Source organism: Vipera ursinii (genome assembly GCF_947247035.1).
Source record: "Vipera ursinii genome assembly, chromosome: 4".
In the NCBI taxonomy this organism is placed as follows: domain Eukaryota; kingdom Metazoa; phylum Chordata; class Lepidosauria; order Squamata; family Viperidae; genus Vipera; species Vipera ursinii.
The window spans coordinates 35,450,985-35,595,163 of NC_139514.1; positions in this window are offsets into that span (position 1 = coordinate 35,450,985).

Below are 144,179 nucleotides of genomic sequence, written 5' to 3' on the forward strand. Positions count from 1 at the left end.
AAACAGGTCAGCTTACATCCAGAAGTAAGCCCAAAATTTCTGTTGCTAATCGAGACATTTGTTAAGTGAGTTTTGTCCCATTTTACGACCTTTCTTGCCAAGTTTTTAAGTGACTCACTGAAGTTGCTAAGTTAGTAACATGGTTGTTAAGTGAATCTGGCTTCCCCCTTAACTATGCTTGTCAGAAAGTTGCAAAAGGTGATCACATGACCTGGGACACTGCAACCATCATAAATATGAGTCAGTTGCCAAGCTTCTGAGTTTTGATCATGTGAGCGTGATCAAATGCTGTGATGATCATAAGTATGAAAAATGGACATAGGTCACTTTTTTCAGTGCCACTGTAACTTTGGGCACTAACAAAGTGTTGTAAGTCGAGGACTATCTGTATTTTATTTTCAGTACTGTAGTTATAATATATGGTGGTATCTTATCAGATGTTCCAATCTGTTACATCACAATAAAAATTTAAACCCAAGTGATACATTATCACATATCATGAATCCTACCAGATACAATATGTTACCCAATCCCAAAAGGCTGCTTGCCAATCCTTGTTGATGATTAATAAAACCATCCATTTGATTTCTTTAACCTCTAGTAACATCAAGGCTTGACTCAGCTGAAAACCAATATTTTGAAGCAAATCAATTCTGGCCGTCTTTGGAAATGATGCCCTAAGAAAAATTTGATTTTGTTTTTCAAAAAATCATCATCTTAAATACAATAAAAGAATAACCTTTTAACTTACAGTGCTTTTCTAACTTTTCTGAAAGTTAGAAACACAAGTTTTTGTAAAGATTAACTTGAAACACATCATACATGCATGTTATGTTACATTTAGGAGGAAAATGAAGAACTATTAGCAATACAGCCTGCTGTTAACAAAAACTCATCCCAAAGCAGTGAGGAAAATGAACCTAACAAGCAAACCGTGAGCCTTTCTGAAAGAAAATAAAGCTAGCAAAACAAACAAACAAATATTCGTAGTAATTGTAGGCATGTGAGCACTTCCTGCAAGGCACTGTCAGTTAGGTGCCTAGTAACTGCTCTAGGTATGCATAAAGCATACTTTGCAAGGGTAAACACCAGTCATTTAGTAAAGGGGACATTGATTACATGTCCTAGCCAGAGGCCATTTTTCAAGCAACATGGAAGCTGATTTATTTGATGTAAAATTGATCCCTGAGCCTATGAAATGAAAGGTTAGGAAAGAATGAAGATAATGGAGTTATAATGCCATGTTACTATAGATTTTACAGATTAAAAAAAGATAAAGATTAAGAATTTCAGATTAATTCAAAACCCAGCACCCTATTTTTATTTTATTTTGCTTTGTTTTTCAAAAATTCTGAGGTCTCAAGATGTTAGAATGATGAAGATTCTGAGAGCCTGTATCATAAAAGTCCATAATTACTTGACATATTTTCTATATGACCAAAAACAAGTTGGTGGCTATTTCTGCAACAGAACTCATTAAAAGTTTTTGCTGTAGAATTTCTGGATTACAAGATCCTTTGAACCACAGAATCATAAGGTTGGAAGTGATCTTACAGGTCTTCTAGGCCAACAGAGCCTTGGTGGAGCAGTGGGCTAATGCCTCCTTAAGTAACACCAGCTGCCTGCAATTAGTGCAGGTTCGCATCCCACCAGGCTCAAGGTTGACTCAGCCTTCCATCCTTCTGAGGTAGGTAAAATGAGGACCCAGATTGTTGGGGGCAATTAAGCTGACTTTGTAATAATGCCGCTTGGGGGTTGTGTGAAAGCCCTAATAAGCAGGCATATACATAGAATGAAGGCTACTGCTAAGTTTGTAAGCCGCCCTGAGTCTTCGGAGAAGGGCGGGATATAAATGGAATTAAAATTAAAAAATAAAAATAAACTCCCTGCCCAGTGCAGGAATACTCAGGCCATCCTGGACAAATAGCTGTCCAACTTTTCTTTGACAACCACTGGTGATGGAACACCCAAATGTCTGGGGGGGGGGCAAGCTGTTCTGCTTAATAGCTCTCGTGGACAGGATTTCCTTCTAATTTTGAGTTTGCATTAATCAGTTTAAGCTTCTGCCCATTGATTCTTGTCCTACTCTTGGGCACTACAGAGAATAAATCCATATCATCTTCCCATACAGTCCTTTGAGTATTGGAAGACTCCTATTATGTTTGCACCTTTAGCCTTCTCTTCTTTAGATTTAGCATATCTAGTTCTTTTAATCATTCTTCACAGCATCTAGCTTCTATGCTCGTTATCTTTATTACTCCTCTCTGTACTGTCACTCAGCATCCTTCTTGTATTGTGACAACAAAAACTGAGTACAGTATTCCAGGTCCACTTTGATCAATGGAGAATAGTGCAGAACTATCACTTCCCAAGATTTATTGATGCTGCCCAGGACTGTAATGGCTCTTTTGGCAGCTTCACTATACTGCTAGATCATCTGGCATGTAGATCATTCTTACAAGTACTATTCAAAGTACAATAAGCCAGATACCACCCATCATCACATCTGATTTTTCCTACCCAGGTGCAGAAGCTTTTATTTCTCACCCTTGAACAACAATTACATTTCACACGAAGTACCTTTGTCGAAGCAACAATCTTCATATGTTGCATTGAGGTGCACAGTAATCCACTTTTAGGGATGTTAAACTCTGAGGCCAAATTGATTGTTAGAAAAGCCTAACATGTCAAATGGTTACTGTTGCCTACCACAAGACATTGCACTGAATTTCATAATATATATTTACATGTAAAACAAAATGTATTTTTTTTTGCTAATCCTATTTAACTGGATTAAACAAACATATACAATGTAATCAAAGCAAAACAAGATATTATCCAAATTCATCTTCCTGTGTCTGATTGGGTTTGCAAAGGGCTTAAGAATTAAAGTCTAGAGCAATTAGTTTGTAACTTCAACATGAGGCAGGCGGTTGGCAATATACAGAGCAACTTAAAATATCTTTTTGAATTATCTGAAGTGGTAAAACAATGGGTTGTAGCTTAGAACTTTATACTGGCCTAATTTTTTTTAAAAAAATACACTTACATCTCTTTACAAGGCTCTGAAAGCCAACTAATCTTGGATTTTAAATGGAAAAGCCATAGAGACTTATTCCCTTTAAGTGACAGCAACCAAAGACTAAGACTTTTTGTTGTTGTTAGTTGCGAAGTCGTGTCCGACCCATCGCGACCCTATGGACAATGTTCCTCCAGGCCTTCCTGTCCTCTACCATCTTCTGGAGTCCATTTAAGCTCACGCCTACTACTTCAGTGACTCCATCCAGCCACCTCATTCTCTGTCGTCCCTTTCTTCTATTGCCCTCAATCTTTCCCAGCATTAGGCTCTTCTCCAGTGAGTCCTTCCTTCTCATTAGGTGGCCAAAGTATTTGAGTTTTAGCTTCAGGATCTGGCCTTCCAAAGAGCAGCCAGGGTTGATCTCCTCTAGGACTGACCGGTTTGATCGCCTTGCAGTCCAAGGGACTCGCAGGAGTCTTCTCCAGCACCATAGTTCAAAGGCCTCAATTCTTTGGCACTCAGCCTTTCTTATGGTCCAACTTTCACTGCCATACATTGCAACTGGGAAGACCATAGCCTTGACTATACGCACTTTTGTTGACAGGGTGATGTCTCTGCTTTTTAGTGTGCTGTCTAGATTTGCCATGGCTTTCCTCCCAAGGAGCAAGCGTCTTTTAATTTCTTGGCTACAGTCCCCATCTGCAGTGATCTTGGAGCCCAGGAAAATAAAATCTGTCACTACCTCCATTTCTTCCCCATCTATTTGCCAGGAATTGAGAGGGCCGGATGCCATGATCTTGGTTTTCTTAATGTTTAGTTTCAACCCAAGTTTTTCACTCTCCTTCTTCACTCGCAACAAGAGGGTCTTTAGTTCTTCTTCACTTTCTGCCATTAGAGTGGTATCATCTGCGACTAAGACTTATACCTATCAAATTATACAGTCATAAATATTGTTTACAGATAGCCTTTTCCATTGACACTAAGATGGTGATTTTATGCAGCAAACAGTATTAGGAATTAGTTATCTCTTCAAATTTTATCAGGAAAATGGTTGGGTGGGGGGTTTTTTGGATAAAAAGTAGAATAAATAGTAAATCCAAACCTGGGTAATCATATCAAAAGTACTGTTGTTCTTTTTCAGCACAGTAAGGAAACATTTATCACAAATGTATTGAGAGGAAAGAAAACCTTTGTACTTGCTTTCAATCCAGTTTACATTCTTAGTCTTTGAGAGTATTTTCTGGATATTTTTTTTCCTCTCAAACTTGTTAGGAAATGTGACTACCAAGCTAAGTCCCCAGAGACATCCAGAAATAAACAGACAGGTAGTTTGAACCAAGCAAACTTGAAAAGCAGGCATTGACTGTAATAGTCAGACCCTTTGGTGTAAAGCAGCCAACCTTGGCCTCCTAACCCAAGGACAGCAAGTCTTCTGCGGCAAACCATGTGACCCTCTGCCACTGAGTCTGGCTCCACTAGTGTTGCCATAGAACTGACAGGCTATTGTATTGTTTCAAGAGGGACATTAGGGTAGTTTTTGTTATTAAAAAATATGCTGTGAGGAAAGGCTAATTGCTATTCAAGTTAATAAAAAAAATTATATAATGCAAGGATGATCTTACTAATCCAACCCTTTCAATAAGCTTACAAATGGAATTTGTTCCCAGCAAATTTATTCTGACTGAAACACTTCTTTCAAAAAGGACACTCATTTGGTTCAATTAAATTTAAGACCCACTGTATCCATGGCTTATTACAGTTATGTTTACTTTAATGGTTATGTCAGTATAGATCAGACATGTCAAACCCGTGATGTCACATGTCTCGTGCGGCGTATTGGAGGTTTTTCATCATTATCGGCAATGGGGTGGGCGAGGTTTCTTCATAACGTATCCAGCCCACGGGCCAGCAGTTTGACACCCCTGGTATAGATAGATAAATAATATTTATTTCAGACAGTAGGGTTAGAAGAAGACATGTTGTGTAATTCATCTGGGGACAGGCAGGTGGTTCTGCAGTCGCAGTATCAGAGTGCAGAATCTAGCACAATGGGGACACTGGAAGTCCATTGCTGAAGCAACTGTGGTTTTGTTCTGTGATATCACTCACACTTTTTTTTAACCAGTTTTTGTTGTTGCCTGTCTTCAAAGTCAGTAGTGGCTTCATAGCACAGTACTTATCCTCAGTTTTTGTCAGCAACCACAGCTTCTAGTTCCTTTGGCTGGAAGTCACAGTAACATAGGGATTTTTTCCACAACTTCTTTATAGTGTTTCCATGGTCAACATCAATGTTCCAGATTGTGGGATACCTTAGAGCAACTGGCAATATATCCAGTGGTCACCCACTTCAATAATGTGTCCTACCCATCTCATCTGGGCTTTGAAAATGAGGTACTCAATGTTGGTGGAATGTTGCAGCCTGTGTAATGACATCTTTAAACCATGTCCACTTTTCAAAGCAGATCCCTGCAAGTGGTAAATTACCAGAGAGTTTTTTCATTAAGAATATTTTGAAAATCTTGGACATGGTCTGGGTCTTGTAGTCTGCTGATGTTGAATGATTTTCCAATAGTCTTTGTTTGCTTATGATGCATATGGGATATGTTTAAGTTGAGGACTGACTGGACCAAAGGCTTCTGTTGTGCAATTCAGTTTCACCTACAACTCATTTGCAAATATAAACTAACTACAGCAAAGAAACCCCATCTACATAATGATCAGAAATTCCTCTCAATGTAGATATTGTATCTCTAATGTTTGCTTAGAACTAGACTGATGTGCATTATATGTTGCTTGTTGACATTGTGGGAAAAAGAGTATCTTAGTCAATAGTAGCAAAAAAAGAGAAAGGAACACACACACCCGCCCCATAACAATTTATTACAAATGTTACAAAATAGCATAAACTTTTAAGAACATTATTAGACAGATGGATTGGCTAAGTTGGTTTAGAATTTAAAATGGTATGAAAACCTTACAAAAGTCAAATTCAGTAATGATCCATATTTCACAGGTTTAATAGAATGCTGAAAAGTGACGCTACATCCTCTTAAGTAATAAACATTACCACAGGCATCTGACAAATAAAGATGCTTGGAACTGTTTTGAGTTGGACTCCTGTTGTGTATTTTGTTTAGGCTAATTTATCCAGAAAAACAATATAATATTTGGAAGCAGTTCAGGCAGATTGCTTCCTAATTCACTGGATTATAAAAATAAAAGTAGGGATAGCACAAACTTGCAAAATTCTGTTGTTATAACCATTCTCAATGAAACTATTTTTTTAGCTTTCATATGGAGTTTATTTCTTGATCTGATCTACTTAGCAGAATTGACATCAATTGAGTTACAACTGACTTAGCTGTCTGGGAAGAGTTTGAATTTGCTAGTCCAGAGGAAGTAAACAAGCCCCTAAATTCTGTAAGTGTGGGCCAGCTGAATATTAGCAATAGCACTTAGACATGTATACTGCTTAATAGTGCTTTACCGCCCTCTCTAAGAAGTTTACAGAGTCAGCATATTGTCCCCAACAATCTGGGTCCTCATTTTATCAACCTCGGAAAGATGGAAGGGTTAATCGACCTCAAGCCAGTCAGAATATTACATCTTAGATCCATTTCCTTCCTGTTGGGTCAAGTCTCTCCAGGAAACTCCCTGTAGTTGGGTTCATGTAATGGTGAATGCATCCTTAGAGGAAGAGTTTAAGATTTTACCATCTCTTAAAGAGGTGATGGTTTGCCCCTTTCTCAATAAGCCATTCAAGAATGTTGGACAATTTTTGTCCTATCTAAGATTCTTAGAAAGGTATTGGTTGGCAACATTATAGGGTCCTAGAGAAATGGATTATCTGAATTATCCAAATTCTTTTCAGTCAGGTTTCACACCAAGAATTGTGTCTGCATGGAGGCACAAGAGTGTTACTACTCAACTTCACTTCAGAAAACTGTTTTCTTCTGTACATGTAATCCTAACGCATATAATTTTAAAATTCTAGTGAAACAAATGTAAGAACTATTATTGTTTGAATGTATACTTATTCATTACAAAATAACAGGTATCAAAAATTTCAGTACTGGACAAGAACTTTAATTTTTATTAAACTTTTCACTTTTTAAATTAAGAACTACAGTATACCTTTTTTAGTAAGCAGTAGAATGATAATTAATGGGTAGCCAAGTACTCTCCCAAATTATACCATCTGGTATAATTAGTCAGCCTGAAGGATAGTTAATGAAGTATATTATGCACAATTAAAAGTGTGCATATATATATTTACCTGTGAAATATATGCATAGATTAGTCCATAAGAAGCAATGTAATTTTTCTTTCTATTCCCTGTCCTTTCTCTTGAAACATTTTTATCCTCAGCTAGTTTTATGTTTGCTGACATCTTGGAAAACAAATGCACAGAAGAATGAGTTTTCTAAATGTCATGAAGGAGTTTGATAACTGACATTAGGGAACATTAAAAACAAGCCATATCAAGCTCCAACTGGATTTGAGATCTTTCTGTGCATGCAAAACATATACTGGTGGAGGAAAACCCTTATTAAAATTCAGCTGTTCAAGTCTATTTGAATGTAGAGGTTCTCAGCCATGCATCAACTATGACAGATGCCACCATTTCCTGAAATTCATTCTTTTACATATACTCATTAGGGGTGTCTCAAGAATTCATCTTAATCTGTTTGTCCACTGAGAGAAATGAACAGCTGTTAACTTTTCCTTGCAGACATTTTTGTAGCTTTCCTCTTAGCCAACTGTCAGGAAAAAAATAACATCTAACATATGTAATTTTATAGAAGCTCTCGCTACCATTGCATCAGTATTATTTTGCGACTGTCCCCAAAGGGTTGACTGTTTACAAAGAAAACTTTGAATGCAGCAGTGAGCAATTGACTGAAATGCATTCACCTGGTACTACAAATTACACATGCTCTTTAGAAATTATTTATTTTAAGCATTTGTGAATCATACCTACTCCTACCAGGGCATCTCTAAACTGCCTACATGAGTAGGTATGAACCTACCACACTCTCTTCCCAACTTCTGAGAAGAGTCACTTCAGTGATGCTGGTGCCCTCTTACACTCTTCCTTGGAGAAATTCCTTTTGTGATTTCTCAAAAGAAAGAAAGTGGCAACCACTTGATCTTGACCAGATGGGAAAAATGCATGCTAAAGTCTGGATCGTTTTTTTTTCTGGAATGAAACTCGTTAAGACCTGAAATCTGTGTCATGTATCTCAAGGTTAGAGAACTAGAATATCGAAAGGCACAAAAGGAGAAGCAAAAGAAAACAGAAAAAATGAACGACTTCTGAAGAGGCTGTTTTCAGCCCACTGCTCTTTAATATGGATTGATTGTTCTCACGCAGGCTATTTCTGTGGGTGGCATTTTTCTTTTCTTACTTAGCTTTTGGCCATTTCTATGGGATGGGTGAACAATGACAAAAAGCAAAAGCAAAACTAAAGCTTTCGCCTCCTTTCTTTAAAAGTGTATCTGAGATGGGGACTTTCTTGCTCCTTTTTGATTTCTCAGAGTTTTATCCAGGTGGCTTAGGCCCGGGTACTTGTGAGACCACCTGCTGCCAATGTCAACCTCCCATCGCCCGGTTCGCTCCCACAGAGTCGGCCTCCTCAGGGTTCCGTTCGCCAGGCAATGCCGGCTGGCAACCCCCAGGGGGAGAACCTTCTCTGTGGGCGCGCCAACCCTCTGGAATGAACTGCCTCCAGAGCTGCGGATGGCCCCTGACCTTCGGACCTTCCGCCATGACCTGAAGACGTGGTTATTTCAACAAGCGGGCCTGGACTGACTACGATTTTTAATTAGGCTTTTTACTGGGTTAAATTGTATTTATTGTTTAATTCTCTTTTATTTTTTTATTTTTTTTATTTTTTTATTTTTTTTAAATTTTTTATTCTATGTTTTTTAATTTTTATTCTTGTGAGCCGCCCTGAGTCCTTAGGGAGAAGGGCGGCATATAAATTTAATGAAATGAAATGAAATGTTTCCTTTCAGTGGTATGCATAGTACCTCTTTGAATGTGATTGTATCAGTGAGTTTCTATGGCTTCTTTGCTTTCTAGGAATTACAAGAAAACACAAAAATATTATTGAATTCTGCAGCAACTATGAAATTATTCTCTTAGAGTTGTGAAACATGCAACCCTAAACTATGCTGTAAGAAAATGGGAAAGGCATTCCATTCCCAACAACATTTTTTCAAGATTAAAAATAGCCACCAGCAAAATCGAGATAGCATTCCACTACCTTTTCAAAAGTTAGCCTTCTCAAATGCTTCCTGGAATAATAAGAGGATGATGTGATGCTGTTGAAATTTTTCCTAGAGTGTACAACATACAAGTAAAATGGCTCTAACCTCATGATTGTGGAGCTTTACTGACAGGCAACAGTGTTTAATTCTCTATCCCTGGGCTTTTCAACCAGTGGTATGTGTACCACTTGTGGTACTTTGCCACATGGCAGGTGGTATGTGATTTCTAGCCAAGTGTAGCAGGGGAGGGGAGTGAGCCTAAGCGAGCCAAGCCTGAGGGAGAGGGGGAGAGAGAAGCAGCTGCAGTTGCAGGACTGTCTGTGCTCAGCAAAGCCCCAGAAGACGGCAGGGCTCCAGCTGATTGGCTCCAGCTGATTGGCGCTTCCAGAAGCAGCTCGGAGCTGGAGGTGAACTGAAGAAAAAGGGAGTGGGGAGGGAGAAGAGACTATAAAAGAATGTGGTTTGGGTGGGGGAAGGGGAAAAAAGGCAACAGGAAAGGTTTAATCCCTGTAAACAAATGTAATTAGTTTTACCCCCTTTAATTGAGTCTGTCTGTGGTTTTTAGAAAGTTTTCTTTGAAAGTAAACTGGCTTAATTTAAAACTAAAGCTTTTTGCAATTGCCAGAGCCTTTCAGTCTTCCATTGCAACATTGTGACATGTGATGTGCCTGAGGCAGCTTAAAAAGAAAAAAAACCGAGTTTATGTTTCTTTATTTTCTTGCTTTGCACTTGATTGCACTTTATTTTCTTGCTTTGCACTGTGTCTTTAAGGGCACAGGGAAGGAATTGGGGGGGGCATTCGTACTACTCTGTGGAAGAGCTCAGAAGGGCCAACCAGCTAGCTCAGGAGTCTACAAACTTAGAAACTTTAAGACCTGTGGACTTCAACTCCCAGAATTCCTCAACCAGCCATGAGGGCTGAGGAATTCTGGAAGTTGAAGTCCACAAGTCTTAAAAGTGCCAGGTTTGAAGATCCATGAGCTAGCTGGTAGTGGTGCATATTAATAAACATGGATAAATTCATCATACATTTCTCAGTGCAAAGGAAAAGTGATTCAGCAAAGGAACAGCCACCAAAGAAATTGAAATGTACTTTTTTTCTTTCTTTCTACAGTTTGTAATAGTTTATTAGATTATAGAATAAAATACAAAAATACGAAAGCAAATAGTAGGACACAGTGGGGAAAAAAGGGGGGAAGAGAGGGTCAGAAGGGAGAAAGAACACACTTCCTCTGTTGCAGTAGAAGGAAGCATTAACATTGAACCTCAACTTTTTACTTTTCCATAATATTATAAATTAGCCATTTCTATAACAAAAAAATGAATCTAATCAGTAAAACCTAAAATCCCCCCCCTTTTTTTTTGGTCATCAAGTTTTTGACACCTTGTTAAGCACTGGTGGTACTCAAATATTGTTATGTCCTAAAAGTGGTACAATCTGTGAAAAGGTTGAAAAGCCCTGCTCTATCCTATTTCTTTTCCAGTTTTTTTCCTAACCCAGTTTTTTTAAAGGCAGCGTTAGACCTTCCAAAATTTTGCTGTACTTGGAAACTCCTGGTGCACCTGCATATTAGTCTTAATTTTTCTTCAGTCTTATCCAAGAGTTAGTCTGCTTACTATGGTCCTGATCTTACTCAGATGTTGGCAGCCCTATAATGGTTTTCCACCTGAGCAGGCTCTGCTTACTTATCACTCAGGATGTGTTGTCACCCAGGGCAACACATTGATGTTTATCATTGGGGTCAGTTACAGCTGCTTGCTGCTGACCCTGACTGTGAGGTATGCACTGTTAGTCTCTCTTTCTCAGTATGGCCTAGTCATTGGGCAGCTGTTTACTGGCTCTATCAAGGCATCTGCTGCTAGATTCTGCTGTTGGCCGTACTATCTATTCAAACTGTTCCTACTATCCTCTTTTGTTTTTCAAGTCTCCAAAACCTTCAAGTTTCCAAATCTTCAAGGACAGGAAGACTTCAGGGAAATGTCTGCAAACGATGAGAGAAAAATGGATAAATGGATAAAGCTGTGCTACAATTATAGTTTTTATCTCAAATAGTATGAGTAAATGCCTCCACCACCTAGTTTATATGCAAATATAATTGGTCTGGTGACTTTTCTATGGATAAAAAAAGATTATGTGGGGAAAAAATATATAATTCCAGTCTAGAGGAAATGTTGCCAAAACAAAAGGTAAAACAATGCAGAAGTATGAAGGCCTAAATATTCCTTGTTCTAGAATTATAGTTTCCTAGCCTCTTTGGTGATTAATTCTAATATATCTAAAACTTTTCATATTAGACTAAACATTCATAATGCCACTTCCATCAGAAACATTTCATTCTAAAGGCTCTGTAGAGACTTATCCTCTGTAGCCTTTATCGTTTATTACCAGTAAAACTGCACTGCAATTTCTTTCTATTTGAACTGAGCATATTCCACCACAGCATTTGCCATTTCATTTGGGAATGCTATGGGGAAAAACTAGTTTCTCTTCAGGGCCACTCAAAATGATTGTGTCATTTCAAGCTTGTACAGAAGACATCTAACCATTTCCAAATGAAATGACTTTATGTCCAAGCTTTCTGCCACCAAAGATCAAGGCTTCAAAAGGGATGGTATCATTTTCATTCACCAATGCTTCATTCTGACCTTAGCTTTTTCATTATATCTTGGCTTTAGTTTTAAAAAGAATAGCTACTGTTGGCATTTGTAGGAAATGTAAATGTTATTCTAATTAATTAGATTTCAACCGAAAATTTAATACCTAGCTTTCTTTTGGTATCTCTGTAGCTTAGCAAAGAGCCCTTAATAAGATTATTAAATTTAGTTGAAACAATACTCAACTAGTGGTAAAATAGCTAATAAATGTTTTAATCATATTTTTCAATCTATTTCCTTTACTCAGTTGTAGCTCTTTCAGGTATATTTGATACTGAAGATTAGTATCAGACCAGTAGATACAGATGGAATGAAACTTGATCCACTACTTCCTCCATCAATTTTGTACATACAACACATTATAGCAAGCTTCAGTGTACTCAGTAAAATTGTGTTTCGAAAGCCAGAATGTAAATTATTTCCTCAAATAAAAAAGCAGTTAGCCCTGCCAGCTCTAGTACATTACAAATGATTTGATGGCCAAATCACATTTTTTCAAATATTGCTCAATCACTGATTTTTCAACTCATAGCACATTGAGCTTATATTTATTTTATTTTTAATTAGTTATTCTTTATACACATTGTCTTTCATTGCAACTAGATTTAGAATATACCATTATATTTCTAATGATGTAACCAGAATCTCCACAGACACCCCCCCCCAATCATAGTGTCTTATCTGGAATTCTAGCTTCATTTGAGATTGAATTAGCAGGACGTATTATAAGGAATTGTTGAATTCTTTTACACAGAGTGGAAAGAAAATGAAAGCAAAGTATTATTTTTATTTGTGGATGAATTATGTGTTTTGGTAAATTTCCACCAATGGGGATGAACCCTCAAAGCACACTCAGCCATTCGTCAGCCAAAACAAGCAATAATTTACAACTATTTTGAAACTGTAGCAAGATAGAGTATTAACTTTTAGTAATGCCATACAGTAGATAGAGCTTTTCCAGGATGATTTGTGTCTTACCTGGCCCTTCAGGCTCTTCTACTGGTGGCCATAAATAAATAGCAGTGGTGGTTTCGGGTGCTCTTCTCGGCAGTCCCTGGTAGCTACCTCTCCCTGGTGTTTGCTGACCCTCATACTTCTCGTTGGGAGAGGGAGCTGACGAAGAAACTCCACTTGCTAGGTTTTACGGGGGATGCCTTGGGAGATTATGGCCTTAAGGACGCCCAATCTAGGGTAGTCCAAAGACTTGTAGACATAGATTTGCAATATTTAAGAGCCAGAGAAAACCTGCTCCCCTCTGATCTTCAGCCAATCTAATAATTATGGACTGAGGATGGCTTCATACTTCTACACTCTAACCATCCCCAAGTATAGGAGAGTCTTCTCTCTAGCCCGTTTCAATGTCTTGCTCTCAGCACTACTCGATGGGTGATTTAAGAGGCTCCCAATTAGCGAGCGACTATGCCCCTGTGATAGGGCTGAGGTTGAAACTGTGGAGCATGTCTTTTTATACTGCCCTATGTATAACGCAAGACCCTTCTGGTCCCAATGCTAGTAATTTGGTCTTATATTGTTTAGGGGATGGCTCCTCATATGTTACTTCTCAGGTCTCTAAATTTTTTTAAAGAGCTGTAACTATTAGAGGAGAACGTCGTAATTCCCCTCAGCCAAGGCTCCTGGTGTCCAATTGTCTATGATTTTACTTTCTCTATGTTTTTCTTTTGTTGTAGTTGTATTTTGGTCTGTGACTGCAAACAAATTATTATTATATATAAATAAATAGCAGCATTGATATAGAAAAAAGTAAGGTAACTTGATTAGTGTTATTCAGTGATTTAAACATCCATTATAAAAATGTTGAAAGTGTGGAGAGATTGGTTACGTTTTTCTCTTTCAGAGAAAGTTTGACAATAGATTAAGAATAAGCATTTTTTTAAAAAAAACTAAATCAGCACCCAAAGCTGAAGTTTAGCATCCTTTCATTTTTTCTATTTACTCTTTGCCGAATATTTTGTGAGAAATTTCATTTATTGAAATAGAAGCTAGTTCATTTTCTCCCTTTGTATGTCTGCTCACAAATGCCGCTGCTGTTGCAGAGCGTGTTTCATGTTAATCTGCTAACTTTTCCTTTTTAATTAAACAGTTTTTACAACGATAGCTTTCTCTGTGGATGTTCACATAGAAAGAGAAACAAATTTAATCATTCAGTAGGATTGGTCCATGCATTCCAAGTCACAGGCTTGCTGGTATTACCCCATCATTATCTGCTACTCTTTCTTTCAGAGCAGACATAGTGGTGCAATATTTGATCAAGAAATAGCGCTGGTCTCCCTGCTGAAAAGCTCTGACATTCCTTTCTCCCTGGATCTCAACACACCAAGTAGTGCCTTTAATTGTGGACAAGTAAACATTTGTCTGATGGCTTGAGAATTTTGTAACTGAAATGAAACAGAAGCTGTCACCACAGGTGGGTTAACAGCTGCTGCCAAGTAGCTCTTCATCTTTCAATCTTACAGAAATGCCACATAGGAAAGAGGATAATTTTCCAAGTCACAGATGCTGGTGAAACAGTGGGAAAAATGAAATGTTTTACATGAAACTAAATTGCTAATATTATGCATTAAATGCAGTGATAAAGTAGTATTCTTCCTCTAAAACAGACTTATCTTCCCATCTGCTTCACTAATGGGTAGCTGCTGCTGCTTTTTCCTATTAAGGAAATTCTTATTAATTATAAAAAAAACATCAATTTGTGAATCATCAAATTTCCACACACACACCCCAAAAAAAAAAACACATGCAGATCTCTATTTCTACTGTTCCATAGAATTGCTCAGACTGAAACAAAACCAAATAAACAAACCAAAAACATCAGGAAAACAATTAGGGAATGGAGTAAATCTGCCCATGGTTGTTTTGCAGAATTGATGTTAGGTTTATTTATTTTTTCAACGCAGTACATATTTATAGACATTTAAATTTTATTTCTCAAAATATATGTATTTCAGTCCATTACCTTATTTTGCTATTGGCTGCTTGCAAGCTTTTGAAACTGCCCTATGAAAGAACAAATGTAGTCCTTCTTCTACAGCAATGTGTGCTTCAAATGTCAGCAACTTTCAAATTAGTGGGAACATCGTTACATATCTCTCATTTATTTTTAACTAGTTATAAAGATTTTACTAAAACTTCACATAGGCCACAACTGAGCTATAGTTTCCCATTTTAACTATTACATTCAAATTATTACCCTCCCTTAAACTAATTAGAATGCAATAAAGGTAAAGGTAAAGGTTCCCCCGCACATGCGTGCTAGTCATTTCCAACTCTAGGGGCCGGTGCTCATCTCCGTTTCAAAGCCGAAGAGCCAGCGCTTGTCTGAGGACGTCTCCGTGGTCATGTGGCCAGCATGACTAGACGCCAAAGGCGCACGGGACGCTGTTGCCTTCCCACCGTAGTGGTCCCTACTTGCATTTTTACGTGCTTTCAAACTGCTAGGTTGGCAGAAGCTGGGATGAGTAACAGGCACTCACTCTGTTATGCGGCACTCGGGATTCGACCCATCAAACTGCCGACCTTCTGATCGACAAGCTCAGTGCCCTAACCCACTGAGCCACCGCGTCCCAGAATGCAATGAAAGTGGACAAAAAGCTTGAATTCTTCTGAACAATAGAAGCTGCAACATTGAACAGCTATACAGTGGCCAGGTATACAGCAAGCTTACTGGGGGCAATGGCCTGTGAACCCATCCCCTATCAAACCCACATTTAATAGGGATCCCGAGAAGTTGTCTTCCTTTCTGAATCAGGTGTGGGCTCACCTGAATTGTTATGTGAATGCTTACCTGGGCGGGGCCAGAATGGTTGATGCTGTAGCAGCAAAACAGGAAGGGGAAGCTGCCAAATGGGTGACCAGGCTACACAATGAGCAGGCACCAGAATTGTGGGACATCGATCTGTTTATGGATGAGCTGAGAGCCAGATTCGAAGACGAATTCCCAAGCCCTGCAAGCTGGAAAGGACATCCATAATTTGAAGCAGAGGGGCCGGCCAGCGAAAGAATATGTAAGAGAATTCCAAAAGGTGGACGGACAAATCAGGACAAATGAGGACTGGGACAGTCCCTTGAGACTCTGTAATCCATCATAGACTCCTTGCCTGGGACACAGCTCATCCCAAATTTTGGAGGGACTTTCTTAAGCTGATCGGATCCACACAAGAACTATTGTCAGCTTTTCATCCAAATATGAATGGATCAGCTGAGAAAGCGAACTCAGTGGTGGAACAATACATTAGATGCTATGTTGATTACCAACAGACGACCTGGGCTGACCTCTTCCCTTTTGCTTAAGTAGCTTATAGTAACACTGTGCATAGCAACACTGGACTTGTTCCTTTTAAAATAGCTACTGGTTGAGAATTCATTCCTATGCCTGAGTACCCGCAGGAGCCTCCCACCTCTCAAACCTTGGATCAGTGGGTGACCTCCTGAAAAACTGTTTGGAACAATGCAAAAAAAAAAAAGCTTTAGTGAAAGCCTCAAAAAATTACAAAGAACAGGTAGACAAGAAATGGGATCCTCAGAAGCTGTTTTGTGAGGTAGAAAGTCTATCTCTCTACAAAGTATTTAAGACTCAAATTGCCTAGTAAAAAATTAGGACCAAAATTCCTCAGTCCCTTCCCCATAGTTTGAATTATAAACCCTGTTACAGTAGAATTTAAACTCCCTTGTCTCTTAGGGAAAGTCCACCCTGTTTTCCACCTCAGTTTACTAAAACCTGTCAGGCAGTCCTCCTTAAAACGGTTCCAAAAAATGCACCTGCTCCCCTTTTGGTAGAGGGACAGACCTATTATGAAATAAAATGCATTCTTGATTCTAGGTTGTACAAGGAAAAATTACAGTATTTAGTACAGTGGAAGAGATACTATCAGAAGCTACTTGGGTAAAAAGTACTGACATTGAGGGAGATAGGCTAATATGTAGATTTTTTTGGTAAGCACCCTCATAAGCCTTGGGGAGATTCCTAACTCTGCAAGATTTGTTCTCTCTCTAGGGGATCTGACTGTCAACACTGCAACGACCTTGGCTGAAGCTATTTTTTCTACATTTTTGGTTGGCACAGTACTGGGGGGGATGTTAGTGGTTTTAAGGTTAGACTAAACAATAATTTGTCCCATGGGAACCAAGGTCATAACTGCCTGACTTTTGGTGGGCTGAGCCTTCCATTAGAAAGCCCGCAAAAGTATTCTATTGGGGAACGTGGATAATTACATAGTGCTGGGGTGGGAAGTTCAACTTTGTAAAATTGTAACGCTTGGGAGGAAACTCCAGACTTGGTTTCACTTTTGACTGTGCCAATACTTTGTAGCCAATAAACATGTTCTTTAAGGAAACCCCTTGCCTTGGAATTCTGCTTTTACTGGTCTCATCTATCAGAACCTTGACAGTTGTATTACATGACTTTCTGAACAAGATAACATATATTTGTTGCAAAAATCTAGTCAACAATTAGTTAGCAGCAAAAAAAACATCTCTAATCCTTATAAACAGTATAAGATCATATGCTAATTATACCCAAAAGAAGGAAGATGGGATTCATAATCCCCATGGAAACATATGCTTTTAGTTAAAACTAAATAAAAGGAAATGAGGATTACGAATCACAGAAATCAGTGACTTACCTTATCCTATCACATTCTTCCCAGGATATGAGCACTCCTGATGAAAGAGTCAAAATACACACCGAGAAACACACAAATCCACCAGTAAAACTGTTCCTTTTTCAAGAGAAACAACTCTGGGAATCCTGGGTTACAAACTTATAGTAGCTCAATTTTAGATAATACAGTTTTTAAAACAAAAGTCTGTAAATAAAGCTACCTGGTTCAGACAAATGCCAATGTCTTTATATTTAAAGGGGTTACATGATATAATATCAAGGAATTAGATGAGAAAGGATTTTCTCCGATAATGGTGTGGCAGGATGAGCCTTTTCAATTAACATCTCAAGTCTGAACTAGTGTCTGAACTAGTTCATATCCTTAACCTACTACAAAACAAAAAAATCTTGTGGCAGCATAGTAACAGGCTGATAGTAGCAGTAACTTGGTAGCATAGCAAAGATGTTGTCATCTTGTGGAACCAAGATCTTCTTCTCTGTCTTCTCTGGTTCAGCTTCTGTCCCCTGGAATAGCATCTCACAGACATTCATGTGTAGCCAGACTCTTGAGTCAGTGTTTGTAGTCCTATAAGTAAAATATTTTGATTTAAAAGACATTATAAAAGACAGTTATTGAACCTAGACAAAGCTAACTGGACTTTGAAACCAGCAGAACTAAATGTTCATAAGATTCACTGCTTTCAGTGGTATCTAATTAGAAATAACTTCATTTAGATGGAGTATATTATTATACATATTAAGAAAAATATTGGCTTGGTCATGGAAAGACCTCATAGTTAGCTTGAAAGTATCACTGGAATTTGACCCATTCCAGAATGAAAGAGACATCGTATTTTCATATATTAGCAGATGCTTACTGCCCCTTTTTATATGCTACAAACTTGAGAGGGTAAGGGATAGAGATATGAGCAACCTCCATGATTTTTTCCCAGTGTGCAGAAAACAATCCTCTGAACATCTAAACATGAGTCCAATATACAGAATCCAACGTATTCTTCATCTGTTTGAAACAATCTTACGCATGACAAATTGAAAAAGTAATAAAAAAACAACTAGAAGGAAAAAATAGCCATCAGAAATAACAGATAAACTGGCAAAATGATGAAAAAGTCTCTGGAATGAGAGAGATTCATTTCTGTATCTTTACTAGATAATAAATCACAATCTTTCTATTTTGGCTCAGTCATCTTGAAAACAAATGGCTTGTGGCAAATGCTTATTCTCTCTATATGATATTTACTATTTGTTATTTCAAAAAGTCACTGGAGAGGAAAGGACCAATCCTTTGATGACATTCTCTCCAGGCAATCGCCAGGATAAGTCTCAGCAGCCTCCTGTCACCACAAAAATGTGTGGCCTAGATCAAATAAAAGTTGGTGTTAAAGGAAGCCTGTTTACCAGACTTTATTAAGCCACAGGAATAGGCAGACTAATATGTCTATATTATAAGACAGACAATGCCTTTCAGAATCCAAACAAAGACATTCCTGTTAAGAACCCAGACTCAGCTGTTTGCTAGGAAACAGAAGGTATTAGCTGAGAAATTCAGTGCCTGCAAGGTGCCCTTTAAATTTATATCCCCCCCCATCACATCACACTAAGTACATAGCACCCTTCTTTCTATCCATCCTTTTAAGGGCTACCACAAACATATAACTCTGCCAGCAGGCTCTGATCTGAGACTGATAGAAACATAGGCATGATAAAACGTACAAAAGAGTGGGGCTTCGTGCCTCAAAATTTAGCAAATCAGCATTTACTAAAAATAACTCTTGCCAACTGGGAAGGCTTCAAAATTGAATAAATGAACCCAAGCTGGGGTTCATTTATAGTGTCCTAGCTATGATTCAAACGTAAAAGGCTTTTTTTTAAAGCAGCATTATTCCCTGAAGGCTACATCACACACATATAGAGAGAATTCAGCCTTTCATCATTTTTTTATATTTAATATATCCATAAGTTGCAACAATACAATAGGCCACAGACCAGCTACCTAGATTCCTTGTTTCGATGGCAGAAAAAAGTTCAGTAAGATTTCAGCATAGATGAAGCAGAACACTTATTGTATCTGCTAAAAATTAATTGGCTCCTGGCTGACAGTGGGTTCAAGTACACTACTATTCCAAAGTTTCCTCTCTGTGTGTTGGCCTGAGCCATCTGAACCAAAGAGCTCTAATCTTCCATTAGGATGGTTTTTCTAAACCAAGTATTGCTGATCTGAAATTCTCATATTCTTTTACCCATTCCAGTGCTGCAAGGTGTTAGGATTTAGGCTGTAACATAGCCCCAAATTATATATTTAATTTTCATAACATCGGGAATCTGCATGACAATATCTTTAGGCCAAAGCAAGCAATGCCCCAAACTGCAAAATTCTAATATATGTGCTATTTTCATGAAATAATTAAAGGGGACAAGGTGGTGCAGCCATGAATCAAAATCCCACTCCTCTGTAGGTGCATGTGATGTCAAGATACTGTCAAAAAGATGATAACCACCATCTTGGTTTCTTTGGTTCCAGACACATGAACAGTCTTCCTAAATCTCTTTTAATTGTCTTACTGCAAAGCCACATTTCCTCCAATCATGCTTGTGCCTTACATTTTTCTTATCCAATTAGATAACTTCACATTTTTTCCTGTTAAAATCATTTCAGGACACTGCTTAAGTATATTTAGATCTTGCTAAATTTTCATCTAAAATACTGATACTTTCTCCACTTTTGTGTCCTCTGTATACATTATTTTATTTGTAAAATTTATTAGCTGCCCATCTTACCACACGGTAATGCTGAGCGGCTTATAGTATTAAAAGATAGAAATGTATAAAACCTGATAATATACTGTAAATACAATACTATAAAAATCAACCTAGCTAAAAAAGAGGGAGAGGAAGGGAGTATGATGAGAAGGAGGGTTGTTAATTATAACTGTTTTCTCAAATCCTTCATTTAAATCATTGAAAAGCAGATTGGATAACAAATGTTCACAATAGTGTCTTATGGCATTGCACTCAATACTTTCTTCCAAGCTGAAGTGGAATCATTGATACAATCTCTTTAAGCATGATCGTTTAGCCTGGGAGTCCATGTAAGACTAGTATCATCTTGGTCAGAATTTACCATTTTGTTACAGACTATAGTATAAGGCATTTTGTCAAAGGTTTGATTGACTTCTACAGCATTCCCCTGAACTACAAAGCTAATATCTCTATCAAACAGGGAAGCAAGGTTGGTCTGGCATGACCTATTTGGAATAAATGCATTCTGACTCCTGTTAATTCTAGCCTGGCTTTCCAAATGCTCATAAACATGCTACTTGATGATAATCTTGTCCAGAAAAAAAGTCAAACAATAATCAACTGGCTAAAATTTCTGGGGAATCTCTGTTAGATCCAGAAACAAATGATCTTTCTAAATTGTCCTCTAAATTTGGGAAAGAGAATCTGGATGCATGATTTGGCTCAATGTCTCCAGAGAAAGAAGAAATTGCTCTCCAGTAATGTTTCACTAAGAGGGTACTCCACTAGCAGTGAAAGCTTAACTAAAGTTTCCATTTTTATATCATCATTGGATTTAAATCAAACATGGAAATTCAAGGAAACTGCAGATCAATTTAAGATGATGATGGTGTTAGTGCTGGTGAAGATAATGATTATACAAAAAAGGTTGGATAGTTTCACATACCTGTTAGTTAAATTGTAATAAAGATATAATTCTCATATGTCTTAAAAATATTTAAAGCAAATTGTCTGTGAGACTAAATCAAAACTGCAGATTTCAAAGCCATATTTTGAAATTCTAGCAAGCCATCCATTGTTTCCTTGTGGTTAATGGCCCTTTTCTCCATTTTCTTTTCAAAGTTTAAAAGAATATTGGCACATTGCCACAGGGGATGAGCTTTCTGATTTGTTAAACTAAGGCTAAAGTCCCTTACTCAGCACATTAACTGAATACCATTTTATTGTGCATGGTATAAATCTTAAATTGTTCTGGGACAAGATTGATGTTTGGGATCATAAGTGAAGCTTATATCAAATCTTGAAACACAGAAAACTATGGTTGTTTACTTCATGACACAACCTTATTATCCATTTTTCCTTGAGTGATGTTTAATGTACATTGATTCAGACAATGCTCAGAATGCTTACTTATCTGCTTGTCACTTCCCCATAATTATAATTCAACACCTGCAATGCTTTATGGCACTACACTATATTTATATTTCTAGAGCATATGCATTTTATCTCTTTAATTTTTGTGATATCCATAGTCACCACAGAACTGAGATAACATTCATAATTAAATTATGAGTGCTAATACTCTAATTTCATCTGAGTTCCCTCACTCCAAAATTGAAAGAAAAGGATGAATATTTCAGTACTATCCACTCTGGTGATGTCACCATATTATCAGCCATGGCCCCTGAAATTCTTAGAGGTAGAAAAACCTATTTTTCAGAAAAGTGCTTTCTGTAAAAAGGATTTCCAGGACCACATTTCAATCTATGCAGCCGCAGAATGGCTTCTGCTGCAAAACAGAAGTCAAAGCTTACAGTATGCTGGAGGAAAAATAAAGGGAAAAGGCATCATATGCCTGTAATTTATTAAAATTATCAAAGCTTTACATAGCCTAAAGATTAACCAAATTACACACAAGAAAGATCTAAAGAAAATGAATTAGTAAATTGTTAACCAGAAACTGTTTTCTTTATGTCACAATAGAAAAAATATAGTTTATAAAATCCAATGCTTTGCTTGACTGAGTATTTCTATATAATCTAGTTAATGTTTTTATTTCCTCTAAAAGGATGTTGCACCCAACTCTTAGCATGTAGAAGTTTTAGCAGTATCAACTCTTACTATTATTATTTGGAATGAGGACAGAAGAGACTAATGCTTTGTATGACACATTGTTTCTTTGTACATCACCATATAAATATTTGAAGTAGTCCCAAAGTGCCCCCCAAATCCCCTAGGTCTGCCACTTCTATGCTAAATATCACTGTCATGTCTCTTTCATCTGTTGCTTATATATACATATACATATGTTATTGTCTTTCAAATAAGAAGTGTTATGCAAAGTGTTTCTGAGCATCTTATTGTTCTATTAGCCATGACTTATTTTCCAACCTATGCAACTGTCTTTCATGTATTTATTTTGCGGTTCTCACTTACTCTGTTTACATGAGCAAACAAAATATTGCTTTCTCATTTATTGGTACAAAATACTGAATTTGTAACATACATTCCCTTTTCTTATTCAATCCACATTCATTCATTTTTTATCTAATTATTTCTTGTGTAATTATCAGATACTGTTCTTGAATACTCCATTTCATTTCACTCAATGACTTTCACAACTTAAAATTTTTCCATTTTACAATCTTTAGTCAACAATTTACCCAGGTACAGAAATTCATCTACTTGCTCTAATTTTTTGCTGTAACTACCCAAAAACTAGAAAGAGGAAAGAAATCCAATCCTCCAATATAATGATTTAATCAGCATACAAAAGTATGCACTAATTTACCCTTCTCATTAATATTAATACCAATATTCCTTATAATTTTTTTTATAAACACATTAAACCTTCTTTAGTCATACATGCTCAGTCTTGAACCATTTTCTAAACACTGTATTTATTTTCATTCATGCTTTATTTCTATTATGTTCCATTGTATTAAGAAGCAATCTTTCTATTCATACAAAACATTTCATAATTCATGATTAGTCACTTTATTTTTACTTTCTATAAATCAAACAAGCACAACAGAACTTCTTTACTTCATCCATACAATTCTTAAAGACCTGCCATTTTCACCTCATCTCCCTTTTCAGCCAGAATTCTGTCAAATATTTCCGCAAGGATACTTAACAAATTAATTTCCAGGGGCAAGGGAAGAGGAGGAAAGGAAAAAACAACACATTTTTTTAAAAAAAACACTCAGTTTTTACAGCCATCATTAAATATTGACAACATGGAATGATATTGATCAGTCGTTGAATTATATAAATGAAAACTCAGTTCATAAGCAGAGAATGAACAACGTATCATCAACCGAGGACTGTAAATCCAGGATAGCTATGTCTTTTTGTCTTAAAATCTAAAGACTTTGCTTTCCCATGTGCTCAATAAATCCATTATTTTTTATGTGAAAATAAATTAGATTTTTGGGTATATATAATTCAAAATCTCATCCCATCCTTAAATCATAATACTCTTCCCAAAAATAACATTAACATCAACAAAGTATGGATAATATACCAAAACAATTTATTATGGGTCAAACCAAATCACATGTAGTGTATAAGAACTATATTATTTAAAAATAATTATCCTTCTCAGTAATAAAAAATACTAATTTTGTTATACCACAATCATATCTTTCATCCTGATTAACTTGAATAGTAAAAATGTTTCTTTGTTTATTATTTATTTAATTTTTATGCTACCCATCTTCCCTTTAAGGTGACTCTGGGCAGCATACAAATTATAAGATAGTTAGAAAATAATTAAAATTTTAAAACCACATGTATTAATATATTAAAAACTATGCTATATATTTATGAAAAATATAATATTGTTCTTTCTTTTTCAATTGAAAGGACATTAATTTACTAAGTATCTTTCCTTTATGCAATTCAGTGAATATTGGGTATCAGGTATAAACAGAAAATTAAATATTTATTTAAAGACTTTAAAGCTTTCTAATCCAAGGTTTCCCAATCCTTGATCCATGGACCGGCACTGGTCCATGGCATGCCAGAAACAGGACTGAGCAAACAAGCGAAGCCCCATCTGCAGGATGCAAGCAGCACATGAAACCATCCCCACTGTGGTCCACAGAAAAACCTTTGTTCATGGAACCGGTCCCTGGTGCCCAAAAGGTTTGGAGCTGCCTTTCTAGTCTCATGTAGTTGTCTTTCATGAGTACTTTAATTTTTGCAAATGTTCTTTAGTGGGTTTCCCCCACCCCCATCTTTTTATGTAGTTTTATAACCATGAATCTTTAATAATGATATATTGGAACACTAGGTTTTTTTTTCTTATGACAGTTGATAGCATTACTACATGACTGGATAGCTCAATAACACTTGTAGGATCTATACTACATTAATTTATCTGATCAGCTGGAGATCAAGATACTAAAATATAATAAAATCAGATGTAGAGGTGAAAAAAAATTACAGTCATACAGAGAAGGAAATAAATCTCACTGTATAAACTCCATTGTACAGGAAACAAATTTAACTGATGTAATTAATTACAATCTAGGAAAGGTCATAAAGCCTGATTAAAATATGTGTCTTAATTATGTTATTCACAACTAAACTAAAAATGTATTCAAGATACCTGTGTAAAACATTCCTTAGTTGGGCTGTGCTAATTAATAAAAACTAAAAATAGTTTCAAAAATATTAATTTTTGTTATTCAAAATATACTTCAGCATCACTTTTTTTGTCCCACTTGTTTTGAAGATTAGCTACAATGTTAGCAAATTCTGTGAGTTCTAGTCCTGCCTTAGGCATGAAAGCTGGCTGGGTGCTAGCTTCCTCAATAATTCTTACAAATTTACTTTCATACTACCAAAAACAATAATTATAGTCTGGTTATGCCTGTTCTTTATATTTAATGCTACAGCTACTGTTTAAAATTCATGTGCTAATGCTCTAGTAAAATACTTACATTCTATTTTGAATTCAATTTTTCCCCACAAAAAGAGTTTGCATTCTCATTAAACTTAGTATTTCATATTAAATTTGTTTATATCTTAGAATAACTTTATTTTTTATGCCTCATTCCAAATTACTAAAACTGCATATCTTATTTGAGACTTCAGTAATCACTCATCTGTGAATAAACACAGACAATTTTCTACTGTAGCTTCAAAATAATCTAAACCATCAGAGCAAGTTCATGCATGTCTAATACTTTCTCATTTGGTTCGTTTGATGAAACTGGATCAGGAATTATCCAGTTATAAAATAATCTCAATTGTTATGTTGCTATTTTTTCTAACATTTTCGTATATGGAACTGCCCCACACATACATTGTCTTCAAACAGATGCTTTGGGCATCAAAGTGTATTGCCTGCTTAATTCTTCTTTATGTTTATTGTGCAGAATAGCTTTTGAAAGCAAAGTGACTTTACAAAATTATGCAGGACAAGGCTAAGGCTTGTCAGAGTTGTCATCCTGTTTGTTGCCTAGTCATTTTTAAGACACCTGATTAACTTTTCATGCTATAACAAAGGAAGAGAAAAGAAAAAAATAAAAGAAAAAGTTTTCCTAAAGCCTGCAGCAAAATTAAAAATATTCCAAATGTTGACTCCTTTGTTGACTCTTTCAACAAAGGCCATCAGGGCAAAATGTTTGTTGTACAGTAACACAACAAGAAATGAATGAAATGCAAACACCTTATGCTTAAATTCTATCCTTGAGTACTCTATAAATTGAATTTTTCAGTGATTCATAATTTGAGATAAATCAATAGCCAACATTACATTAGTGTGGGGGACTGTTCTCCTATAGTAGTGAAGTGAAATAATCCAAGCCTTAAAGTGATTTTGAAAAACCAATAGCAAAGGATTATAAAGTGTTTTTTCAGGTAATATTTTTGGAATGTGCACACTTGTTCTAGACATATTAATTAATAAATGAGTTTCCAATCTGCCTCACCAGAATGTCAAGGTTCAGACAGATGAGCTCTTCAAATGACTCCGAGGCATTGTTTACCTTAAAAGTATTTTATTAGAGCCCTAAAACATCGGAAATCCTTGCTAAGAGAAGCTGGAATCTGAATTCCCCTCCCCTTAGCACAATATGTTAAACACAATTCTCCTCCTTTTCATTGCTGTCCTAAATCACTTTCTCCAATTAGTTTGAAGGGTCAGTTTTCTCTTCTGTTAGACAACCCACCAAATTCTTATCTTCTCTTATTTCGAGACAGCTTTGAGACACATTCTTCCTCCCCCTCCCCAACAATAACTAATTATAGCTATTAAAATAACACATACAGTAAGTTTAAATATGAAATAGCTGCTTCTTCATCTTTTGTCAAAGCAAGAACATTCAATAACATTGACACAGTTAGGATGGATAAAATAATAATAACCAGATATTCTCTCCTTTGCCTATTCATCCTAAGCAACGAAGCCCTCTGACTAAAAATGAACAGTTGGAACCAAGAGTAAATGAATCTTTTAAACAGCATAAAAACAGCAGATAGGGTTGCTTGAATTGAAATTTGTTCCAAACAAACAGCTAGCACAAGTATTAAAAGATGCCAATACTATAATATTAAATATAAGCACCAGGTCATTGCAAGAAACAAACCAATTAATGTATAGTATAATTGCATATGGATACCTGGGATGCAAAATTAACAAACAAGAAAAAAAAACCAAACAGGCTACGGGCCAGTTGCATCATGTAGAGGCCATGCCGACCCCAGCTCCAGCAATGCAAAAAAGCTCGTGATACATCATGACACATCACATGACGTGGTGAGTTCAACACCTGTGATGTAGACTATATCATCCATAACCACTAGGAATATTCAGAGACTGTTTATCTTGTTTAATAATAGAGGTATGGCATAAGTGTTGCATTAATTATTATATTAGGCGTTGGATTTTTTTCAGAGCCTGAAATATTCACAATGATTTGGGCAATAAACTTGATAAATATTTGAATTCTTTGGGGCATAGAATATTTTTTTAATTTGTGAAAGGAAAATATTGATTGCAAAAACAATATATAGATGGTACTGTATCCTACTGAGATTATATTCCATAAATTATTGGTAGGAGTACAAAACATTGGAAACCATCTTTCACTAGTTCAAAGTATGTCTAAATACTTTGGCTTAAAAATAAGGAAGAGTGGTTTAAATTCTCCAATGAAAAACAAATTCAAATGAACATTGTCCCTATTCATTAATGAAATTATTTTTTCCTGATTGATTACCTTTGATTTGTATTGGTTTTCACCTGTATTGTACAATATTGTTTTATAAAGAAATATTGTTTCATAGAGAAATTGTGAAAATGGATGTTTTTTTATATTTCTCTTCAAGATTGCATATTTCAATTAATTAATTGGAAAAGCATTTGCCAAATATATTTTTCAGTTTTGTTGACACTGGTGTTACAAATAACATCAATATTTCCTCAATGGAAACTTCTGTTAGCCATTTGTTTTAAAGCACAACCAGATTTTTACTGGACAGTGACAGCATTAAGCTAATAAAAAACAACAACAATACAATGAACTTTACTATATTATCTGCTGTAATCCCAAATTTTTGTATGTTTATTTGTGTGCATATTACCTTGGTTCCCATATTTATTTCTCTGAGAAATTTGGATTTTCTACTAATTCAAGCTTATGAATAACAACAAAATTAAGTGAATGAATATATTGCTAGATAGTTTGGATTTGTGTCGAGTTTATTTTTTCAAAAATGCACATGGATTGCCTTTTTAATGTTTTCTATTGACTTAATTTCACTGTAAAAATGATGCATGACTAATAAGCAAGTGGCACCAATCTCAAATATACACTGTAGTTTCATAGTGTGATACAGTGTTTGCATAAGTCACTTCAAATTATCATACTTACTCATGTTATTTATTTTATTTATATATCACATATATTTTGCTGCCTTATATCCAATATCTTTTTTCATTCACTAACACTTGGTTAGAAGTAAGAAATGAAATACATTATTCAAAATAGAGAAAGTATAAAAAGGATGAGATTATTGTATCAAAGTGTTGGGCTTAGGGTGGAAATATCCATACAATGTGAGGAGCTTCTGATTCACATTAGCAGATTCCATGTCTTACTATGCCAGCTAACTATATTGGCAAGATATCTGATGACTGGCAAGACATGCATGTTGATAGCATAGATCTTGTTCTTCTCACTGAGCCAGCTGTCCAGAAGCTGTTTTAGCCTTTGATGGTTTTTGGATATTGCTATACAGTGCTTTTTTTGTATAAGAAAAAGGTGCTGGAACTCACACATGTCATACAACCCTCCTTGCCTGTCCTACAAGGTTCCATCCAAAAAAGGTGCTGGAACTCCGTTCTGAGCGTTCTATGAGAAAAAAAGCCCTGTTGCTATATACTGTGCCTCCTTATTGTGGTTCCCACGTAACTATGGGATACCAAGTGACTTCTACCCCATCAGCCTTAACTACCTTCCTTATCTTGACTATCATTTAATCACATTTTTCCAGTCTGAATGACATCCCAATGTCCTCATTTTAGATCTCTATCAGATGGATCAATGAGTTGATGTCTCATTCACTCTTAGCATACAGCTATGCAAAACAGCAGAGGAGCACCACGCACAAACTTTGAAGAAAATTGCAGAAATTATTCCATGAAAAATCCAGCTATCATGGGCACAAATACTCAAGAAATTTTTTTTCAGAGTAGGCAACTTTCTCTTAAGAAACAAAGCTGTTTGGTAGTATTTGCATTTATTATTAATTTATTAACTGATGTACTTATACATTAGAAGCAAAGCAGTCATAACCATGGATTTGCTTAAATAAGCAGGCTGTGATTTGAAAGCATTCAGTAGTCTCTTATGGTAGCCAACTTTGGTTTAATTCCTTCCAGATTTTTTCCCAGACTGAATTTTGTACCACATTTAACAGAATAATCAAAGAAACTCATGGGAAAATACATTTGTGAAAGCATCCCCATGTGCCTCAACTAACACTCCTCAGTTAAACTATTATATCTAGCTACACATTTCCCTCCCTTTAATATTTAAACTGTCAGGAAAGGCTAATCAATGCTCCCAAAGGAGAGAATTAAATAGGGTGGTAAGAGAGATTTCCAAATATCTTGCCCTTTTATATTGAGAAAAACAGTAATGATTTTTATAAAAGTAAAATATGTATTCATTGATCGGATTAGTAATGTGTGTTCTCTGTTAATCAGCAAAGGATGAAAGGTACTAGACACCATCCTATAAATTAGTAAATACATTTCTTTTTGGGAAGAGACCAATAACTATTTTCATACTTTGGACATTTGAAATTAGTTAACTGTCATTATGGAGACACAACTTCTTTCCAAATAAATATACAACAGGGTGCTGCCTGACTTAGATTTTAAGGAGGGGCTTAAATTTGAGATTTAAAAAAATTGTGGCGTGAATATTTATTGGCATGAATTTGGGTAATCAATTGTTGGATGAATGCTAGCCAGCATTTAATGTTTGTCCTTCCAAAGGGGAAAAATATCAGTTGCACAGATTGCTATTCTAGAAGGTATCAGAGGATTGTTTAGATGCTATTCTCATTGAGCAACTAGAACCTTTTTTTGTCTACAATATTTATGTTAACAAAGACAGAAAAACTAAGAATGTTTCAATTAATAATGTTAAGAGCTGTCCACATGAAATCACACATAAAAATCAATGCAATGCAATTCCATGAAATGTTGCATGATTTTACAAAGAGCATTTGGAAGAATTTCATACATATTTTTAGAGTTTCCTTTATTTACCTCCATGCTATCTCAAAGCAACTCAGATATTCAATCAGAAGTGTCCTCAGGGAGATCAAGGGAAGCAAACAGCAAAAGTAGCATAAACATGTATTTTAAATCTTGTTGCTGCTAAGCTATTAACAAGTAGTTTGTGTAAGATGCTTTAAGCAACTTGTTTGTTGGAAGGAAAGTGGGATTAAAAAAATCTAAACATGCATCGATCCCTGTGGAAATTAGAGTGCCCCTTACTCTAACACTTTTTTTGGAAGGCCCTTGAGATGTGTTTCTGCCAGAGGGCCTGAGGAACCCAAAGCAGGATGGAGCCCATTAAATGGCTGGTATGAATGTGTGCTGTCGCCAGGGTGTGGGGGTGAAGGGTTATTATTTTATAATTTTCATTTTACTACTTTTATTTTCATTTCTTGTATTTTGTGTTTTTATGTCTTATAAGTCACCTTGAGTTGCCATGTGTGAGTAGGCAGCAATATCAATTTTCTAAATAAATAAATAATATCCATCTGTATCTAGAACTAACATCTCTGTATTGGAAAATAGTGCAGTTAGGTGGCTACATGAAATAAGAAGGTATTTACCAACACTGGAAAAAATAGATAGTCGACTTCAACCTGAGATTTGGTTCATAATTTACAGATATTATTCACTTCTTGGTTTATTAATCTATTCTATCATTTCAACTTAAGAATCCCCATTTGCAATCTGAAGTGCAATCTTCCACACATTCTACTTATTCTTCCATTTTAATTCCAGCAATACCCATTAATATTTTTTACCAAAATTGACCAAAATTTGAAATACTTAATTTCCTTAATTATATTTATTGTTGTGAGAGGGCCTGGACTCCCACTTTATAGAAGGCAGCCATGTCTTTGAAGATATGCTTTGTAGGAATGGTGGTTAAAGCTAAAGTTTCATTAACGGAAGTTGGGCTTCTTGAAATGACTAAGACATGCAGCAAATGTAGCAGATATATATTTTTCTTAGTCCTCCCCACCATGGTTTTTGGAGGGTTATTTTTTAAGTTATAATCATCATTGCCAAATCTTAATCTATACACATATATTGGAATGTAGACATTTTCCACACACTACTGTATAAATGTGCATCTTCTTTGATTATGCTATTTCTCTTTTCTAGTTATTTATTTTCTTTGAAACTGTTTGTCAGGGCATTCTGAAATGTGGCCTCTGCTGACAATAATTATCTTATTACTTCCTAGTCGTGAACACATCTCAGTCTAAGCTAGCAACTGAGATGGCAAATAAATGGTCAGTTAAACCCTTGAGGGAGAAGTAAATTGTCCTCTTTGAAATTCTTAGTAAGCATTTCCAGGGAACAACATCTTGCCCTTCCCTGGCAAATGATCCATCTACCTGAAGTTATATACCCAAAAGTAGTAACATCTTGTTTCTCAGCAGTGCATATTTATGTCAACAAAAATATACTGTTTACTTGACTAGAAGTGCAACACATATGGAACTCCTTGGAACGGCACACACAGATGTGCAACCCATATCACTAGGCTTAGTAATGTTATTAAAGTCAAATAATGGGGGGAAATAATGGGAAAAAAGACAGAATAAAAACAGAGGGAGTGGGAACAGACTTATGCAGTTTGCCAAAATCTAGAGATTAGTAAAAAGGGATTCTAAACTGTTTTAATTTACAATGTGTAAATCAAAATTCTGTACCTAAGGTGGGTTGCAGCCACTATGCAGTTGTAAAAAACAGTTTTGAGAATTTGAAAGAGAGACATGTAAAAGAAATAAAGTTTAGCTGCTTGTCAGTACCACAACTTAACATTTGGAACATATTCCCTAGTGCATGATGGCTAACCTTTTGGGCTCAGTGTGTCAAAAATTTGGAAAATGTCTAACCTGACACTGCTTGCATGTCAACTCCTCCCTCTTAACAAAAGAGAAACAACTCTTTATATGTTCATTTATTTTAAAAAATAGAGTCCAACATGTGTAGGGCCTGGAATCTGCCATCTGCTGCTTACCTTCAAACAGTGTTCTCGTTCTATTGACAGGCCCTATGACTTACCCAAGACAGGTCCAGGTTGCATGAAGTGTGAAGCGGCGGAAGTATCTGAAAACCATATGAAAGCATATCCCATTCTTGTGTTCCAGAGCCCATGTGAGAATACGCCTTCTCATAAAACTTTGTGAGGGTCTATAGGCCACACGAGAACATACCCCATTCTCATGTGACTTTCACAGCCTCTAAAAATCACTCAAGAATAGGGTGTGCTTTTGAGAATAGTTGTTAGATGTTGGTGAACACTGGTATCACCCAGAATGTTGTGTCATGTCATCCTTGACATGTGTCTCTTAAGTTTGCCATCACTATCCTAGTGTCTGAACCAGTAGTGGGATTCATATCACTAATGATTATAGGAGCATATTTTTGCATGCATTTGCAAACAGTATGATGAACATTATTTATTGTGTTATGAGTCATTTACTGATTATCAGTGTCATCAGAGCATCAATTTATTTTGTTATAAATGAGCTTATCATCCCTGCTTTCATTTTGATAATATATCTTTGCTATCATGAAGAAAGTTTGTAAAAGAAGGGAGCTTTTTAATATTTAATGTGGTTAAAGAAACTTCATTTTAAATTAGAAAATATCTTTCCACACCAAAGAGCTGAAGGTGGATTCAATCAGAATTCCTTATATCCATATGAAATAAAAGATTGGCATATAATCCCTTTGATCATTTGAACTTCTAAATGAGTTTCTCAGTCAATGCAATTGCCCAGTTCTCTAGCTATCCAATTTTACCTCATGAAGGTATATCTAACTTCTATTTCTTCTCAAAAGATAAATCCAGGAGGAACATTATAAGTAGTCCATTTTATTGAGACATGTTTTAACTTTCAAAGTTGGAAAATAAAAGCAAAATTCCATGGCAGATAATACATTGTCTTAACACACACACACACACACAAACACACACACACACACACACACACACACACACACAGAGAGAGAGAGAGAGAGAGAGAGAGAGAGAGAGAGAGAGGAGAGAGAGAGAGAGCGATACACAAACAAACAATGCAAGCAGATTTTTCACTGTATTTTATAATCCTTACAGAGATAATCTTGGATGTCTATTATGTCTATAGTCAAGTCAGAATTAATTTTAATACTAAAAGGCCTTTCTAAATAATTTTAAAATCAATACTGATATATTTTATTTCAAATATCAGTGGATAAATTTGTGAAACCAGCGGTGTCTGTAGTGAATGGGCAAAACAAGAAAGAATTAACCTGAGAAACACAATCTTGTGGCATTGCAATGCATTCCACATACATACACACTATAAATGGACAGAGCTTGAAGCATAATGGTGAAACATTACTTATATCAATTTAATGAAAGCATTCTGTGGATGCTGCTGAATCTTGCTTGTGGTGGATCTTTGCTGAAAGAGTAACAGATCTACGTGATTCTCCTTATGCATTAATGTTTGAACAATCTTCTGTTCAACCTTCTGACTGAAATTATGAGGCTTAATTGGGTCTAAAAATGTTGTTGAGCCACTCTTATTGAGGAATAACTCTTCAACATATTAATAAACTAAACTAATTAACTTATCCAATGCCTCCCTCTTTCCCATCCTTAGTTTGCAAGAGGTATAGCAATCGTGAAGTGAGATGAACAGATAAATAAGGGATAATTGAGGTACCAGAGATTTCCTCAAATGTTTTCCAAGTAACAAATTTTTCATATAAATGGATATGGAATAGAATCAGCAGAAGACCAAAAGATAAGGCAAGGCAAGGCAAGGCAATCACTTTAATCACTGTCCATAGAGTAATTTTGAGTGTTACCCCATTCCTCAAATGAAAAATATAAATTCAGAAAAACCATTCTTAAGTGGCAAACAAATTTTCAAATATGTAAAAAAAAAACCTTGCTAAAACAGCTGATTTGCAACAATCTTATTTTTTTCCTTTTTACATAACAAACACATGCAATATATCTTATTACTTCATATCTTCAGAAAATACTGAATATAATGGAAATATTGAGGATAAAAATAAGAATGCAAGCCATACCGTATTTTTAGAAACTAATCAATCACAGAAATGTGTAGCATTTTCCCTTTTTGTAGCAGCTGCTTTTGACAAAATGAAATCCTGTGAAGACGTATGTTGGAAAATTATTAAGCAGTGGAAGTTTTCACTGGAGGTTTTCAAATAAAAATTGGATAGCCATTTGTTTGGAATATATTTGAGGATTCCTGCCCTGGATAGAGGTTTTGATTGGAAGGTCTATAATGAACTTTCCAACCCACTGATTCTATGACATACGCATCATTTTTTTCTGGACATACCAGGTAGAGTGGTTTTCCTCTCCTGTCTCTCATCTCCTGTCTCTTCCCTTCTGTCACAAGACAGCAAGCTATCTTGACACCCAAACCTGGTTCTTTAGAAGTAGTCAGAGGAACAACTTTTGCCAATTCATTGTGTTGTTTTTCTTTTTCTGTGAAAGAAAAGTTAGAATGGGAAGCAAGTACCCCAATTTTTCCATTCCCTTATTGGCTCCTGAAAGGTATTTCAAGCTTTCCTCTTTATTATCTACCCAAGCCACAGACAGCAACAATGAAGAGAAGTCAGGAAGTGGTACTGCAGCATACTGTAAATAAGATATGGGGAAATATTCTTATTTATACTTCCTGCTAAAAGCAGGAATCTTTATTGCAGGCTTCATATAAATGTGTACTGAGATACAGTAATGAAAACAATGCATTAGATAGATAAGATAACCTTTATTGTCGTTTTTTACGGTGGGCACAACGACACACATCAAAAATGAAATTTAGTTGCCCGCTTTCAAAGTGAACACATACATGACACTCACCTAAATATACTACTGTATATACAACATATACATACTATATACAACGTATGTACTGTATAGACCTATACCCTACCTATACATAACATATGAATATTAAACATGGTCCATCTTGAATATATAATGGAAGGAGGAAGCTTGAGAGTTCACAAGGTTTATACTGTATGGAACAAAACTGTGGCTGAATCTGGATGTTCTGCTTTGGATACCACGGAGCCTCCTCCCAGAAGGTAGCAAGGAAAACAGGTCATGAAGAGGATCTGTAATGTCCCAGACAATCTCATGGACCCTGCTCAAGCAATGCTTCTGTGCTATGTCCTGAATGGGAGGGAGGGAACTGCCAATGATCTTTTCAGCCATCCTCACCATTCTCTGCACCGTCTTCCTGTCTGAAGCAGTGATGCTTCCAAACCAGACTGTGATGCTGTATGACAGGATGCTCTTGATCGTCCCTCTGTAGAAAGTGGTAAGGATAGGGAAGAAAGTGGTAAGGATAGGGAAGGAAGATGTGCATTATTGGCTGGAGTTGGATTGCACAGCAAGTTAGATATAGATAGAAGTCTAATGCTTTAATTCTATCTCTTTTTTATGTATCTGAATATATTTATTTATTTATTTATTTATTTATTTATTTATTTATTTATTTATTTATTTAATTAGTTTTCTATACCGCCCTATTCCCAAAGGACTCAGGGCAGTTTACAGGGCAATATTTAAAAGACAATATAAATTAAGATTAAAATAGAATTAAAAAGAATTAAATTAATAATAGCCCAACAATAAAACAATGTTAAAACTTAAAACTAAAAACCCCGTCAGTCCAGGCCAGATAGATCGAAAAGCCAGGTTTTCAGGTCCCGGCGAAACGAGTGCAGGTTGGGGGCAGTCCAGAGTTCCACAGGTAAATCATTCCAAAGGGCAGGCGTGCCCACAGAGAATGCCCTCCCTCTGGGGATCACCCGCCGGCATTCCCTGACCAGTGGCACCCTAAGGAGGCCCTCCCTATGGGAGCGCATAGGACGATGGGAAGTTGATGCCGGCAGCAGGTTTTCCCTTAGATAGTCTGGACCCAAGCCATTTAGGGCTTTATAGGTCATCACCAGCACCTTGAATCTCACCCGGAGGGCAACTGGAAGCCAATGAAGCTTGCAGAGAAGAGGAGTTACACGGGAGTATCGGGAGACTCCCATCACAACTCACGCGGCCGCATTCTGCACCAGCTGAAGCCTCCGAGTGGTCCTCAAGGACAGCCCCATGTAGAGAGTGTTGCAGTAGTCTAACCGGGAGGTCACGAGCGCATGAGTGACTGTGCGTAGGGCATCTCAGTCCAAATAGGGGCGCAACTGGCACACCAGGCGAACCTGGGCAAAAGCCCCCCTGGTCACAGCTCCTATATGATCTTCCAAACTGAGCTGTGAATCCAGGAGAACACCCAAGTTGCAAGCCCTATCAATGGGGGGTAATACCTCACTCCCCATAGTTAACAATAGACAAAACTGGTTCTCCCGAGATGCCGGTATTATTATTTATTATTATTATTTATTGAATTTTTATACCGCCCTTCTCCCGAAGGACTCAGGGCGGTGAACAGGGCATATAAATAAAAATACAAAAGTTAAAAAAGGATTAAATAATTGCCCAATTAAAACAATCAGAATATAAAACCCATTAAAACCTTAACGTTCCCCCATCAGGCCAGGCCAGCTTGTTCGAATAAATGGGTCTTTAACCCGCGCCGGAAGGAGCGAAGATCTGGTGCCATCCGGAGCTCAACAGGCAGTTGGTTCCATAAAGCTGGGGCGCCCACAGAGAAGGCCCTCTCCCTGGGGGCCACCAGCCAGCATTCTCTGACCAGAGGCACCCTGAGGAGGCCCTCTCTGTGGGAACGCACAGGGCGGAGGGGAGTCGACGCTGGCAGCAGGTGGTCCCCGAGCTATTCTGGACCCATGCCATGTAAGGACTTAAAAACCATCACCAAGACCTTGAACCTCACCCGGAAGACAACTGGTAGCCAATGCAGCTCGCGGAGCAAAGGTGTAACATGGGAGTACCGGGAAACTCCCAAGACAACTCTCGCGGCCGCATTCTGTACCAGTTGGAGCCTCCAAGTGGTCTTCAAGGGAAGCCCCATGTAAAGAGCATTGCAGTAGTCCAGACGAGAGGTCACGAGCGCATGAGTGACCGTACACAGGGCATCCCGGTCCAGATACGGCCGCAACTGACGCACCAGGCGAACCTGAGCGAAAGCCCCCCTAGTCACGGCTACTATGTGAACTTCTAGAGTAAGCCGTGAATCTAGGAGGACTCCCAAGTTGCGAGCCCTATCCACGGGGGGTAAAAACTCACCCCCCATAGAAAGAGATGGAACATTTTGAATGTCCCGGGATGCCGGGATGTACAGCCACTCAGTCTTGTCAGGGTTGAGCTGAAGTCTGTTCCTCCCCATCCAGACCCGAACCGCCTCCAGGCAACGGGACATCACATCGAGGGCATCACTGGGGTGGTTTGGGGTCAAAATGAAAAGTTGGGTATCATCGGCGTATTGATGATACCCAACTCCAAAACCACGAATGATCTCACCCAGCGGTTTCATGTAGATGTTAAACAGGAGAGGCGAGAGGACCGATCCCTGAGGAACTCCACAAACGAGAGCCCTTGGGGTCGACCTCTGCCCCCCTGCCAACACCGACTGCGAGCGTCCCAGGAGATAGGAGGAGAACCACTGAAGAAGTGTGCCTCCCACTCCCAGTCTCCTGAGATGCCGCAGCAGGATACCATGGTCGATGGTATCGAAAGCCGCCGAGAGGTCTAATAGGACTAGGACAGAGGAATGTCCTCTGTCCCAAGCCCTCCAGAGATCATTCACCAGAGCAACCAATGCCGTCTCCGTGCTGTACCCGGGCCTGAAGCCCGATTGGGACGGGTCTAGATAATCCGCTTCATCCAGAACCAGAGGGAGCTGATGCGCCACCATACTCTCAACAACCTTCGCAAGAAAGCGAAGGTTGGAGACTGGACGAAAGTTGTTTAACACAGCTGGGTCCAAGGCAGGCTTCTTGAGGAGAGGTCTCACCACCACCTCCTTCAAGACGGTGGGGAAATTACCCTCACTCAAAGAAGCAGATATAACTGCCTGGAACCAGCCTCGTGTCCTCTCCCTAGCTGCATAAGCCAGCCAAGAAGGGCACGGGTCCAATAAACATGTGGTGGAGCTCAACCTCCCCATAATCCTGTCCACTGATCGTCGGACTCTACCCAGCTGGAGTCCAAACCGGTCCAAATCCGAGCGATTTTATCCGACAGTTGTTGACCAAACTCCTCGGCAGGACCCTGCAAGGGATCCTCCCTCACCTCCTGATTAAGGAGGGAGCGAGTCACCCTAAACAGGGCGGCCGGGCGATTATCTGCGGACGCGATGAGGGCAGAGAAGTAATTACACCTCGCCGCCCTCATCGCTGCGAGATAAGACCTAATATAGGTTCTTAGTCGCAACCGGTCGGATTCAGATCGGCTGGACCTCCAACAGCTCTCTAGGCCCCGTTTCTGACGCTTCATCTCCCGGAGCTCCGCAGAGAACCATGGAGCTCGTTGGGATCTGCACCGGGTCAGGGGCCGCAAGGGTACAACTCGGTCAAGTGCCTCAGTGGCTGCCCTTTCCCAGGCTTCCACTAAGGCATCCGCCGAGTTGTGAGCAACGGAGGCAGGTGGGGACCCCAGTGCTGCCTGGAACCCATCAGGGTCCATTAAGCGCCTGGGGCGGTACCATCTAGTTGGTTCTGCATCCCCATGGCGGGGGGTGGCAAGATGGAAGACCAGCCGCAGGAGGTAATGATCGGTCCATGACAGGGGCATAATAAATGGAGAGCCCCCACCAAGATCATCAAACCACCGTCCAGATAAGAAAACCAGGTCAAGGGTGTGGCCTCCCTCATGAGTTGGTATGCATAGCCACTCAGTCTTGGCGGGATTGAGTCGAAGCCTGTTTCTCCCCATCCAAACCCCGACCACCTCCAGGCAATGGGACATCACGTCGAGGGCATCACTGGATTGGTTACCCCACCCCAAAACCACAAATGAGCTCACCCAGCGGCTTCATAGAGATGTTGAACAAGAGGGGAGAGAGAATCGGCCCCTGAGGAACTCCCAAAACAAGAGGCCTCTATACTCTATACTCTATTATTCATCATTATAAGTTCATTCTGTAGTTTATTTTTTAAAAAGAATTGCTAGTTTATCTTTCTCTTTTAAACCAAACTAAAAGGCTCTTTTTGCCTTCCTGCAAATGAAGCTTCTGACACTGTGATTGAGAAATGTCTTTGAAGAATTTCTCTCTCTCTCTCTCTCTCTCTCTCTCTCTCTCTCTCTCTCTCTCTCTCTCTCTGTGTGTGTGTGTGTGTGTGTGTGTGTGTGTAGTGGCATTATTATAATACTATCTTAAAATGTTCATTATTTTGATGTTTAACACAAAATAGATAGCAACATCTTATTTGCTAACCAACTATGTTCCACCAGATGCTTCAGGAAAACCAAGTCATTGGGCATGACCAAGCAGTATAATTTGTGTGCTACTGAATTCTATTAATCTATTTAGCAATCTAGCATAACATTCATTTTGAACTGTTGTTATCTATAAATTTTAATCTATTGATATCATAAAATCACTAGTTTCATTTTAGTTTATAACTAAAGACTAAATCATGGCTTAAATATGTCATTAAAAGTATGTGCTTTATCTATATATTTATATAACATATATGGCCATCCATATCACAATAATGACCTGGGTGCCAATACATCCCAATCATACAGCCACATCAACCTCAGACCTTGCCTAACTTCCTACGCTTGTAGAGACAGCCAGGTTTTCAGAACTTTACAAAAAATAAAATAGGGATCTTGATCTCTGTGATGGTGGGAAATACTATTCTAAAGGCAAGAGCTGTCACTTGATTTCAATGAAAAAGTGCTTAACTCTATTAATGTTTACCTGTTATTTACACTGCATTGATATGTGCTAATCCAAAGGTTCTGATGTAAGCTCCCAATGCATGGCCAAATGTCTTATTTCAGAAGAGTCCAATGTCATCCAGAAAATAAGATTTTGAAACTAAGAAGACCATACAATGAACGAATGTGAAAGAGAGTAGAAAAATAATCTTGAACAGAATTCTGGTGGGAAGTGACATCAGACTGATTGTGTACACTGCTAAAAGTTATATATATTTAGAACTTTATTTTAGGAAATCAAAAGAAAAGAAAACCCAAGGGTGTTAGTTAGCTTTAAATCCATCTTTTAGTTCCAAACTTTATGGAGCAACTCTGCCTTCTCAGTCTGGATGATTAAATGCTGTAGCTATTAGATTATTTCAGTGATATATTTTTTGGAGTAATAATAAAAAAAAGGTGATGGATCTCAGTCTGACAGGGACTTTTCAATACCAAGTTCTTCTTTCAAGATGAAAATATTGGTAGACAAAAGGCAAATAGCCCAGAAATTATTCTGAAACTAGAATAATTTTGATTGCTAAAGTTGCTTAGGAGCACAGGTTAACTTCTCATTTACAACACTTTTAGATGACAATTTGGTCATAATGAATAAATCGGGAAATTCTTAGATATAAATGTTCCATGAATCTGCTTTTACTTTTGTGACTAAAAGCGGATCTTCCAAAAGCCCCTAAATATATTATGGATCGGTTCTATCTACTGCTAATGTTGTCCTCTCTCCATAAACGAACACATTAATTACAAATTCCATGGGCAAAAAAATAACACCTGTGGAAGAAACAGAAACTCATTGGAATAGCTAATTGCACCCAAATTGGGAATCACCCTCATTGGTTCTAATATAGGCAGCTGCAGAAATGTTTTAAATCAATCAGTAAATAAATCAAGGCTGCAGTCCTTCTACATTCCCTTAGATGAGTGTATATCTCATTGAATTCAATGGAGTGTACTTTTAGGAGAGATACTATAGAAAATATTATGCAATTCTTATATTATCTTCCATAAAATCAAATATCAACATCCTAATATGTAGTTATTCAGACTGGTATATAAATATGTAGAATATACTGTATGTAATTTGAAGGAATAGATTTAGTACACCTGGTCGAATAATAACATCTTCAAACTAACATAGGTACTATTCAAGTTCAGTTACTACTCTCTCCTAGCAAGACTTTTTTTTTACAACCCTGTAATCCTTTTTATTGGGGTAGAGTCGAGGCGACTAAATGGAGCTATGCATTTACTAGTTGGATGTCCTTCCTGACACCTACATGGAGTTCACAGCAGATATTTTCTTTTTGCAACCTGATAGAGAAGAATCTGTCACCACCTACTGTAGGGTTGAACTCTCAACCTTCCAAGTGGGAGGTGAACGTCTGCACCTCTAGGCCAACGTACCACTCCTAGCAAAACTTACATTTGGAAAACTTATCTATGAAACTTATCTATTGAAGTATGATTTGTTCCTATAAACATATACTTTTCTTTGTAATCTTAGTATTACTTTATTTCTTCATGGAGAAGTAATAACCCTAACCCTAACTACCATGTTATTTCTATCTAGATTTTACTTTTACAAATATGTATCAAATACTGAATAAAAAGAATTTATTCTAATCTTTGACTTAATATCTGTTTGAATTAGAAATGTGTATTTAAAAATAATGTTTAGAACAACGGTTCAGAATGAATTTATGGAATGGTTATGTGAGTTTGTGTTACAATATAAACTAATTAAGAGTTTTGAGGGGCTTTAAAAATCATAAACTTCTCCGTTTTCATTTAATTGTCTGTATTTCATCAAGCCTGGCTGCTCATTTTCTTAGTATAGAGGAGCTATTTTTAAATAAATAAATTCCCAAATAAGTAAATTTCAATTCAGTAGTAGAATCAACATCATTGCCTATAACTTGAAGGCTTCGGTAGAGAATAGGTACCCATGAAAACACATTCCAGCTATATGCATACATTATGCTTGGGTTTGAGTATACAAAACCATGGTTTGTGTTTTGTGTTAAAAGTAAATAAAATGAATATTTATTTATTTATTTATTTATTTATTCATTTATTCATTCATTAATCAATTTATATGTTGTAAATTCCCCCCTAAGCCCTATAATAAGGCTTCTTCAATAAACCACAGTTAAGGGAAACTGTTCTCAAAGTGATGTTACCCAGGTTGCCTATCTTAGTCACTGATGCAATGATGACTGTATGACTAGCCTTAGCCATCGCAACACCCAAACCAAACAAATAAACAAAACTCAGGAGCCTGATTTCATACAGTTCACATAGAAATGTGTGAATAATTGCATAATTGCAGTGTATTGTGCCAGTTAATTAAGTCATGCCCTAAATTACATTCAAAATACTTGAGATTCTGACATGTAAGGCTGTGAGAAAATCCACATCTTATAAAGGAGGGTTACAAAGTCAAATAAATATAGTGCCAAGGGCTGCTTTTTCAGCATTTTTAACACTTTGAGTAATAGCCAAAGAAAATCTTTTGACATCTACGTTTATGTACTGTAAAAAAGTACAAGTCGATATAAAATGAACAGCAAGCATTGTAGACATTAATTGGCTTTCCAAGATGAAAATTTTAGTCTTGAAAACCTGTGAATGCCCTTGGCTGGTTGAACAAGAGTCTAGATATCATTTAATAAAAATCCACTGATATCAAAGGCTAAAACATTTTTACAACATTTTTACCCACTTCTCCATTTTAGAATGTTTGTTGTAGAACATTTAATGACCTTGGTAATAATCAGGCTTCCAAATATTCTGAATGATACTATTTTCAGAAATTAGAAAAACTTACAAAAAATAATAAACAGCTTGTGATATTCATTGCATACCAGGATCTCAGCAGGACCACATTATCTATTATTGTAATTTGCAAAGTGGGTTTATGCCAGTATCTACAAATCAGGCCTGGAGGATCTGGCAATAGCTTTAGATCAACCTTCCTTGACCTTCAGATAGAGAATCAGATTATTTAGTGTTTCAAGTATTACTACTCTGACACCAACTTGTAGGGCTGGGACTAGTTTAAATAAGCTGTTTGCCTTCGTATGACAGCAGTCATACAGACATTTTTCATCCTTAACAGATTAATCTTTATTAGCTGCCAGCAAGAGACAGAACCACCAAGATGACAGGAAATAAAACATCCTGGTAACAGTTTGGAAAGAGGTGAATGGTGTTGTCAGGATTAAAAACAATCTTTAAAAGTACACATAATAACTGTAAACATAAAACATTCTCTTTATGAACAGTGGTTCTTAAAACATCTAAATTTACCCAGCCTAAAAGAATTAGAATAGCAATTGCCTTTCATTTGCATCTACTCATAATGGTATGCAGGTAGTCCTTGTTTGACAACCATAACTCACATTCTTGTAACCTCTATGTTAGACTATTGTAACATGCTCTTCATGGGGCTATTCTTGAAGACCATCGAGAAACTTCAATTGGTGCAGAATGCAGCCACACATGTAGTAAAAGGTGCCAGATACGTGGCACACATAACACCACTTCGGTGTGAGCTGCATTGGTCACCAATATATTTCTGAGCACAATTCAAGGTTACCTTAAAAGCCCTACATGACTTAGGACCAGGGTACCTGAGAGATCACCTTTTTCCAAGAGTCTCTATCTGTCCAACTAGATCAAGCAGACTGGGCATGCTGCAGATCCTGTCAGCCAAGGAGTGTCAGCTGGTGGGGACAAACAGTGTCCCATGGTTTACTGAGCATCCTCCCTTTGAAGAATAGAATGGCCACCACCCTGTTAGCCTTTCATAAAGCTCTAAGAAGAGGGCAATGTTTCCATGCCTGGGGTGCTGATTGTGTCGAGGACTGCATTTCCTGGTTGTATTGCTAACTGGTCAAGTATTTTGGTCCCATGTCTATTTAATCTGGGTGTTTTCAATGTGTTTAGTGCTTTTTTGAGAGATGAATGTAAGTGCTTAGGAAATATTTCCTACATCTGATTGGGAACCCCAAGAAACTATTTGACACGCTCAGTCATTGTCTAAAGAGTTTATTATTCAAAGTCATTAATAATACTTGATGCAATTTGGAGGCAAAAAGTAAAAATATTTATTATGGAAGACCTTCAGACATTTTATCTAGACGTTTACTTGTATAAATGTGTTTTTATTAAGATATTGAAATTTCTTTTTCTTACTTTGCAATTTGAGCATGAATATCTTGCTGATTTTCAGTGAAAAACAGATAAATAAAATAAGCAGTGTAGCAGAAGAGAAGGAAAAAAACTGGGCCCCAAATCTCAATCTTTTTTCATTGGAGACAATATTACACTAGTGCACGCCTGTGATATCCCTTGTTCATTGAAAGAAAACCCAATTCTTTTGTAAGGCATAGGGAGAAGTTCTGGACTAGCTTGTAAATAATTAAATATATACAGCCAAGCTGGAAGGAACTGAGGCAGGAAGAGCAACAGAGCACCATATGACCATAATGATATGTGCTATTCACAAAATACCTTCCACAGTGGAGATAGGAAGGATCTATTCCCAAAGCTAATTCTTGTGATCTTTTTAGTAGGTATAAGATATCTATATTGCAAAAAACAGATGACTATCTAATAGTAATCTGGATTTTTGCAGCTCAGATACATTATGACCAATGTTCGGGGCAGAATATACAATCAGATGCTATAAAATATGCTAAAGTTTAAGTGGTTTTGTAAAAATTAAGATATATCAATATATTTACAGCCAAAGATTTATCACCTTGTAATAATTAAAGGTGGCAATCTGCCAAACAAATAAATGAAACAATCTTAGCAAAATTTCATTGCTTATCTCTTCTGATTTAGAAAGGCTAAAATCATAGTGATAACTGAATGAACAAAATGTTTCTGAAAGCAGTATTTCTGCATGTAGGCAAAAGGAGAGAAAGGACAGCAATCAAGGGATAGGAAAATGCAAAGACAGAAATTGAACTTTCCCAGTACTGAGATCAGACACACTTTATGTCAGAGCTGCCACAGTGTTATACCAGAAGCTCTAAGTGATGTCAAGAGAATACAATAATGTTAAAATCTCAAAGTATACAATGGTGCTTTCAAGGCTGAGCATCTCCCTCTACTAGCCATATGCTTTTCTGTACTGATTTGAGGATACCTTTGAAGTATTAAGGTGATTGACAGTGAAATACTAGATTGCAAAACAAGTCAATATAAAATGCATAGATCACCATTTATGTTTTGTACCAGGCATTAAATGAACAAAGACATATAAAGCTGTGGTCTGTATGCATTTATCTTGGAATAATTTCCAGGTCTAATAGTAGTACTGGACTGACTTCAGAATAAACAATAAACTACAGAGTCCTTTGAAGGGTCAGGAGATGGTCGCCTAGAAATCATTTGCCACTCCTTAAAGTAGCTTCATCTTTTTCTGGAACTGTGTGGCTGCTCCCTGCAGCTGCAGTAAGTTCCAGGGTGGGAGGATATATTTGGCTTCAGACAGATGTTATATGCTGCCATGCCTTTATTTATTTATTGAATTTATATGCTGTCCATCTTCCAGTAGAGCGACTCTTTGCCAAAGCATCATTTTCTTTCAGATCAGAAGTGCTGCATGGCCTTAGTAAGAACTTATTGAATTGTGTTGCAAGCAAAGCTTTCTTTGAAAAATGGAATATATTTAAAACATTTTGTGGTTGGAATACTAAGCAAGCATCTAAAGTTTATGGATGTGTTTGCCACAATATTGTTCATAAGAAGTCACATAGAGATTCCACTGAATTTTCTTCCAGCTTGCTGAAAGAAATATCTTAGAATAACCATCCAGCATCTTATATTAAGTGTGCCTTAGAATTAATTAAGACGTGCAACATATTATTGACTCTTGAATTCTTGGCATTTAATTTGATGTTTTATTGGCTAATAGATTGCATATATAAATACTTTCCACTAAGAATGATTATGTTTGACTGGCACTGGAAAGGAGCCAGCATGATATAGTGATGAAGGTATTGGGCTAGAAGTGGGGAATGTTTTACTCCATATTCAGCTATGGATATTCACGGGCTTTGGGCCAGTCATTATCTATCAGATCAATCTAAATTGAAGGTTGATGATTCTGAAGAAAGGCCTTGTACCATATTTAGATGTAATGTAAATGTGGAAAAATTACTCCCTGTATACTCCTTGTCAATCCTTACATTCAGAGTAGAGTAAGCATTCACCACCCAGTTCAGCTAGTCTGCATAAATCTTCATTTATTTATTTAAATTCAGAAAACTTCAAAGTAGTTAATTGGCAAAAAAATGGATAAAACCAGGCAAAATCAGGAAAAGAGAGAAAGGGAGAGAGAGAGAGAGAGAGAGAGAGAGAGAGAGAGAGAGAGAGAGAGAGAGAGAGAGAGAGAGAGAGAGAGAGACAGAGAGAGACAGAGACAGAGACAGAGACAGAGAGGAAAAAAGGTAAGTTTTTACATTATCAATATATTTCTATGAAAAGAACACAGACCTTTCTGGAGCCACTAGAAACCATATTATGGGTAATTATATCTATCTATCTATCTATCTATCTATCTATCTATCTATCTATCTATCTATCTATCTATCTATCTATCTATCTATCTATACCAGTAATCTGTATTTTATTCTGCCTAATGAAGAAAGAATTTGGTGGACAGGGATGGTGTATCCAATAATATCAACATACTAAATAAAAATAGTATATATTAAATGTTAGCTGTTCATACTAATAACTGCTGTTGTCAACAAAGATGCATGCATAAAATAGTTCATCAACCATGAATATCAGTTCATCTGTTTAATACTTTACGTACTCTGTCAAAGTATAAACCCTAAAGTTTTGGGGTTCCATATATATTATGGAATGCCTCCTACCCTGTATCTCACTATTGTCTGGTTAAACAAAAGAACTGAAAGTTTTTCAGACAATGTACAATTAAAAAAATATGTTCCTTTTCTTGCATATATTTGAGGCTTTCAAACGAAGGGCATCTTAGAAGTCTTGTGGGACACTAGAAGGAAAAGATTAAAATGGAAGAAACGAAAAGGATGAATACCAGTATTTCTCTACCTTGGCAACTTTAAGATGTGTGTATTTTAGCTCCCAGAAATCTGGGAGTTACACATCTTAAAGTTGCCAAGGTTAAAAAAACACTAATGTATACAAATGTAGTAGTAGAGCCATTGTTCTCTCTCTCTCCATTGAACTTAAGAACCAACATGGGAGATATGTTGAAGATTGTTCTATTAATTCTTATTTTGTTTATGCCTTAAAACATAATGTAGTTGAAATAAATATAAAATGTGAGCTAATTTCAATGTTTAAAATTAAGTCAGAGTTTTTTAATGTTTAAAATATAGCATGCTACTCTTTCCTGGAACTTGTCTGTCTAAACCATTCTGTATCTGTATTCTGGTCTAACACAAGATACACTTCTGTGCATCATGTTGACAGTTACACTATGAATGCTTCCCTAGGCACAGAACCTTATGCTATTATCATAAAGCATAAATATTTCATGTATATTCATTGTGTTTGGCAAACTGTCAAGCCTTGGGTAGATTCTAATCTAGCCTCCAAAGTACCATTTTAAGCAGAATTACCAATCTTGTCCAATGTCTATATTATACAGTTGATATGTGCAGAGAAGCAAAATTAAAATTCCATCTGAATTATGTTGCCGAGATCACAATTTTTCACAATTCAATTTAGTTTATTATGTAGTTCATAATATCACTTTTGCTGCTCTGGATGAATTAACCAATATGGATTATGCCATATTTATCTGGTTTTCAAGAAATCTGATTCAATCTCTAACTTAACATGTAGGGTGTTGTGAACTTTCATACTTAGTCTGATAAAGCTTGGATCATAGCTTTGAGTAGGTTCATGAATCAAAGCAGTGAATTGGATGGATAGTTCCAAGCATTTTCGAACCTACTAAAAGCACTTGAGTGATTTGATTGTCCTTCTCCTTTTGGTTTCTTACATAAAGTGTGAACTATGGATTTCAAGTCTATATATGGAGAATGCTAAGGAGGGTTGAGTAGTATCATATGGTCTCTGATATGATAAGCTGTCCAATGACATTCATCACCTCATTAAACTCTGCCAGTCAGTCATTTGGAGATGGAATATCATTTTGTTTTTTTATTCCTCCCTACCTTGAATTTTTCACTCCACCTGCTTAGTTGGCTTATTTAACCCATGAGCAGAATTCATTTGCCCTTGCTTGAGTGCTTCTTCAGACAAATTAAATATCCATTTTCACTATGTTGCATGCTGTTATTTTTAAAATAACAACCAAACACTTTGAATTTGTTTAGCACAAATCTTCCAGGTCTGGACTATACCATCTGTTCAATTTTGGGGCAGAAATCTTTATTATCGTTATCACCAATTCTCATATTCATTAACTCTATACTTCATGGTTTAACTTAGGCTTCCTCAAAAACATTTCTAGCTCTCACATTTATTAATGGCTGAAAGTCTGCATCCTTCCATGTTCACTCATTCTGGAAATAAAGCTTGTGGGGAGACTTTTATTTGATATATACAGTTATTTGAGCTATGGTCTTCCATGCTACTTTCATCCTCCACCTTAATAGAAGCTCAAGAATCTTAAAAAAATACAGATAGAGAAGAATTATTTAGGTTTGACTGGGACAGATGTAAAATTCTCAACACTAAGGATTGTCTTGATTCCAAATTGATTTTGCTGCTCTTCTTAGGGTGCATGAACCGTAAATGGTTCTTAATTATTAATGGTAATTATTTGTTTTCTTTTAAGTAGGGGAGTGTGCCAGCCTCTCTTAACATGCCTGTCCTTGTGAACCCAGTGAGATAAACATATGGGTGGGCTGTTGTCTTCAGTGGACCAATAAATGAGTGCATGTATCATTTCCATTCCCAAATACCAGACTGAGAAGTCTGCTACTTGTCCTAGTCTGATCCACCTAGATGCATTATTCAGTTTCAATAGGTTATCACTACTTTCGCCTTTCCAGCCTGCCCTGCTGGCCTGTATTTTTCTATGTCCACAGTGCCTCAATGACTCAGGTGGGCTATTGACAGCATCAGTTTATAAGTGCATTCATGTGGCACTTTCTGGTCCTAAAATGCCAGGTGGCCAAGCCTGGTGCTGCCAAAAACTCTTGCCAAACCTGTTCCACTAGAATACATCATTTCAGGTCCAATAAATTGGCACCCCTTTTCTCTGTGTATCAGCATCCCTGGCTTAAGCTTGATAAAAGCTTCCCAAATGCTCAACATGATACAAGTAGAAAAAAGGTCTGAATTGTAGGAAGAAGCCACTTTAAACAATAGTTTCTCTGTGATAACATGAACTAGAGACCCTTCTGACATCTGTGGCAGTTATTTCCTCTTCTCACCTTACTGACTCTTTAATGCCTTGTACTTTCACCCCTGGGGTAAGGCAACTGTTGGTGATTAATATGATTGACATTGCCATACTACTGTTGTGATTCCATGCTAGCCTGTGATTCTGGTAGTGGAGTATGGGGAATCAGAGGAGGAGGAGGAGGAGGAGGAGGAGGAGGAGGAGGAGGGGCCTAGAGAGCCATCAGAGTCAGAGGGAGGCTCTGATGAGCTGCAGGACTTACAAACTAATGAAGAGGCTGGTCCTTCCACTTGTGCTCAAGCTGAGAGCCAGCTGTGCTGGGAACCTGAGTCAGACTCAGAGATAGCCCAACTGGAAGACCTCAGAGATGCTCATAAAAGCAGACAGGTCATACGAGTAGGACAGAGGGAGGCAATGGGGCGACTCTAGGGGAAAAGGAAAAAGCAGTGAGAAGCCACACCTTGGGGGCTGCATAACAAAAAGAGAATGTGTGGGTAAGGCAACCATTGCAAAGAATTTCAGTGTCAAGAGATCATGGTCTGTTTGTTTTGCCTGTGAGTTATATCCTGTTTGACTTGTGCTCCATTTTGCTTTTGGACAAGGTCTCCGTTGGAAAAGTGTTCTGTTGCTTTTGTTTTTTCGGACAATTATCAGGTCTATAACTCAAAAAGGGTTTATTTTTCCAGCCTACTGTTAAAAGAGGGATTGTCTTTGTGAAGTAACAAGGACATACGTAGGCTGGAACAGAACAACTACCATGGTGGGATTCAGCCAGTTCCCACTAGTTCAGCAGAACTGGTAGCTAGATTTTTTGTTGCCTAGGCCCAGAATGGACTTCTGGAAGTGGCATCCATGCAAAGAACCAGATGTTCACATATTTAAATTCCACCACTGCATACTACTCACTATTAGAAGATTTATCTCTATTTGCATTTATTGGAAGGCTGAGGTGTCTTGATAGACAAGCTTTCAAATCACATAGATTATTGTCAGCAAGCCACAGCCTTTGCAGATTATGCTACACTAAGTAATATAATTGGTATCCTTCAGGGCATTCCCATAAGTAGCTTGCTTGCATGTCTAATATGGCAGCAAGGGAAGTAAGGAAACAGAATGGAAATATGGATTTGTATTATTTTTTAAATCTTAGTTTAGGAGTTGCATATTCCCAAGGAACTAATTTAATTTTAATTTTAATTTAATTTAATAACATTTATATACCGCCCTTCTCCCTGAGGACTCAGGGCGGTTCACAGGGCAGAATAAAATAGCTAGAAAACTAGAAACTAGAAAACCCCCATCCTTAAGGTTCTGATAGTAGGCACTAACCCAAGATTTATCACAGAATTTACCTGTGGGAGGCTTAAAGTACAAGTCATCAAAGAAAAACAGAGAGATGGAGCAGTCAGGCAAGCCTATTTTCCCAAATGAATAGTGGAACTTGAGCTGTGCATGGGTGGGTATTTCTAAGATTGCTTAATTTAGTTTATTGATCAGTGGCTGAAGAGTATCATAGCTTTTGGCTTCAATCATGTTCTTGTATCCCAATTTCTTGAATATGGTTGCATCTAATTTTCTTTTTTCTTGGACTATTGCGATTATATTCTTGTTTCACCAACTGAAGTAAGAATTTATCTTACGTATCAGCACCTGCATATGCTCTCAGGCCTGACCAAGCCAATAATATGTCATTTCAAGTCAGATCTTAAAGTGTCTCTATGTTACAATAATTGAATGTATGCCAAGCTGATACCAACAGGCATACTGCTTTTAAGAAAGATGTGGAGTCTTGATATCAATTGTACTGTGGTAGTTTCTTTCTCTGTGGTACATATTATTATATTTCACTTTGATGATCTTCTAGTATTCCATAATTAACTATTATTGAATAATTTTGATAAGAAACTGCAAAACTGATATTAATAAGTCTGACTGTGTTGAGGAATCTTTCCCCATAAAGCACCAATTTTGCCATCTAGCTATGCCAATATCTTCTGGCAACTTAAAAAGATCAGAAATAGCAAAGCTACATCACCTCACAAGAGCAAGTTGGGAGGGGCATTATTCCAAGTCCTGCCCTAAAGACTTTGCCAATATATCATCCCAAAAGACATACTGTGAGGTCACGGATGATCAGCTTATTCCTAAAAAATAGCGAACTTGCCAAGCCTCTTTTTCTAAAAGAGTTTTTTTAAACAGTTTGTTAAAACAGCCTTAAAAAAAGAATGTGTTCACTACAAGCTCTTTGCTAGACTTAGGATAATATAAAAACAGTTGTAGTACCCTCCCCTTAACGCTACTCTTCCTTTCATAGAGATCTGAATATCATAGATATATGAGGGAAATATTTCCAAAATGTATTGCAGTGAAACCCTTGAAAGCATTTTGTTGAAATTAGTTTGCTAAATGGGTTCTAATTGACCATCCCTGCAATTTTCATTCCACTTTGTTAATAATTAAGCCATTTCAGATATTTTGAAATTTCCATATAATACACAATGGACAGTTCTTTTTTCCAATCAAATATAAAGTAACTATAATCAGGTTGTCCTTGCATCTTCTGTCACGAACTTGAAACAAATCATACCTTGTTGTATCTCTAACTCAAATATATTTGTTTCACTGTCTATTAATGATGCCCATTTACTTTGAAGTAGAGCCCCTTAATGTGATAGTAATGTGCTTTTATATCATAACCTTGAGTTCACATAGAACTCTCTCCATGCAATAAAACCCGCCAAACTGTGCATTTTTTAAAAGGTGTGTTTCATTTGGCTTTGGGAGCCTCTAGGAATTAAAACTGAATTTTTAAAGAATGCATATCAGTAAAAACAGCAATACTCATAAGGCCTTGCTGCTTCCATCAAAACAAAAAAGCAGCAAGATCCTACAAACAGATGTACAAAAGGCTTGTCCTATACATGTCATGGCACATGGATCAATGTGGTTCAATGTGGTTCAATGCTGCTTTCATCTGGCAGTCCCCCTCCCCTTTTCCTCACTGAAGAAACCAGTAGATAAAATAGCAATTTATGTTCTTCCACAAGGGACAGAGAGAGAGAAGAGAGAGAGAACGAGAATGGAAGAATCAAGTCTATTCTAGTACAAAAGAATGTTCTTCCAAGGGTTTCTGATCTGGAAGACAGAAATGACGATTAGAAATGGGCTGTAAAATATATCCTGGCTTTTTAAGGACAATAAAGCTTTTGCCCACAAAAATAAAAGGTAAGGTTGCTTTCTTCCTTTCCCTTCAAGCAACAGGTAAATAAAAGCAGATAAATACTTCCCCCATTTCCACTGACACATTATATGATTTTCTCTTCCCAGAAGTCTATTTAACAGGGGAAAATTTGAGTGGCAAATGTCTAACCCAATTTACTGTTTTATCTATCAACATATTAATACAAACCAATAAGCAAGGTGTTAGGAGAGATTGATGTAGTTAATAAATGTGGTTATTTGACATAATGAGGCAATAAACAGATTGTTTTACAGTAGTGGATGTTTAGTCTGGTAAAATATAATAGAAACTGTAGTTTCTTTAGAGAATTCTTGGAGAGCAGACAGCTCTGTTAAATCATCTCATATTAAAAGCACTCACAGGACCTACCAAGAGGATTTATAAAACTGCAATAAGTCTGGAGAACAGGAATTCCCTTTACTGTTAATTCATATTATTCAGAAAGTTAAAATGCATTTTTCGTTCTCTTGACAAGTATTCCTCCATGCACCCCATTCAAAGGTCCAAATATTTTTGTGACTCTTAACAACTGAAGGGTCTTGATCTTTCAGTTGACAATAAGGAGGAATAGAAAATCACCATCCTTTGCATCTTGAAAGATAATATGCTCCAGCTGGCAAAAACAAACACTATTAATAATAAAATGCAAGAGATCGTCATCCATCTGCAAAGCTATGAAACTAGACAGTCAGGCTACTTTTAACAATATAAGTAATTTATCTTTAATATCTTTTCATACAAGAATTCATGCTAATAAAACTCCTCTATTTTCATGTATGACAATATGGGATATTCAGAAAAGCCTCCACTGTTTGTATAGCACTCCACTGTTTCATGGGATGCCATCACTAGTGACAGTTTATGTTACTGAGAAAACTGAATTTATTTGAATAGAAAACTTGAAACTTGCTGTTGTGCTTTTGATTTCTGTTGCAATTTTGGTTCAGCCTGAGTGAAGACTGAGCCCTTGTCTTGTGAGGTGACTTGGAATCATTCTGTGAGTTTTATACAAAAGGATAGGTAGCTCTGCAGAATCAGCCACCACTTCTCATTTGGATCCCTGGCTCTTATAGATGGTTAAGTTCTCCCATGAGATGACAAGAGATCGGATTTAGGAGATAAATGATGTTATATTTCGTTCTCTTCACTCACCTTTAGATATGGCGCTGGTCTTCTCTCTTTAGGAAAGGTCATGGAAAATGTGGGAATATAATAGCCCTGCAAATAATAAAGACCTAAACAGAGTGGACTATTTGGACCCTTGGTTGACAGATTTCAGATAAGTATATAGCATGGAAACTGCGTTGGTTGCTTTTGTGAGTGACTATAAGAAAAATGGATCAGAGGAATGAAACCCTCTGGTTTTTTTAATCTGTCAGTGGGTTTTGATACCATTCAATAGAGTATGGCACCAGCCAAGATCCCAGGGCAGGGGACAGAGGGTAGCAGTCATCACTGGGAACTCTCTGTTTGTTTTTCCACAAGATGCCAGTTGTGAAACCCTGTTTTTGAAGATAGGCTTGAAGAATCAGTTGCAATCAGTTGGGATGGCTGCAACCTCCCTGTCTGAGTTACTTGAGGTGATATCTTAGGGTTGGCTGTGGAATTCCTCAGGCTTATAGTCTTAGGGGACTTAACCTGCAGATAATAAAATTGTAAGGGACCTTGGAGATCATCTAGTCCAACACTCTGCTCAGGCAGGAAACCCTATACCATTTCATATAAATGGCTGTCCAGTCTTGTCTTAAAAACCTCCAGTTTTGGAGTATTCACAACTTCTAGAGGCAAGTTGTTCCACTGTCAGGAAATTTCTCCTTAGTTCTAGGTTACTTCTCTCCTTGATTAGTTGCCATAGTTTCCATGATCTAAGGAATGAGTTACCTCTGTCCTCTTTGTCATAGTCAGATCCCACCCTAGTAACTTTGAGATTGTCTTATCTACCTCACTTCCGCAGAGAGATAGACCCATTCAAATGGCCTGCACTGGTGCCTGATGGACCTGGCAGGTTCCTAAGGGAACTGGGGGTTCCAACTGAGGTTCTGCTGCACACTTTTGCTGCAGTGTTTATTTATTTTATTTGTATGTTGCCCATCTCACTAATTCAATGACTCTGTGTGGCTTACAATATGATAAAAAGTAAAACAGTAGTACAAGACAATTAAATTAGAAGAATTTAATAGAAAAACTAGAATCAAAATGCAGCTTCAGGGTTTGGATCTTCTCTACCTGGTCCGCTACCCCCAGTGTAACAGGCCCATGTCAGGGCTCCAGGCTAAGCAGCAGAGCCAGGTTTTCAGCCTCTCTTGGTAGGCTAGGAGGTAGGGATGGACCTCACTTCCAACAGGAAAATATTCCAGAGGGTAGGGGACACAGCAAAAATTTTGGACTCTACCAGCTGAAATTATTTGGCAGATGCAATCAGAAGTAGACCCCTTCCATTGGAATGAGTGAGGTGGGTTAGTCCCATGGAGGTGAGATGGCTCCTCAGATACCCTGGACCCAGGTGATAACCAACACCTTGAATTGGGTCCCAAAGCAAAAGGCGTTGACTCCTCCCTGGAATAGGAAGGTAGTTAAGGCCTTGGATACGATTGCACCCATGACCTTTCTTGGCCCATTGTTCCTGTCATTCCCCATGGTTTAGACAGGAGCTGACAGTGCTGAATGGGATTTTCAACTAATGGCCCCTTGAAAACTGCCATTTTCACTAGCTGCCAAAGTGTTTGCATTACCCCCTCACCCACTAGAGATCTGGCCAGCTTTGCACCTCTTTGTTTTCAGGAAAATGTTAAAGATCTATCATAGGAGGAAGGTCTGTTATAAATGAAACTATGGAACATGGATACATGACATTTGTATTTTTCCATTTCTTATGGTTTTCGTTTATGTAATTTTTATATGTTCTTGGAATTTTGGAGTATTGTTTTACTGTTTTTATTGTTAAATGCCCAGATCCTTTTTGGAAATGGATAGCATCCAAACAAATTAAACAAACAATTTTGTGTATTTTCAAGCATGCTCTATAAGTGTATTTTAACACAGAATGAAAAATATCCTTTTATTGAAGTGGAATTAATGCTTATTAAAATTTGTATTCTCTTTCAGTGATGTCCTTCATTTAAATATTTATTTTTTATTCATTTATTTTTCACATTTCCCAGTGAGGAATATATTTGCTTTAAAAAACACTAGAAAACAAAGGGGAAATGACTGTGCTGATGACAAGAAATAAAAACATGGAATCAGTAAATTGCAGACAACAGAGCACAGTCTGGGCATAAAGTATAGGCAGCAATCTTGCTTTACTGAACTTCAGCTGGGATACTGCAACCTTGAATATAACAGGGGCCAGGTTTTTTTTTCCTTCCAAATTGCTACAATTATGAAAGGAAGGTCATCTCCACCTTTTAAATTACACAATAAAATGACTAAGGACTTTCTTTTAAATCTTTTTTGTAATTACTTAATTAATCCTAGTAGCAATTCAGTCTGAATTATAACTACATGGCTTTCAAAATATCTCCCCTTTTTCCAGAAGAGGAATGCATATGAGTAAGGTAATGTACCAGTTGCAACTCATCTTTGAAAAATATCAGATAAATAAAAGAATATAATGTAAAAACTGTGATAAGTTTACAACTCAAACTGATGACAAGTACAAAAATCAGGGCAGATAGGTTGCATAAAGTTCCTGTGGGAAACAGAGCAAAGACAAATGGCCCAGTGACTGAAACTGGGAATTTTTGATGGGAAAAAAAGTGTTTGCTATAGTTTCCATTTCAATAGAGCTACTCCTGGCAAACTTCCTCTGTTTCAACCCTACTCCCTCCCTCCCCACCAAAAAAAGCCCCTTGCAAAGCTTTTGACTCTGCATGATCTACCACTGAGTAATCAGAGCTGATGTATCTGCCATTGCAATTACTACAGTTCATTGTGTTTTGCCTTAAGGATGAAAAATCTGCTACTGAACATCAAGGTATTTTGATAACTTATTCCTTTTTTTTCTTCAGCCAGAGATATTTGACTAGAAGTTTCCAGACGAACAGCTCCTAATCCTTTCAATTAAAAAGGCATTGTGTGGCCATCCATCCATCCTTCTTTAATGGTTTTTCTGCAGAAATAGCAATAACAACAACTTAGTGAGGAGACATAGAAGGAAAATGACATCATATGCTCCTATACAATTCCTTGAAACAATAGCTTAAGGGTTTTGTTTTTTTAAAAAAAGAAAAACTAGCCTAAAGCACACTCAATCTTTTTGCTGGTGTTTGGCTATCCATTTAATTGCAATGTTTCATGGTGATTCTGTTTTGGCCACAGCAAAGTATAAATGATCATCTGAACTACAATGAAGTATTGTATAAATAGGTTGGGTAGACAAGTCTTGTAGACAGTCTGAAATTTCTTTTAAATGGATTACTTTTTTAAAGAAATAAAACTTTTTAATATATGATTTTAAAAATACAATGATTGTGTTTTGTGTCACTTTGTACAAAACTGTGAGGAAATTAATTGCAAGGTTAAATTAGAATCTTTTATATAATCATAAGTTCATAGCATTTAATGTGTTACAAAATGTTACATAAACATTAATGAACAAAAATTCAACTGTTCTTAGACAAAGATTATTTATTTTGGTGTGATTTAATAGGACACAAATTTATTATATCCTCACTGCCATGATACATTCTATGGATTTTATGGCCATTGGTTATTTGTTGCCAGCAGAAACAGAATCTGTCACGGTGGAACTCTATGTATTCATCCAAATTGTTGATAAATATTTCAAGGAGATATATTGTAAAGCTGTAATGAAATTTTAATTGTGCTCCTGACAATTAAATACACATACATAAAAATAAGATTTATGGAGTGTTTGGTCAGAAAGAAAAAAGATGTTTTCATTAATTTAAATATTCAAATGTATGAATCTTTCTGGCTTTATGGATGATGGGATTGCATTCTCAAGCCTGCAGATTAAGAAACAACATTAAAAATCACATTGCTGGAATAATTCAAGAAGGCAGAAAGAGGCATTTGGTGTACTTGTATGTAGCCAAATACTTTTAAGCTGATTAAGGGGTCCTTGCCTTTCCCAATTTTTATTTATTCTTATTATCTATACAATAATTCAGTGTTACATGCCCCAGATGCAATCAGACGTGTGTGTGTGTGTGTGTAAAAAAAATTTGGATTGCTAACAGAATTAAAGGGAGACTAATATAGCTATTTCAAACTTATTTGTTCTCATCAGTTAGCCACACCCTTCTGAGATTCGAACCTGGGCTGATTGCACATTAGGCAATTGTTCTAACCCTTAGGCCACAGGCTCTTTCTCGCTTTGTTAGCTGAGAAGCAAGGGATATATGTGTTAAGTGTTTGTTAAGTATTTAGAATACCTTGCTAAACCCCAAACACGGGGCAAATCTTATTTCCTGTTTCAGCCTAACCCAAGGCCATCAACAGGCTGTAGTCACACAGTGACAGCTCATATTTGTGTAAATTTTTTTTGGATTTTTTTTGGATTGTGTTTGTGTGTGTGTATGTGTATGTGTATGTGTATGTATATGTATATGTATATGTATATGTATATGTATTGTTGTTGTTAGTTGCAAAGTTGTATCTGACCCATCACAACCCCATGGACAACGTTCCTCCAGGCCTTCCTGTCCTCTACCATCTTCTGGAGTCTATTTAGGCTCACGCTTACTGCTTCAGTGACTCCATCCAGCCACCTCATTCTCTGTCATCCCCTGTTGTGATTCAGGGTCAGCCTGTGGGTTCGGCAGTTGGGTTGGACGACTCAGAGGAGGAGGAGGAGGGGGGTGTTGAAGAGCTTGCTGAGGGGATTGGACAGCTTGATGAGAGCCCCCAGCCAGGCCCCTCTCATCTGGTCACGACGCAGACCCAGCTGTGTGAGCCTGACAGCGTGGATGAAGATGACCCACAGCTGGCCCTGTTCAAGGACGCCCGACGCAGGAGGCAGTCAATCAGGAGTAAACAGAGGAAGGCAATGGGGCTCCTCGGAAGGAGGCAGAGAGAAGCCACGCCCTGAACTGTATTTAAGGGGGAATGCGTGGGAGGGCTGGTTTGCTGAAGGCAACCGCTTGAAAAGCTCCTGTTTCTTGGTTCGTGTCTTGTTCTATTTGTTTTTGTAGCAATAAATTTGGCAGGCGTAATTCCAGCCTCTTGCCTTCTTGTAAAAGGGGTTGTCCCTGCCTTTTCTGCAGGGCCGGTAGCAGGCTGGTACAGAACATCCCCTTCTTCTATTGCCCTCAACCTTTCCCAGCATTAGGCTCTTCTCCAGTGAGTCCTTCCTTCTCATTAGGTGGCCAAAGTATTTGAGTTTCAACTTCAGGATCTGGCCTTCTAAAGAGCAGCCAGGGTTGATCTCTAGGACTGACTGGTTTGATCGTCTTGCAGTCCAAGGGACTCACAGGAGTCTTCTCCAGCACCATAGTTCAAAGGCTTCAATTCTTTGGTGCTCAGCCTTTTTTATGGTCCAACTTTCACAGCCATACATTGCAACTGGGAAGACTAGCCTTGACTATACGCACTTTTGTTGGCAGGGTGATGTCTCTGCTTTTTAGTGTGCTGTCTAGATTTGCCATGGCTTTCCTCCCTAGGAGGAAAAAGCATCTTTTAATTTCTTGGCTGCAGTCCCCATCTGCGATGATCTTGGAGCCCAGGAAAATAAAATCTGTATATGTGTGTGTGTGTGTGTGTGTGTGTGTGTGTGTGTGCATTTACGTTATAGGACATAAATAAGGAACTTGCCAGATTCATGAAATTTCATGAGCAAGGAAAGTAATAAATGCCTCCTTTGAGTACAGAATATATTCCTACATGCTAAAAAAAAGACAAAGGTAAGACCTGTATTTAAAATGTCCTATCCTGAGGGACTTCCAGTTTTGCACCTGCAGCGCATGGCCATATGAGATCAGTTCCCCGCTCCCCATGGCTAGTTTCTTCCTGCTTGGGGGACCCTAGATGGGTCTGAAGTTGCCCCGGAGAGGTGATGTGAAGGAGGGTCATCCCGTTGATCACGAAGTGACAGCAATTGCTTCGTTTGATCTGGGGAAAACCCTCCGAACTTGACAGGAGAAAGGCTAACGTGACATCAACATCTAGCCCAAGCTGCTTGCAGCCGAAGTCACAGAGCACGAACTTAAGCATCGGTGAACAGCGTGCTTGGAATCGGTGAGAGTAATGATCTTCTTTCTTCTACCTAGTATCTAAATCCTTGAAAAGATCCCCAAGCAAGAAAACCTCCAAGAATGAAGGGAGGGGACTATATCCCCATTCTTTTACAGATGGAAGCGGCAAATTAATATTAAAGGAGAGAAGAAATATATTAAAATTTGATTTAAAATACTTCAGTCTGAATAAATTTAAGAACTAAAAAACTGTGAAGATTATACCCTAAAAATTTTTTGATCGAATTATAAAAATATATAACAAAAATAACTTTTTGATTGAAAGAAAAGCTGAAAAAAGAAATAACTGCTGACATCTAGTGGAGACTCAGAGAATAGAACACTAACAATAAGGACTCAGAAACTGGCCGAGTGCCTAGAAACAAAGAAAAAGTTGTTCCTTTGAATTGCAAATAACCTTGAAGACAGCTGGGGAAAAAAGGAAGAGCCAGCTATAACATTAAAAAGTGTTTGAAATAAAAAAACAACACCTAGACTGTTGCTAGAATCTAAGAACTGTTTATGGAAAAGAATAACCTTGGCCTTTTGGCTAATCTTTTAGAGGAGAATCTGTAGGAAGGATTTAAAGAAATTACTGAACTGTAATTTTGACTGACTGATAAATTGACTTTTGAATTAAAACATTGATGAAAGATTATTTGAAGGAGGGAGACAACATGGATACCACATACATATCAAAAAATGACAGGATGCCACATTCAATATTTTCTCCTGAAGGACGTAGCTTGGAAAATCAAGAGCCTCCAGAAGCAATACTTCAAGGCAAGATAAATACTTTCTACAAGGAAATATATGTAATGTTAGGACAAATACAAATGACAATAGACTCAAACCACGAGGAAATCTGAAACAACTCTGATGATTTAAATAAGCATACTTCCAATCTAAATTTACAATTAAAAAATACCCAGGAAATAACAACAAAGGCACAAATAAATCAGACAGTAGACTACAAATTAGAAGAGTAAGATCAAATTGATGAAACAACAAAGAAAAAGAATTACAACTTGACACAAACAGGAAAAAATCTTCAAGGTTCTAATACAACAAGAAAAATGGAATTATCAGGAGAACCATCAAAGTCTGGAAGACAGAAAGTTAAAATACAAATCAAGACAACAGGCTGTACACCAGGCACTGGAGATTGTTATAGTTAAAAACTAATAAAATATTTATAAAAAAATAAAAATAAAATGTCCTATCCTTTAATTTATAGGTCATTCTCAATGATTCTATCCTTAGGTAATATGTTTGAAAAAGTTCTAATCTCATACCAATAGATGCATCTCATTTATTTGCTTTTTATGTATTAATCACATTTACATAGCTGCCCATCTCACCCAATTTTCTGCTCCCATTTCCACTGGGGTTTCATCTAGTTATGCTACCGGGACTGATTTAGTCACATTGGTACATAACCTATACTGAAAATTGGACTAAGGGAGTTAAACCCTGTTAGTTAGATTTCATGGTGACTTTTGATACTACGGATAGTCCTTGACTTATAACAGTTCATTTAGTGATCATTCAAAGTTACAACACCACTGAAAAAGGTGACCTATGGCCATTTTTCACACTTACAACCACTTGAAGCATCCCATGGTCATTTGATCAAAATTCTCAGATGCTTGGCAACTGGTTCATATTTATGATGGTTCCAGTGTCCTGGAGTCATGTAATCACCTTTTATGACCTTGATACTCTTTTTGGAAAGAAATCGAACCTCATTCTTTAGTTAGGTCTCTTTACTTTAAGCTATCTTATTGCAGGTAGTCCTCAATTTATGACCACAACTGAGCCGAATACTTCTGTTAAGTCAAACATTTGTTAAGTGAGTTTTACCCCCATTTTAAAACCTTTCTTGTCACAGTTGTTAAATGAATCATTGGTGTTGGTAAGTTAGTAACCTGGTTGTTAAGTAAATCTGGCTTCCCCATTGAGTTTGCTTGTCAAAAGGTTGCCAAAGATAATCACATGACCTTGGGACACAGCAATGGTAATAAGTATGAAACAGTTGCCAAGTATCTAAATTTTGATCACATGAACTTGAGGATGCTACAAAGGTTGTAAGTGTGAAAAATGGTCATAAGTCTTTTTTTATGCCGCTGTAACTTTGAATAGTCACTAAATGAACTCTTGAAAGTTGAGGACTACCTGTATAATTTCAGGTGTTTTTTTTTTTTACTGTATCAGAAGTGTTTGTGTTTGATTTTGTATTGTGCTTACCTGTCTTTGTGTCATGCTCTTGTAGACAAGGAAGAAGATGACTAAAAACTACAACTTTATTGCATTCCGGAAAATGAGAGCCATGATCATTTCTGACCAAGCAAATACATATACACATATACATATACATACACAAACACACACACACACACACAACACACACACATATATTTCAGAATTTATTCCTGGTCAGTTCCCAAATCCTTCACACTGTATTGCAGCACTACCTCTCAGAAGAGAAGGGTTGAATTATGGTCTTATTATGGCCTTTATCATCTCCACTGAGGCTGGATACTTGTTTACATTCTGAGTATTTCTTCTTATTTATTCAGAAAAATCTACCATGTTGAATGGAGTCTTCCTGCCATTATCTGAACTTGGATGCTGGTTGTCCTATTGAAATAAAGAGAGAATACATAGTGAAATAGTACAAAAGAAGATTCTTATAAGCATAAAAATAAGAAAAAGTATATTGGCAAGACAGATACATGTTTTACAGTAGAACTGTAAAACATTCTGGAAAAAGGAACTCTTCTCATGCCTTATGCATGCTTTCTAAAGCAATATCTGTACATAAAAACTTCTTCTGGCATCTTGGAGGAGCATTCAGGAGGAGATGGCCTTCAGTCCCAAATCTTAGGAGACATTTATGTTCCAAAGCTGAGAATCAGAGTATCCAAGTGTGTGTTTTGCATTGACCCTGCTTGGAAGTCGTTAAAAACTTTAGAAGTTCAGATTCACTGCTTGAACTTCAAGGAAAAATACTATGATTAAAGTTTTGCATTTTTTTTAAAAAAGGATATGTTCTAAAAGTTAACGTCACATTGAAACATTAGCTATTTTTATTCTCTTAATGTACTGGAAGGTCAAATAGATACAAATTAAAGGCAAGTTTAAAAAGAAAAAGAAAAGCACAAGGAGCTATCGCACACCTGCAGCTTATTTTTATGATCAAGGGGGGAAAAACCCTTTGAAATACTAGGGTAATAATGGAAATGCTGACTGATTTATAACAAAAGGTGCTAGTGGGGACCATTATTTGTTATGTTTTGCCGTAAATTCTATTAACACAATGAAGCTATCTTAATTAAACTGCTTTTAAACAGAATAAATTATTAAAAGAATCAAATTCTTTAAGTCTTTAACTGTGGTGGCCCAACAACTGGGCAAATCATGGCCTAGCTCTCTGCAATTGAAGGCCATAACCAGTATTAGAATGGCTGCAATTAGCTACAGCATATATTCCAATTAACAGGGGGATTCCTTTTGCCTTGCTAGCAGCAACTGCTGTTGAGAAGCTTTTACATGGCACTTGACTCAGTGAAAATAGTTTTTTTTTCCTCCCCTATTTTGGCAGAGATGTACCATGGATTAACTGTCTTCCTGTTCATTAATGGGTTTACATGTAATTTGGCAAATAAAAGCAAGGACCTCCTCATGAGAGCAATAGGACAAAAGCCAAAAATGCTCACAATAGACATTAGTTTTTTGTTTTTAAATTGTGTATTGCACAATGGATCATAATCAGGTTTTTAAAAAGCTGGTATGTCTATGGCATAATAATTGTTTAGAGTCAGCCAGTTGGCAATAATCCAGGATCCTGGCAAGCTGAGTCTGATTAAAAACACACTGTGGAAGAGTTGCTTTTTTATTCCCTCTGATGCTTAAGTATTTAGCCACGGTAATCACATCAGAGTATCAGAAAAGCAAATATACTTTAGGTAGATGGTCAGTCCCTAAAACTATTTCTGTGAAACTCTGGAGCTATTGTGTGGGCCTTTGGATCAATTTTGTATGGTAGAGACAGAATGATGAGACTAGTTTTATTAAGTGAGTGTGTTAAAACAATAGGCAGTCTATCTCCAATTTCTTCTTAAATGTACAAGATTCACATCAAGGGCACAATGAGCAAACTACACCAACTCCTAACTTCCAGTCTTAACAGATACACATATTTTTAAAAGCCATTTGCTTCCCTTGTTCTTCAAGATAAAGAAGTATCACCTATTCATTAAAAACAAGATGATTTCTTCCTATTTATTCTCTGTAGAAAACAAAGCTTTATAGTATACAATAATGTTTCAATTAATGACAAACATTCAGAACAATTTAATGAAATTTTCTCTGAAAAATCACAACCATGTTAATTTTATGATCCATACATGCAACTATTTGCTGTGTTTCAAAATAGAAGAGGGAAAATACAGTAATATTTTCTTGGACCTACTACCTGTACTGCACAGACCATATAATTTTACTGTCACTGAATTGTCTTATCCATCATGCATGCACTTTGGCCAACATTCCTATCTTCCATGTATTTTTTAAAAATAAATAATATACACCTTAGTAGAATACCATTGCTTCTAAATAAGCTTGATAGCTTTTCCATCATAGATACTTTCTATTTAAAGCAGGGCTTTTCAAGCGGTGGTATGCATACCACTCGTGGTACGCGAGCACTGCGCTGGTGGTACACGGCATCACCTTCCTCCACCCACCCCCCGTCATGCCTATGCACCAGTCTTGCTGCCTTGACCCACCTGGAGCACTCCATGGATTGGAGCCTGTCAGCGGAGGTTGGGGCCGGCTGTACGCACCGATCAGCTGACAACTCCATATGGCTGGCCCCGACCTCCACCGATGGGCTCCAGTCCACAGAGAGCTCCTAGCTTCCCGGTGGCAGCCCCGGCCAGTAGGAGGATGGGAGGGAGGTGGCGGCCCAACGATGGGGCTGCCAGGGCTCAAGCGCAAGGATCAGTGCCACTTTGCAGCTGATTGGTGCTTCTTTGGGGCAGTCAGGGCTCAGTGGAAGCACCAGGATCATCGCCAGGCTCCAGCTGGAGCTGCTGAACCCTGAATAAGCACCAATCACCTGGAAAGCAGCACTGATCCTGGCATGTCTGCTGAGCCCCAAAAAAGCACTTATCACCTGGAAAGCAGCATTGATCCTTGTTCACACACACACAAACACGTGCGAGCAGTTACAGCTGAAGGCATTTCAGCCTTCAACTACGGCTCCCAGTCCTCCACCATTTGCAGAGAGAGAGAGAGAGAGAGAGAGGCACTTGCACTTCCCTAAATCTCTCTCCATCTCTCTCTCTCTCTCTCTCTCTCTCTCTCTCTCCCCGGCATTGCCCACTAGCAGGACTCCTGATTGGCCCTGCACCCACTCTCCCATTGCCCTTTGCAGGCCTGCCATAGAGCTAGATGTGAAGTGCCCGGGGAAGGAGCCGTGGAGGCGGGTGGACGGGCGGGTAGTGAGTTCCCTCTGAAGAGTTCCCTCCAGGCTCTGCCCCCACCCAATGCCGCCATCTGATGGTGGATTTCTGGCCTCCCTCTGCGCGTCTCCGATAAGGATAAAGGCCCCTCATGTCTTCTGAGGCAGCCAAAGCCTGCTTGGGAAAGAACGATCTTTATGAAAGCAAAATAAGCCCAATTTTGGGACTTTAAGGGCAACTGCAATGGAAGTGTGACTGTGTCTGACACCTCCCTATCTTGGACTTCAGAAAGCAGTTTTCCTAAACCAAGAGAGTGCCTGGTAGCAAGAGGAAATAATGGGGAAAGGAGACGAGGTAGGGTGGGAGAGTTGGATTCATCGAAAGCACAATTGCTCGGAGAATGGAGGAGAAAAGAAGAGAAGAAGTGACTCAAAAATCTTAGGGAAGAACTGGAAAAACAAAAAGGTGACAAAAGAGGAAGCTGTTGTGATTCAGGGTCAGCCTGTGGGTTCGGCAGTTGGGTCGGATGACTCAGAGGAGGAGGGGGGTGTTGAAGAGCTTGCTGAGGGGGTTGAAGATCTTGCTGATGAGAGCCCTCAGCCAGGCCCCTCCCACCTGGTCACGACGGAGACCCAGCTGTGTGAGCCTGACAGCATGGATGAAGATGACCCACAGCTGGCCCTGTTCAAGGACGCCTGACGCAGGAGGCAGTCAATCAGGAGTAAACAGAGGAAGGCAATGGGGCACCTCGGAAGGAGGCAGAGAGAAGCCACACCCTGAACTGTATAAAAGGGGAATGCGTGGGAGGGCTGGTTTGCTGAAGGCAACCGCTTGATTAGTTCCTGTTTCATAGCTCCTGTTTCATGGTTGGTGTTTTGTTTTGCTCTTCTTTATGTTAATAAATTTGGCAGGCTTAGTTCCAGCCTCTTGCTTTCTTGTGAAGGGGTTGTCTCTGCCTTTTCTGCAGGGACGGTAGCAGGCTGGTACAGAACAGAAGCCCAGAATTGTGAACTGCTGAGAATGAACCGAGGTTGGTGGAGGAATAAAAAGAACTTCTTCAAATACAATCAAGTTAAAAGAAAAAAAACAAGGAAGGAAGGAAAGAAGAAAGGTAGGGACAGTGGGAGAGAGGGAGGGAAGGAAGAGACAAAGGGAGGGAAGGAAGAAAGGAAGGAAAGAAGAAAGGTAGGGGTGTTGAAAAATTTGGTTTCCCTCCTGCCCATTCACAATAGTAACCCATGGATTCCCTGCCCCCCCCCACACACACAGGCACTCTGCAAACGGAGGGAGGGACAATGGAAGGGAGGGAGAGAAGGAGGGCACCCACCCCAGTCCCACCCCCCTCCACTAGAGACCCATGGATTCCCCCCACACAGGCACCCTGCAACCTGAGTGATGAGCTACCCCCCCAGCCATTGACTTTGCTTGTTAAAAAGTCACAAAAGGTGATCACATGACCCTGGGACACTGTGACCATCGTAAGTATGAATCAGTTGCTAAGCATCCAAATGTAAATCACATGACCCTGGGAATGCTGCAACAGTCATAAGTGTGAAAAATAGTCATGTCACTTTTTCAGTGCCGTTGTACTTCAAACAGTCACTAAGCGAATTGTTGTAAGTCGAGGACTACCTGTTCTTTATCATTTTTTTCCTGTTTTTTTTTGGGTCAAGTTTTTGACACCTTGCTGGGCGACTGGTGGTACTCGGACACTGCCTTATCCTAAAAGTGGTACAATGGGTGAAAAGGTTGAAAAGCCCTGATTTAAAGGACCAATTTTAGTATTAGAGGGGAGGGGAAAAACCCAAGTATTTTAGTAAGTAGTAAAATTGGAAACATTTTCTCCTATAGATACAAACTGATGAGACTTAATGTTTCATAACATGTTGCCTTTTACACAAATCATAGCTAAACTGTCATCACATTGCCATCAGATATGGTGATTGCCACAAATTTAGACAATTTTGAAAGGGAGGTAGGCTAGTTTTGATGGCTGTTTACTAACTCCAGAATCACAGGTTGCAAAGCTTAAATATCAGCTACTAGAAAGCAAGAATAAGATATTCTCCTTCCATCACTGCTCATGAACTTTCAGAATGGATTTGGCTGATCACTGTGGGTCATGATGCTAGACTAAGTTGATTGCTGGCCTGATCCAACAAGAATCATCCTATCTTCTCTGAACAAGATTTCATAGACTTTACATTAATAAATCAATTGATTTGTATTGAATTGTTTAGTCAATTGATTTGGATATTTCTCAGCTGCATGGTCTCATTCAGTTACACAGACTGTAATTGGACATATGGTGTGACAACTCCCCACAAAGAACCATTTTGTAAGTTAATAATTACAAAAGAAATATGAAAACTGTAGCCCTGTATTTGGTAAATTATGTCTCCTTACCCTTGCTGTTCTCATATTAGATAAGCATCTAAGGATATGGTCTTATTTTTAAACCCTTCTAACTTTTCTACATTCTCAAACTCTGAGTTTGCAAGTTTATCAGATCCATATAAGTCTACATATCTATCTGTATATTCACTGATTTTAATTATCAATGAATGATGGGTACTGAGGGAGTCCCAAGCACTTGGAATGAGATAACACAGTTCTATTTCTATTGTGTTTTCCTGTATGTAATGCAAGATAGTATATATAATTAGTTTCTTTATAACCAAAGATAACATAAAACACTGAGATCTTTCTTTGTCAAAAAAGAACATAATATTAATGCATCTCTTTTTCATTCTTTTTAATGCCCTGTCCCACCTTGCCCTTTCTGCTGATGCAGTTTGTAACTTGTAAATGGCCATTTCAATTCTAAATCTAACTTCATAATTTTAAAAGATGAGATAACAATATAACTGTGTTGATTATAAACATATACTGTGTGTGCTAGAGAAACACAACATCCCGTTTTCCTGGGGATGGAGTTTCCATTCAAAAAGAGAGAGAGAGCTATGATGGCACAGTGGTTAGAATTCAGTATTACAGGCTTTCATGACCTTTCCTGCCCCAGTTGCTAAGTGAACAATGGTTGTTAAGTTAGTAACACAGTTAAGTGAATTGGTTTACCTACTGACTTTGCTTGTCGTAAAGTTGCAAATGGTGATCACCTAGCTCTGGAACATTGTAACTGTTGAAAATATGAACCAATTGTCAAATGTCTGAATTTTGACCATGTGACCATGGTGGTGCTGCATTGGTCATAGGTAATAGTAATAATAATAATAATAATAATAATAATAATAATAATAATAATAATAGTGAAAATAGAGTTGGAAGGGGCCTTGGAGGTCATCTTGTCCAACCCTCTGCTCAAGCAGGAAACCCTGTGCCATTTCAGACAAATGGTTGTCCAGTCTTTTCTTAAAAACTTCCAGTATTGGAGCATTCACAACTTCTGGAGGCAGGTTTTTCTACTGATTAATTGTTCTAACTGTCAGGAAATTTCTCCTTAGTTCTGAGATCATTTCCCGTGACTATTTTTCTGAGGTGAATGATGTAGTAAGATACGTGAAGAAAATAAAAACTTTTTATCACTTTTTTATCTTGTATGTGTCAAGTTCTATCCTAATGACATGTTTTATTCTATGACACAGTGGATTAAAACATACAGCAGAAAACAAAACATCTAGCTTTAAATGGAAAATTACATTCCCAAATTAGGTTATATGTACAACTCTGGAAACATAGAAATACTATAATTTATTTAAAATAAATTAATATTAGACAGATTCAATAGCATCCTATTTTTATCTAACATTTTCATGATGTAACTTATATTTTGTTAACTTTTGCTTTACTTTCTTAAACTTCTCACCATAGAATCTTAAAAGTTTTGTTTACATAATAATCAAAATGTCATGAAGACTTTCTTTGAAGGCCATTATTCTTTAGATGATCAATTTAAAACTCTAGAATTTTCCCATGATTATTTTATCCAACCTTTCTTGATATAAAAAGAAAACAAAATCTGCGTGATGCATAGAACTCTCTCATGTTTTACAGTTTCTAGGTGTCTGATAGCATTCTTTATTTTAGCAACCAGAGAAACTACATGTTGTTTTGGATGTATATCCTGAAAATGTACACTTAACTATTAATAAAAGTTTGAGAAACTTTAAGATATGTTCACACATTCATTTAGTTGACCCATTATTTTTATACTAAAATCATTAAACATTACAATTAAAAAGTTAGAAACTAATACACACAAGAAAACCAAGCATAAAATAAAAATATATGTAAATGAAGAAAATAAAAAAACAATACTAGTAAAGTATTATTTCCATTCAAGTGTGTCTCATTCTCAGAGAGACCCAGTCCCAGTCCCAGAAGTTTTCTTGGCAAGGTTTTTCAAGTGTTGTTTAAAACTGTCTCTTTCCAAGGACTTGAAGAAATGATTGGCCAAAAAATCATCCATCCTGCTTCATGACCAAAGCAGTCTCCCAGTTTCCAGCCTGATGCCTTAACCAATAGACAAACCTGGCTCTTTTCTCATCTCTTGATAAACAAATCCTTAAACTCAGTTCTATTAAGGGTTGCCAGAAGTAAGAACATATCTCTTTTTAATCTTTATCAAATAAACCATTTATATTCCTTCCTTTTATTTTTAACAATATTAATCTTCAATCACTTCAAATAATGTCCTAGAACTTGCTTCCTTTTCATTTGTTGCTTCTTCCCTTCCCTCAAAATTCTTCAAAACTTCACAAAACAGGTCTTTTTTGTAAATGCAATATAAGAAAGTTGTCCAGATTGGAGGGGGTGGTGGTTGGGGGGGTATTAGTTGTACCTCACTTAATTATTAATTTTATTTGTATATTATGTATATTTTTGTACTATTTTATAACCTGTCATTTTCAAATCTACCTTCAGATCAGTTTTGTTCAGTATAACTTCTGTAATATAACCACATTACTCTTAAAATTAACTTCTAAGTCCAGGGCTATTTTTCTCATAGAACGGAGTTCCCGCACCTTTTTTGGATGGAACCTTGTAGGGTAGGCAAGGCGGGGTGTATGACATGTGTGAGTTCTGGCACCTTTTTCTTTTACAAAAAAAGCACTGACTAAGTCCATTTCTCACAAATATCTGTCAATATGTCCAATGTTGAAGTATTTTGCTCACTTTACTGTATATTAGCAAGTCAAATTTAAATGTACTTTTCCTTTAATTGCAATTGTTAGTTCTTTCTGGTTCCTCCCAGTTTCTAACTTTAAAAGTCATATCTTTTTTTAAATTCAAAACAACAGCATTTTTCCATAGGAAACAGTCTTATAATTAATTTCAAAATCTTACTTCAAATCCATCTGGACCCCTAATCTGTCTGTAATATTCCAAAATGAATGTTCTAATTTTAAAAAATGTATTTAAAATTTCTTTCATGAAGGATCAGTGGAGACTCATCCTGTGCTGTAGAACCAAATAATTAATTGGCAATTTCCAAAAGTGGTGATTTTAGAAGTCTGTAGAAAAGAAACTCTGTAAAACCTTTGTCCATAAATGTGCTGACTGGGGCTTGGACAAAGATGACTCCTCATTTCACACAGCTCAAAACCCACTGGAGACTGCTTTCTTATAGTCTTCTCATGAGGAACAACTTTTTGGAGTGCTCATGAGAGATCCCATGTCATCTCCTTGTCTGGAGAGGAATCTCAAAGAATCAATCCACTTGGCAACTCTTGTCTACTGCACAAAGCGGCAAAGTCATCTTCAGTTTGCCATTTCTTCCCCAAAAACCACTCAAAGAAGTTGCTCAGTTATTGACCACTGTTTTTCATTGTTTATTTTTCCAGTAAGTTGATTTTTTTCCTTTTGCCTTTTTAATATATATATTATAATCCCAAGAATTTGACTTTCTTGTGCTTAAGAAGGACTGAATGTAGTATCCATCTTTTTCATTAACCAGCTTTATTTTTTTTACAAGCTGTTTATGAAAGAAGCTAGCTGTGTGTGTATTATTAAATCAATAGTGCTGCCTGAATTTATGTATCTTTGGGAGGATGCCTTTCTCCTCCCTAGAGATTTGATTAAGACAACTTTGCACTATAAATTTGGGAATGGACACACACGTTCTGCCAATTTATCCATCCATTTAAACTGGTATTATACTGTATGCATAAATATCTATATCTTACTAGAGAAGGATAGATCAGTGTTTTTTTTTACAGAAAGCCATCTTTGTCTGAACCAAAGCATTGGTTTACTCAGTCTAGAGATATACAAGCTGATGTGCAAGTGTGCAGAATCTCAAATCAAGAGTATACACATTTAAAAATATTGTAAGTGTTTAATAAAAGCTAATTCATCTTATTAATAACTGAATACATAGTCTTTATTTTTAATAAAATGTCAAGGAATATGCTGTCATTCAGATGCTGGTGTCCACAGGTTTTCTGCATGCACATTGGTCTTTTCATGAAATTATTTTCCTTTTCTTTCTATTTTTAAACAAACAAAATCAGCACAATTCCCCATACTACAAAAATTATTTGTCCTATAATAGAAAATAAAAGATATTTCTCCTTCAAAATAAAAGCCAAATGCTTTTTACCAATAATGCAACTAGTAGGCAATCAATTTCAAGGATAAGCAACTATGAATTCTATGTCATTTGCCTTGGGATTGCTTTCTAGATGAGCAACTGGACAGGTTGGCAATAGTACAGAATAAATTCCATATACTGACATGGAATTTGTTTTAGTGAACATTTTTTTCTAAAATCAGCACTAAAATTTTTAGATCAAGCTAAATTAAAACACAGTTCCTACAAAATAACAACAACAACAACAACAACAACAACAACTTCCTGCAGTCAGGTTTTTTAAAAGCTGAGCGTTGGCTAGTTTTTAAGATGCTGGGATAAATATATTTCACTGACTATTAGGTACAGTAATTACAGAGAACTGCTTTTAAAAAAACTAGAAGCATAAAGCCATATTAGCTCATAATATTGATAAATGGATATCCAATGCATTAAACCCTATCCCAAAGTCAGTTTAGTATGTGCAATGACTTCTTCCTAGAATATAAGAATTTTAAGACAGCGTAAAATGTATTTTAGTGCAGCATTATTCTGAGTTCATCTCCTAAATAGGGTGATTTGCTTACTCCTCTTTGGTGCAAACACAATGAAATATTATTTTTTAATGAATGCTATATAGTACCTAAGAAGTATTAACAAGTTTCATATAGACATTAAGCCAGTCACCTTTTAAAATGAGTCTCGAAGCCGTAAAGTCTAAGACTGTCCAACAATACTTTGCTAATGAAATAGGGAAAAAATAGTATAATGTTCTTTGGTAGGTTGTGGCATAATTGTAATATATGTTTCATTACATGAAGAAAATAGAGTTCAGTTTTCAAAGATTACATTATATGATCTTTGAAAATTGAATTTTATTTGCATGTATAAAGTATTACCTACATTTACTTTATATAATTGACAATTTTTGGGACCAAAAAATATTAATAATTGTTTTATATCATTTTACAAGAAAACCATGCAATTCTGGTGCTTTATGGATTCATATTCAGAATTATATTTTTTATACCATCCCTGGTCATTGAAGTTAAAAACTGATGTATGAGAAATCCAACTATAAAACATAATATACATGTCGTCATTAGATGAATTTTCAGGTTTATCATATAATTCTGAATAAATAAAAATTGAAAATGTATGTTGTCCAATAAGAGATCCAGTTTGAGCTAGTGGATAAAGCACTAGGTTAAAAAGTTGAAGACCATGAGTTCTACTCCTGCTTTAGCCATGAAATCCTGCTGGACCAGTTCTCTCTCTCAGCTCAGCTCAGCTCACCTCACAGGATTGTTGTTGTAAGGAAAATAGGAGGAGGAAGGTGTGTTAAGTTTGTTAAATTTATTAACACCAGGTTCTATATCATTTCCCCCCATATTTTTATGTAAACATGTTAACATAAATTCAGTTATGTTAAATAATTCTTTATCACAGGCCTGTAATAAAATATTATTCAACTCATTTTCACTTTATTGTATCTTTCTACACAGACTGATGGGAGAAAATCTGCTCAGCTGTGTGCAAAGTCTTTTCAGTATGACTTTAAAATTTAAAACAACACAACACACATGTAAGCCTTATAAACCACCAATTGTAAAATTAAGGGAATGGCTTTTATTGTTTAAATTGAAAGTATTGCAATATCTCAAAACTAATTTGTTTGATAAATTCACTGTCATTCAACTGACAGGCATTAAAAGGTTTTGTGAATTGCTGTAGTTGTAAATTAAACCTGATTGAACTATGATCTCTCAGATAAGACATCTCTATGTTGCAGATTTGAGTTTGTTAAAATAATGATGAAGAAACCAAAAATAACTAAGTCTAAAAAAATCTAATTCATTACTAAGAAAAACATACACTCCTATTGTGCAGAATGCATGGCAACAAACACCAGGGATTAATCAAATTTAATTCATCCATATGTGTTCTAATTATAGTTTATACTAATGATTGCTCTTACAGAAGGATATATTCTTATCTAATTGAGGATATAATATCTCATTTAAATCTCCTGCTACAATAATATGGTCAGACCTGATATGATGATAATACTCATGGAACGTGGCAGACACATTTAAGTTATGACCATACTTAAATATTGATTACAACTATACATTAAAAATTAGAAGTAAAAATGATCATTGACTTCACTATAACTTCTCTTTGACTTCCCTGTAAAGATATATATATATATATATATATATATATATATATATATATATATATATATATATATATATATATATATATATATATACATATATATATATACATATATATATTACTAATATAAGACTCAAGTATATGATTGTACATCTATAATACAAAGGATTCTTGAAATAAACTTATTAATCTTGTTTCGAGAATTGCACTTTAATAGTTGATAACTGAGGCTTCCGGTGGCTCCGCGGCGCCAGAGACAGCCTTCCCGGGCTGCCCGCGGCTCAGCTGTGTGATTTTTCGCCCGAAACAGCACCGATCAGCTGTTCGGGCGAATTTGAAGCCCCCTCCTCGGGAGAAGAGGAGGGGGTGAGCCCCCAGGTAGGGGTCGAGTTCTCCGGGGCCGCCTGAGCTTGGAGCTTGGGCGGCTGAAGGATTGAACTCCCCCGTAGCCTGGGCTGCTCCCAGCTGGCTAGCGTCTCTGCTCCGGACTTTATGGAGCAGAGCCAGGCGTCTGCGACCATCCCTGCTTGAAGGAGAGACTATGAAAGGAAAAGAGCAGGCAGAGCAGTACAAGAGGGAAAGATGAAGAGATGAAGAGGATTATTTTATTTTACTCTCAAGCTTGATGGACTTTGCTTAAAACTTAAAGTGAAAGTGCGTCACAATTGTAAGTAAAAGATGGCGGCTAAACCTCCCCCTAGAACTTTTCGGAGTGCTGGAAATTCTCCGGTGCAACAACAATCATTACTGCAGGCGTTGCATTCTCCTGATGTATTGACATCGAAGGATCTTGAAAAACATACCCAGTTAATTTTGGAGTCAATGGGTGTTAAATTTGTACAGATGGAGGAGAAATTGGAGAAATTGGAGCAGAGAATGGAAGAAAGGATGGAGCAGAAACTTAGAGAGATGAAGGTAGACATTTTGTCCTCAGTGCATAAAGTAGCTAAATGTGTGGAGGTGCTGGATGACCAAGTGGAAGACTTGACTCAAAAGAATGCTATATTAGAAGCAAAAGTATTGGAAATTGAAGATTTAAAAGACAAAATGGATAGCGAACAGAGTCTGGCTCAATTTTACCAGATGCAGTTTGCTGTTAGAATTAGAGGCCTAAAAGAGAATATTAAAGAAGATTTAAAGCAGCTGGTTTCTGAGGCTTTTGAGGGGGTATTGAACCATCCAGCATCTGAAATAAAACAAGGCATGGACAAAGTGTTTCGTGTGAATTCGTGGATTGCTAAGCAGAGAAAGTTGCCTAGAGATGTGGTGGTTTATTTTGTAAAAAGGGAAATTAGAGATGAAGTTATACAAGCTGCCTATGATACTAAAGTTGTGATTGCTGGTCAAGAAGTTTTGGTTCTAAAAGAAATTCCTCCAAAGATTTTAAAGAGAAGGAAGGACTTTATATTTCTTGTGCAAGAGCTCAAGCAAAGAGATATAAGGTTCAGATGGGAGATCCCAGCTGGGTTGAGCTTCATGTATGATGGCAAAAGGTACTGTTTGGGTACTGTGAAGCAAGCGCATGATTTTTACAACAATGTTTTAAAAGCAACCCCATCAACACTTCTGGAAGCTGCAGAGGGATCTGGAGAAGGAGAACATCAAGAGGATGAAGATGGACAGATAGACGAGAAGGGTACAGGAGGAGATCAAGCTGCAACTCTTTTGGATGATCCTAGAGAACAGAGGGTGACGCGTGCTGCCTTAAAACGCTCAAAAAAGATAAAAAAATAAGACCAGTAGAAATCTATGGAACTTCCACAATATACTTATAGTCAAGTGGTAGTTGTGTTTTTAAGAGTTTTGGGATGATATGTATGGTAACAGAATTTTTAATTTGGAATTAATGGACAATTTACTACAGAGGAAGAGGAAGAAAGTTTTGTGGGTTAATGCGGGTTAATTTGTGTAAGAACTATCTATTATAGCCTATTTTGGCTAGAGAGGTTAATAGGGATAGGTGCTTGTGATGTGTAAGTGAGAATATGTCTAGGTAATAGTGAATTGTGGAAGAACATAGATGGGAATGATGCTAGTTTTCTTTTATTTTAGTTCTTTATACATATTTAGTATTGTTAAGGATTGGTTTACTCTATATAAGCTAGAGAGTGATGGATTTTAGAGTTTATAATTGTTAGTATATGATTGTTTATGATTGCTTTTTAGATATATACCTTGTATTTTGCTCTGGGAAGTCGGGGGGGAGGGGGGGAGGAGGGGAAGTAGAGGGGGGGAGGCAGGGGAGGGAGGAGGGAGAGGGGGAGGGGGGGAGATAGGGGGGAGGTAGGGAGGGGAGGAGGGAGGGGGAAGGGGGGTTTTTCAAAGGAAAATTGTATTTTAAAACTTTTCAATAAAAAAAATAGTTGATAACTATATCAATAAAAATTATAGTATAAACCTGTAGTAGATGAATAAAGAAAAACAGAAAAACTTAAAAGAAAATAATTAATCATGACACAAAAATAGAATAACAGAAACTGTAAGAAAACTAGAACTAAGGAGAAATTTCTGACAGTTACAACAATTAATCAGTGAAACAACCTGTCTCCAGAAGCTGTGAATACTCCAACACTGAAAGTTTTTAAGAAGAGACTGGACAGCCATTTGTCTGAAATGGTATAGGCTTTCCTGCCTGAGCAGGGGTTTGGACTAGATGACTCCAAGGTTCCTTCCAACTTTATTGTTGTTGTTATTGTTATGTACTGGGCTTTTGGAATATCACCATGTGCGTTGCTGGAGAACCATTAGTTCTCCAGCAACTCAGACAGGACGTCTCCAGTCCTGCAATTGGTCAACTTTGGGTGGCAAGCATGGCTTCAATCTGATTGGTTAATACCATAGGGCCTGGCTATATATTGAAGCAGGGTGACTCCAATCTCTCAGTACAGTTTCTACTTAAATAAAGTATGAGTTTGTCTGTACTCATCTGCGTGTCCTCATTCCTGCTCATCAGAGCCCACGACATAATAGTTATTATTATTATAAAAATAGTATTGGTCTTTATTACTTCAATAGTTGAGAACAGACAGAATCAGCTTGAAGTTATCAGTTTTAATATAAACAAAAAATTGGCAATTGAAACTTATTGATTTCTCTTGTTGATACAAAGTAAAACAGAATGTAAAATATTGTAGCTGCAGAGACTTTTTAAAAATATGCTTTAAAAAAATAATTGTTTCTTGTCTGCAACTTCCAAAGTAAAACCTGGATAGATATTTTATTCTTTTAGAATGAAATTTTAGATAATTAAACTCACAGAAGTTTGTCTAAATCCATGGAAAGTCTCATCTCTTGCAGTAGCATGCAGAAACTGAACAATATTTGAGTACAGTAACTCTCAGATCCTTATTTTCAGGTAATGAAATTTTAATTAAGAATTCAAAGGCAGAGTAATGTCAAAATAAAATTTCCATAAATGTTGTCAATTGAATTGGATTAAGGATATTTTCAATACCAATCATATACTTTTTTCCTGCACTACTGAGTTTCCAGACAAATGTGTTTATTCAGAGCACTGCAACTGTCCATATTGTCAGCCCTGAATTTTCATTTGTTCCTCTAGGTCACAGGTCTGCAACCCGCGGCTCCAGAGCTGCATGCAGCTCTTTCAGCCATCTCCTGCGGCTCCCAGTCGTCTGCCATGTGCAGTCCAAAAAAAAAAAAGTGGGACTAAAAAAGTTCAACCAATCAATTCAAATATGCAGGGTAGGTGCATATCTCGCCTTGGCTCCACTCTTCAGTCAAACCCTGTTCTGCGCATGCGCCCATGTACACGCATGTGCACACATTTTTTGCAGCTCCCAGTTTTTCCTTTTGTGAGAGAACTGGTTCCAAGTGGCTGTTTCACTGTTTCAGGTTGCTGACCCCTGCTCTAGGTTAAATACTTTCTCTTGGATCTGTTTATGAGTCTTATTAGTCTCTGCAGTTATTGTTTGAAAAAAAAGAGAGATGGATTCTTAGATTGGCTTTGAAATGTTTAATTGGCAAAGCATCTTGTTTAATAGCTAGAAATTCTTCCTCGGCTGCTTTTGAAAGCACAGATGGGAGAGAGATACACTGGAACTGCAGCAGGATATTTCTTGGCCCTAGTCCACCTATTTAGAGGAAAATAATTGGCTACAGTTAGATATTACAATGTAAATATCCTTAATTTATTTGTTTGATGAAATACTGTCCATGCAGCACAGGATGTTAAATACTTTATAAAATAGTTAGGAGAGAAAAATGAATGTTAGCTCACATCGCTATACATTATACACAGAGAGAAGGAACCATAAAATCATGTCAATCAGGAATGATATATATTTTATATTGTTTTTCTTTTATACATATTTTTGTTTCTTTTTTTTAATTTGTATAGATAGCTTTTGCTTAATTGGTAGTTATAAAATATTATTGTACAGTTGGAAATAGTATCAGTTTTAAAGCTAAACATACAAAAATGGGTGACTACAGTTTGGATGAAACATTGATATCTTACTGCTTTAACTATGGGCCAATAGAAAATATTTAAATGAGCTTAATATTAATGTGAAGAATTCACATCATCATCATCATCTGACTGGCAGACAAAGGCAGGCTGATGATAGTAATGGACAAGACTGACTATATCAGCAAAGCCGAAAAGTATCCAAATGACACCAGCACCTACCAAATAATCTACAATGATCCAACAAAACAGCTAGAGAACAAAATAAAAGACACCCTAAGAAAAATGGAAAAAGAAAGCAGCTAACACCACTAGAGAGAAAGCACATGCAACCACAAGACGCTTCCATACCCAGGTTCTATGGACTCCCCAAAATATTCACGAATGGGATCTCCTTACCTGTAACAGCAGCATACAAACTAGCAAAAACCCTGCGGAGTAAACTCAGATACCTGGCCAACAACATAACCCACAGAACAATTTGTCCAGTGCATCAAGCACACCAAGATCAGAGAAGAAATCATGGTCTCCTTCCACATCACTGCTCTCTTCACCTTGATTGACATTGATCTGGCTAAACAAACCATACACCACCTACTCACTAAAAACCATACCCAAAAAGATGATGCCACCATAGAACAGTCCGTGTCCACAGAAACCATCATGAAATTCCTGGATCTATACCTCAACACAATACTTCAAGTTCAATGGGAAAATCTATAAGCAAGTACAAGGTATCCTGATGGGATCACCCATATCAGGCCTAATAGCAGAAGCAGTCATGCAATGACTTGAATCCGTAGCTCTACCCACCATCCAACCAAAATTTTGGACATGCTACATCGATGACACCTTCATCATCATCAAATGCTCCCAAACTGGTTACCAGTTGCATTGGTTACTGGTTGCCCTCCGAGTGAGATTCAAGGTGCTGGTTCTTACCTATAAAGCCCTACATGGCTTAGGCCCGGGTTACTTGCAGGACTGTCTGCTGCCAGGAACAACTTCCCATTGTCCTGTGCGCTCACCTCAGGGTGCCGTCGGCCAGACAATGTCGGCTGGCGAACCCCAGGGGGAGGGCCTTCTCTGTGGAGGCACCTGCCTTGTGGAATCAGCTCCCCCGGGAGCTCCGGATGGCCCCAGATCTCCGGTCCTTTCGTCGTGACCTAAAGACATACCTTTTCCAACAGGCCAACCTGGATTGATGATAAGGGTTTTTAATTATGTTTTTAATGTTTTTATTGGTTTTAGTGGGGCTTTGTGATAGTTTTTTTAATATTTGTATTCTGTATTTTATTGTTGTTAGTCGCCCTGAGTTCTTCGGGAGATAGGGCAGCATATAAGTCCCATAATAAATAAATAAAATAAATAAACTGAAGAAACACACCACCTACTGAATAACGTATTCTCTGGGATCAAATTCACATGTGAAGGGGAAACAGACAACAGACTCCCATTCCTTGACATCAACATAAGGAGACTACACAGTGGAGAACTGGAAACCCAGATCTACCACAAACCCACACACATGGACCAGATCTTCAGCTTCACAAGCAACCACCCCACTGCACACAAAAGAAGCTGTGTCCAGACCCTCGTCAAAAAGGCCAGGCCACAGTGCAGCACCACAACACTAAGAAAGTGGAAGAGAAATGGCTGCTTGATATCTTTCTCCATAACAGCTATCCAAAAAACTTCATATTCTGACACACAGCACCCAAACCACAACACACCATGCAGCCAACCACGATGCAAAAACTAACCCTACCATACACAAAAGGGGTATCGGAAATGACAACCAGAATTCTCCAACCCCTAGGAATAGCAATAGCCCACAACAGCCACACTCTGCCAAGAATTAACCAGAACCAAAGACAAGATACAGAAGAGTGAAAGAAACAATATAATCTACAAAATAAACTGTAACCATTGCAACCAATTCTACATGGGGCAAACATCATATCACAGCAGGGGGTTGGACTAAATGACCTCCAAGGTGCCTTCCAACATTATTATTATTATTATTATTATTATTATTATTATTATTATTATTATTATTATTAGTAGTAGTAGTAGTAGTTGTAGTACTAGTAGTAGTAGTAGTAGTAAAACAAAGTTTCACAGGGCCATTTTTCTATATTTTTATAACACTTTCATATATTACCTATGAACTTCAAATTTGTAATTTATTTTTGATATTAATAAAAAGAAAGTATTTGCACCAAGGAAAAATGTATGATATTCCTATAAAATTCCTAAATATATGTAGGAATTGTTAATCAGTAGAAATGGCTTCATAAAAGAAACTCTTTAAAATTATTTTAAAACAAGATGTTGTTTAGTACTTCATTTCCATCAAGATAAAGGATCTTGACATTCCTAGAGAATGGACAACAGAGACTTTTATTCTTACAAAACCCAGATAAATTCCTTAATTCACCCTAACCAGCCTATAAAATTAGCTGTCAAGAACTCTCAATGTAAATCAAAGAAAATTACATTTGTTCAGTGTTGTTATATACAAACTAGCACTACTTTCCCTCTAATACTACAACATGTGAAGAATGCTTAACACTTATACACAAATAAGACAACTTTTCAAAGTTATCTCACCAGAAAACACTGCATGAGATTTCATATTGTTGCAATATGAAGTCCGTAGTGGTTATCACATTCTAGGCAGGTGTCTCACGATCTGTCTGATTAGACATCAGAATTCTCCCTTGGTGCTTTTTCTCAAGGACATTCACCAAGTTTGCATAATGTTGTTTTTCCTTTGTAGAGTTTCATTGCATTTCATGGCAACTGATAAAAATTCAACTAAAGAAAGTGCTCAGAAATTCTTGATAAACAAAATTTGATAATCCTTTTACTATTAAAGGTTTCCTGATGAATTATACTGTTATTCTATGCTACATCACATGTGAAGAAAGGCCAAAAGTGAAATTCATCTTTATATAGATACACAGTCCATGCTATAGAAAATTTAAAAAAAACAGTAATGGATTCTTCTCAAAGGAACTGATTCACAAATAGTATTTTCAAATTGGATGAGGATGGATTCTCAAGTAAGTAAATGACCAGGTAATCAAATGATCCTAAACCATACAGTGGAAAGGAGAATTTGCAATTGCCTCAACAGAGAGTGGAAGGCAGATTTACTTATTGATATAAGCAGGGATTTTCTTATAAGGATCAATGGAGAAGCTATTTCAGGTTTTTCTTCCAGGATCTAATAGAAAATATCTCTTCTGCACTTATTTCTTTCTATGGGAAACTGTTAGATTACGGTACATTTGCAAATGCAATTTTGCAACAGATGCAATGTGATAGTTTGCCTTTCGAGTCATATAGAGCATGGGTATCAAACTCACAATGCCACGTGACCTGTCGTGACGTATTGTGACTTTTTTTCCATTGCTGGCAATCGGGTGGGAGCAGTTTCACCATGACGCATCCAGCCCATGGGCCGGCAGTTTGACTTCCCTGATATAGAGGATTACAGAAGGAAAACTTGGGCGATGCACTGAATGGACAACATTTTTGGCAAACTCCTATTGATCAACTGGAGAGACAATACTGATTGACTCATTATATTCAGCTGAACCCAGAATGCTGAAAACAGAATCAGTTGATCCATTTCAACCACTTAGAATGAGGAGATGGAAAAATTCCATGCACATTTATCAAACATTATTTCTCAGTAATTACACATAGAATTGTTTTGGAAATGGACAATTGGTTGGCTGACAAGAACAAGATCAACCATAATTCTTTAAAGGTCATTATTTTTTTCTTTTAATGTATCAATCTTTCACACTGTAATAAGTAGTCATGAAAATTATAACAATTTATCCCAAATCTCAAATCCTTTGCGGTAGACCAATACAATAATAATGGATACTATAAAGGTAAATAAAGATTCTAAACAATGCATTAGACTTAACAGTACAATAATGCTTCTAACTACAATTCTGCTGATTGCAGCAATACTATTCTGAACAAGGAAAACCACATGCTTTTTCTCTTGCTACGTTCAAAGAGGTCTCTACTGATGTTTACTTTGTGATTGGCTAGGCTAGTTAACAATCCCACACAGTTTTTAAAATACCTTTTCTTTGGGGAAAACATGGCAAAAATGTGTAGTGAATCAATATATTGTGTCATAGTCTGCAATATTTTATTTCAGTCTACAAATAGGACATCAAAACAGACTATTTCTGTGCTGATATTTCACAAATAAAGGAATTTACACTATTTTTTGCTGGATTACAATTTTCTTTTTATATATAATTTTACTAAAAGTAAAACACTAACACAAATTAATATAGGGTAAGAAAGAAAAAATAAATCAGAAAGCAAGAAGTGCAAGAAAATAAAAAGGTTGAAAAATAAAAAAGGAAAAATATATAAAGAAGTGGCTTCTTATATCATGGATGTCAAACTCACCACATCATGTGACGTGTTGCGATGTATTGTGACTTTTTTTGCATTGCTGGAGCTGGGGTGGGCGCGGCCTCCGCATGATGCAACTGGCCCCCTGTCTTATATTCTTCATAAAAATAAGAAGCTTTACAATTTTCTGAAAGAAATGGCACCAGTAAAATATGGGAGAGGATTGAATATATACAGTATTGTGAAACTTTTTTCATTCCACCAAATATTATGTAGTATAATGGTTTAAGTAGTATAAGTGTACATTGATTGATAATATTGGTTTTATACGGACATTCTCCAATTTTAGAGACATTAACAACCTCTGTTTAGAGTTAAGAAAAGACTAAAGTACTTCTGGCATTCTGCCTCTTTCAAGCTGGCAGAAAGTAATCTCTTTTCTGATATTTCAGCAGTCCAAGTTCCTTTTGATCTATCATTCTTAATATGGATCAAAATTTAATTAAGAAGTTTCTTAATTAAAACAACAAATTTTCAACAGGTAGCATTGCCTAGATCTATCTTAGTTTGTAACTCTTCTATATCACATTACTAGTGACTCTCACTTGCTGTAATGTCTTCTTTTCTTCCTTTCTTCCTCTCCCTATTTCATCCTTTTTTTTACTATTCAAAGTCAGCCTTTCCTTCTTCTATGAGGAAAATCCTTCTGTGAGAAAATAAACTAACTACCACATACTCTCAGCTTCTGCGTATTAGCTCACCAGGACAAGGTATTCATTAGGCTATCTTTATGCTTCTGAAGCAGATTCCCAGGGAGGCATGGCTTTCTGTAACCTGTCATAATGTGCTAATCTTAAATGAGATTTGTTCAATGTAATCTGCAAGACTAGCCTTTGCAATTGTATTATGATTCAGTGTGTGAACTTAAATCGGGCAATTCAGTCAAATCAAGTAATTGAGACCAGTCAGTAAATCATGAATTTAAAAAATGATGATTTTTTCCTTTTATGTTTTTAAGGAGTATTTAGCAGTTCACTTTCCGTGGCATCCATGATTATATTCAAGCTGTGCCAAGAAGGCAGTTGAATTTTTCACTAAAACTTGGGTTTATCAAAATATTTAGACATTTCATGGGCAAATACAAAATATGGGTGATTTGTACTAGGTCTGGCAAATCTTCAACTTTTCTAATTGAATTGAAATGTCAAAATAAGTTTGTTTTTACCAAGTAAATTTGGAATGATCCAAGATGCTTCTGAAGTTGGTAACAAGGAAATCTCTTGGAAACAATGATGGGATGTCAGTGGAGCTGATGACTGTAGCAGAAAAAGGAAGCAATGAATGGATGGGGTCCTTGGAATCCTTTTCCAGAACACAGAGGAAGTCAGGATTGCCCACATATGCTCTGTACATGAAGAACCATAAGACAGTAGGTTTTCGTGCTCTGGAGACTAGGGGAAAATCATCTTGTCTAAGCCATAGTTTAATGCCTTCAAACAGACACTGGATTTGTGTACTTTCTCTCTTCAGTACCTTAGGAAATTGCTTCTTAATGGCTTTTTTAATAATAATAATAATAATAATAATAATAATAATAATAATAATAATAATAATAATAAACAACTTTAGAAAGGCAAGTTTCGTTTCATCAGGTGAGTTTCCTTCTATGTTTGATGAAAGAAGTTTTATGCAAGTGTAAGTACTTTCAAAAGAAAAAAATATTTTTGAATGAACACCAAAAGTGTGACTAGAATATTAATTTTACAGTTATAAATGGATTAAGGAGCCAGATGGATTTCAAAGAATATTTTCTGACAATTGTTTAAAATCTTACAAAAATATATATGAAGACTTTGAAACTTTAAGAGTTAGTTCCATGGGAAAATGTTGTTGATTATGAAAAAAAGGAGAAGAGATTTTTAATACAGTTGACTGTAGAACAATGGAAGGATATTTTTTAATAATGTACTCAGAAATTTTTGTTAAGGTTGTCTGCTATTATTAAAAAGATGTTAAAAGAAACTACAGAAGAAGAACAGAAAAATGGACAAAATGGAGCCTGAGGCTGAAGTGGATCTGAAAGTGGATTTAAAAATTCCAGATTACAAGAATTATAGGAAAAATATGCCACACTGGATTTACAAATGAAACTGGCTTAATAATTAAAGAGACATCTATAATACATTTAAACATTGCCTTGGTTATCTTTCTTATCTTGCCTTTCTTATCTTTACAAAAGACATGTGTTAAATTAGTGAAGGAGTTTCTAAGAGGAGTCAAGAGAAAATGTTAAGAAATCAACTTGTGGGATATTATTTCAAGAAATTAAAGATCAAGCTCTTAAAAAGCAGAGAAGGAATTTAAAGTGGATTTATTTGATTAAAGCATATATATTGCTCTTAATGTGTATGCATGTATTTTCAAATCTATATTATTTACTCTTTTATTTTCATACCAAATCACTAGAGTATTTTGTAATTGTCTGTTTGTGCTCCCAAGTTATTCATTTCATTTCCCTTTATTCTGCCTCACTGCTTGCAAATTTTAACCCTCCCCCCCAAACCTTTTGCTGCTTTCTATTTACGAATTTCTCTTAAGTGAGTACTCATTTGTAAGCAGGTCTGAATAGGTACAATAGATGAGGTGGTAGAGAGACCTGGAGGCAGAGGTTGGGTAATTTCCTTGTGCCAATGGTAGCAGAGCTAGTAGTCTTATAGCACAATGTACAAAAATAAATGTTGTTCCTATTAAGTATTTTTGGCTCATCATAGTTTAAATGATGATTCTATGAGCATTTTTGTGACAAGACTTTTGAAACCACTGTCATGCAGGAGATAGGTTTGCAGCATTTTCTCATAGATAAAGAAACACTGCCATATGGCATTAAATCACTTCAGATTTCCTCCTGCCATATGCAAGAAGGACATAACTTAGAGAGGTGATTATTTTTCACAGTAAACAAGTACTGCTTACTATTTAAATTAACTAGTTGTCAAGTTTTTCCTTTTTGCTTGAAATTTCCTAATATATAGAGTCAAGAGGATGTATAGTTATGTCTGATTTATCTTCTTAAAAGAAATCTCTTGAAAATGACAGATTACAAGAATATATTATGAAAAGAATGCAATCATTGAGTATTATGTGAGATTATTTGTACCAGCAAGAGAAATGTCATCACCCTTTTAAATCTTTCAAGAAAGAATTAAGGAGGGTTTCCTTTTTGACACAAAGTTTAAACACCTCGCCCCTATAGGTGGTACATGTCTCCGGTTCTCCACCAAAGGCCTAGGACTATTTTAATGTTTTAACAGTGCACTCTTTTGGGTACAAAGCTCTGATGTTGGTCCTGGGATCTGTTGGATCCACTTTCCCACTTAAGAGTCATAGCCCTGAGTGCCTCTACCACTACTGGGATCACTTTGGCCTTTATTTTCCATATCCTCTCTATTTCTTCCTTCAGGCCCTGGTACTCCTCCAGCATCTTATACTCTGTCCTGCTGTTGCTGTCACTTGGCGCCACTATATTTATCACCACCGCTTTATTCTAGTCCTTGCCTATTATCATAATGCCTGGTTAATAGCCAGTTAGTTATTGGCATCTTCTAGCATACTAGCTAAGGAGACCAAAACAGTCAGTCCTAAAGGAAATCAAACTTGACTGTTCTTTGGAAAAAAAGAAACTGAAGCTGAAGTTCAAATACTTTGGCCACCTAATGAAAAGAGAAGGCTCATTTGAAAAGATATTGGGAAAGATTGAAGGCAAAAAAATGAAAGGGACAGCAGAGGATCAGATGGTTAGATAATGTCATTCATGCAGTGAACATTGTGTGTCCAATCACACTTGGCCAATAAAGAATATTCTATTCTATTCTAACATGAATTTTGGCAAACTTCAGGAAACAATAGAGGACAGGGGAGGCTGGAGTACTGTGGTCCATGGAGTTGGAAAAAATCAGACATGACTTAGTGACTGAGCAACAAAAGCATACTATCTGATGGTACTTCTGCACTGAGTCTTGGTAATCAGTCTTGAGATTGTCTGTAGCTGATTTATCCATTATCTTATGTCTCCTATCAGCTGCTGTGCTCTGTAACGTACTGGGTGGCAATGACATTCCAGCTACAAATGTTGGTTACACATCTATTGGTAGTTGCTCCAGTTGTTCTTCTAAATCTTCTCGACTCCGGGATGTAATGTGTGGTTGATCCACTTCAAGTTGTGAGAATAGCTTCTTCTTCACTATATTGTAGCATTGAGTCACTAGCTGTTTCTCGGTGTGGATGTAACAGAGTAACAGAATTGGAAGAGACCTTGGAAATCTTCCAGTCCCACCCCTTGCTCAAGCAGGAGACCCTAGACCAGGGGTAGGCAACCTCGGCTCTTTTATGACTCATGGACTTCAACTCCCAGAATTCCTGAGTCAGCATAGCTGACTCAGGAATTCTGGGAGTTGAAGTCCATGAGTCATAAAAGAGCCGAGGTTGCCTACCCCTGCCCTAGACAATTCCAGACAAGTGGCTGTCCAGTCTTTTCTTAAAGGTCTCCAGTGATAGAGCACCCATGGCTTCTGAATGCAAGCCATTCCACTGGTTAATTGTTCTCACTATTAGGAAATTTCTCCTTAGTTTTAGGTTGCTTCTCCTTGAATAATTTCCATCCATTGTTTCTCGTCTTGCCTTCTGGTGCTTTGGAAAATAGGTTGGCCCTCTCTTCTTTATGGCAGCCCCTCAAATATTGAGGTAGATATTCCTAGATGTATGGTTTGTTCCAACAGCCTACTTTTTATCATGGGTCCCCAAAATCTGACATGGTTAGTCCAGGCAATGTCTGAACTGGCATGATTCTTAGCTTTAAGTCACAATGATTTCCTGAATTAAAGGACAGCTTTCTAACCACTAGGCTATCCACCTGCCAGATGTATGGATGGATGGATGGGTGGGTGGGTGGGTGGGTGGATATATGTGTGCATGTACATGTGTGTATTAAGGTGGCAAACATACTTAAAGCTGCCTTCTGTTTGCTCACAGCTACAATCTGAGTTGGGTTGGGCTCAAAGTCACCCAGCCAGCTTTTGTTCCTAAAGAATTCCCTGTGGTCTCGTCTTTAGGGCAGCACTGACTCATATACGTTATGGCATCAACAAAATAAGAATTATAAAATAAAGTAGACTAGGTCTATTATTTAAAAAGATATCAAAAGACTCAGTGCTCTCCCACTGCTCTGTGTTATAACAGAATCACACTAGTGTGTTGGACAATTTAGAAATTTGATATAGATATGTTGTGCAACTATTACATATTTCACTTCATGGCTTTTCTGTAGTTTAAAAAATTAACAAGAAAAGGAGAGAAAACAAATGAGGACAATGGAAAGGAATTGTTTGCCTATCCCTGGTATTTTCCATTAGTTCTCACATCTTTCTCAACTGCACAATAACCATGGCTCATACAAACTGTGCAGCATATAAAATGAGGAGAAGGAACTGTGATATTCCCTACGCCTGTTTTGCTGAAAAATTGCAACTGGCCTACAGAGCACGGACAACTGTTCAAATAAAGAGTTGTCTCTTTCCCTTCTGTGGGGAATGTCAGAAATTTCATCCCAGAGGCTGGCAGACTCATAAATATTCTCAAATATTTAAAAGCAACAGGTGTGACCCACACCTTCACTACCCCCTTCAGATAGGGACTAGCCTCCTAAAAATAAATTTGTCTTAAAAAAATATGAAGTAAATTGATTGATGCTGTCTGCAGCTTTTTAAATATTTGCTAGCCTAAGAAGTCATTTTTGGGTCTTCCATTTGACCTTTTGAGGCACAACTTCACCACATGGCTTCTGTCTCCATAGTAATCATGAAATTTTCATTCCTTTTTAAAGCAGTGTATCTCTTCCTCTTCTAAAAACAGGCTTAATGGTGGTAAAGTTCATGCAGGAGAGAACAAACCTTTTCCTAAAAATGTTCATTGTTATACATGATATCCAATGAAGACTGGATTTAAAATAAAAGTAAACTCTGAATTGAAGTAAACTCTGATTTCTTCTCATGAACATATATGCATATGCAGAGCAACAATGCAGAGCAGTTTGTCAGTACTGCCTTTTCCTTTTTTTTTAATTTCAGTATAATCTATAAACTTAAAATGAATAGTGGTCACATATCTAAGTACTGACCTGGCTCAACTATAAAATGAGATCAGCTGATGCCAAAGCTGCCATTAACAGTTTTCACAGAACAAATAGATATTCAGGATATTGAGTTTCCTATTATAAATATTGCCTTTCTATTTAAATGGCACTCATTATAAATTTGCATTATTAATATAAATCAGCAGCTGCCAATTTTGTGTGATCTATGTACTCTGTTGCCTTTTTTAGTGATGCATAAATGGCTACGCTGAATACAAAATATGTTCTATAAATATTAGCAATTGCATTACTAGGAAAGAGGATGACTACCAACTTTCAGGACAGAGTTCTCCCAAAGAATTATGTAGAAGGCTTCAAAAAAGTAGGAACAGTAGGACATATTAAACCTGTTATAGGATCTAAGAAGAATTAAAGTTTTCTTCTTCTGGAAGAAGAATGATCTTCCTTCAGTCAAAACCTCAGCCTAACAAGCTTCCAGTTAAAATGCCAGCTATTAATTACAACATCAAATAAAAATTCTGTGCTAATCCTAATCCTAATATAATGCAATCTATTTTTGTGAACGTTCCAATAACAAATGTCACTGGAACTACTATATCAGAGGTCTTCAAACTGGGCCCTTTTATGACTCATGGACTTCAACTCCCAGAATTCCTCAGCCAGGCACGCTGGCTGAGGAATTCTGGGAATTAAAGTCCATGAGTCATAAAAGGGCCCATTTTGAAGACCCCTGTACTATAGTATAGTAGTTGAAAGTACAGTTGACTCTACCTGTCATAGAGACTAAAGATTTCTTAATTATAGTATTATAGTATTTTTAATGAATATGCCATATATCCTTCAAAGAGTTCAGCTCTTGCCTCTTAACTCCATCACAATTTACCATTTTTCCATAAAATAAATTCTGTGACTGCATTCTATATATAGCAATAGCACTTAGACTTATCTTCTGCTTCATAGTGCTTTCCAGCCCTCTTTAAGCAGTTTACAGAGTCAGCATATTGCCCCCCCCACAACAATCTGGGTCCTCATTTTACTGACCTCGGAAGGATGGAAGGCTGAGTCAACCTTGAGCCAGTGAGTCGGCAGTCGGCAAATTCAGCCTGCAATACCACATTCTAACCATTGTGCCATCACGGCTATTACTTGGGCTAAGTAAATTTGACCACACATATATGTATTAATTTAAGTGGATTCTCTTTGTAGTTAAGAGACATTAGAGTAGGTTGTGCATTTTAAGGCATTAGGTAAAGGTAAAGGTTCCCCCACACATGCGTGCTAGTCGTTTCCGACTCTAGGGGCCGGTGCTCATCTCCATTTCAAAGCCGAAGAGCCAGCGCTTGTCTGAGGACGTCTCCATGGTCATGTGGCCGGCATGACTAGACGCCAAAGGCGCATGGAACGCTGTTACCTTCCCACCAGAGTGGTCCCTATTTTTCTACTTGCATTTTTATGTGCTTTCAAACTGCTAGGTTGGCAGAAGCTGGGACGAGTAACAGGCGCTCACTCTGTTATGCGGCACTCGGGATTCGATCCACCAAACTGCTGACCTTCTGATCGACAAGCTCAGCGTCCTAACCCACTGAGCCACCACATCCCCTTTAAGGCATTACTCACTACATAAATATAGTAGAATTATGAATTTTACTTGCTTACTTTCCTAAAGCATTGAATCTGATTTTACTTCAAATCAGCCCTGAACATTTTCTTTAAGAAACATATAATTGCACACTAAGGCTATGAGTGGCAAAATCAGCACACCATCTGCAACACACTTTACCCATAGTCAAGCATACAGTACTCTCATAAAGCAAGCTCTGTTTCCATTTCTAAGCCAAACACTCCCACCTTCTTTGTGTTCTTCTGGATAACTTTTCCATACACAAAGCAAAGCATTCCAGCAAGGGGTATGTGGAGACAAGGTATAGGCTACCCTCTCTCCTTTAAAACTCCTCCTGCCAAAAAAAAGGGGGGAGACTCGAACCATGGACTATTCAATTTACAATCAGCTATTGTTCTACTAACCTATTTTAACCATGGGAAATACCTTTATTGCTGTGGTTAACAATGAAGTGGAATGTAAGTAATGTGGCCAGATTCCAAAATGAAAATATCTATTATACTTCCAAATGCCAAGTTATGCAGTAGGTCCACTTAAAATACCTCTGATATTATTTCCTTATAACTAATTTACTGAGAAATTGGATTTCAGAGTTTTATCAGGCAGATAGCCATTGACTTTGACTCCTAGTTCCTTGTATTTGTGAATGTCCTGTTGCAAAAAGACTAACCTTAGTCAAAGTCACAGTTAAGGCATGCCTTCCCTCCTGCATTGTTTCGACAGACAATGATGCCTGAATCAACTCAGCACCTGCAGATTAAGCAAGAAAAATGATATCAGAGTTTGTTCTCCTATATGGTAGTCATGCTAAATAAGATTATAATAATATGATCTTTTGGACAGCCTGGGCCAAAATAGTGAAAAAAAATCTGCTGAAAATTGAACATTGTCATAAAAACTTTTTCACTCTGAATAATTTAGAAGAACTAGAATATATCCCAGAGCTGTGATGTCACAGCATGTAATGTACATTGCAATGTAAAATGTCATCAATAAAATCAGATCACACCCAAAATCACATTCCAATCAGAAATGGCTGCTGGTTCTTCTCTGATATCATTTCAACATTTAATCCACATTTGTATATGTATATACACATATACATGTATATGTGTATATACATATAAATGTGAATTTGAAAAGAAAAAAGGTGATTTGCTTATGGTATGATTTGAAAACTAGCTAATAGTTTGTAGGCCATGGCCTAGTGTGGTATGTGATTCAGTGAACTGTTAAACAACAGTTAAATAAGCGTGGTTTTACTCAGTGTACAAACTGAGAACTGTAGGTTCTTGACTTAAATATCATAGTGTTCCTTCTTTTATTTCGAACTGCTGGGTTTCGTTCAAAATGGAAAGACAGAGAAAAATGTTCAAATCAAGAATGTTTATCAGTTAGGTAGAATTATATGGCTGCTATACACAGAAGTTCAATCTCTATAAATCTGACCATCCAAAATTCTTCAGCCAGTATATTAATTATTAAGAAATTAGGGAAGTAAGCTCAATATCTCATTATGTTATCCAGGTTGACAAGGCTACAGTAAATAAGAAGTTTGGAAAATACAAAATGGAAACCATGTATGAACCATGCCTGCTATCAACAAGTGTGAAAAAAGACATTCTTATTGCTAATGCTAAAATAATATTTTCCTACAAGACAGCTTAATTTCTGGACGTGGAAAGGGAAAGGATACAATCTTGCTGTTGGTAGTAATTTGTAAAATGCAGAAACTTAAATTGCTAGCAAAAAGTTCAAGGTTTAGAATGCAACGTTGATTGAAATATACAATCTGTATAAATGCTTTCATTCCCCCAATCAGCCATGAAGTTCACTAATGATTTGGACATAATTAAGACTGGGTCTAATAAGCAAATCACATATATTTCAGACCAGTATTCCTCACCTAGCATCCTGCAGATTTGTTAGAAATGCATTTCCTAAAGATTTGGAGGAAGACTGTGATAAACAAATTTGAAATTGATATTGCTTAAGCAATAATGCCATCGTTTTCACAGTGAAAAATGTATTAGACCTTTGTTTTTACCAAGTTTTAATTCAATATGCCATAACCAAATCTGTATCAAAGCCTGACATTTACACAATTTTTCTGTTTAATATATTTCAATTTCTACCACTATCTGGGGAAAAAATCACAAAAATTTAAAGTCACAGGAGTCCCCTAAAATATACAAATATCAGTCATGTGTCTTAATATTACTATATTCTCTAAATGCAATGTAGGTAAAGGTAAAGGTTCCCCCGCACATGCGTGCTAGTCGTTTCCGACTCTAGGGGCCGGTGCTCATCTCTGTTTCAAAGCCGAAGAGCCAGCGCTTGTCTGAGGACATCTCCGTGGTCATGTGGCCGGCATGACCGTTTAAATAATTAGCCTTCTATTTAACTCAAGCTTTTGTCCTATCACAGATTGGATAAATGAGGCTTCTGTAGTAAGTCCTTGCAAAGACAATGTATTTATTTTCAAGAAAATCTTTTTGGTTTCACTTATTGATTTATATCATTGCACTAGCATTGTGTATGCACAAGACTGAGGCCAGTAAAGTCTTCTAGCATATGATGGGCTGATTTAAGGCTTCAGGTTTATTCAGAAGAATGTGTTTCCCTGGGACTTGAGATCATATATAAATAGTGGCAGCATACTCTAGATATTTCTAACATTTCTCCCATGTTGGTAATTGAGATACTACTTGGGGAAAAAAAGTAGAGCAGCTGTTGCAAATATTTCATGTTTCAGTAGAACATCCTCCATTTCATCTATCACAACAACTAGCTCTGTATTCCTTAGCAACCTTTCCCCCCTGGCTCTTTCCATATAAGAAACCAACTTGAACCTCTTTGCTGTAAAAATGCTGTCACTTAACACATGCAAGTAAACAAACTACTTAGAAGCCTCACTAAACATGTCAAGGAAACAGTCACTGGAATCATTATGCAGGCAATAAATAGAAGGCAACATGTATACATCTGGTTTTCTTCTGTCTCTGAACAGATTATGGTCCCAACAATTTCTAATTGGTGAAATAAATACAATATTAGAGAAAAACTTGATGAGGTTACATTTGAAGCAACTGGTATTCAACAGTAAGAAAAATTACTGATACACTAGTACAGTGATGGCGAACCTTTTAGAGACTGAGTGCCCAAACTGCACGTATGTATTGTCGGGTGCCAGGTGGGCATGGACCATTGGTAGGGTGTGGCCAATTGTGTGGGTGTGGCCCGTTGGGTTGGTGTGGTTGAGGTGGTCATGGCAGACTGGCTGGACATGGCTGGGATGGGCATGGCCTCCTTGAAGTTGCTCAAGGGGAGAGACGCCTGTGGGGGCCAGGCAGAATTGGGAGAAATCCAGGGGATCTCTGGCAGGTGAACAGTGGGCAAGAGGCTCATCCTGTGGGGTGAGGCAAGGTGAGGCAGGGGGTAGGGCAGGGGTGCCATTGCTGCAGGGCAAGGCAAGGTGAGACAGGCGCTGGGGCAGCTGCTGCCTGATATCATTGGCCCCCATACACAGTGAGCACATGGGGGGCAACTGTGTCCAGCAGCAGCCACAGCCTGCTGGCCCCTCGGTGTTGGCACAACATGGCTGTTTGCCACCTCGTGTGTCACTCAATGAGGCTGCCGTGAGGCTGCAGAACAAGCCAGGTGGGTGTAAGGAAGCGGTATATTGGTTTCTTTACTGCTGCCCAGCTTGTTCCATGGCTTCATGGCAGTGGCACTGGGCAGGAGACAGCAAATGGCAGTTTCAGCTTGACATGGCTGTTTGCCTCTGGCTGCAGCCACTTGCCGCCTCGCGCGTTGCATATACCCCTGTTGCAAATTTTTCCAGAAACTCACCACAAAGAACGCCCAGTACAAAGAATGCCAGCACAACTCCCAGGAGCCAGAGGGGTGCTTCATTACAGTGGCACTGGGCAGGAGGTGGTAAACTGCCAGTTTCAGCATGATGTGGCTGTTTACCTCCGGCCGCGGCCATTTGCTGCATCGCGGGGCACACCCAATGCTGCTGCTATGATGTCACAGAACAAGCCAGGTCTGCTGGCCCCTTGGTTTTGGCACAACATGGCTGTTTCCTACCTCACATGTTGCACCCAATACAGTTTCCATGAGGCTGCGGAACAAGCCAGGTGGATATAAGGAACTGGCATACTGGTTTCTTACCACCGCTCAGCTTGTTCCACAGCCTCATGGTAGCAGCATTGGGCAGGAGGCAGCAAATGGGTAGTTTTGGCATGATGCAGCTGTTTGCTGCCTTGTGTATTGCACCCAATGCTGCTGCAATGTGGCTCAGCCATGGAACAAGTGGAACAAGTGGGGCAGGTTTCCTCCTCACCTGCCCATTCAGCTATAGCTTTGGTGGCTCTGTAGGCAGAGCTGTGAAGTTGTCTTCTCTGTGAGAGAAGAGAACTTTGCAGCTCTGCCTACAGAGCCATCAAAGCAGCAGGTGGAGCGCCGGAGGCTCAGGGAGGGGGTGCTGAAGTGGCATTTTTTTTTGTCACTGCATTTTTTAGTTTTTTGTCAGTAAGCTCTTTGCAGTCTGTTTTTTTTGCAAGCTGTATTGTTATCTTATTATTGTAACCATGGTGAGTGTCACATGTTCAGCCATGTTTTTTTGTTTGGTTTTATATTTATTACTGTGTGCGCATGTCCAAAACAAAAGTTATTTTCTCTTTCCTTTTCTTTGTGCTGTCTGGTGAGATAGACATGTAGTCATGAGTCTTTCTTTGTTTTTACAAGTTTCTTTGTAATTAAAAGTTTTATAGCAGAATATATGCTTTGGGGTTTCTTTATTTTTACCTGATATTCACCATGCATCAAATGAACCATGGTTCATCGCCCTCTGATAGGGAGTTTTTGATTTATTCCCTGACATTTTTGTCTACCTATCGAGTCCTTACCAAGGACCTGGGATAGGCAAATGTGGATGTTTGATGGTATTATAGATATCATCGCAGGATGGAAGCAGTTCCTAGTAAGGCCACCTTTTGTAATTGACTAATGGCGAATTTGTCAATTCAATGGTGTTCAAGTGGTGCTCCAGTTGTTTTGGGATTGCACCCAAGGCACCTATTACTATTGGTACTACCCTTGCTTGACTTTGCCACAGTCTTTCTATTTCTATTTATAGGTCTTTGTATTTTGTTATCTTCTCCAGTTCTTTCTCATCTATTCTGCTGTCTTCAGGCACTGCCACGTCCACTATCCAGACTTTTTTGTCTTTCTTATCAACAATTGTTAAGTCCGGGATGTTATGTTGCAGGTGCTTGTCTGTTTGAATTCTGACTGGCACTAATGGTTGACATGGGTTGCTGCCAGCATCCTAGGTGTCAACCAGGTATCTCCTTAAAATGTAAGATGTTCCGAGTAGCGCAGTTTTTTGTTTTGTAAAGTTTTTGGACATAGTTCCCAGTGCCCTGATGACAATGGGTATCACTGTTATGCGTTTCATCCATTGCTTCTTGCAGCAATTATTATTATTATTATTATTATTATTATTATTATTATTATTATTATTATTATTATTATTATTATTATTATTACTACTACTACTACACTTGTGTTAGACCTGAAGAAATATTGATATACTATAGCTGGACAGTATCTTTAGTTGCTGATGCTCATTTATAAACAAACATTCCTGTTTTTTTCCTGAATCGTTTTCCTCAGTAAAGCTGTACTTACATCATATGATAGAAAACTTTTGCAATAAATATGTCCTCAATTATTAAATGATCCATAAACATTTCATAATGGTAGTTTAGCCACTGACTGGGAAAGATGGGTGAATAAAAATGACAAGTTTCAATTATTCAAAAATTCCATTGCAAATAATTGCTTTGAAATTATTTGTTTATTAGAATAATTGTAAGGGGAGTTACAGTTCAAGATTCTGCATTTTTGTCAAGCAGTGCAAGTTAAAGGTGAGAAAAAAAGAAATAAAAAAGAATGTACTTTTAAAGGACTGTAGAAATCAATTAAGAACTAAAGGTTTTGTGATTTCTAAAGTCAAATGAATTAACAAACTATACAAGACTGGAAAATAGCTATGAGATAGACTGAGAAAGGAAATACAGTTTTGCAAATAGATGTTATCCTATTTTTCACTCATTTTAAATAGGATTAAGTTAATGGCAACACTAATTCAAAAAGACAGTAGAAGCTAATTCAAAAGACTCCAACTGTGTTTCAGGAGACTGGCCTGAAAACGCTCAAGGAGAGGAATTAAGACAAATTAAAGAAAAAAGTAAGAATATTTAAAGTCAACTACTTTTTTGTTTTCACTGTTTCTAAATTCCAAAGAAGGGAAAAGAGTACGTAACATCAAATTACTCTGGTATAAAATTCAAATTGTCCCTAGTTCTCTGTTGCTGCAATAGTCTTTAAAAGCCCTGGAACTGATAATCAAACTGAGTGAATTTACTATTGGGGCATTATTACAATTACAGCAGATAGCATCATATTTTAAAATATTCCCAACATGAAGTTTGAAATTGCTTAATTTTTTCACTGATGATACACTCAGGCTACTGTTTAAGCTGCTTCAGTGCTTTGATTATGCTGGTTTGATTCTAAACAACTGAAAAAAAATCCTGTCTGGACTGAAATATTTAATCAAAAGCAGAGTATTTGGTCTGGATTGCAAGTCATTCCATTCTCCCATTGGACAATCTCACTGTAGTTGGGTCCTCACATCTTTCTTGCAATTTTATTTTCTTTTTGTGGATGGGTCTTCTTGGGCATATATACTTTTATGTTAACACAGTCACATACAGTGGTAAAAATAAATGTACATAAACAAAGTTGTAGCATCAACAGTTACCAACTCAATAATGATTGTTCCATAGCAGGAATATAGAGAATAAATTTATACAGTCAGTATAAATCAATAAGCCGGTGACGGCTGTGGACAGGAAGGCCTTTGCACAACTCCATCTGGTATGCCAGTTGCACACTTGTCTCGAGGAAGGGCCTTCAGTCAGTCACTCATACTCTGGTCACCTTACAAGTTGCCTATTTCTATATATGGGGCTGTCTTCAAGACTACCCAAAAGCTTCAACTGACACAGAATGCAGTGGCATGAGTAATGATGTGCATAACCTCTGTTTTTTGAGCTGCACTTATTACCAGTTTGCTCCAGGAGATGATTCAAAGTCTTAGTTGTTACCATTAAAGCTCTACATGGCTTAGGGTCTGGTAACCTGAGGGACTGTCTGCCTCCCTGGCTGATTTCATCAGGCAAGGTTGGCATGTTCCAGGTTCCTTCACTTAAGCAATGCCATCTGTCGAGATCCCAGAAGCATACTTTCCTGCCTTATGGAACTAGCATTTTGAAGCAGACTGAAAACCTGGCTTTTTACCCAGGTCTCTAACTGAAGGTTCCTTTTAACCTATTTCCCTCCAGTTTGTTATGCTGGCATCTCTACCTTTTTATTTCTTGTTGTTTTTATTGTATTGTTTATGTGTTTTAAATCTTTGGTAAACTACCTAGGGTCACTGGGAAGTAGGTATTGTGTAAATGTAATAAATAATCAGAATTTAATTTAAAAGAAAAAAAATCATTAATTGTCTAAATTTATTCTAATTGTTGCTTTGTAAATTAAGCTCATCTGATTACAACCGTCAATTTATAGGTATTTATAATATAGAACGTTAGTAAATACCCAGAGATCCCGGTAGAATAGCAATGTGCAACCTGTTGGAATACTTTCTGGGCTGAGAATACAGTAATTTAATTTGTTGTGTATGCCTGTGGAAATGGTAGAATATTTTGTTTGGTTCAGACTTACTCAGATTCATGCACTTTTTAAAAAACAGAATGGGAAAAATAAATATATTATGATTTAAAAATGTACTTGGTGCTAGTGGCTTAAAACATTTTATATAATGGAAAGAATAAACAAGTGTAATACGAGACAAAGAAAAATTGACCCTCATTTCTCACTGCCCATGTTGGGTTTGGCAACTAGTAATTTCACATTCTTTAGCTTCAGTATAAATATGAAAATGCCTTCACACATTTTCTTCTGGGTTTGTGTTACCTTCTGTTAATGCTGTATAGCACCTTTCTTATGAAACATTTGTCCAGAACTCATTTGAAGTTGGGCCAATGCTTGGCATTTCGAACAGCTATTTATAATATTGTTTTGCGCAAATCACTTCAACACAAAAAAGCATAGAGGCTTTGCTGCCTGCTGTGTAGTCCAGCTTTCCAAAAAGGATTAAGTACCACAATGTTTATTATCTATTCAACTTGTTATATTAAAGAGATTGTAACTACCATTCCAGTTTTCCTTTGCTTTCTTGCTCATTTTTAAAATAAGCTTTTTGTGTTCTTCAAAAGTTTATTGTCATATTTTGTACTGTGCCAGATGCGGATATACTATATAACTAAAATGTACTTAGTAGATCTCTACGTATTACACACTTTATTTCAAATCAGTTCCTCAAACATTTTATGCAAGTTTTTGATACATTTGTTTTTGTAGAAAGGTTTTTTTCTGAAAAATTAAGTGCACTGTTCCCTGTGATCATAAAACTATAAAGTTACGAGAATTTACAGATTTACTAATAATTCTGGTTCAGTCTGATTCAATTTGCATAAACTACACAAAGAATCAAGAATTAGTCTTGCTTCTGTTTGACTGAAGGGTGGATACATGCTAGGAATCCATCCCACTGTCATTCTGTTAAGGTAATGAAGCAGTTTGTCCTAAATTTCAGCTAAAATTATTTTCCTGTACATCAAGAGCCCATTCCTTGGGGACATCAAAGAGCATTTGACTAATTTTTTCATGTCCAACAGTGATTAAACAGATGAATCTGGCAAGTTTTCCTCAGCTATTTGTGCTTTTTTTTTCTATGCCATTTTTAACATGTCAATGGTGTGGAATCTACTTTGGAAGGTGTAACATTTCATGTCGCTCAGGATTCAGGGAAATAATATTTTTCTCCCTCAGTTTCCCACCCACCCCAAGATTGTGTCATCTGCCACACATGAAGCTCTGCAAAATCAACCAATGTAGAAAATGTCCAGGGACTTTGAAGTTACCTGCTGTGCTTTCAGTAAAAACAAGCAAGTTGTTTTCAGAAGCCTTCTTCCCAGCTGATTCTTCTCACTTTTTGAATTTCTGAATCAAGCTGTTTTTTTCTGAGTGTGAATGAATGTATCAGAACAAACTATGAGAACAGATTTCTAGACCACCAAATTCCTATGAATTTTTAATTTAACTTTATTAGAAAAAAATCACCAGTTTAAATCAGAGTGTAAATAGTTACCACTTTTAAAATAGAAAAGGTGACTGAGGTTTTTTCTTGAGCTTTATTTTACCTTTTAAAAAGCTTGGCACATATCAGGCTTTTTGAAGAATAGCAGCATCTTCTAAAGTATTTCCTGAAATGTCATATGATCACATTATATGAACCCTTTCTTTCCATGCTGTCAGATAGTTAATCGGTGTTGTTGTTTTTCCCCAAAGCAAAGATAAATTTTGAAGGAGGGACTTAAAAATTGTTAATACAGTATGCTGTTTGAGCCTGAGAAGGTGAAGTCCTGTGAGTATATGGCTAATGTTTTCAGTTACCAAAAAGTATTTAAAATGTTATAGGTATACAACATGAAATATTGTTTCACATTTTAGAACATAAAATATAAGCAAAACCAGGGGAAGAATTCTTTGATCTACAGTGTTTTCTCTAATTACATTCTCTGGCACTTGACAGCGGCAATGAGCTGAAACAGTGACTGTTTGTTTATAATACGACATTCAATTACATATGATGTATTGCTCTATTTTGGCTTTATCCAAACTTCTAAATGTGAAGAACTACCGTGGCCTTCATTACAATCCAAGGTTTTTAGTGATCTTGCTGCCTAAAGGTGATAGGAATTGTAATCCACTGAAACTGGAGGGCACCAAATTTGACATAGCTAGAGGGAAATTATATTTTTTTATTCCCTCTGCATTATGTTACCTCTCAGAAGCTGTTTGTTAATACAACATTATTTTCAGAATTCGTTTCTAATAAAATCTATAACCCAACAGGTATTTTTACTGGAAACTAGAGATCAGTATGAATGTGGTTTCTGATAAACTAGTGTGATTTAGGTACCTGTATAAGACAATTTGTGAATAATAAGCTATGCTAGTAATATAATGTATATATCAATCTGCAAACTTTGTACCTGAATAATTTGAGGAACATAAACAGAAAGCAAAGACAACGATTCTCTTCCTTATAATTAAAAGCTATTCACAAAGGTGAAAAAGCACTTAAGCAAATCATCTAAACATCCGAAACCTTATTTTAAAGTGAACTAGCTGATAAAAAATGTTGTATCCCAATACAGCCAACAAAAGGCATCAAGGCATTAATCTAAATCAATACACAATGCATTTGTAGAAATTTATGAAATATATTATTTCTCTAATCCAATTTCCTCAGTAAGAATAAGATGGAAGAAACAAACAAACTCTGAATTGGTAAGCCGTGAAAAATGGATAACCCAACAGGAAGATTGATATTTCATTATTTATTTCCTGCTGATAACTGTTGGGACATATCATTGTCATTGTGCCATTGTAACTTTGCATGATGGGGAGAGGGGTCAGAAATCACAATGTTCCTAAGGGTTATACCAGGGGGAGCAAGACCAAGAGCTCTTAATACATTCACCCTTGGGAAAAATCAAAAAGAAAGGGTTAAGACTTAATGTGATAATGGGAGCTTGACTCAGCATCTATCAGATAGAAAAGTAGCAGGAAGAGATGAAATATGACACTTACTGAAATGTTTAAACCTACAGAAAAGGTAAAGTGCTAACATATAAAGAAATATGAAACACAATTATTTGTTTTAGGGATTAGCAAAGATCAGCATATATATCTATATTGAAGAAAGGAGATACACAAGAATTATAAACTATTGATCAACAGCATTAATTTCTTTCATAAAGAAAATTCACTTAAGCTCTACTATGCTGTAGAGAAGTCATTGTCTTTATTCTGCACTAGTCAAATAAAATCTAGAATACTATTTTCAGGTTTAGGCACCATATTTTATGAAGGTAAAGGTAAAGGTAAAGGTTCCCCCGCACATGCGTGCTAGTCGTTTCCGACTCTAGAGGCCGGTGCTCATCTCCGTTTCAAAGCCGAAGAGCCAGCACTCGTCCGAGGACGTCTCCGTGGTCATGTGGCCAGCATGACTAGACGCCAAAGGCACACGGAATGCTGTTACCTTCCCACCGTAGTGGTCCCTATTTTCCTACTTGCATTTTTACGTGCTTTCGAACTGCTAGGTTGGCAGAAGCTGGGACGAGTAACAGGCGCTCACTCTGTTACGCGGCACTCGGGATTCAACCCACCAAATTGCCAACCTTCTGATCGACAAGCTCAGCGTCCTAACCCACTGAGCCACCGCGTCCCTTATTTTATGAAGAACATTTACTAACTGGACCATGTCTACAAAGGATGTTGTTCTTCTGGGGTGTGTGCTATAATCTGGGCTGGGAAGACACTATACAGATTTTTTGCTTAGCTTGGCGGTACAAAGAATACCTACACAATAATATCTTCATTGTTTTCCCTTCCCTAGCATTCTAACCTAAATTCTGTTAACTGGAAATCATGCTCAGATTCCTGGATCTCAATACATATGAGAACTTCTTCCACATATGATGCCAGTCTTCCCTTCTTTTAACTGGTCTATTCATTTAGATAAGCTGTCAGCCCTTTCATTCCACTACAGATTTTCATCTCACTAGATTTCAGTACTTACTAAATGATAGTTGTCACTTTGCATTTAAATTTAGACTTCTAAATTTAATTCCCCAGTCCCTGGAGATTTGTATAGAAAGTTTCCCAGCCCCTAATATCCCTGGAAAAATAAAACTGAAGAATTTGAAGGATCTTAGATGTAATAACCTGTGCTAAGAGATCCACCACAATCTGCTCAGTACTGATTCTACTGTAATCTAATCTATGGCATTATTACTTGGTCTATTTCTTTCTATATTTATGTATTCAATACTGAGTACCTTCACATCTTACATATCCTGACCAATCCTGTACTGACACACTATTTTCTGGAGTATCCTCTCTCAGAGCACTTAGTTCTATTTCTAGTTCCCTAGGCTGAAGAAAGCAGGGTGAATAGTATGCTGAATAAGTAACCAACCCTAAAAAAGGAAATGACAAATTTAAATAAATTATGAAGTCTGACAATATTTATACAAGCAGTATCAGAATAATTGAGGCAATGATTTGCCAAATGGTAATGTTTGGATGTGAAAGCTGTACATTGTCAAAGTGAAGAAAAACAATTTATTTCAAAATGCCACAAATTGCAGTCCAAATACATATTTTGAAGAAACTGCTATCCTTTTTTTTCACCACTTTTAATTGTAGGACCATGAACTGCATGAAGAACCAATACCAAATTATGTACTCTGGGCAAGTGGATGAGGAACTACAAAAATGACTATTCTTGGGAAAATTAAGGGAGGTAGATTCAGAAGTCAATGAAAAAATATGGCTGGGACCACGGATCACTGGAATATCTGTGGAATAGTGCAGATTGCCCTAGGGACTAATCAAGAAAAAGGATATTAGTCCACACAGTTATGTGAGGACCAGCTCATTAATACTTCCTTTTTTCTTTAAATTTTATTTTGTTCAAGACAATGTTAAAATACAAAATACAATACTCCAAAAAATAATAATAATCCAGAAGGAGATAGAAAATAAAAAATTACAAAATAATCCAAATATTTAAAAAGTGCATCAAAAAAACCCCCAACACATGTACACATATTATCCCTTCTAGTTAAATACTGATTAATACATTACTACAACTTTATTTCCAACCCCTTGCAAAATATTTAAACCACTAAATCAGGGGTTCCCAACCCCCAGGTTGTGCAAACAGCAGGCAAGCATGGGAAGCTTCATTTGCACATATGTGAGATTAGGTTGAGCATGCTTATTAACACCTCTTAGGACCTTTCATTTTATTCTGTGAGAGTTCATCTGCGAGCCAGTGGTTTCTAGGATTTTATTTTATTTATTTATTTTATTTAGTTATATTTATATACCGCCCTATTCCCTGAGGACTCAGGGCGGTTTACAGGGAATTAAAAATCCAAAATACAAAAATTAAGAACAAATTAAAAAAAATATTAAATTAACCCTGTAGTCAGTTAAAAAGAACCCCAAATTAAAAATTCCTCCTCAGTCTGGGCCCGAGAGCTGAAAGAGCCAGGTCTTCAGGCCCCGGCGGAATGATCGGAGGTCGGGGGCAGTCCTCAGCTCCACCGGCAGCTGGTTCCAGAGGGCAGGCGCTCCCACTGAGAAGGCCCTATCCCTGGGTGTCACCCGCCGGCAATCTCTCACCGGCGGAACCCTGAGCAGACCCTCCCTGTGGGAGCGCACTGGGCGAAGGGCGTTTGATGCCGGCAGCAGGTGTTCCCTCAAATATCCCGGACCCAGGCCAGGACCCAGATTTTGCTAAGATCAGTCAATGACTTCTCATTTTCAAGGTCATAAAACCTATAACAAAGAATGGAAGTGCAACAGAAAAAAAGGCAGTGTGTTTGAAGACTTGTGGGTGTAAATTAATTTGTATCCTTATTCTAAGACAAAATGATATATTACTTCATCTGAGTATATAATTGTTTCTTATCTAGCTATGTGACATCATGTATCTAGAAGTCGACTTCAAGCCTAGTAGCCAAGCTGAGACAAGTGTACAATAATTTCTGCTGAGATAACCTAGTGGCTTGACCCTTTCCTTTTTCCCATTACTACAACAACTATACACAAGGATCCAAACAATGGCTATTGACCACTGGGAGTTCCATAAACTATCTATCTATCAGGCAATGTTTTGTTCCAGTATCAGATCACATAACTCCCTGATGGACTAGCTAACCCAACAGGTGGGATAGAACCAATCTTCTAATGGGGTTTCAGGCGAATACAATAACTGCTGCTGGGTTAGTTGTAGCCCTTCAACTCTGTTCCTGCTTTCCTGTTAGATGAATGTGACAGGAATCCAAGCAAACATTTTGCCTTTCTTGCTCAGTAAAAGCTCTACATCTGTGTCCAGATAACTCTCCCAATGGCCATGCTCATATAGGAATTGCATTAACTTAATGACTGAGGGAGCTGCAAAGTGAACAATTACCTTCTGATTCAAGTCAGCCCAGATCTGAAAATTTACATGAATTTTGTGCCATGCCTGAGATTTAATTTAGAGGATTTTGTCAAGCAAGTGACAGATAACCAGTAAATTTGCCATTTCAGTTGGAGTAAGCATTCAGTTTAAGAATATGCTGCTAATTTTTTAGCTTGTAACTCAGGATGTGGGCTGAAATGTGAGAGGTTTAATTGTCCACTGCATAGAGCTGCTGCCATATAAAATGTAAGATGAGGTAATTTGTGAATGCATCCCCAACACAATTATTGTTTTAATGTAAGTCTGCTTGGTACTGAATGACTCAAAATAATGTAGTATAATATAGGTGGAGAGGAAAGACGCCACTGTTCACCATCATATTTTCCTCCTGATTCATCCACTTGAAAACCAGAGACCTCAGAAGTTAAACTCATGTAGCTGAGAGACAACAAAGCTTAACTGAGTTCTCAGAAAAAGTTGTGTCATCTCATTCTGGGCCTGTGGAGCAAATGGTTGTTACTCATTGCCATTTAAGACCATCCCGTTCCAAACCATTGGTAGAATGTCATATTTGTTGTAGCAAAGGGGAGCTTTTCAATAGCAAAAACCCTGTACACTCCACATTTGGCCTTTTGCAAAATGAAACACTTCCAAGGCTCAGATGTTGAGAATTATAGTTGGCCGTTTTAATGATTATCCATCTTTTAGGAGAAGAAATTTTGCAATTTTTTCATGAGAGCAGTTCAACTGAACAGTTTGAAATATTTAAAACTTTTTGGCGATCTTATATTAGAGCAGGTATCAAGAGTTAAATTTCTCTGTGCCACACTTGTCAAGCCACAAATTGACAACCAGACTTCCCACCTTGTACTGTATATGCCTTGAGTCTTATTTTCCATGGAAATTATACTTGACTTACCACGTACCAAGAAATGTGATGGCATTTGGTATGTTAATGTTTAAAGGTAGCCCAGTTTATTTCTTATAATTCCCTTATAAGCTTGTATGTGCTTGATGTCTTACACTTGTCTTGTCTTCTAGGTTTTAAGTGTTTGCTCAATCATCACATTTTGCACATAAAAATCAATAAATTGGCTAGCTATCAGACAATCAAAAAGTAAGCCAAGAACCAGAAAAATAATAAAAAAACACTACTGAATTCGATACATGAAATTAAAAAGCCATAGATAGAAATGTGGTCATAAATAACTTATTTACTATTAATTTACTGTACAAATTAACCATGCTGAAAAATTCAGATCTAAATTATTTATAAAACCAACCAGTCTGCTATTGTTTCAATCAGTCATATAGTCCTGACTGTTAGAGGTATAGCATAGCAAAATAAGCCTTATAATTTCTTACTGTAACAAGTTTTTGGAAAATCAGGAAAATTCTGGATATTTTCAGTAAGAAGCCCCATTAGATGGTTGGAACTATGCAGATAAAGAAAGATTTGCAATGGTACTTGTGAGTATGTCCATTACTTCTTTATATTTACCCCTCCTATGACCAAACAGAAAACCTACAAAGGACTTTTGTAAAATAGATCCATGAATTTACTATGGTTTTTCTTCTGAGCTGCTTTTGCTCATCAGAGTAGCATTCTTATAAAGCTGCTTTTTGACACGATTAGATTGTTGCTTTGGTAGTGCAGACTTTGATTTGGACATGTTGCTTTACAATAAGCCTGAGTGCGATGTTGGCTATTGTTTCCTCTGCTGATAAGAATATCTAAGAAGGATAGGCTGTCATTCTCTTTTCTCTTGTGGATTTGATTCTGTTAAAGATACTACTGATTATGTTGTATGTGTTTATCAGATGCTGGAAATGGATAGAAAAAAGCCAGTTACATATAAGTAGCTGGTAAGTGAAGAGAATATTACTCTACAATAATTGCAATATTACTATAATTTACAATAGTGTAAAAGTATTCACAAGATTTTATGCATAAAAGTATTTATCTAACTGTATATCTACACTGATGTAGCATAAGTACATACTCTGCTACTTGCTTTAATGCTTAAATCTTAACAAAACAATTCTTACTTATAATACAAACTGCTTCACTGCTATTTACTTCCTCTCACCATGCTACCTTATTCTATCTTATCTACTAGCTCAGAAATGCTAAGAGCTTCTCTTCTTAATGCTCTCTTGCCCAGTTATCCAGCAGCTGAAACTCATGGAGTTCACTCTGCCACCATTTAGAATACAGAACTGTGTCTTCTTCTAGCTCTTTTTTGTTTTCACCATTTCAGGCACATTCTGAGATCTTCTCCCTGGTTGTAGATCCTCTGACTTCTAGCTTTGTCAGTCTTTGCTTGCCCTGCTCCATACCTTATCTAGTCCCCTCTAATTCTAGCAGTGTCAGTCTTTGCTTGCCCTGTTTCATATTTTGCCTTTTATTTTGTGGGAGGGTTATTGCTTCTAAACACTGCATGACTATCTCTGCTATGATTCCGATGACAGATGATCCATAGATGTTTTAAATATAGTTAATGCAACATGTGAGCTGTAATCATACCTTAACCATAAAGTCATCTGGGTCTCTCTCTCCCTCCCCCACCTCTCTCTCTCTTACTTATCTCTGTCTTATATGCATTATTTCTCTTCCATCTCTAGGTAATTCCAAACCTATCTTGCTGAAAAGGCTAGGGGTGAAATTCATAGCTTAAAGGACTTCCATTGTAAATTTAAATACTAAAGCTTCTTAATAAATAATGATACTTCTCAGAAAACTATAGTTAATATTTCAAATAAGCAAAACAATGTAAATTGTAGCCAGGGGGCCGCAAGGGGGAAAAAAGGGAAGATAGAGAAGAAGACTTTTTAAAAATAAGTGAATAGGTTGTACTTATTCTGTATGGATATATCTGTGTAGGGCTGGGGGGCAAGAATGTGTAAATGGTACTATAGGTACTGCCTTCTAAAACTTTATGGTTATTCTTTTATTTCCCAGATATGCTTACTGCTCTGGGATTTTCTAGAAGTCTCCCATTAAATAAGCAGACCTTGCCCTTAGCTTCTAAACCCAGAAAAGATCAGCAAGGGCCTATTCCACAAGGAAGAGTGAAAGATGCAAAATATAACTGCCACATATAATTTTTTAGTATATAAGTACAACTTTGTTCTGTCACAAGTTTTATATCAGCACTTAACATTTGAGATAAAAGTAATACTAAGTATTATGGATGAATATATGAAAATGGCAATCATAGACCGGACTATCCTGAGTCTTTCCTACCAACTGCTTTCCTAGCTAGTTGGACTATTATGCTTAGTTTATGATATGCAGGTGTTTAGAATGTATTTTCTTTTTGTATAAAGACAACAGCACGATCAGTTCACATCCTAAGTGCATCATGCAAAGTTTTATGCATGCAAATTGTCTAATACTGACAGTGTAGTTAAATGTCAGCCAGCATTTCTAAATACTTATGAACAATTTGAGAGCGCCAGCTATAATTTAAGTTTCTTTTATTGACTGCATGTTCCTTAGATTTGTTTTCCTTACTTCCATCCCTGACATTTCCTTTTTTTTTTAAAGGAACTTAAGAGGAAAAATAGCAAAAAATCTCTGACAAACAAATAAAGCCGCTTTGCAGATTTGTTTTTTCATTTCAAACATACACTATCTTACTATTGGTAGTAATATTTGTATTAAATATTACCATTTAATACTAAGTAATATTAAACTATTACTACTATTTTAGCAATACTAAACCAAAGGTTATTGAAATGTATGTATTTCACAGGTATCATCACATCAGTGCATTTGTATTATTTAAATTGTTGCTTTGGTTGCTGGCTTCTAAGAGGCAATGCCATTGAAATACAGCTCGTTGAAAAGTTTAGTGTTAAGGAGAAAGATTTTCAGTAGATGTCCAATAGTATAAACAATGATTATTTCCTGAAGCTGAATTATAGCACACAGTGCAGCTTCAACACCAAGGTACCATCCATAAAGGTACTAACAATATGGAGTACTTCAGGGACAAATAATAATGCTTCACAAAGGCTTAAACAGAGTATTAATTGATGCTTGCATTTCTAAGAGCTTTGCAACAGTTACAATGGAACCCCACTTCTATCTATCTAATGCAGGGGTGTCAAACTCCCAACATCACGTGCCATGTCGCAACATGTCGCGACTTTTTTGCCATTGCCAGCAATGGGGTTGGTGCGGTTTTGCTATGATGTATCTGGCCCGCGGGCCAGCAGTTTGACACCCCTGATCTAATGCTATATTGCAGCTTGTGAATACATGTGGAATTGAATGACTCCAATTTTTGTCTTAATGTTCCACAACCTGCAATACCTTTAGTTATGTTTTGAAGGGCTTCTGAGCCAGTGACAACTGGCCACATCTGGACGTTTTAGAACATTTTGTTGATATTATTGCAAAATATCTGCTACCCTGGGCCACATTCCTATTCACAAAATGGTTGTCATGCCGAATATGGCCAATTGCAAAACACTCTGCTCACAATAAAACTAACCAACCAACCAACCAACCAACCAAAAAAAAATCCAATGAGATATAAATATAAACAAGATCAGTCTGAAGCTTACATATAATGCAACCAATATCCCTCCCTGTTACTAAGGGATTCTCATAATGGGAGGAGAGGAAGAAAAGTAGCAGCACTGTTAAGGGAATTACCTGCCAAGTAAGCTACAGAAGTACAGAAGCCAAATTGCTGTCATCTTCCAATTGTGCGTTAAGCCAGACATAAGCTAGTCATTTACAATGCATAAGCCTTTCTAGATGGTGCAGTTGATCAACACATAAAAAAGAGGCCACTAAAATTAATGTTTGATCTTTCTTGAAGCCAAAAGAATACTGATGTATGGAAGAAGTCAGGAGCCAGAAGCAGTCCCACAGGAAACTGGCAAAACCATACAGGCAGAGATATGGTTAGGAAATGGTTACTGTAGTAGATGGTCCTTGGGGAGTTTGTGTGGATTTGCCCTTAAGTTTGAAACAACTCTAAATCATTCTAAATTTAGCTTCCCAGCTGGTCCAGTCTCAATGGACAGATGATCCCATTGTGAAGCAGAAAGCAATAATTACTTTGCACCCTTTTTAGAATCTTAGAGTAAACTTGGGGAGGAAATGGTAGCTCAAAATAAGATTTGTAACATTTTAAGCTCATGTTCTTTTTATTGAGCCTGCTCCTTACTTTGCCACTAACCACTAGCCTTTAGGTTTACAACAGTCTATAAAATAACCCACCACACAGACTCATTCAATCTTGTAGCATACAGACCAGATCTCTCTAATGGCTAGAGATATACTTTATTACATCATTGCATCGGAATGGCATCCAAGTAGGAAAAAGTTGCTCTAACCACAGTAGCATTGAAATAAATACAACACAGAAACTGGGAGACCATTTTTCTTATATGCTGAAGATTATCTTGTCAAGCAAGTTATGTGAGAAATGAGTTTATTCTTTCTAGCAAATAATAGATGGAAAATTACAAGCCTTCATTTAAATTATAGTCTTTTGCAATAGAAGAGCAAAAAGGAGAATTACAAACTATGTGGAATTCTTTTAGCTCTTTAAAACTTTGCTTAATATCTATATATATGTAGAAATATGGCAAAAAGGGAATGCTATTTTATTTGAATATGGAATTGAATCACAATAATTAGCATTAAAGAAGTAATTTAATCCTTCAAAATCTACACTTAAATATGGTCAAGTGAGAATTCTTTATAAATGCAATTATTTGCTATTATAATCATGCATAATAGCTGTGGTATTAATATTTAGATGCTGCGGATGCAAGCTACAGTAAATCCATTAACGATAAAACTGTAAACAGGTTATATATGCTCAGACAATTATCAGTATGAAGCATAGTATTCTGAGAAGGAAACCCTATTCAGATTAATTAGCCATATTCCTTCCTAAGTAGTAGAATTGAGTAGTAGAATTGACAAGTTAAATATCTAAGTAAAAGGATTTTTCATAAAACATTTTCTATGATACTGGAATCCTTCAAGACTTTTCCCCTTCTTCTTGTTCTTCTCATTCTCATGATTCTTTTGGTTCTGATTCTTCTAATTCTTCTTCCTTTTTTCCGATTTAATTCTAGCCATGTGACAGAGAAGCAGATTACAGGATTTACAATACTCTGGAAACTACAATGACTGAAAGAAGTAAAAAAAAATCCTAAAATAAAATCCAGAAAACAATCAAGTTACTTAGATATGTTCAGATAAAATATCATGTTTGAAACCATAAAAAAAATTTGGAGTGAAGGATATTAATAGGATATGCAACTCATACTCCATAACATAAAATATATGTAACTCATACATTTTTCGTACTTTTTTATAAAAATACTCTTGATTATCACCATAATTCAAAACTATGGAGGAGTACAAAATAAAACAAAAAACCATAACATGAGATTAAGACCATAAAACTAAATATATGAAAAAAATTAGTGAGGACAGAATATACTCAACTGAAAATCTATATAAACAAATGCACAATTAGTTGGCTTCTATTGTTTCCGAAGTATGGAAATACTTTCATGGTCAGAGCACATTTATCAAGAATGTCCTTTCTCTGGTTGCACAACCAACTCCTGATGAATGAGTCTCGATCAATAAGGTGTACAGTATCTATTGATGATTTCTCTCAAAGCATCTAATTAAGATACCTCACTTTTCTTTCTTTTTTTGTATAATCAGATAAATGTAAGCAACATAAGCATGTGTAAAAAAATCGATAACAATTTTTGTTCTGGTGAAATAGAGATGAGATTTAGTGTTTTTTTTCCTTTCAGTTTACTTTGCAGTTAGTCCTTGACTTATGACCATTCATTTAATAGCTGTTGGAAGTTATAATGACGCTGAAAAAAGTGACTTCTGACTGGTTCTAACTCTCACAACTGTTGCAGCACCCCCACAGCAATGTGATTGCAGCCAGGCACTTGCATTTACAATGGTCACAGCTTTCCAGGGTCACATGATCATCACTTGCAATCTTCCCAGCTGGCTTCCAACAAGCCAAATCAGTGGGGGAAGCTGAATTCACTTAATAACCATAACCAGGGTCATAAAATGGGGAATGACTCACTTTACCACAATATTTAGTTCCAGGTCTTACTGTGGTCCTAAGTCGAGCTCTACCTGTATAACATCAACAATAATCAATGCAGTACTGATCAAATGACTTTCCTCTGGTCTTTATTAGTCAAAAGAAAGGAGCCCAGTTGGGTTTATAATGTTCTCTACAAAAGATCAAATTAGCTTCAAACTGCTTTATGAGACATTGGAAAGAGGAACTTACGGTGGTATAGAACTGTCATTAGTTAAGCTGAGGGTACAGCAGATGTTATCAGTATAGTGGTATTTCCCCAAGACTGCTATAGTGGTATATATAGTAGTCATAAAAAAGATCATCTATGTAGTCTGTTATGTACTGGGCTCTTGTGATACACCACGTGGGTTGCTGGAGCAGCTAATGGCTCTCCAGCAACCCAGACTAACTGTCTCCTGTCCTGCAATTGGCTAGCCCCAGGCAGCAATGGTTGGTTCAAACCTATTGGCTGCCGTCTAAGGGCTAGAATATATATTGTGGCTGGTTGCAGCCCTTGCTCCAGTGCAGTTCCAGCAAGAAATAAAAGTATGAGTTATCCTGTACTCAGCCTCGCGTTGTCATTCCTGCACCAAGAACCCACTATTTAACATAGTCCATCAACCTCCTTTTAAATATCTACTTTTTAACATGCTTTTACCACTTAATATCTTCTCTTTAAGGAGTATGACCTTAAGCATCATGAATAAATGTTTTTAATGAAGTATAACTCCTATTGTACTAATAGTTCCCACATGAAAATTAATTGTTCCGTGGAAGATAGTGTCAGGTTCAAAAATAATTTCATGATTTTAACAACTCGTGACTGGGAGATACAAACCACCAAATGTTATTTGTTGCAAGCATGTAAAATAACTTTGCTATCAAAAAAATAAAACACAAATCACAACTTTTAAAAAAAGCTGTCTTATGATAATTTGTTTGAGGCAGATGTCCGTGTGGCAGAAATGTTATTTTTCAATATTCATAATATCATCATATATAGTAGATACTTACATATGAATAAATCTAATTGAATTCAAGAGAGCATAGTTCAGAAGATGAAAGTGTATATGTGACCATCTACCTTATCTCCAAAACAGCGATGCCCTCGACATGATGTCCCGTTGCCTAGAGGCGGTACGGGTTTGGATGGGGAGAAACAGGCTTCGACTCAATCCCGCCAAGACTGAGTGGCTGTGCATACCAGCATCTCAGATGAACCAGTTTTGTCCATCTTTAACTATGGGGGGGTGAGGTGTTACCCCCCCATTGATAGGGCTCGCAACTTGGGTGTCCTCCTGGATTCACGGCTCACTTTGGAAGATCATATAGGAGCCGTGACCAGGGGGGCTTTTGCCCAGGTTCGCCTGGTGCGCCAGTTGCGGCCCTATCTGGACCAAGATGCCCTACGCACAGTCACTCATGCACTCGTGACCTCCCGGTTAGACTACTGCAATGCTCTCTACATGGGGCTGCCCTTGAGGACCACTCGGAGGCTTCAGCTGGTGCAGAATGCAGCTGTGCGAGTTGTGATGGGAGTTTCCCAATACTCCCATGTAACACCTCTCCTCCGCGAGCTGCATTGGCTTCCGGTTGCCCTCTGGGTGAGATTCAAGGTGCTGGTGATGACGTATAAAGCCCTAAATGGCATGGGTCCAGGTTATCTTAGGGAGCACCTGCTGCCAGCATCAATCTCCCATTGTCCTGTGCGCTCCCACAGGGAGGGCCTCCTTAGGGTGCCGCCGGTCAGTGAGTGCCGGCGGGTGATCCCCAGGGGGAGGGCGTTCTCTGTGGGCACACCTGCCCTGTGGAACGACCTGCCTGTGGAACTCCGGACCGCCCCCGACCTTCGTTTGTTTCTCCAGGACCTAAAAACCTGGTTGTTTGATTTATCTGGCCTGGACTGAGGGGTTTTAAATTTTTAAATTTCAAATTTAAATTTTAAATTTGGGCTATTGTTATTTAATCCTATTTTAATTTTAACTTTATCTTAACCTTTGTACTGTTTTAATTGTTTTTAACTTTGCCCTGTAAACCGCTCTGAGTCCTTCGGGAATAGGGCGGTATAGAAATCTAATTAATAAATAAAATAAATAAATAAATAATTTAATAATATAGGTTGGACTCTGAGGTAACAACTGACAAAAAGATACCTAGTAAGCTCTGCTTGTATGAAGACGTAACCTTGGACTTTCCTACCCAGCCCCTTTTATCTATTATTTTGTAATAAGTCTATACATTCTTGATATATTCACTGATATTGCTGTTTATCCTGAAATAACTGTGAATGTGTATGTACACATTGTCAAAATACTCCTTACTCCTCTATTAGTAAATAGGAGTTGCAATCTGAGTTTCAAATGAGGCAGATGGCTGCAGGATATTATATGTTCAGCAAAAAGGGATGAAAAATTATATGAAGAAATAAGTTTCCCACAGGAAATTAAAGTTTGTACACAGAGGCATATGCTTGATTACACCTTCCAAAGTACATTATAAAACATGTACAACTTTATTTCCAAGAGCTCTTTGTGGATAAAAAGAAATGAAAAATTCCATTTCCAGTTATTCTGATACTGTCATGGTCATCAATACCAACTATGACTTAAGCAGGCTCATGAGAGGAATAATTAAATCTAATTGAATTTAAACTGTAGAAGTTGGCGGCATTCAAAACACAAACAAAAAAAAATCAGCATATATCAGCTACAATGCCAGGGACTAAGTTCTTTGTGTTAAATTTCAGCATGGTATTTGAGACAGAGCTAATTATCAATAGCTAATTGACTGGCTGAACCTAGCACCATCCAGTTCTCAAATCTTAATGGCATCTGTTCAAGCATTTGTATTAAACAATGTCTCAAAACTTTTTTTTTTGCAGAATTCAGTATCACCACACATTAGCCATTCAGTCTGCAGCACAAGAATATATCAACATAAAACTAGACTGAGTGTTAGGTGACTACTTTAGCAGGCCCACCAATACAAAGGCTGTCTTTATATAAAATCAGAAAGTCAAGTTAATATTTGTATTTCTGTGATCTTGTTCCCTTATCACTGGGGTCTGTGTCACTTGAACCACAGTAGCTGCCATTTTTCAGTATGTAGAAACTAGAATTTGTAACCAAGTCTAACTGTAAGTTAAAAGCTAGTAAACCTAAAATGGCAGGGGTTTTTTGGCAAGACTAAATGCTGGTTAAAATTCACAGATGGATGGTGGAGAGCTAATGTGTAGGGAATACACATAAAATTGTGTGGGAACCAGAAATAGGAACTTTTGTTCATTCACTCTGATGCACTTAGTATTGTATAAAATGTATTCATTTCTTTTTCCATCCACTTTGCTTTCTTCACTTAAGATATATTTTATCTCTAAAGACTTAGGGTTTGATCCAGCAGACATCAATAATTGGAGTGGAAGCAATGCTTTCCATTGTGAGAACAATCTTTCCCCAAAATATTTAGTTTTTCCTATCAGTAGTATATGCTTGCCTAAAGAACTAAGCAGAATGCTTACATACTATAAATGTTACAGGGAACATTCAAAAGCAGCCATCTTTCTTTTTCTGGATGGCATTAAAGCCACTCCATCCTCTGCAAAATGTAGAAAATACAATTTTACTAGAGTTTTCTATCTAGGCAGAGTGTGACAACACACACACACACACACACACACACACACACATTCTACAATAAATGGATGTTTAGATCCTGTTTGCCTAGAGCAAGAAGCAGTTTTTGTAAATAAAATATTCTCTATAAGAATGCTTGACTTTATCAGCTACATCACCCAAACAAAATCCAGAAAGCAACTCACCTCTTTGAACCTCATAACAGCATTTCCATAATATATTCAATATGACTATTCCCAAATCCTTCTCTCTGCAGTTTTCTCCTCTGATTTTGCCAACTGTGACTATTCCAGTACTAGCGTTCTCAACAAACATGAAAGCAAATCTGAAGATGAAGTAAATTATTAGTGTGTTGGTTAAGTTGAGGAATTGGAAGCTGCAGCATCTATCATTCTCTTCCTCCTGTCTCTAAGATGCTGCTGCCATCATAGCAGTGACCTGGAACCAAAGAACCATCTGTGATTTCACTGGGAGACCTTGGGAGGGGAAATTGTCCAAAATTGTTATTGCCCTAATGAACTAGGAAGGGTTACTATATAACATGCAAAATATGATTATCAACATAGGTAACATATTACTATTGCTTTGTGGTTTGTTTGGTTTGATTTTCCACAGAAATGTCTATATTTTTTACTTCTTCACAGTATCTCCATGAAATAGCTTTATTTCTCTTTTTCATCATGGCAATGATATTTGGTGGAGAGAATATTTTTAATCAGTTTGGATGAATTCCTGTGAGCTGTTTGGCTTAGCCCAACAAGGGCAGATTCACCATTCAAGGGATAACTTGGGGATTCTAAGTACTCCAGTACATACACTGGAAAATGATATAATATGGCTCTTATTCCTTATTATAAAATAAATTTAATTAATAAATATGTATGGCTAAAGTGCAAAAAGGTAGAACTGAGTTTCTATATTCCTGTTATCGTTTGCATTTGCATTGTTATTCCAGGCTTCTTATTCTTCAAGCTGCTACTGTTAACAGTTGTTGTTATTCTGTTGTTTGAAGTGAATTGTTTATCTCCTGAAGAATCAAGGGAGCATGGAACTGGCCACTTATAAAGTTGAAAGTGATATGTCTGTACTAAAATTATTTTTGGTTTAAATTGTTAGTCTAAATTTAAACCATATGTGCTTAAATAAAAGAAAAAACATAAAATTTTAAATCTTGCAAATGCCTTTCCAATCTACACCTGCATTAGGCAACGATTATACTGATATTAAATAAAAATGGTGTATCTTACTGGAAATGAAGCTGTGTTTGCTAATGCCTAATCTGTCCAAAAGTAATTGTAGAATTTATGGAACTCCAATATTTGAATAGGTATTGTTATTTCTTAAATTTCATTTTTTGTTTGATGCTTTTGAAGAAGTTTAATTAAATTTTATGTATTTATTTTAACAATATGGACATTAGAATTGAAAATGATGCAATATCACATACAAAATTCATTACCATTTGTTGTAAGAATAGTCACCAGTTGGCTTGGAGATGGGATAAGCAAAATGAGTGGAAGATAGGTAATACAGTAGCTATTTGCCATAGCAGAATTATCAGAGACAGGTTATATCTAGATGTGTCTATCATAAAACAGGGAAGAACACTGCATTGTAACAATGAAATGAATCTATATCTGACCAATTTTGCCATTATTTATTTTATTTATATTCCACTTACTCTTGAAGGCTAGCTATAGGCTATCCTGTTTCTAGTTTCAAATCACAACTTTAAACAATTATGGAAATTCATATTTTTATAGATGAGGTGGAAGAGACCATGTCTATGAGTATAAACTCCAGCTAAGTTCAGACATTCAAATTAACTTCAAGAAATGATTGTTCAACTTCTGCATGAAAAGCCTTCCACTTTCCAAATTTCAAGAAACCTCCAAATATTGAACTTCCATTTAACATAATTTGATGTATTCATACAAAGTTTTAACTACAATGCTGATGCTTTGACTAAACAAAGCTAAATGTTCCTAGTTTGATTAATGCATCTTCATTGAACTTAACATGGTTCTGATAATTCTTATTGTTTTCTCAGACATGTTCCAGATTACCCAAACATGGTGTCCAAAATTTGACATGATACTTAAGGAAGAATGACCAATACAGAATAAAATAGAGCTATTATTTCTTATGATTTGGAAACTGTACATGGATTTAGTTGAAGTAATCTAAGATTGTATTTGACTTTTTTTTGCAGTCACATCACACTGCTGATTTATATTCATTTGTATTCAGTTATCATCCCAATATTTTTTTCCAAATCCTGTTGTCAAGACAGATATATCTGATGCTATTCCTGAAATAAATTTCAGTTTCTTAAGTAAAGAACTGTGATTTTTTTCAAATAAATGTAATTGTTACTTTCTGCCCATTTCTCTAACCTATCAATATCATCTTGGATTACATGTAATGTACTAGCTGTCCAACTCAGTTTTACTATATGTCATCTGCAAATGTTATCCTTCTAGTTCTTCATCAAAGTCAATAAAAATATTGATAAGTACCAACTTATTCTGTTCTGAACCCTGGGGCATCTGAATATAGTTTTTTGAATCTTCCTTTTCACCAGTCACCAGTCACTTGTTGCATGGTTTTCTTCCTTTCTATAAATTATATTGATGTAAATTAACTTGATGATTCAACATTTTTGCAAATGCAAGTATTTGAGTCTCAGTTCTGAGACCCAAACAAGCAATTGTTCATAGTGAAACAGATACTGTCATAAACCAAAATGAGGTTGAGCGGCAGGTCTGGAGAGGCTTTCAAAGACTCCAGCCTAATCCAAAGTAGGACATCCATAGTTAAATTAATCCCTCTCACTCAGCAAACTTTGGCAGCAAAAGACCACAAAACTATATTTTTCAGAAGAAACCCAAGATGATCTTTACAAGCAGATATGATCCAAGGTTATTAGAGCATCCTCTCTGTTTTCTAATCTCTATGATACTTTACTTCCTTGTATTAATAGTGGTTATGCAAGTGATTATAGGACATGATCAAATGTATGATGCCTATGCAACAATTGTTAGGCAGTTCTCACACGTTTTAGGTAAAAAAATACTAGCCAGTTGATAGCTCATAGTTTTGGGTTTTCAAAAATAATACAGTCAAATCAGTTGTTTGTCAGAAAAGATTTTATTAAACATTTTATTCAATAAATATTAAGAGAGTGTCAGAGAATAACAGAATAATATTTGCTTTGTTGCCAAAGAAAAGGTATACTAAATTATGGCCACCCCATGCAATGACAGAAGATGAATCTTCTGGCACTGGCTGACAGCTGTATAGCATGTTCCTGAATCATCAGTTCTATATCAAGAGTCAAAGAATTTGAGTCTTTAGATACATTTTAGATTTTTTTCATGATAGGGACTATAAACAATACTTGGATATGGTTTGATCACAACTCAGTTGACACACAAGTAAAGATATTTATATCATTGCTACCAAACAACACTTAAAGGATGGTTTGATGACACCTCTTATCTATAATTTGGGAATTTTGATAAATTATCTTTTGCCAAACATATTCTTAGTGAGGTGTTTCTATCATGCTGTTATTCACCTTCCTCTTTGCAGTTTAAGGAGCTCGTATACTTTTATCTTGATCCAAATAGATAAAAAGCTTGAAGTGAGAATGATAAGTTCCAAGGGCTCAAGGAGAAAGTGACTACATTCAAATTGCAATAGCTTGTTTAACAGTAACCCTTTTCTAACGTATGCAGGAATTTACAGCATAATAATCCAGTATGGAATCTTCACTAACAGCTGTAAGTGGGAATGTGGTAGAATTTTATATTTTATGGGCAAAGAGATAAAAAGTAGACCACACCTTTATTCCTTCTTGCCAAATCTGCTGACATACAATAGTGCACAATGGAAAAGAGAGTATAAGAGGTCTTTATTATTAAAACCCAGCCAATAGATTTATAAGATATTCACTGAGCTTCTGCAACTGTTCTGTCAGTATAGCCCATCAATTCGTACCCTGAATTCTTCCCATCCTATCCTGATTAGCACTTGTAAAATTGCAGACATTGTCCAATGGAAAGGTGCATGGAAGCAATCAACATGTAAGACATAAACTGATTTGAACCTTCCAATTTAATACAAAAGAAAAGGGTAGGTTATAGTGCGTATGTGTTTTGAGTGTATATATACAGACAGAAAGAAGAGAAAGTTCCATATTTACTTTTCTGATGCTGAATATTAAAGGAATATTTTGTAAGTTTAATAATTACAAAAGGAAAGTTTGCTTGCAAAAAGAAAACCAGGGTCAGGGTGGAAATATTGGAGAATGTGAAGTATACTCAACTATCACCTTTTAGCAACTTCTGAGCATCCCCTCTTTTTTTTCCTTTGGAAAACAAAGCTCTTCAATTGTGGTTGTAAGTCAAGGACTTCCTATATTTTCTGTTCTGTTCTATAATGTTTCTTTTCCTTCTCTTGAAGGCCCAAAGCCTCTTTTCTTTAAGGTTTAGCAAGGCTTCAAAGCCATATCTCAATTTCAGTATGCAGAATATATTTTATATTTCTTGCTTGGGTCTGCTACTCTTAGCAGAACATAGGCACAAGATCAATAGTGAAAAAAGTAAGGTTCTTCATTTAGGCAAGAAAAATCAAATGCATTGGTATAGAATTGGTGATATCTGACTCAACAGCAGTAACTGCAAAAGGGATCTTTTAGACCTTCTGGACAATCATTTAAATATGAGCCAGCAGTGTGCTGCAGCTGCCAAAAAAGCCAACAAAGTCCTAGGCTGCATTAACAGAGGGATAGGATCAAGATCATGTGAAGTGTTAATATCATTTTATAACACCTTGATAAGACCACACTTGGAATAGTGCATTCAGTTTTGGTGGTCACAATATAAAAAAAAAGATGTTGAGATTCTAGAAAGAATGCAGAGAAGAACAAAACAGATGATTAGGGGACTGGAGGCTAAAACATACAAAGAATGGGTGTAGAAATTGGGTATGTCTAGTTTACTGAAAAGGCATAGCAGTGACATAACAGATAATATCTAAGGGGATTAACCTATTTTCCAAAGCACCTGAAGGCAGAACAAGAAGCAATAGATGGAAACAAATCAAAGAAGGAACCAGCCTAGAACTAAGGATAAATTTCCTGACAGTTAGAACAATTGATCAGTAGAATGGCTTGCCTTCAAAAGTTGTGGGTGCTCCATCACTGGAAATGTTTAAGAGATTGGAGAGTCATTTGTCTGAAATGGTATAAAGTCTCCTGCTTAAGTAAGGGGTTGGAAGAGAAGACCTCCAAGTTCCCTTCCAACTCGGTTATTCTGTTCTGTTATTCAGCATGGAGCTTGTTAGTTGCTTGATTGTTTTTGCTGTGGGGAATTGCTTACCAATGTTTTGTTTTTGTATGATAAATCATATTTTATCAGCTGAAATCTGACCAATTATAGCTTCAGTCTTCTGCCTGTTACTTTAAACTTGTACTATCTGCAAATATATGCAAAGTTGTTTACCAACATGACTATAAACACTCATAAGTATTACAGCTCTTGACTGCAGAGAGACTATCCATTTGTCTTCACTTTTTTTTAATGAAAGCTGCCAATGAAAGTTCCTTATTTCTTCTTGTCCCTTTCTTAGGTTCTCAAGTTAACTCAATACATTCTGTTGATTTTAAAAGAAAAATATGGATTTCTCAAACTTCACCACATTCTTCTGGCAGACTCTACTTGTTTTTTCAGTGTTCTTCCTCTTTGAAAATTGCCTGCCTTATATTTCTTCTACAGTGCAAGCTTACACAACAGGAAGTAATTATTCACAAAAGGCAATTAGCAGCTTTCAGGACACACCCCTTATAATCAGCAGCTATTCCAAAAATGACCTTTAGATGCTCCACAGCTGTGCTCACTTTCTGTCAGAACATACATCTTCTTTGATAGTTCTTCTCTCTTTCTTGTCTCTTTCTCTTCTTTCACTCATTTTTGCAAATTTTTGTTTCCTCTTCATACTGCTAGGCATCTTTCCCTGCTATATACATTTTGTACCAGTTTGATCCCATCAGAATGTTTCACATGCAATTTTTCCTAACACATGAAGTTTTTATGCAACTTTTGTAGACAAGTGAGCATGAGCTTGGCAGCACAAAATCTACCAAAGTATACAATCCAATAACAACACCACAAATCGGCTCAGAAAATGGTGATTACATTAGTTAAAATGCCGAGAGAAATGTAGACATCATTTCTACCAGCATTGGATCAATCCTGAGAATTTCATAGGACACCAGCCAGAATACCGGACTAGAGGAATCATAACCTATCTTTCATTATTGAGTTCAATATGGCAGTACCCAGCTTGATTAGCAGATCATATAATTCCCTCAGTTATCACTCAATAGATTTCTGATGATAATGTTTCCATCTGAAAATACTAAAAAGCAAAGGAAATGTAAAACAAAAACCCCAAAAACATTTACTTATTTATTAATTTACCCATGGCAATAATGGTGTATGGCAGGGGTGTCAAACTGCTGTTCCATGGGCTGGTTTCATCATACCAAAGCCACACCCACTCCATTGCTGGCAATGCAACAAGAATTGTGATACATCGCAACACATCACATGACGTGGTGAGTTTGACACCCGTGGTGTATGGGAATAACCTTAGAAGAAAGGAAGAAGAGCCACAGCTTAGACTGCAGTCAGACAAGGGAAGCTGAGTTCACCAAAGCAAAAAGGGCATGAAAAACATCTCAGAAGGCATCCTCCCTAATTTCTTGAATGGTAAAGGTGAGGGGATAGAGATATACTTTCAAACATGGAAACGGCATTGGTCGCACTGGTAGATGATCTCTGGCAGGCCCGGGACAGGGGTTGCTCCTCTGTCCTGGTCCTACTTGACCTCTAAGCGGCTTTTGGTACCATTGACCATGGTATCCTGCTGCAACGGCTCTAGGGGTTGGGAGTGGGAGGCACTGTTTTACGGTGGTTCTCCTCCTACCTCTCGGGCCGTTCACAGTTTGTAGTGACAGGGGGACAGAGATCTACCCCGAGGCCCCTTTCTTGTGGGGTACCTCAGGGGTCAGTTCTTTCCCCCCTCCTGTTTAACACCTATATGAAGCCGCTGGGTGAGATCATCCTTGGCTTTGGGGTGAGGTATCACCAATATCTGGATGATACCTAGTTGTTTATCTCCACCCCGAGCCAACCCAGTGATGCCCTTGACGTGATGTCCCAGTGCCTGGAGGTGGTGCAGGTCTGGATGGGAAGGAACAGGCTCAGGCTGAACCCCTCCAAGACCGAGTGGCTGTGGATACCGGCATCTCACATTGTCCAACATGTTCCATCTCTTTTGATGGGGGAGAGCTATTGCCCCCCTCAGAAAGGGTCCGCAACTTGGGTGTCCTCCTGGATTCACAGCTTAACCTGGAAGATCATCTAACCGCTGTGACCAGGGGGGCCTTTGCACAGGTTCACCTGGTGTGCCAGTTGTGCCCCTTTTTGGACCGAGATGCCCTATGCACAGTCACCCATGCCCTTGTCACTTCTTGCCTGGATTACTGCAATGCTCTCTACAAGGGGCTGCCCTTGAAGTGCACCTGGAGGCTTCAGCTGGTGCAAAATGCGGCCGCGCGGGTGCTTATGGGAGTATCTCGATACTCCCATGTTACACCTCTCCTGCGTGAGCTGCATTGGCTTCCGGTTGCCCTCTGGGTGCGATTCAAGGTGCTGGTAATTACCTTTAAAGCCCTACATGGCTTAGGCCTGGGGTACCTGCGAGACTACTTGCTGCCAATGTCAACCTCCCATCACCCAGTTCGCTCCCACAGAGTCGGTCTCCTCAGGGTTCCATCAGCCAGGCCATGCTGGCGACCCCCAGGGGGAGAGCCTTCTCTGCGGGCATGCCAACCCTCTGGAATGAACTGGCTCTGGAGCTGCGGACAGCCCCTGACCTTTGATCCTTCCACCGTGACCTGAAGACATGGTTGTTCCAACAAGCGGGCCTGGACTGACCATGGTTTTTAATTTGTTTTTTATTGTGTTAAATTGTCCCGTATTTCTTATATTCATTGTTTAATTCATTTTAATTTTTGTATTTTATGTCTCTTAATTTTTATTGTTGTGAACCGCCCTGAGTCTTTAGGGAGAATGGCAGCATATAAATTTAATAAATCCTAATCCTAATCCTTTTAATGAGGATTAAAAGAGTTTGTCTCCATGAGAATAAAAATGCTAATTGATTTGTAATACATCGAACGGTCATGTATGACACATAATGAAATACTGAGATTAATCATTATTAAAACAATGTCCTTTTGTGATGATGTAAGCAATAGCAATAGCACTTATATACTGCCCCATAGTGCTTTACAACACTCTCTGAATGACTTACAAATGTCAGCCTATTGCCCCCAACAATCTGCGTTCTCATTTTACTGACCTTGGAAGGATGGAAGGCTGAGTCAACCTTGAGCCCATCAGGATTGAATTCCAAGCTGTGGGCAGAATTGCCTGCAGTACTGCATTCTAACCACTGCACCACCAGGCGTTACTATTGAAAAGTATTTAGTACAAGAAACAAATAAAATATGGTATGGTTGTGGTTTATAAATAAATCTTTAACACATAGAAACATGCTACCCAGCAGAAGCACTAAGAGTAACCATTATAATAGATTGAAATTAGTTTCCCCCTATTATACTCCATCTTACTTCAAATTAAATGCAGTCATTCAGGATTTACCACCAGCTTTCATATTCTTTATGTCATGATATGCTTGGTTAAATAACAAATATTCAGCTCTAAGCCACTGTTTATGTCTCTGAGTGAATGCAACAAATGAGCTGCCATGACTTCATTAAGTAAGCCTTGTGATGTGTATGCATTCAGAAAAAATTGCAAAATGAAGCCATGGTTTGTGGCTTCTTCGTTAAAAGCTTTATTTTTTTTCCCCTGGAGAGACAAAAATTAAAGCTACCACTTGGCTAATGTACCTACCTGAAGCGCAAGAAACCAAAGCCCAGAACAATCATCCTAATTTTTACTGCTTGTTGAGCCTTGCTATTTCACTAATGAGTGGTTTTGCTTTTTCTCTTCAGAAGCTTTTTGTATTCCTTATTTTGTAAATGAAAAATTTCACAAGAGGGAGAAACCTTATAGAAAGGGACATTCCTATAAACTGAAGCTGCCACAGACTTATCAAGATTGCCATTCCTTATCAAACCAAGTTTTGGAATGTTTATTAGAGCAATAGTCTATACAATTGAGTTTGTATAGACTTTAAAAAGCCCCTGACTAATTTTTGAAAGGGATAAACATTCCACGAACATCATTGGTTCTTCTGAGAAACTGTTTCGAATGGTTTACCTGCAATGATTCAAGAAACTGGAGTGCAACCGCTAACAATTTACTGGATATTAGTCAAAGGTATCTATCAGATAAAGGGTAAGGCTGAATCAGAGGAGGTTGACTTGGCTCTATAGAACTGAATGAAAAGGAACCTAGTAATAATAAGTGATCATTGTCAAGGTGGGAGCCAATACTAACAGTTAAACAATGCAGAGCAAAATATCCAGAAATGATATAGCATAATTAAAGTCTTGAACCATACAGAAATGTATCCATATTTAAATCAATGCAAGTACAGTTCTTCTTCACACCCTTAAACTGGAACCCAGTGTAGCCTATTCTCTACCCAGTTTGAAGTATTCCATTCATTCAAGAGAGTAATTAAGGAAGAAACTACATCTAGTCCTCGACTTACAACAGTTCGCTTAATGATCATTCAAAGTTACAATGGCACTGGAAAAAGTGACTTATGATCGTTTTTCACACTTACAACTGTTGCAGCATCCCCATGGTTTATGTAATCAAAATTCAGATGCTTGGCAACTGACTCACATTTATAATGGTTGCAGGGTCCCAAGGTCATGTGATTCCCCCTTTGCAACCTTCTGACAAGCAATGTCAGTGGGAAGCCAGATTCACTTAACAACCGTGTGACTAACTTAACAACTGCAGTGATAAATATGTGAAACAATAGGAGGGAACCCATGTTACCTTTGGACTGCAATCATTACTCTCTTGATATCAGGCCTACAAGATATGGGCTGCACAATTACTCAAAACACTAGCTCTTTCCTGCCATCCATTTGCCATTTTTGCCATTCAGACTTCAATATCTCAGAACTAGTTTCCCTACTAAATAATAATGAATGTTTGAAGAAAATATATGTGTGTGAGAGAGATAGTGAGTGTGTATACACACACACACACACACACACACACACAAACACAAACAAACAAACAAGCATACATGCATACATACTGAGGGGCTGATCAATTCCAGACTATTCTGCAGAGATTACAGTTAAAACAGAAAATTCCATAAAACTGAAGGGAAAGAAAAAATCATGCACATTCATGTAACAAAAGCAACTGACAGCGGCTTGCCACCTACCCTAAAACCAGGCCTAGGAGAAGAACCAGGGCTTCAGGGGCTTTTGGAATGTCAACAGGCTAGAAGGCTAAGGATCTTCATCTCTTGTAAATGGTGTTCCAGACAGTAGACATCACACCAGAGAATCCTCTGAATAACCAAAGAACTGAGGAATCTCCCTTGTGAAAAGAAAGGGTATAAGGTTTCCTGCCTGAGCAGGGGGTTGGACCAAATGACCTCCAAGGTCCCTTCCAACTTTATTATTATAATTATTATTATAAATAAAAAAGAGAAAAAGAAGATATCAGCTGCCTCCTCAAAAATTTACCCCTACTCCACAATCAAATGATAAATGCTATAATTTCCTCCAAGTTCAAAATTATGCAGAAACAGGATTTAAAAACAAGCTATTATTATCAATTGTTGAACTCACTTAGTTTATTGGTTGGTGATTTACCATAAAGCTTACTTTAAAGTGAATGTCTTTTTTCTCTTCTCTCTCTCTTTCTCTCCACTTCTTTCCCTTGTTAAATAAATTATGAGTATATTTATGCCACTAGATTTAGATCAAAGACTATCTGTTACTGAAAAAATATCACCGAATTTAATTCAATGTGCCCATTTACCAGAATGGACAAAAAAAAAACCTGATTTCCCCCTCCCCCTCACCAGGGAATGTAGGAACAGACAGATATTTTTTTAATACTGGATTATAAATGGATTTTTCCAGTTCGTTGGACACTGCTGTGTTTTTCATGATTACAACATTTTTACTTATATCTTCTTGAAATATTTTAAATAATTTTGTTGGTGTTTTATGAACGCCTATAGGATTGCTATTAGAAATATATTATAGGACCACATTACTTCACTTTCTAGAAAGCCATCATTTACAATGTCTCTTAAAAGTTGATGAACTCTTTTGAATGTTCAATATTTTTGCATACATATTGTCTGAAATGTGACCTGTTCTCCTCACGTCCTAAAGCTAGATAAAGAGAAATGAATTAAGCATATCAATCAAAAATAATACATTTATCTGTTGAGGAAAAATATCCAGAGCTACATTTCTATCTGCAGCAAACTTATGTGAATTTTTGTTTTCAAGGGTTAGTAAAGTGCAGGTTTAGGCAACCTTGGCTCTTTTATGACTCGTGGATTTCAACTCCCAGAATTCCTGAGCCAGTCCACGAGTCATAAAAGAGCCAAGGTTGCCTACCTCTGGATATAGTGTATGTGCCTCTTGGGCATCAATAACTGACACTAAAGTTCTCTGATAACTGTTGCTCAGTCCTGCTCATTGTCTTGGGGAATTTTAGCCCCTTACAAACAACTTTGTGTCTGGGGTGTTGTTGGGCTTCCTCGCATGAAGAGGTCCTTCCACAACAGTTCTATAGGAGTAAGGTCAGGACTTTGACTTGGCCATTCAAAACATTATTATTTTTCTGCTTTAACCCTTCTTTGGTCATACAGCTTATATATCTTGGGTCATTGTCCTGCTGCATGGTACAGTTTATTTTGACTTTCAGTTGATGGTCAGGTAACCTGACTTCTGGGGGTGCAAGAGATATAGTTCTTCCATATGTTTGCATCATCAGAATCTTTTCTTTGCTTAAATAAATCTCAAGTAATCTGATTAAATAAATCTCAAGTAGCTCCCATTTGATTGCTGTTTAATTTTTTTTGTGCTACTTATTTAAGTATAACTCTCTTCCTCTCTGGAATTTCATCCTGAAGACAATTTTTTCTGTTTCTGTTGCCTTTTGCTTTTCTTTAACTATTTTTAATATATTCAAAGAAAAACATTTCTTTTTATTTCATATTTTTTTGCATTATCGTTTACTTCATCTTTAATGCTCTTACCAATTTTAGTCAGGAGGTCTTTGGAAAGTCTGATTATCAAATCTGTTCCATTATATCCATGATTTACATTTAATACATTTAATACTGAATATTGTCATGGCCATATCTTGTCTGTCAGATAATTTTGTTTTCTTTGGTTTAAATTATAATTTTCCAAGATGTAGTTGGCAATTGGAGCTATAATCAACATCATGATTTGCTTTGGCTGCCTGAATAACAACTGCTGCATTTGCATTGTGTATAATTAATTAGATTTCATTGTTGTCCATCTAATGAAGTTGAAATCTGGAGTCATCTTTTAGGTTACTAAAAGTATATACTGAATTCTTTTTTCAGAACTTTTGTTTGATCAATAAACAAAGAGAATTTTTTCCATTACAGCAGATGCTATTTTATTTCTATTTATCCCTTTTTCTATTTCTCTCTCTTTCTTCTTGTGTTATGTCAATGAAGTATTGCAAATTACCATAACATATTCAACTTCTACTTCCTCTGTCACTGTGGAACGTACACCACAATCACTGTAATATTGTCTGACCTTGAATTCAAGTTGAGGTTATGTGTAATTTTTAGAATTATATCTAAGCCCATACATTGATACCATTTTGGTTAATAATAATCGCTACTCCCTATTTTTATGTGATTTTTCTTGCCTGCAATAGATCTGATGCTCCTCTTCTATGAAGAAACCCATTCCAACTAGTGTTCTGTTAAAAAAACCCAGGAGATTGTGCATTCTAGTCCTGCCTTAGGCATGAAAGCCAACTGGGTGACTTTGGGTCAGTTAATCTCTCTTAGTCCAACCCACCTCACAAGGTTGCTGTTGTGAAGAAAGTAGGAGGAAAGAATATGTTCATTACTTTAAATTACTTATAAAGCAATGAAGGCAGGACTAACAAAATCTAATAATAAATGAAATGTGTAATTCAGAGAGCTGAACTGTATAAGGTTCTCTAAAGTGAGCACAGTAATTGCGATATTCTTGTATCTGTTTACTCATATCTCACCTTCTTCCTACAACTTTGAGAGGTACCAACATCACCATTGAGGGAAACTAAATCCCCTAATTGTCACCATCACAAACTGCTAGTAGGATAAGCGTGTGACATTTAGGGTTAGGTAGGTATGCTAGAAATAGACTCCTTCTGGTTGTAATGATAATGCTGGCATTCAAAGTCATTTCTAATATAAACATTGAAAAACATTTAAGAATGCTCATAGTGAATAGTATAGCATTTCTGTATTTTCTGATATGAATGGCCAATTCCTCTTTCATTGTTCATTAAGCAGCATGATCGTTCTTAGTGAGAAGAAAGGATGCATACAGATGAAGCCTAATGCATTCATTGCTATTTATTTATTAGCGTGCCTATTAAGAGGGATAGATTGTTCCTCCCCATGAAATAAAAAATAAAATAACAAAATGAATTCATCCACTCAGACACTCCTCAAATGTTTTCAAATGTAAACTATGTTTTGATCTACGCTGATGCATGAATGATAAAATGAATTTTGGCCAATTCTTGTAGTATCTGTTTTTATTAATGTTCCTTGCGAGTTGGTGGATACTTTACATTCTACAGTATTATGTTGTTCATTTTGCTTTTTATGTGGCACCTTGGGCCTTATGTATCAAAAAGAAGTATATGCATAATTTATGGAAAAATACATTAAACATTTCATTGCTTGCCTATTTACTTCATTTGCAGAATGTAAATAGAGCCCTCTGGCCTAAGACATGACCTCAGGGGTTTTTTTCTATCCTAAATATTGGTTAAAGAGCATTTAAGAGAGCAGACCTGTTCTGATGTCCAAGGTTGCACACACAGAACAGAACAAAACAGAATAAAAGATTGAATTCCATTCTTCCAGGAAGCAGAGGTCCACTGTATCAGAAGGCATAAAGTAGTCTTCTGTAGATAGGAGATGAATCAAAATGGTCTCATAAGCACAACCTGGGAAAGAATGGCAATAACAGTAGTTTGGGGTGCTATTTCAGGTGCAAAGCCATGTCAATAGATTGTGTGTGAACATTAGATTATTTATCTAGATGACAGCAGAGAGGTGGAGTTTTGGGTTACCACCTAGTGGTTGTCCTTATCAATATTGATTAATTTTAATTGTTGCACTTCAAGCAGCCACCGTCCCACTCTGCTCCCATCTATTAGGCTACGTGAATCAAATACCTAATTTCTTCCTCTGTCCAAATGTCAACCCCAATGAAAGCATAACCAGTGGCTTTTTTTTACTTTTAGGTCCAAGACAGCCACCATCTCTATCTTTACTATATTTACATCACTGTTTATTCATTCAAAGGTGGGAACTAATTTGCATGAGCAAAGTAATGACCACAAGCATTGCCTTCCTCCATCAAAATGCATAAAACAAGATTCTGGAACTTTAAATCCCTAAGCCAAATGATGACAAGAGAAATAGTACTAGGGTATTTGGTGGGGTAATAATTCTGTAAAATGGGAATCTGAGTCTAAAGATTTGAGGTAAATTAAGTGAATCACATGACTGTTGAGCAAATCTGGCTTCTCTCACTGACTTTGCTGGTTAGAAACCCCCTGGCCCCCAACACGTGACCCTGAGATGCTGCAACTATTGTAAATACATGCCAGGTGCCAAGAACCTGAATTTTGATCACAGGGATGCTATGATAATCATAAATACAAGGAGATGTTTTACATGTTGCTAGATCTTGAGAAATTTTTATATATTTCAGCTGGAAATTTTAAGAAAACATATTCAGAAGCTTTTTCTTTTCAACACATCAAGGTATAGTTCATGAAAATAACCACCTGCAATATCACATTGAATTCTATATTGTAAGTTGTTAGTTGAATAACTACTTACATGCACAAATGAACATGCTAGTAGCCAAGGAAGTGAACATTATCATCTCAATTTGGAGAGAGTTTTCATACGATGAAAATTGTTTTGAAATCTTACCCGCTAAAACTGCTGATATGGAGAGGTCAAGTGCCTGAATTTATAGTACAGTAGCTGCACGCTGGTTACTACCAATTAAGAAGATACATAGATGCCTGTTTGTATTTCCTAATTTCTATAAAACTTTGAAATACATTATATAGACATCACATGGAAGTTTCAATTATCTAAAACCAAACCAAACCAAACTCTCCAGCACCAAATAAAATTCCCAAGATCCCAAACACTAAATACAATTCCTAAGATCAATTTTTGGAAAATAAGATTTAAAGAAACAAGAGTGCAGACCATGCATTTTGTCTTCCACAGGCAGATCAGCTGATATGCTGAAAGTGTTTAATATTCATGTAGATCTATTCTAGTAAGAAAAGGCAATATGTGGGGGGGAAATTAAGAAAAAATGTAATAGAGCCAGGTCTCTATCAGGTGAGTCTAACTTATTAAAATTCTTAGAAAAAGCTAAATAAAATATACTGACTGCTAAAATCATGGGAAGTTTGAGTCTTTTCAGAAGGATGACTTTGAACTCGACTTTTTCATTATAATTTTGGGAATACAGGGCAATAGGTATCATTGTTTGCCAACAATAATAAAATGTAACATACTGAGCACTGTCTTAGGTCCCATAGCAATTAGGCAACTTTTTGAGATTTGAAGGCTGTTCTGTTTCCATAGCAAGCTGACAAAATATGTTCAATACTTGGAAAACCCTAACTACATTAGATGGCACAGCATTTAAGCTTGAACACCAAGCTATATCAGATTTTAGCTACAAAATTCAAACTTTATGCTAATAAGTGTATTTTCATGTAACAATATTATGTTAGCTCATAGGGTTTTTTACATAAAAATACAAATGAAAAGATTAAAAGCATGCACCAAGTCAGACTTTAATGTGCCCTAATATTTAGGAGCTACAGTAATATAATCCATAATCTTTCTTTATGCACAATATTTATATACCACCAGCCTGGAACATTGATATCTCAGGTTCCCTATATCAAAGTGGGGGTTGGATTGTGTTTCCCTGATTCAGATAGTCCTTGTCTTACAAACACCATTGGGACCAGAAGTTCTGTTGCTAAGCAATGTGGCTGTTAAGTGAATCGTGACACATTTTATGACCTTTTTTGCTGTAGTCATTAAGTGAATCACATGACTGTTGAGCAAATCTGGCTTCTCTCACTGACTTTGCCGGTTAGAAGCCCCCTGGGAAGGTGACAAATGACCAACATGTGACCCTGAGATGCTGCAACTATTGTAAATACATGCCAGGTGCCAAGAACCTGAATTTTGATCACAGGGATGCTATGATAATCATAAATACAAGGAAGGGTTGCAAATCACCTTTTTCGCTGCTGTCACAACTTTAAAACTGTTGTTAAATAAATGGTTGCAGTTTGAGGACTGTATCATCCCTGCACCATTCTTTGAGAAATTTGAGAGCAGGACATCTCTTTCTCAAAGCTTCTTGCCTTTTGGGAATTAAGTGGAATGGCGGGGATACACAGCGGACTAAATTCCTTGTCAGAATGACACTAGGGTTTCAGAAGAAAGCACGCAGTAGTACTTAAAACTTTGCATACTTTATGAATTTTCAGTATTTTTGCATAAATATTGTATGTCCTAAAATGTCATCTAGTTTCCACATAAGTCCTAAAACTAAATAAAGAAAGCCCAATTAATTAAATGAGACAAAACCATTATATTTGTTCATTTATTCACTGAAGAAAATGAGCTGTTCCCACTGGATAGTTCAAGGAATATTTCTGCAAAGTATTTTATTATTTCAATAGCATGTTACTTAAAGTAGAAATATTTTGTCCTTTCCACACATCTATTAACGCTCCCAGGTATATATTGAACACATATTCAATTAAGTGCTAATTAGTAATAGCTTATTAAAATCAATTAAGCTGAGTTATCAGTGATGTTAATCACCTAGAAGTTCAAAATTCAATCCAAATCAGATAGTCTTTCTTCCTGACAGTACAAAGTCTTTCCTGCAGAGATTATTATTACCAATCATGACAAATTAATAATGAAAAATTGAGATCAAGCGAACAAATTACAGTCTTTCCCAACAAAGATTATGAACTACACTTGCTGAGCTCAATTACAGAATTTGATAAAAGGAAAGTGTTTCTACTAGACTAGGCATGATGTAACTTCATTATAGAGCCAGGAAGAGGGCACAACTTTTTATTCTGTAAGGGCTGGAGTAAATACAATGAAGCTTAAATTACTTAAGATTTATTTCCCATTGATTTCAAAAGGTTCAGTACAATGGGCCAAATCCAAGGTTTTCGTACTATATATACAATTCTCCTTGGAAATTAGGGCTTGCTCCTAATTTTATTTATTTAAGCTCAGAAGCTAAAGAGGTAGTCCTTGACTTACAAGAGTAAATTTAGTGACCTTTCAAAATTACAACAGCACTGAAAAAAGTGACTTATGACAATTTTTCACAGTTACAATCTTTGTAGCATCTTCATGATCATGTGATCAAAATTCAGATGCTTGACAACTGGTTCATTCTCATGATCATTACGGTGTCCCAAGGTCATGTAATTATGTTTTACAACCTTTTGGCAAGCAAATAAATGGTGAAGCCAGATTCACATAAGAACTGGGTTACTAACTTATCAACTACAGTGATTCACTTAACAACTGTGACAAGAAAGGGCATGAAATGGGACAAAACTCACTTAACACATGTCTTAACAACATAAATTTTGGATTCAGTTGTTGTCATAAGTCAAGGACTACCTGTACTTTGAAAGAAGGACTGCAGATGCCAACTCTGCTTCCACATAATAGAATAATAGAACCTAAATGGGCACTTTGTTACAGTATACGTAAAGTTAAAGGATTCCTCACACATAGTTATCCAACATCTGCTTTAATATTTCCAGTAAAGGGGAAATACCTTCTTAGTTCTACTGTCGAACGGCTCTAGGAAGCTTTCCCCCCCAAAAAACATACTCAACCCATAATATTAAAGAATATAATTATCAGCAATGATACCATCTTTATCCAATGGATGTGTGGCATCCATACTATCACGGCCTTCTTCTACTTACAGTATACTGTATGGGACAAACAAGTCAGAATCTGTGCAAAGGAATAATTGAACACAGATGTGACACCAAAGGTAACAACATTCAGAAATCAGTGGGGAGGATTTTGAAAAGTACTCTGCTTCTAATCTGAAGGCCATTACTCTACAGATGGTATATGCTGGAAGGAATGACCTTCAAATAGCAATAACATACTTGAATTTATTTTAGAAATTTTGATTGACATTGTTTAGGTCTCAAAGCATGCTAAGGGCCAGTAAATGACTTTAGCATGGTTTTTTAAAAAGTAGATTATTTTATCACTAGTTATTACTGGATAAAGAGATGCTATTTATACTATTGGGATAGTTTAACATAGAATTTAGCTACACTGCAGACCTGGTATTTTATGGCTTTTACCTTGATATTCAATTTATTTTAAAATTATTTTTGCATTTATAATTCTAGTTATATTCCAAAAAGTACAAGGAAGGATAATCTTCATATCGAACTCTTTGTTCTTTCCTGCTAGTTTTTTTTCCACAGTTTTGATTATGCTCTTTCATTATATCACAGTTGGTATTGCAAGAGTTTAATATTTTTATAGGGAAGCTATGATTCCAGAAGCCCAAATATAAATTTAGAGAAAAAGAAACAAAATCCCAAAATATTGCCTTTGCTTGAGAAATATATTTGTAGACTAAGTAAGGCAAGTATAACATCCTTTTTGTGCAGCCTCTTAATGGCAAGGGAATTAATGCTGTTATGTTCTTCTCTGATCCTGAGATTATAATATGTGAAAGGAAATCACAATCTGGTTTATTATTATCTAATTCTCATAAGATACAGTGCTGGATAAAAACAGTTGCATAGTAACTAAATTTTCCAACATTGCCATAACAGCGTGGGAGATGTATGTCACTGCAACTCTCACGTGACCAAAGCAATGACAGAAAGATCATCATTTCTGATTCTGAGAATCTCTTCTTATAACAGATGGGTATAACATATTAACATTGGAATTGAAAATAATAGGAATTCATTTGGAAAAAAAATATATCCACACAAATAGCTTTGCAAATCCAGTCTTTATAAGTTTATTTTTCAGATGCACTGATATTGCATTGCTGTATAATAATATGAGCTAATACTGAATTACCACCTTTAAAAAATAAAGCAACCTTTAAAAAATTGACTGCAAAAAATAATCTCCAGAAAATATCATATAGTTGTTTTGAGTCTGAATAAGATATCATCATTTGACATATTCTTACCCTTTGTTTAGTGCAGAATAGTTATTGAGGCCAAGATTGCATTTACAACTGTATTATATCTACAGAAACGGTAATGATTATAACATAAGAATTTGCCCTGCAGTTATATCAGTAGAAAACCTTTTACACCGATCTAGCTAAGATTTGGTCAAAATATTCAGTGAAATTCATGTTTGACTCATGCTGTTGTTGTTGTTAGTTGCGAAGTCGTGTCTGACCCATTGCAACCCTATGGACAACGTTCCTCCAGGCCTGACTCATGTAGCTGTGATCAAATTATCATACTCTTTTTAAATAATTCCATGTAAATTTCCCAGTTCAATATGACATGGGAATAGATAAAATAAAATTAAAGCCTCAAAAGGAAACTGATAAGGGGATCAGTTCCAAGATCCTAAATGTAAATAAATGCAAGTTAAAGTGTAAAGATTCAAATATAAAACTAAAACCAAATCATGCTTCACAAAGTACAAACACTCAAAATGCTAGGACAATATAGTATGAGATGTTATTTTATTAGTGGATTTGTAAACCCTCGAACATAGACACAGCTTTAGAATAATCAACCGTAGTCATTTGATGTTTATTCATCAAACCTTACTTAGGCAAACAATGCCACAGGATAAGGTATGATCCCAGCTTCTGTCTAGCTTAGCATCTCTCATTATACAGGTAATCCTCAACTTACAACCACAATTGAGCCCAACATTTCTGTTGCTAAATGAGACATTTGTTAAGTGAATTTTGCCCCATTTTATGACTTTTCTTACCACGGGTTACCAAAGGTTGTTAAGTGAATCACTGAAGTTGTTAAGTTAGTAACACGGTTGTTAAGTGAATCTGGCTTCCCCATTGACTTTGCTTGTCAGAAAGTCAGAAAAGGGGATCATGGAACCCCAGGACACCGCAACCGTCATAAATATGAGTCAGTTGCCAAGCGTCTAAATTTTGATCATGTGACCACGGCGATGTTGCAAGGGTCATAAGTGTGAAAAACAGTCATAAGTCACTTTTTTCAGTGCCCTTGTAACGTCAAAGAGTCATTAAATGAACTGTGGTAAGTCAAGGAATATCTGTCTATGGTTTTGATTTGCCTGGGCAGATATACATCTGTATTTTTATCTCTTTCAGAAGAGCACGGTTTTATGTTTGCTGGGCTTTAACTACCACATGGGAAGAAGGACTATGGCAGATACAGGATACAGCTTCCAGGTACAGATATCTCTAGATATAGATGACATGTCCAGTGCTTATTTCTAACATACTGGCCAATGCCCTTCAGAGTCCTCTCTTAAAAGAAATCTATTAAACTTCAAGAAGGATACTTGGTAATCAGCATTTTGAAGATAGCAAGCTAAGCATTCCTCAACCTATTTTTTATATATGACATATCCACATATAGTAGGTAAGCTTTGTGGCTGATTTATGTATGGCTTTAAAATTGCTTATATTTAAGAAAAATAATTGAACTTGTTTGATCCCATTGGTTTTCCTTAGAAACAGTTCAGCAGTTGCTTAGAATTTGTTGAAATCAGTGATACTGAAAAATATAATCTCTGGTTGGTTTGTGTTCTTAATTATATATCCTAATTCCATTATTTGCTATACAACCATCCTTCAGTTCTCACATTTTCACAATCTTCCCGATTGGTCATGCAGGATAAGAGGTAACCATAGGTTTTAACTGTTCTTTTTACACTAAAAATAGTATCTTATAAATACCAAAGTCAGTAATATTAAATATTAAACACATTTCTGATAAATATGTATGAATCATTCATATAACCATGAGTAATTTTTATAACGCTTACTTTCTGGTGAGTAACAGCATTCAGCATTGTTAAGCTTGATTAAGCAAATTTAATTGGCTGTACTTAATGCATTCTTGCAAATGTGAAATATTGCACTTAAGTATGGTTGTTAATCTTTCAATAATTTGTAAGAAATAAAATAACTAACCATGAAGTATTAATCTAATAGTCTACTTGCAGGAGTGACCTTTACTGTTCCTGAGAGTCATGTGTTTCAAATACTTGTGCTTTAACAGCTGGGTAATTATATTCAGTGCCTATTTATCTAGAAGTAAACCTTATGAACTAAATTTCCTCACAAGTAATGTATAAGAACAGTAGAAACCTTAATGTGCTTCAGTTATCTGTATTTCAGCTCTGAAAAGTCCAATCCAACATGGCCTAATTATATACAAGGGATTGTAACAGTTGTCATGCAAAATACTGACACGGCACTAGTTTGCTTATCCTGGTCTTAGGAATTAACCTTAAATAATTATATATAATTACACAACTGCAGGTTAGGGAATCTCCCCCATCTTTCCTCTGCTTTCCCTGCATATGCAATATTCCAGAGAAATGGGGCATGTATGTCTGTCATACGTTTAGCTTCTTCTTTGCAATATATTTTGGTTAATTCATATCTACTATAAGGGGACGCGGTGGCTCAGTGGGTTAGGACGCTGAGCTTGTCTATCAGAAGGTCGGCAGTTTGGCAGGTCAAATCCCAAGTGCCGCGTAACAGAGTGAGAACCTGTTATTCGTCCCAGCTTCTGCCAACCTAGCAGTTCGAAAGCACGTAAAAATGCAAGTAGAAAAATAAGGACCACTACGGTGGGAAGGTAACAGCGTTCCATGCGCCTTTGGTGTCTAGTCATGCCAGCCACATGACCACGGAGACGTCCTCGGACAAGCGCTGGCTCTTCGGCTTTGAAACAGAGATGAGCACCGGCCCCTAGAGTTGGAAACGACTAGCACGCATGTGCGGGGGGACCTTTACATTTACCTTTACTATAATTAATGGCACTTGTATTTCTTTCATTATACACCTTGTATATAATTCCAAGTACAATTTATAATAAAACTAAGTCTGTTGTTACTGTAAAGTTTTTCTTGTGTTGCACTGAATGTTCATTTAGGCTGGGCTGGACAATGAATATTCCTCTAGATGCCCATTATTTCACACAGAACCCATCCAGGTTCACTACTCCAATGGAGTTTCTTTTTTATTTTTAAACATTCTTTTAATTAAAGAAAAATAAATAGAATGTTGATTTGCTGAAAAACAAAACATCAACCTCTAGCACTATTTTATTTATAAAGTGCACTCAGTGGACAGTCTTGTAAGAACAAAACTGGTAAGTGGTTGTAATCTGTGGCTCCACTGGAAATGTTCCCACTTGTGCAGAAAAAAAAAGAACTAACTTGCAGATGTAAGGAGGTAAGGATTCTGAGGTAAGAAACATTCTGAGCAATAGAGGCCATGTCAAGGAACATTTCCACTAGCTGATTTTCTGAAAACTGGATTAACTGACAACATACCCTATAGGAGCTAATTAGTGAATGGTCAAGTCTCTTAAGATATTCTGTGTAAAATTCATGATACATCATTTCAAAAGTCCCAAAGTGCCCAAACTGTCTCAGATGAACACACATTGTTTAGACACTCTATGCAACTTTGAATAGTTATAATCTCTGCTACCCTCATGCATCAAGTTTTCCTCTGAAGCAGGAGATTTCCCTGTGTAAATCTTTGAGGGGACATTACACAGAAATTGAGACTTTTCTTAACAGAGTATATGCAGAAGGCAATGTAAAGAAAGAAGTGAGATGAGCAAGTGGGCTTCATTATCTCTCCTCATGAAATAGGGAGATTCAGATGCTGTCCCCTGAAGGAGGAATAAGGAACATTTTACAAAGGGAAGAGACTAGGAATATCACAGTGAATGTAAATAAAACTTATACCCTTGGAAGGTAAATGTTATCCTTCTGTCCTCATCCAGGTGCAACTGGTAAATCCCTGTGACTGCATTCAGCCAAGAAATATTTGAGCATCCAAAGAGGGGAAGAAGGAGTAGGCAATTGCCCTACCCCTTTTAAATGACCATTGCAATGTATGCTTTAAAAGTAGGTAGCTTCATTTGCAAAGCTGCAGCTGCCATCTTGACTTTTTCAACCTTGCACAGTCATGCCTGATAGCTGTCTAGCAGCAGATACACTTGAAGGACCCTGATTTCTTGTTTATGAATCAGCAATTCATAAACAATTCTCTTTACAGACTTCCTTTAAATTGTTCTTGTTGTTCATTACATTTCCCTTCTTTACTGTATAAATAAAATCTTAGGAGGTCAGCATTTTAAAAAAATATTATTTCAATGATATAAAAGTTTTTTTTTAAAAAAACTAAAATATATACAGCTTGAGTATGTTGATTTAGGTAAAATGAGGATCATTTTCAGAAAGCACAGTGCTTTGTAAAGCCCCATTGACCACATTAGTGCTTGAATTATTTCATGTGATTACAGCCGCCATGGAGATGCTTTTGTTCACTCAGTTCTAAAGAAGTTAATTATAACACTAAAGTCACCTATTTAGATGACAATCTTTCTTTCACACTCAACATAATCTGCCCTTTCTATTCACCTTCCTCCGATATCCCTACAGGTTCCCACTGGAGCCAATACAACTTTTGTTTAGATAGAACTGTACATACATAGTCAAAGCCACTCCAAGGGTAGTGCTTGCTAGTTGTTTAAGAAATAGAAGTCGAATTAGTGCAGGCAGCAACAGGGTGAGAATCTAGTACAAAGATAGCCTGAGATGCAGCAATTAATTAATTTCCAGAGTCTAAGGGTCAACAAATATAGAAGGCCCAACAAAGAAATTGACAAGTGAAGTGTCTTTCACCATTTTGATCTCTTGTGATTTATAGCATTCTATACTGTCTTCCAGCTGTTGCTATGCTGATATATCAGCAATGGCTTTATATATCACACAAAGATGGCTAGATGATACTATAAGTTGCTATAAATCACAACTGAAGAAAAAGGCCCAGGAACTAGCTACACAGAATTAAAGGCTTTTCAGCCCAAATTCTTTGAGCTCAGCTAGAGCAAAGCTGCAAGCATCTAATAGACCCCTTGCAAAGTTTCTACACAGGAATAGGAAGCTACCCAGACGTAGGTTATTGCTCTTGATTTTTAAACAAGCACTTTTAAACTTAATAATTGAAAGTCTGTATCCTCTGAAACTAGTGTTTTTTACGCCTGATTAAGACTCTCAGAATTGCAGTTTTTTATCTATTAAACAAACATATTAAAGAACATCTCCTTCAGGATATTTGTATTCATTTCTCAGCTGCAATATTTCTACAAGAAAATTGCTCCCTGGAGTGCTCCAGAATTTCCAAAATGAGCCCACCAAAGGAGACAGTACATAATATAATACTATTATGCATTATTTGTGCATTCCTCCAAATAACAATGATGTCACCAGGAAAAATAATATACAACATTAATGGTGTGATTTAAGTTTGCATAAAATTTAAGAATCCTCATGCCAAAATATTTTTGTTATTAATTTTATATATCATAAAGCATAGAAATAAAATAAAAAGTAAAATAAATAAATAAAACCAGGTGGAACCAAAGACAACATGAATGAAAATGTCTTTGTTCAGCTAAATCCCTTGAACAGTAATAGAGTTAACACAAAGGGTTATAAAATGCATATACTTCCAATGTTATGTTATGCTCTTCATCATTTCTCCAAATTGAAAAAAAACAAATGGTGATAAACATATGTATGTTAGATTGATACATGTACATGAATACACAAATAAAAATATTTTGCCTGATTACATTACATAAATTATTTTCATAGGTGAATACTAGGAAAAATATTTGAACTCTAACAAGATACAGAAAAGATACAGAACATTGCTTCTGGAAGTCGTTCTAATCCCTTTACCAGCAATAGCCTATACAAATATTTCTGTATAATAAAGTGTTGATTTGGTCTGCAGGGGTGTTTCTTCTCTCCCTTTTGGGCTGATTCCATGAATGTTTATGGTGGAGCAGTGGGCTGATGCCTCCTTAAGTAACACTAGCTGCCTGCAATTACTGCAGGTTCACATCCCACCAGGCTCAAGGTTGACTCAGCCTTCCATCCTTCCGAGGTAGGTAAAATGAGGACCCAGATTGTTGGGGGCAATAAGCTGACTTTGTAATAATGCCGCTTGGGGGGGGCGAAAGCCCTAATAAGCAGGCATATACATAGAATGAAGGCTATTGCTAAGCACATTTGATTTGTGCTTAGATTGTAAGCCGCCCTGAGTCTTCGGAGAAGGGCGGGATATAAATGGGATTAAAATAAATAAAAATAAATAAAATGTTTATGTCTATGTATGCTCAGCATCATGATGAAGACTCTAAGTACTTATGACTAGGAAAAGGATGGCTTGAAATGGAATAATTATCAGCATTCTGAGCAGCTACCCAATGACCCCTCCCATAAGAACACTTCTAGGGGAATTTTTTGGGAAATATTCATATTACCAGGCAGGTAAGAACCACTTTTGAATTCTTCTTTTGCTGGATTCTCTTCCCACTCCCAGCTCCCCTACCACATAGGGTTTATTTTATTTAGTTTTCTGGAAGTTATTCTCCTGAAGGACAGCCCTTGTATAACTTCTTACCAAGATTCTATTAGCTGAAAGAATAAAATGATCCATAGCAGGAGAATTACAGAGATCACATGTAATTTTTCAGACAAAGTTTTTTTCAAAAAAAAAAAAATCTCAGGGGTCCAAAATGGGCCATACTAAACTGCAGAGTGGGGAAAAGAAAATCAGAGAGGAACTGCAACTGAGAGATTTGCTTATTATACGCTGTAAGGTATCATTATAGAGGAGAACTTTCGTCCTTTCTTTACCTCACATAATTTAACCTTCTAGTTGCAGATGGTCATACAGAAAAAATGCTGACTTAGAGGATCTGCCTCTAAGATCCTAAGAATGAAAAACTACTACTGATTCACCTAACAGTCCACAGACGATGAGCTAATTATGAGGAAGATCCAGAGGCTTCTAATTAGAATGAATGGCTTCTATTTTTCCAGTTTTATGCTTACTGCCAGTATTTCAGAAATAAATAGTTTCAAAAAGGAGTCTGAACGGTTGTAGAAACCTTGATGGCACTGAATAAAACAAGATACTCAAGCAGCAAAACAATTTCAGTCAAGTTAACACAGAAAAGTAAAATTTCTGTACATTAGTAATAGAGAATACTGTGATGTAAATTTCCCTATCATGCTACTTAACTGGAAACACAACTTTAAATGTCATTTATCACATGAATCAAACCTTTTATAGTTCAGAATACTGTGAATAAAAGGATGGGAGACAAATGGCTGTGTTGACAGGAATTTTTTGAGCTGTAAGGGTTTATCCTTATGTCCTTCTCCTTCCATAGGTATTTATGAAATGATTCATAAATCTATTGTTTGTGCAAACCTTATAATACACACATGCTCATTCTTGGATTTTTATACACTATTTGCAATATTTCTTATTGTAGGTCAAGAAAAGATATTTTGAGAATCTTAGTTGCTTTCATTCACAGGGTTTAAATAGGTTTTGCAACAATAGTTTGAAGTTCAGATGTCAGATTTTCAACTATTCATCTTAATTTCAAAAACCTTTCCTTCATTTTTCTACCAGAATGAAGGAAACGTTTTTATAATTACATTTTAGCACTCTGGATTTCCAGAGTTGGTACATATTGTTCTGTTTCCATTTCATTTTTTATTATTTCGGCCACCTTAGGAATAAATGTTTGCTAGATCTATGCAAGTATACTTGCCTGTCATTAACCGTGGATTATTCAGTTAACTGAATTCCTGGGTTCACACAATTTTCTCTATCATAAATGAACCACACTGGTTAGATGTGTTGTAAAAGTCAGGCTGCATTGTCAGAGCATTCAAGACATAATTCTTCCATGATGTAACTCCAAATAAAATGTAATAATTTTTTAAAAATGAATGCTACAAAATGAAATTATAGTAAGCATACAGTAAAATCATATAACCCATGATGTTAACGCTTCAATGGGAAAAGCATTGAAGTTTGAAGTTATCATCCAATTTCAAAGTTCCTGGATGGTAACTTATTTCAAAGCTGTAATGAGCAAAAGGAGAAGCGCATTCAGACTTTCAGGAATCTGTTACTATAAGCTTATAATAAAAGTACCATTCACTTGTAATGTTTTTTTGTTTCCTAGGCCAGTCTACCTTGGATGACCAATAAAAGCACATATATTAGCCATCTAAAATGCCGAGCTGCAGACCTTGGTGTTTGGCATGTTGGCAGGTGAAAAGCATTGACAGAATCAGATGATGCCGGGCTTTTACTATACTGTGACTATCGTATTTAACTGGGGAAGAAATCATCAGATGAATTCTACTGCTAATTAATATAAGAAACAAAACAGCAATACATCTTCTCTGATTTTGTAATATATTGCTGTTCTGTTATACTCACTAAGAGTTGTTTTTGTTGTGGCAGCATAGAAATCTGTTAAATACATAAACAAGCAAATAAATAAATACAGTGCACTAATACAAATTTGCAAACTATTGATAATTTCGGAGGAAAAAACTGGGCCAAAGACAGTCAGCACATTTTATGAACATTTCAATAGAGTCAAAATACACCATCAATTTTGATTTTTCAATGAAAATGCTGACATACTCATTTTCCTCCCTCTACTTTTTTCTCTTTCCTTTATTAGTCTTGGTGCATTACAAAGCCAAATCTGAGTCACTGTTATCTATTATTCTATTATTCTACTTTCATATGTGAAGCTTCAGTTCACTTGGATCCCCATGCAATAAATCGAGGAGGAAAGAAAAAAAGCATTATATAGAATATAATAAAGGTGGGCAAACAATTTAAAGCTGGATGTGCATCACTTTAATGGAGGATCTTTGTCTTAAAATTCTTGTGCTGGGGCCATATTCCAAATAAAAATTTGTTTTAGTTTTAACTTATATTTAATTAAAATTTAGTTACTTAATAGGATTAGTTATGTACTTACTTAATCATTTTCTTGTCTTTCATATTAAAAATATGGTTTGGTAGAAATTTACCAGTGCCTCTGAAGATCTTATTCTAGGCTTTTAGAAGATACATGCATGTTGCATATCTCTGTCTTAATAAATAATAAATTTAACCATTCAACAGATATTGCATTAGAGCAGGATGCTGTCAGCTTGAGAACCCACCAATTTTGCATGG